Here is a 144,179-nt window from a genome sequence, read left to right as displayed (position 1 = left end):
GGGAAAGAATAAAGGTGTTCAGGCTAGGCTGCTTCAACAGCACTCGAGCCTTTTTGTTACACGAGGTGTCTTCACTGTAAATCTGATGGTAGCTGACGCACTTAAGAGCTCACTAGATGCCATTGGCTACTTTGGATATTTAATGAAATTATTCGAACTTTTCTCAGTCTCCCCTCATAGATGGGTTATCCTCCTGAAACATGTCAAAACCACTTTGAAATCATGGTCAGAGACCAGGTGGGAAAACAGGATAAAAAGTATTCAGGCAGTAAGGTACTAGGCTGGGCAAGTCAGAGAGGCTCATCTGGAGGGGAGGGAAACTACTGCAGATCCCGTGGTGAAAGTTGAAGCCCAGTCTTTGGCTGAGGAGATTGGATCCTACTGCTTTTCTGTTTGCACATTCATGGTATGACATCCTCAAGAAGACCCTGCATGTGAGTAAACTGATGCAGTCACCCTCCATGCAGCTAGATGTGGTTGTCGACTTACTGAAGAAAACCAGAGATTCCCTCACCTGCTATAGAAACATTTGATTTTTTTGGATGCACAGACAACTGCAAAGGAGATGTGCGAGGAGATGAATGTGGAGGCTGTACTCAAATAAAAGTGAACGAGAACCACAAAAAGGCACTTTGGTTATGAGGCTCCAGCTGAGCCTATAGACCATTTTATGACCTACGTTACGCATAGTAAGTACGACTGTACTTCCGCCATTTTTTGCTGCCAAAATGTGCGCGCATACTAAATCACGTGCACTGTTTACCAACTGTAAAAGGGTCCATTGGTGATGACTTTTTTGTGACACTTTATTAATCCCCGTAGGGAAATTAGGCATGGCATTCAACCCATCTTAGCTGTGTAGCTAGGAGCAGTAGGCAGCCACTGTGCAGCACCCGGGGATCAACTCCAGTTCGTCTTGCCTTGCCTCGGTCAAGGGCACAGACAGGAGTATTAACCCTAACATGCATGTCTTTTTTGATGGTGGAGGAAACCAGAGCACCCGGAGAAAACCCACCGCAGACACGGGGAGAACATGCGAACTTCACACAGAGGACGACCTGGGATGACCCCCAAGGTTGGACAACCCCGGGGTTCAAACCCAGGACCTTCCTTCAAAACAAACGTCTAGCCCAGGTGGTGCTGTGTTCATTTTGCTGCTGTGTTTATGTTTCATAACACGTAAATCCTTGGGCGCAATACAAATTAAGTGCATCTTGAGAAAATAGTAGTCAGACATGTCCTCCCCCTACGTCAACACTACCGCTGACTCTCACTTCTGTCTATGTTTTTGTTGGTAGTTTGCAGGCTGTTGGTAGGATGATGTGCACTTTGGGTTACTATTCACACGATGACCCCCAAAAAATATCAGCATTTTTCTCTAATATATTCCCTGACTCTGGGAAAACCGGGTTTCAGTTCCAGTCAACATTTGAAATGAGACACGATGCGTACTACTCTCTGTGACATCTCTCCCAGTGTTTCTCAGCTCCACCTTATCCTTCCTGCCCATTACTGGCAGCTCCTTGAGGACGCAACATGGTCTCTTCTTCACTCACCACACCCTAGGTTTTTACAGCCGAAGTGTGTTTGATGTGTTAGAAGGGCTGTTCGTATTTTCCACTGTGATCTTGCCCAGATCAGCATTCCACGACTTCCTCACATTTGTGCCCTCAAAATGACAACATCCCTTTGCCTGTTTTTTAAAAACCCATTGAAAAGAATACAGCAGACTTTTGGATTGAAGAAAGACATTTCAGAAAAAGTCAAGAAAAAAACCATGGCATTAACAAAGGCATGCAATGGTAATTGAATTCCTGTCTCTTCTTCTTTTACCAGTGGCGGATGGGTAGGTCTCCAAGTGCCAAGTACTCTGTGACCATTAGTAATGGCTGTGACTGTCATCAAGGTCAAAAACCTTAGTTCCTCCAAAAGTGGGTGTCTGACGTGCTCATTCTATCATGTTTCTTTTGTAGTTTCTGTCCGTACTGTTTTTGCTCCCAACAAGGCTTTATTGAAGTGCTCTGTTAGAGCCACTTCAGAAATACAGTACACTTTATCACTCGCCACCTCTTTCTCTCCTGCTCATTCTTTTTTTTCTCATGAAAATGCATAGTTCTTTCTATTTGAATCTATTTTTAGTTAGACTCGTTATAAACCTGTCTGCACCTTGTCATCTCATCTGCACAATTTGCCAAACATTTCTGTTCTGTTGTATTTTGACCCAATGTGCACAAGAAATAGATCTTAACAGTCAAAACTAATGCATGGTTTTCCTGATTTCAGGTTTATTCTTGCTATGTAAACACTGTTGGACATGTTCTTTGCATAGATTTTACAGGTCATGGGTGATTTTGCCCTTCTGTGTGTTTGGCCGGCATTCTGGAGTTAAAAAGGAAACAATATGCTCTCACATCCCACGTTTTCCCTACCCCATGGCCCCCGAGTTTGACTAGCCAAGTGGGGGAAAACAATGGCAGGAAATAGGGGGAAAGTTTCAACATTTCAGGGTGGCCATCCCTGAAATAAGAGACATCCAAGTTGGGGTGTAAAAAGGGCAATGCAGTCTCTCCTTAGATGGAGGATTCTTTTACACATCAAATTCAGAATTATTTAGATTAACAATTACAGACAGGCACCGAGGCACATGACAATATATGGCATTTTCCGCATGGTGCAAGACCAACCGGGTTTTGCATCCAGTGCAGACTAGTACAAGCCATGCTAAGGATTGCACCTTATTTTGACAACTACTGACAGCATCCCTGTATGAATCTGTGCATGTGGAAGCAGCAACATGTAGCTGCATGTATGGTGTTGCAGCTTTAGAGGGAAGTGTAGTGATTGATAAATTGGTGCACAGGTTGAGCATCCTAGAGAGGATGCTGTCCTGATTGGAATGAGAGCCATGAAATGAATTATGAGCACTGGAGAGCCTACATCCTAATGACTGAAATACAACATGTTTACAAGGGTTGTAAAGTCAGACGTTTGGGCATGATTGTGTGAAATTATACAAAGACATTTTGTATACTATTATTTACTCATATACCAGTGCACAAAATGCATTGTGTTAGGATAACACATCATACAGCACTTAGATGTTTCTCATTGTAAACTTGGCTAATTAAAATATGAAAAAAATGAGGGCAACCCAATTGGCGCGGTGGTTAGCATGGTCGCCTCACAGCAAGAAGGTCCTAGGTTTGAGCCCCGGGGTAGTCCAACCTTGGGGGTCGTCCCGGTCCATCCTCTGTGTGGAGTTTGCATGTTCTCCCCGTGTCTGCGTGGGTTTCCTCCGGGGGCTCCAGTTTCCTCCCACAGTCCAAAGACATGTAGGTTAGGTGAATCGGCCATACTAGATTGTCCCTAGGTGTGAATGTGTGTGTGTGTATGTCAGCCCTATGTGATGGCCTGGCGGCCTGTCCAGGGTGTCTCCCTGCCTGCCGCCCAATGACTGCTGGGATAGGCTCCAGCCTGCCGCGACCCTGAGAGCAGGATAAGCGGTTCGGATAATGGATGGATGGATGGATGAAAAAACGAACATGGATTAGATTGAAGTCATATTTATTTCTTTTGCTATTTGCTTTTGCATTTGCTTTTGCCTTAAAACCCAAACAGAAAGTGTAAGTGGGTGTCCAGAGCAACTTGACAGGCTGGTGAGAATAATCTTAAATTTCCACAATGACAATATAACAAGTAATAGCATGAAGTGGAAAGGCCAGAGCCTGACCTGGCCATAAAGGAGACTACAGTTTTCACAGTTATTACAGTTGCTGTATATGTAATATAAAATCAAAATCAGCAAATCGCACCCAGAGGAAACAGATCAACGATGAACACAAGGAAGTTTACTCCACATCCAATCGCAGCAATTCTGTACAGAAAAATACTTGAATAGGCTCATTGTCCTCCATATTGAATGAGTTCACATGAATATGCACTTGACTGCTGCCAAGAACAGTGTGGATATCATCAGACATTGCAAAAGGATGTGGAAGAATTTATTGTTTGTGAATATATGCCGCTTGATAACGCTGGTGCACCACAATTCCTTAAGTGTCACCCAACTGCAGGTTACTGAGTTGTGAATTAAGATGAACTATTTGAGCACAGCTGGGCTTGATAGGGGTTTGGTGTCGACACAAGGACAGTGTTTCGGGGGGGGGGGGCACAATGTCTACCTTGCCCACTCTGCACTTATTACACGTCCATCCAAGTTGCACTCTGTGCTTTCAGTCTCTAGCTGACCACACAAATCACACATTACTGCCATGCCCTTGTTTGACCCCAAAACAGAAATATGCACAAGCGCTCATTTTTGTGTGGGTGTTCTATCTTCACAAAGAATGCAAAGTAATGCAGTTTTCAAGACTTCCTCCCTTCAGGGGTGCCCACAATTTTTTGACTCGTGAGCTACTTTTAAAATGACTAGGTCAAAATGATCTACTCATATTAAAAATAATAATAATATAAATACTCAATACATGTTTTACATATATATATGAACATTTATATGCAGTGTGTGTATTTATATACATGTTGTGTTACATATACAGTATTGCAATGGATTTGCATTTATATCGAACCTTACACAGGCAATAATCACACCAAGCATTTGCTACTACACTATGTTGAAATTGCATCACTGCATGAACCTTTACAGCTGTGTTAAATTGTTAAATAGATTTGTGATCTCTACCTCTCTACTCTGAGGATGACCTGCACTGGAGGGAGTCAGACAGGGTTGCATAGTTCGGACAGTAGCTGCTGGTAGCCAGCCTCAAGCAGTCCTCCAAATGATCATCTGTCATGGTGGAACGGTATTTGGACTTGATAATCTTCATGTGAGAAAAGGCTGACACACACACACATAAGTAGAGCCGAATAATGCCGTCAAGGAGGTTGCACATTTCCTCATGTTTGGGTACTTGTCCTCTGTAAGTAAGTTCCAAAACTCTCCATGCGCCCTGGACTTAAGCTGAATGTCAGCCTGTACTGTCAGCATCTCATCCTCCACTGCAGACGAGTTCAGGTGAAGCAGTGTTGCCATTTTTGAGGCGAGAGAATCCACCTCTATATCTTCCCCAAATGGGTAGCACATAAATGGAGCGATTGGCTCGAGCAAAGCAAAGTCTTGAAACCGTTTGTCAAAGTCTGACTGGACATTTTCAATCTGCTCTGTGTTAGCGTTCACTGTCAAGTTGTGCACACGCCCTCCCTTGCTTCTCCAGCTCTGCTGCGAGGTTTCGCAAGTTTCCCAAATCACAGCGCTGCAACTTTGAGGACAGAAGTTGCATTTTCCGTTTGAAAGCGTTAACTGAGCTGATCATGTTTACCACGCTTTTGTCTTTTCCTTGCAGCTCTAAATTAAGCTCGTTCAACATGTTGGTTAAATCAGTTAAAAACGCCAAGTCTAGCAGCCACTGATTGTCATTAAGTTGCTTGTGTTCCGCATGTTTAGTGATAAGGAGAAACTCCTTAATCTCCGGACAGAGCTCTCGAAATCTCTGCAAGAATCTCCCTCTACTAAGCCATCTCACGTCAGTGTGTAGCAAGAGGTCAGAGTAGTTGCAGTCGGCCTCTTCCAAATGTGTACCAAACAACCGTCTTTGAAGAGACCTCGCTCGAGTAGAACAGACGGGTTTGGTTGCCACATCCATGATCTCTTTCATGTTTAGCATTTTTGCGCATACTGCTTGTTGGTGTATTATGCAATGGTAATTAAGGAAGTCCAGGAAAGCATCGTCCTCCCTGCACTTGGCAATAAATCCATTCGAGCGGCCCACCATAGCAGGTGCACCATCCGTGGTGATTGACACCAGTTTGAAAAATGTCCTCTCCCCACGTGTGTTCCTTCATGGGTAGTATTGTTAACAGCTCCTCTTTTGCGGTCATATCTTGAAACACCATGCGAATGAAAATGCACAATTGGGCCGTATCACTTATGTCCGTAGACTCGTCCAATTGTAGTGAGAAACACTCGCAGTCCACGATGTCCCTCCAAAGCTGCTGTGTCAAATCATCGCCCATCACTTCACAGCACTTTGTGACGGAATCTCTTGATAACTGGAGAGCTTTGATTGAAGATATTATTTCTGATCTGTTTTTAAAGTCCCGAAACAACAAATCTGCTGCCTCAAGGAAGGCCTCTTTCATCATCTCTCCACCTTGGAAGGCTTTCTTATGCTTAATGATGGAGTGACTCACCCGTAAAGATGCTTCGGTGGCTGCCTTTGCCTTTGAATTCGGCTGCATGAAAAGTGACTGCTGCACGATTAACTGCGATTTTAGTTCCCTCACCTTTCTCTTTCTCAGCTCGCTTTTCAGAGGGAAGTCATTGTCATAGTTTTTATGAACAGTTCGAAAGTGCCTCTCCACATTTCCTTTCTTTGGGATAGCAATGCTAGACTGACAGATGAGACAAACGCATTTGGAATAAGACATGGTGAACAAAAAGTCCTCCTCCCATTCCACATGGAAATGGTACGTTTTTTGTTTCTTGCTAGGTCCGGCTCCCCCACTCATTTTTGTTTTGTTTCACTTTTTAGTAGAATTTTTTTTAGAGAGTTGAACTAGCTAGCTCGATACAGTTCTGCGTTAGCTCACGTTGTGGGCATGTGAACTTCAAGGTACGTTTGAGAAGGGCTCTGGTTGTTATGGTAACCTAATGTAACAAAGTTTTAGGTTCCGCTCTAGAATCTTTGGTTTTAGGCAACAGCAGACTGGCCGTCCTTTACGTCAATCAAAAGGCAAATGCCAAATGGAGGACAGATGATAGGTTAATGTCTTGGAAAAAAAAAAAGTTTTTTTGGAATGTCATGGAGATCTACCAGCACTGCCTTCGCGATCTACTGGTCGATCGCGATCGACGTAGTGGGCACCCCTGCTTTACACCCTCTGCCTATTCATTTATAAGTACTGTCTGCGTTTCTGTTTCTGTTTTACTTTATATTGGGACTTAATGTAAAAAAAAAGAACAAAGGCAAGAAAGAAAATCAGTGATAGACATTTTATAACTTGGGGGTGCATGTTATTTGATAACTCATGTTAAAGACCAAAATGAAGTGCTTAGTCCCTTGATATGCATGTGGGCATTTCACTTACAGGAGGATCGAGAGGGGGAGGCTGGACAATTCCTGAAAACTCATCAAAACCTGAATTTCAAGTGCCCTAAATTGTGGGCGGTCTGTATTGCTGACATTTTTCCCCCCCTAATCCAACAGTATTTTGTGTGCGAATTCTATTTCCATTGAGTTGACTGTCACTTGAAGTGGGCTCACAGGTCAGTGTTAGTCATTGTTATGATGAGTCATTGCACATTGCTGTTATAATGCAACTCTGCCATGGAACAAGAAGGTAGCATCAGCTTTAGATATTTTTTTTCTGTTGTTGTTTTTGTTATTTGAAAAGTTTATTTATATTTACACAATGTATCTATTTAAATGCAATACTGAAGGTTCATCATTCAATTTCTCTAAGATATCGATGTTCTAGGGTAGGGTTAGGCATGTGGTTATGATGGTTAGGGTTCGGGGCTAGGGAAAGAGTGTAATCAATGAGGGTCCTCACAAGTGTATAAAAAAAGTGTGTTTGTGTTTCTTTCTACCTGCCTACAAATGAAGACTTCAAATGAGATTTCTATCTGAAAAGATAACTCGTGGCTTTTTTTTTTTTGTAGGATTTTTTACCCCCTTTTTTCTCCCCGGTTGTACTTGGCCAATTACCCCACTCTTCTGAGCCATCCCTGTTGCTGCTGTACCCACTCTGCCAATCCAGGGAGGGCTGGAGACTACCACATGCCTCTTCTGACACATGTGGCGTTGCCAGCCGCTTCTTTTCACCTGACAGTGAGGCGTTTCACTAGGGGGACGTAGCGTGTGGAGGGATCATGCTATCCCCCTCAGTTCGCCCTCCCCCCTGAACAGGCGCCCCGACCTAGTGAAGCAATCAGGACACATAACCACATGCGGCCTCCCACCCGCAGACATGGCCAATTGTGTTTGCAGGGACGCCCGACCAAGCCGGAGGTAACACGGGGATTCGAACCGGCGATCCCCATGTTGGTAGGCAACGGAATAGACCACTACGCTACCCGGATGCCCCGTATGGCATTTTTTAAAGAATAACGTGTTACCTAATCCCTTGGTTGACAAAGTAGCAACAGTTTTAAGCTAACCCTAACTCTCATTTACCCAAACCTTGACCTAAACCTAATTCTAAGCTTAACTCTAAACCCAAATCCTAATCCTGAAATAGACCCTCGAAGAAGTGAGGACTTGCAGAAATGTCCTCACTTTGCAAAAGTGTTCTCACATGCATGGTCCTCACAAATATAGCTGAGTAAAAACACACACACACACACACACACACACACACACACACACACACACACACACACACACACATACACACACACACACACACGCACACACACACATACAGAACCATTAATTCACATAACATTGTTTGCAATCAGGCCCCAGCTGGGAAAACAAGTGTAGACAGTTTACTCACAAATGCCTTTTTCTCAATTAGACAACTTCTATCGTCACAACAATTCCCATGGCATGAGCAAGAACATGTTTCATTCTATGTGACATTTGATCAATACTAGTCAGTCATCTTCCAAAACATTTCTATTGGAGGACTCCAAAAATCCACCATTTATCTGTTTCATTCACTGTTATTGTGAAATATGTGCGTAACACATATTTCACAATCATAGGAAAGTAAAAAATAAAAAAAATAAAAAAATCAAAGTAATTGGTATTAATATGACCTTCAGATAAAGAAATCACTTATAAAAAAAGGTAACTGGTTGTGTTTGTGTGATTGTGTGGTAAACAACCTTCCAGTGTGTATCAGACTTCAGTGGAAGTGGCTGATGAACTGATGAAACATTTCCAGTAACTTATTTACTCTCCCAGGGATTGTATTTCTCATGTGTGGGCTTGGACACAAAAAACAACACAATGACAGCCAGAAGAGAAATGATAGGAGAGTGTTTTAGTCCTTTTTAGGGGGTTTAACAACTTACTTGACCCTGCCTGCATCCATCTGATGGAGGCGACTCCACTCACCTGGCTCTCTGAGTTGGTGAAAACAAGTGTTGAAAGTCATTTGGAATTATTTGTTGTTGAAGCCCTTGTCTGTTTAGTCTGCTTTTTTGCATTCCTAGATACCGCAGTGAATTCACAGTTTCCATCTGCTTCTCCTCTGAGTTCCTCTATGTCTGTCCTGTGTTGCAGGGCCCAGACGCGTTCTTGTGTTGTTATCAACTCTGATCCAATATCATTCCCATTATTGCTTTCCTTTCCGGACAAAGGGCAAAAGAGCGAGAAGAGATTTAGTAAATAAACCATCCTGCATTTACAGAACGTTCTTATCTACAGATGTGCAGGATATTTTATGCAAGGCGGGTTTGTTGTGTTTGGAACTAGAAACGGAAATACGGTGCAAGTCAGTGTCAACAAGTCAGAATCCACCTGTTGTTCACAAACTCAGGATGCAAATTGTGGTTATTAAAACACTGGCAGATGCAACTTATTTTATTGCCATTATTACTGATATTGTATAGTCTTCAAGCATAGTATTGTTACCCTCAAAAAGATTGCTGAAAATTAATATAATGGTCTACTATCTTGCCTTGTCAGGATCTTATCACATTATGGGATAAAGTGTTTGCATTTGTTACCATACTAATAATATTTTTTCACTATTAAAACTTACACACTAAACCCCATGGTTGTTACATTTTGGAGGTTGGTTATTCAACTTTCTGGTACCAGTATGGCCTTTGGTGTTGTAACAAGTCTCTTATGCTGCCTTCATTTCATGTAAGGGATATCTTAATTACAAGATTAATGCATCTCAACGACCACACAATGTCGTGAATACCAATCGGAAAGTTACAGTTTTCTGGTTTGGAGTCGGGCACTTTGTTGAGAAAGCACAACAGAAACTATGAAAGCATGGCGACAGTAGAAGGGATATGCACCTGTGCATAACTACTTGGTCTCTCTCATTCAGTACCTCTGCTGACTCAATTATTTTTTTATAATAGTATCCCAAAAATGCATGTATGCATGCACCCCGCATTGGGGCAACATGATGGCACAGTGATTAGCGCTGTCGCTTTACAGCAAGATGGTCCTGGGTTTGAACCCTGGGTTTGCCCAACCTTGGGGGTCATCCCAGGTCGTTCTCTGTATGGAGTTTGCATGTTCTTCCCATGCCTCCGGTGGGTTTTCTCCGGGCGCTCTGGTTTCCCCCACCATCAAAAAGACATGCATGTTAGGGTTTATACTCCTGTCTGTGCCCCTGACTGAGGCATGGCAAGACGAACTGGAGTTCGCCCACTCTCCTAGCTACACAGCTAGGATGGATTAAATGCAAAGTGTAATTTTCCTACGGGGATCAATAAAGTATCTAAAAAAAAAACCAAAAAAAAAACCTCCAGATGCAGAGTCAAAGAAATCTATCACTGATCATAGAATTAGAAAGAAAAATAGAGCCTGATTCTGAAGACTGTAGTCGAAATGTTAACCATGACGGAGTAAATGTGTTTTGGAGCACTTTATTTCGTGTACAAGTCCTGTTTCTCTGATGAATAACTTGACAAAACATAAATTTACATACTAAACACGCATCAACTCTTCTACATTTTGTCTCTGAAGCACAAAACAGACTTCTACCCTTCGATGATTAAAGAACAAATGAAATTGACTTCCCCGCAGCACCTATCATCCTGTTATGGACCAAAACCACTAAAAGATACAAGACATCATACTAGGACTTCTGAAATTTGAAGTAGGGATTGGGAGGTGGATCTCAGTAAACCATGTGCATTTTGTATAATATTTATGCAGCACAGTCTGTCTGACATCCTGTCTGTCACGGGCACCCATTGGGTTGTATGACAAATGATAACTTCTGTATGCTTACCGGTTCAAAAAATGTATCCAATGTTAAAAAAAAAACGAAATGGTATGTTCACAAAATTGATGTTTTTGCTTTCCTTGCAAATTACGTCAAAACACACCAGTGAGGCATATCTTTGGTTAGGGCCATACACTTATCCTGATTACTATAAGCAAAGTGGAGGCACTTCAATGCAGTGATCACTTACAATTGCAGGAAGGCTGCTGAGTGCTCATGGCCTTCTTAGCACTGAGAGACTTAGATGGACATTTCCTTGCATGATGAGAAAACTACTCCAGTTTGCCTTGTTAATGGTCTTCAGACAAGCTGGCTCCACAAACAAGTAATTTCTCCTTTTCTCAGGTTTACATTAAGGGATTTTCTGCAAACTGTGGGAAGTTTCAGCACCACTTGTTGAATGACAGACTTAAGATAATATTTCTATTGTCTTGCCAAGGCAAGAAAAATGAACAGTGTTGTTGTTAAGATTGCAAATGATAGATTCCAAATTACCTAGACTTACAAATATTTCCTTAATTATTCCATTGCATTTGTTAGATAAACCTCCTTCCATATAGTTGTAGGCTTTAAACTATTTCATTTTGAGATGAGATATTTGAAATTAATTGTTAAAGACCTACTCTCAAAAACAAAGGTATAGTGTTTTACACAACGAGACAATACCTAAGCCAACAATATATAAATTAATATTTATTATTGAGAAAAAAGGAGATGTGAAAATGAATCAGCACTGAAAAATATATACAATGAAGGCAAGTTCGTTTCAGAGATCTCAGTTCACTTGTACTACAACTGCAGCATTGACATTCAACACCATGACTGACACAAAGAATGCTTATCTGCATTTCTCTGATTAATGCCAGGGGAAGCAGGGCTTTACTCAGGCTGTGTTCAGCTGGGGAGGGGAACTGCTGACCTGGACTGGGGATGTTGTCAGGCGGTGGAAAGAACACTTTGAGGAGCTCCTGAACCCAGCTAACACGTCCTCAGTGGAGAAGGTAGAGTCTGAAGACTCGGGGGAAGCCCCACCCATGTCCCTGGCAGAGGTCTCTGAGGTAGTTAAGAAGCTCCTTGGTGGCAAGGCGCCCGGTATGGGTGGGATTCGCCCTGAGATGCTGAAGGCTCTGGACATTGTTGGGCTGTCATTGCTGACATACCACTTCACTGTCGTGTGGAGGTCGGGGACAGTACCTGTGGAGTAGCAGACTGGGGTGGTGGTTCCCATATTTAAAAAAGGGGACCGGAGGGTTGCTCCAATTATTGGGGCATCACACTACTCAGCCACCCTGGGAAAGTCTATTTTAGGGTGCTGGGAAGGAGGCTCTGACCAACTGTCAAACCTTGGATCCAGGATGAACAAAGCGGATTCCATCCTGGCCGTGGAACAATGGACCAACTCTTTACCCTTGCGGAAGTGCTGAGGGAGGCATGGGAGTTTGACCAGCCCGTCGATATGTGTTTCGTGGACTTGGAGAAGGCTTATGACCATGTACCCCGGGCACTATGTGGGGGGTATTGCGGGAGTATGGGGTACCAGGGCAGTTGCTACAAGCCATCCGGTCCTTGTGTAACCAAAGTGAGAGCTGTGTCCGCATCATTAGCACAAAGTCAAACACATTTTGGTGGGTGTCAGACTCCGCCAAGGTTGTCCCTTGTCTGTGATTCTGTTTGTGATATTCATGGACAGGATCTCAAGATGCAGCCAAGATGGGGAGTGTGTCCATTTTGGGAACCTCAGAATTGCATTTCTGCTCTTTGCAGATGATGTGGTTTTGTTGACTTCATCAGAATGCAATCTCCAGCACACACTGGGGCGGTTTGCAGCTGGATGTGAAATGGCTAGGATGAGAGTGAACACCTCCAAGTTTGAGGCCATGGTTCTCTACTGGAAAATGGTGGATTGTTCCCTCTGGGTTGGGGATGAGTTGTTGCCTCAAGTGAAGGAGTTCAAGTATCTTGGGGTCTTGTTCACAAGTGAGGGTAGGATGGAGCGGGAGATTGATAGGCGGATTGGGGCAGCATCAGCAGTAATGCGGACGTTGTACCAGTCCGGATGTTGTACCAGATTGTGGTGAAGAGAGAGCTGAGCTGGAAGGCAAAGCTCTCAGTTTACCAGTCAGTCTTTGTTCCAACCCTCACCTAAGGTCATGAGCTTTGGGTAGTGACCAAAAGGGTGAGATCGCGGATACAAGCAGCTGAAATGAGTCTCCTCCATAGGGTGTCTGGGCTCAGCTTTAGAGATAGGGTGAGGAGCTCGGACATCCAGAGGGAGCTCGGAGTAGAGCCGCTGCTCCCTGCATTGAAAGGAGCCAGTTGAGGTGGTTCGGGCATCTTACAAGGATGCCTCCAGGGCACCTTCCTTTAGAGGTTTTCCGGGCACGTCCAACTGGGAGGAAACTCTGGAGTAGACCCAGAACTCGCTGGAGGGACTACATGTCCAATCTGGCCTGGGAACGTCTTGGGATCCCCCAGGAGGAGCTGGAGGGCGTTACTGGGGAGAGGAACATCTAGAGTGCCCTACTAAGTTTGCTGCCACCGCGACCCAACCCCTGGAGAAGCGGCTGATGATATGAGATGATATATATACACTGCTCAAAAAAATAAAGGGAACACATAAGCAATGCAAAGTAGCTCCAAGTCAATCACACTTTTGAGATATCAACCTGTCCAGTTAGGAAGCAACACTGATTTGTGAATCAATTTCACCTGTTGGTAAATTGTCTAATTTCCACCAGGTGGAAATTAGACAATTTGCAAGACAACCCCTATAAAAGGAATGGATTTGCAGGTGGTGGCCACAGACCATTTGCCTGTCCTCATCTTTTCTGGCCGATCTTTGGTTAGTTTTTCATTTTGCTAGTGCCCTCACCACTAGAGGTGGCATGAGGCGGTATCTGCAACCTACAGAAGTTGCTCAGGTAGTGCAGCTCATCCAGGATGGCACATCAATGCGTGCTGTGGCAAGAAGATTTGATGTGTCTCCCAGCACAGTGTCCAGAGCATGGAGGAGGTACCAGGAGACAGGCCAGTACACCAGGAGACGTGGAGGAGGCCGCAGGAGGACAACAACCCCGCAGCAGGACCGCTATCTGGTCCTTTGTGCAAGGAGGAACAGGAGGAGCACTGCCGGAGCTCTACAAAACGACCTTCAACAGGCCACTAATGTGCAGGTTTCTGCTCAAACAGTGAGAAACAGAATGCATGAGGATGGTATGAGGGCCCGACGTCCACAATTGGGGCCTGTGCTCACAGCCCAACACCGTGCAGCCCGATTGACCTTTGCCAGAGAACATCTTGGTTGGCAGATTCGCCATTGGCGCCCTGTGCTCTTCACAGATGAGAGCAGGTTCACATTGAACACATGTGATAGACGTGAGAGAGTCTGGAGACGCTGTGGAGAACGTTCTGCTGCCTGCAACATCCTCCAGCATGACCGGTTTGGTGGTGGGTCAGTGATGGTCTGGGGAGGCATATCCTTGGAGGGCTGCACAGACCTCTACGTGCTAGCCAGAGGCACCATGACTGCCATTAGGTACCGGGATGAGATCCTCAGACCCATTGTCAGACCATATGCTGGTGCAGTGGGCCCTGGGTTCCTGCTCATGCATGACAATGCTCGTCCTCATGTTGCCAGAGTGTGTCAGCAGTTCCTGTATGTCGAGGGCATTGATGCTATGGACTGGCCTGCACGTTCCCCAGACCTGAATCCAATCGAGCACCTCTGGGACATCATGTCTCGTACCATCCGCCAACGCGATGTCGCACCACAGACTGTCCAGGAGTTGACCGATGCCCTGATCCAGGTCTGGGAGGAGATCCCTCAGGAGACCATCCGTCGTCTCATCAGGAGCATGCCCAGACGTTGTAGGGAGTGCATACAGGCACGTGGAGGCCACACACACTACTGAGCCTCATTTTGAATCGTCTTGAAGAATTTCCACAGAAGTTGGATCAGCCTATGTTCTCATTTTCCACTTTGATTTTGAGTATGATTCTGAATCCAGACCTTAATGGGCTAATTATTTTGATTTCCATTGATCATTCTTAGGTTATTTTGCTCTAAACACATTCCTCTGTCTAATAAATAAAGATTTTCAGCTGAAATATTTCATTCATCGAGGTCTATATTGTGTTTTTAGGTGTTCCCTTTATTTTTTTGAGCAGTTTATATATATATATATATATATATTTTATGTGTGTGTGTGTGTGTGTGTGTGTGTGTGTGTGTGTGTGTGTGTGTGTGTGTGTGTGTGTGTGTGTGTGTGTGTTAGGAGAGACTTGCTGGTTTTGTTTGTGTGATGGCAGATGGTCATATGTTTTATATAATACCTGTCATAACTGTCAGGCTTGATGCAAACAATCATGATTTTCAGCATTATGCCTGCATATATGTTGCAGGGATCAGGGCCGGTCCTATGCTATTCTGGGCCGGGGAGCAACCATCGCTCACTGCCCCCCCCCCCAAAAAAAAAAACACAGACATGCACGACCGTGACAACCACCAACACCCATAAAGCCTAGGCCTACGCACGCACACATACACCACACAACTGTGTGTGGGGTGAGCACAGGCTACCAGAAGAAACAACCAATTCAAAATAATATCAACCACAGGACACAATTACAAGCAACCATGCCACAGCAGGCTATTGTAAAGTCCTCCTCGTTATCTTACCTTAAAACTTTACGCGTCGTGTCTTCACCACTGCAAATGCTGCAATTGTGTCATTGTAATCCACCTGTCTTGCCACACGGTTCTCGATGGACAACACAGCCAACGCAGACAGTCTTTCTTGGGACATCGTTGATCTCAAATATGTCTTGATCATTTTCAATTTGCTGAAAGAGCGCTCTGCACTTGCGACTGAAAATGGAATTCTAAGAAACACCTGGCAAGCGGCAGTAGTGTTCGGAAATACCGTTTTCATGTCCAAACAACTTACAACAGAAACAGTAAATGGCATTGGCAGACTTTGAGTAGACTAACCATGGCCGAGGTACTTTTAGGGCACCGACTGTCCTGGTGTAATTAGCTGGTGTGAAACGATGGCCATCCGTTTTAGGGAAATCAAAATCGGTCACCTGCAGTGGTTTATTTCTGACTATGTCCATTCTGATGTCATCATCATGCATTCTGTCTGGCCACTGTGCAGGATCAAATAAGTCAAACTTCCTCGACAGATTCGCGGTGGTTGTTTGCATTCTCGATAGCGGTGGAAGTGCTAGCACAAGCGCCACGGTCGCTGTCCGCTCCGGTATCCTCTGCTGCTGAGTAGCACATGTGGTGGATGTGCTAGCGTCATTGCTATCCACAGTATCCTCCAAGTGTTCTTCTGCCCGAACATTAACCCAAGCACCGTATACCTTCTTTGCGTTTTCTGCCTCTTTTTTTTGTATTTTTTACCTTACGTTTCTGTAATTTTCTTTTATTACAACCAGATTTGTTTCCAGACATTTTTTTGGTTAGTAGAACCGAATTTCACGTCTTCACCATAGGCTATACTAACTCATGGGGGAGGGGGATGATGACACAACTTTTGATACATTTTTGAAAATAAATCCTTATCAGCCAATAGGGAAACTGCCAGGAGGAGCAACATACAGGGCCTCTTTACACTGCTGAGATACACAATTAACAATCACTGCACTTACAGCAGAATCAGCGCAGAAAGATTTTTTTTTTCTTGGCCCCCCTCCAGACCTGGGCCCGGTGCGGTTGCTCCCGTTGATACCCCCGCAGAACCAGCCCTGGGATGACACTCAATACTAGCTTCTTTCTGAACAATTTCAGCAAACCTTGAGAGACACCCAAAACACTTCTCAGTGTCATGGCTGCTAATGCCAATTCCTAGAGATAATTTTGAAAAGTTGGATTGTTACGCTTTAATCTATGCTTTAGTATGCATATTACTTCCCTGAATTCGCTTCAATCCCTTGTCATTATCATCCACGTGCCCTTGATGAAGATGTTTAACTGCAAAGTCTTCATTTAAAACTGCTAAGTGGATAGCACATAAGACTGAGGTTATACTGGCCAGCTCCCAGGTGTGTGTGATATTACTGTGAAACTGTATAAATGTAAAACAATGCAAAAAAAACAAAACAAAACAAACAAACAAAAAAAAAACTTTCAGCTGTCCTAAAGTTAGCAAAGCTGTCTAGCCCTAGGTATAACTTCACTTTAGCTAGCTCTCTCTTTACTTTATTTCACGAGGGAAACCTTATTGGAATCTCAAAATAACATGTAATAGGACTCTCTTCAGGGACAAACAAAAGATGGTTCAGGGAATGGAAACGATATGCTCCCCCATCAGAATTGGAATTAATCTTTGACGCCGTTGGTGTCAAGTGACCTCTGATCTCTTCCGGATGCCAGGAGACAGATTTAGCATGGAGATAAATTCCTGTACCTCTGGTGTCTAACCCAAGGACGAGCTGGATTTGTGACCGGTCGGTTACCATAGGCACGCATTCACAACATGCCTGCACAGACAGACACAACATTGACAACGTGCATTCACTGCACAACAGGCATCCATCTGTTTGCACAGAAAGAGATATGCCCACGCTCAAAGTCGTGCATATGCACACACTTGTATATGCACATTCACATGCACACGCTTGCAAACACACACACGCACACACACGCACACACACACACACACACACACACACACACACACACACACACACACACACACACACACACACACACACACAGCTCTTATTACGGCCATGAAAAAGCTACTTCTGGACTTCTATCCTTCTATCTTCACTTTCCATATGAATGAGCCACCGTTACTATACACCTGTCATCACACTCCCAACTGTCGGTTGTTAAGCACTTCTCTGGCTGATGTACATTAGCTTCCTCACTAGAACCACTGGATATAACGCCACACTTGGCACGGGTTTCTAGATTGAACAGATGCCACTAAAGCCACCCATAAATATGATTATGAGTTATTTTTGAATAGTTTGTGAATTTTGTATTGAACCACAGGAAAAAAGCATCTGTTTCAACAGATACCTAATTATATTTGCATTACAAATTAAAGCTAGCAATGTGGTGCTAAAATGTGTGTGTTCCAAGATCATTTGCTGTTGACGACTCAGTCAGTGGGGTGAAGAGGCTGGGATATCAGGGCATGCATACAAATGCGATGACTTTGCGCCCTGCGGATTTGATGATTCACCTTGCTTTACTAATATGTGATCAAACCACACAAGCATTTTCACAGGCAAACGTTCTTGTTTTTTTGTTGCATTGCTTTCCCATTTTTGGACTTGCTTCCTGTAAACTAAAGCCCCCAATGGGTGTTTCCCAAGAAATGCAGGGGTCTGGTGAACCCCTGCTGGCCGTCCACGTGGTAAGAGAGAAGGAACAGTCTATGACCCAGACCAAGCCAAGCTGCAGTATCACTCTCAGATATCAGCACCTGGCCTTCTAAGGAGGCCCCTTGCTAAGAAGTGATGGTGGTCAAGGGGGAGTTGGGTTCACGATGCAGGGGGTTTTCACAGGCAGACTAAGAAAAACAAAAATAGGGACACTGTGTGTGTGTGTGTGTGTGTGAGGAGAGAGAGAGAGAGAGAGAGAGAGAGAGAGAGAGAGAGAGAGAGAGAGAGAGAGAGAGAGAGAGAGAGAGAGAGAGAGAGAGAGAGAGAGAGAGAGAGAGAGAGAGAGAGAGCACAGCGAACCACCATTGTCTAGCTGGCAACACGCCCATGAACTGAATGGACGGGTGCCCTCAATAGATACTTTTTTATTTTATTTTTTTTACCATTTTATTAATCTCCGTGGGGAAATTCTTTCTCTGCACTTAACCCATCCTAGCTGTGTAGCTAGGAGCAGTGGGCAGCCATTGTGCAGTGCCTGGAGACCAACTCCAGTTCGTCTTGCCATGCCTTGGTCAGGGGCACAGACAGGAGTATTAGACCTAACATGCATGTCTTTTTTTATGGTGGGAGGAACCGGAGCACCCGGAGAAAACCCACCGTAGACATGGGGAGAACATGCAAACGCCACACAGAGTATGACCTGGGATGACACCCAAGGTTGGACAACCCCAGGGTTAGAACCCAGGACCTTCTTGCTGTGAGGCGACAGCGCTAACCACTGGGCTTTATGCCAGGATCAAACTACACTATATTTTTGTCTTTCACAATGGTCACTATGTCAGATTAGGGAATCATATTGCCATAAATTCTTGTCATGTCTTGGCCAGGAGAATGGAAACTCTACAAATATGATCCCAGCCAGTCATGGTATAAGGCCTTTCATGCCCTTGTGCAAGTTCATAGGGCATGAGGAAGGAGGGTCAAGAAATTGTCAGTCATGGCCACAGAAGCGCTATGTGTGATGTTTGCGGTCTTGTGTTCCGAAAAAAATAAGAATATCTGTATATCTGTAAATTAACCACATGCTACAGCATGCAACAGCATCCCAAGAAGCAGGGATGCTGTTGCAGCTAGTGCTACTGGGGAATGCTAACCTAGCATAGCTTAACTAGCTACTCACTGGGTTGCTGAAGTGCCCCCCAATTTCTCGCCAACATTTATCTTTTTTGACTTTGTCATGGTTCTCCCTTGAGGAAACGTCAAAAAGGCAGGGGTATTGTTGCCACTGCTCAAAGAACCTGTCCTCAGTTTCATTGTTCCACCTGACAACAGCAACAGCAGCATCCCTCTTTCTCTTCACCATGTTTCTATATGTGCACCAGAGAGCACTCTTTCATCCTGTTGGTCAACGTCAAGGAACACGTCATAGGAGATGTCCGACTAGGCATAGTCTGATCCTGGCATTAAGGGGGCCCTTTGCAGCTAAACGGAAAGGTTACAGGATGAACACTGCCAGGTTTAGTGGTTTCAGTTCCTTTTGAGATCATATACTGTAAACATACTATAAACCTGAATGTATTTTAGTATGCATGCAACCATGCTTTATGCTAACATGTCTATTTGAAAATAATTGTATGATGTGCATTATTTATGTGCCCCTCAGGTGAGATATTATTATTATCATAGTTGTTATTATTAATTTATATTAGCATGTGTGTAAGCAAAGAGCAAGAATTAATGCATGAAGAGTTTAAAAAAAAATCCATCCAACTTTCCAAATTTGAAGGGTGAGTAAACGGCACAACAATTACAGGCTTCTCCTAGATTAAATTCTTTAAAAAATATGCGCTGTAGATAGTAATTTTCAAGATTCCTAAAAGTAAACAACCATCTTCCATTTATCTCTGATGAAATTGGCTTTCCTCCCAGGGATACACAACAATTGTCAGCAGAGGGGAGGGTAAAGGCTTTCATTGAGTTTAAAACCTTCCCCCCACTCCCATTTCCTCCACTGTCATGGAGGGGGAGCAGGTTAGGGACGATTAGATAACAACAAGCGCTCAAGTTGGCGCTTTCTCATCCTGCAGAGTATTTCCAGCTAGGAGAGAGTATAGTGGGTTGACACCTCTGCAATTATGTGAAAGGAATCAAACATGGGTTGAGAGTATATTTTTGAGGAAGGTGCGGACTCTCTGTATTCTTATTGCTAGTTTATGAACTGGTAGATAGGAACTATGTGTATGCTCAAGTGCTCCCTTAAATACATTTGTGTGATATTTTGATGCTGCATTTGCTCATTTCAGGGGATTTTTATGGCTGTTTATGTCAAGTATTCTTCTGCCATGGTCAGTATGCACTTTTACTTATGCTGCATATTTGTAGGTTTAACTAGTAGGGGTGTATTTAGTAGGCCTGTCAAATGCCAGTCAGTACTTTCACATGTAAAACTTTTGCATGCAGGATAACAATCTATATCAATGTATTCACAGTACATCTATGCACTTGGTTATGGGTGACACATACAGGATGACAAATTACACTGGTTATTACACTACACTACGTATACAAAATAAACATAAACAAGACTAGGCCAATCATGGCTGGACCATGTATGTACTTCACATATCAGTGGTTCGCTGTTGGTTATACTACAACACTTGGTTTAGAAAAACATGATTTTGCACAATTTTGTATGAGAGTGATGTTATTGAATATTTGTCCCAATAAAAATTCCCCCAACTTATGCAAAAACACATTTTTTCCAAACTAAGTGTTCTTTATGCTTGCATGCAATTGTAATTTCTATCTTTAATATTATCAAATCAGGGAGTAAAGTGGAGAGGGCAACTCTAGTCAAAGTGCCCCTATGCATTTCCAATAAACTACGTTCATCTTCCAATCTTTTCTAATAGCAGACTGACTCGTGGGTCAGGCGGGTTTGGGTAAGCTTAATAGAGAATATCACGGCTCAAGATGGGTGGGTCAAAAAGTGACCAAGCAGCACTTTGAGTAAGTTATGAATAACTTACAGAAACATTGCGTGCGAGAGGCTTGGCTGTGAATTACAAGTCCACATTCTCTTACTCTCTCTCTCTCTCTCTCTCTCTCTCTCTCTCTCTCTCTCTCTCTCTCTCTCTCTCTCTCTCTCTCTCTCTCTCTCTCTCTCTCTTGCTCACTCAAGCACAAACACACACGCAGCAGCCTTTTCATCAATTTGTGATTGTGGTTTTGGTTAATGCCTGTGTTTTAGAGTGTTGAGGCTTCTACGAGTTTTTTCCTCAAGTGTTAGCTGTAGTTTTGTTTACACTGCCAAAATGCTTTTTTTGGTCAGAAAGAAGAGGTGGGTGGGGGGGTGGGAGGGAGAGGGAGCGAGAAAGTAAGACAAAGAGAATTCATGTCTTTAATGAAGGGTTGAAGGCTTATTGGCCTTGCTGCTATTCAACAATAAAGATAACTGTTTGGAATGATTCATCTGTTTATTTAGTAGCCTAGTCCCAGACACTATTAGGCCAGTATACAACAGGCTATGCCTTGCAATCAGTGTATTATGTTGGGAAAACAGCCCAAAAACAAAATAGTGCAACACTGCTCACTTTGCTGTAGCCAAGACTAAATTTTGAGGTTTGCAGGTTAGGTTGGTTTCAGGAGGTTAATTAACTCATATTTTAGCGGGTCGGGGGGGGGGCAGATTTGCTCTCATAACGGGTCAGGTGGGTGCGGGTATTGAAAAACCCTGACCCGCGCATCACTATTTTCTACTACTATATGTAGAATCACCAGGACCCGAGGCCTGTGTCTCCAAGCTAGATTATGTTGTTAGCCAGTTATCTTGGTTGGTGGCTTTGTTTACACACACACACACCTTTTCACACATTACACTGCTACCGAGAAGCAATCCACATAAATATTTAGGGCAACGCTTCATGACAAAAGGCATCAATATAACAACCATCTGCCACTTTTCATGAAAGTAACAGTCTTGAATTCATAAGTGGCAGAGGTTTAAGGAGTGTGTGTGAGCAAATCCATCAAGTTAGCAGGAAAACATCATAATAGCTTCATGGCAGAGGCCACTGATATATACATTTTTGGCTAAAAATACATATTTGCTAACATTTCAAATAGCTTAAAATCCAATACATAGAACCCCAAACGCTCATGAAATATTTAAATGAATGTGACAATTAATCGCCAACAATGTTAGGGGTTGATGCTTTTTGCTGTTTTTTTATTTAATAGATTTCATAATCTCACACAATTATCAGTAACAGTTAAAAGATTTAAAGGTAGTAATAAAATAATAAAAAATAAAAATAAAAGCTTACAGCTATAGCTCGTCCCTGCCTTGGTACCTCCTTCATTAGTCCCCTTCATCCCTTTTTGTTTCCTTGCTTACTTCACTTGTTCCTTCTTTACCTCTTCATTTCATCCCTTTCTTTCTCTCCTCCATTTTTAGTCTGATTTGCCATCTTACTTTCCTTTTTCCTGTCATGTTTCCCTTCTTCCTATCTCGTATACTCTGTTTGTTCAAGGCTTCCCTTCTTCCATCCTTGTATCCTAAATAACTTTCTTGTTTCCCTCCGTCATTGTTTATTTCCTTTCTCCCTCTTCACCCCCCCCCCTTCCTTGATTGTTGCTTCCTTTTTCTTTTCTTTTTTTTTTTACTTGTGTCCTTCCCGTGCATGTCTGGGTCCTTTTTTCCCCATTCTCAAATTTCTCTTCCACCATACTCCCCATTGCTACCTATAGCTATATTGTTAACATCTTTGATATCTTCGTTTGAGACTAAACAAAGACTAGACAAAATAAATCCTTCCTTTTCTAGTCCTTAGACTAAATGAAGGCCCCAAAAACACGCATTCTGTAATCTTTTGCAGAGATGAAGAGCTTGCAAATCTCTCCTATGTCAACTTGATCAAGTTTGTCTTGGTGGATGTGGCAGACATCCACATTGTTCAAATGATGTTGACTCATAGAGGAGCGGAGTCATGCCTTAAGCCTTCGTAAGTCTCTGAAACGTTTTTTCTGCTTTGGCTGAGGAGCATGGCACTACAAGGAGAAGTCTAACCAAAGATTCTACTTGTGTGAAGAGAGCACGGACTTCTGGCAGCATAGCTTTAAGAGAGTTTAGTGTGTCAGTGATGGTGCTGGATGAATATTGAAGCTTAAACATTGCCAGCTGTACCTCCAGTGAATTGCGATTAAGTTTTGAGTAAAGGCTTACATCTTCTTCCATCTTTCCCAAGACTAGCACCCTTTCCAACTTGTTAATAGTATTGAAACTGCTCTGGTCAAAGTGCTTGGTAAACTGTACATCAACAGCATCGAACACTTTGACGTATTCTACTCTATAGGGCTCTTCATTGGATGCTGGTGTGAACACTGCTGCATTTCCTGTGCAGAGATTAGGAGGTCTCCAGATGTGAGGCATCTGGATGGTCTCAATGCCTATCTCACTATCTCACAGGCCATTGTATAAATCTGATAGAAGCTTTCATCAAACCTTTTCATCCTCAGTGTTTTTCTTTTTTCTTTTCCCACGCAATTGACTGCTGCCAGCATCACTGTGACACTTCCAGTCTTGCTCTGAAGGGAGCGGTTAAGGCACTCTAGTTCTTTGTTGATGTCAGAGTCAAGAAAACCGAAAAAAGTGTGTCCCTTCTGAAATTGCTCCAGAATTCATCTTGCCGTTGTGCATATCTCAGTGGAGCTAGATGCAGCCATTTCCTCCAGACTAAACAATACCTCTTCATATGACTGCTTGAATGGCCACTATCCTCACAAGCCATCATGCAGGGCAAAAGGGCTTCAGAGATCTAAACTTCCCACTTCAGACTTGGCAGTCTCTGTAAAAATCGTCTTATATTTTCCAGACTGATTGTAGAGAGTGCCAAGTTTGTGGCCCAAATTCAGTGCATCAGACACAACGGGATGAACCACTGCCTGAGTCATAAGATTGACAGAGTGAAGACTTTAATGGACATACAAAGCAATAGGTTGCTTCTCTCTGAGCTCTGCTTGAACTCCTTTGCTTTGGCCGGACATGTTTGCAGCTCCATCATAGGTCTGCCGTCAAAGGCAGGACAAGGGCAAGTTCAACTGCAGGAGTACATCAGTCACAAACTAAGCCAAATCCTTTCCTGTTTGTTGAAGACACCTCATATAGCCCTATGAAGACAAGATCATGATCCACATAACAGATACATATGACCTGTTGTTCAACTCCTGACACATCCTGGTTTCCATTACTAATAATGGAGTACTGCAATGTGGGCAACCCCTGTACTTTATTTGCAACTTTCCTAATGATGGAGTTGGCTATGATATTCAAAACCTCATTTTGATTTTCAGCGCTTGTGTAATTGTTTGCGGTCTTACTTAGCCATCTCTTCAGCACATCATCATCCTCTGATATGAGTTGCAGAAGCTGCCTCAGATTGCATTTATCATTGTCATGGCCACGCAGACCGAGACCCTGGCGGGCAAGAAAATGAATTGACTTAATTATTTTGAGCAGGCATGATCTTGCCTCTCTTTGCTGCTGCTCTCTGGCTGGTGATAGCTGTGTTTGGGTAATTCTTTGTGTGTTGTGATTGCAATTCTTTTTGTACTTTACTCAGTTGGTGGGTTGATAATTTGTTGAGTTCTCTTTTCCAATTTCTAAAACCAGTTGACACAAAGGCTTAATCCATATCTTTTGCGAGCATGCTACTCTGTCTTTTGAAGGCTTCCATGCAATAAAACAAAACACATCATTTGTACTGGGCTAGTAATAAAGCCATGGATAGTCCCTGAACCACTTCTCCTGAAATCTTAGTTTCTTATTTGGAATTTGGTGGTCTGACATGACTCGTGGGTCTGGCTGATTTGGCTTATATATTTCAGCCTGGCTCTCACTCTCTTCCCTGTCTAATCTTGCCTGTTCTTCTTAGAAACAAAAGTGAAAAATTAAATAGGCCAATCATTTTTTTATACTGACAAGAACTGAATATTAAAGGTCCCATGTGTAAGATTTTCAGCATTTCCAAAACATAAAATTATCATATTGTATCATATGTTGATGCTGGGCTGTGTTTGAAAGCACTGGTGACTTGACTACACTCTGCCATTTTGCTTATCAGAATCGGATTTATTGCCAAGTACAAGAACATACAAGTAATTTGTCTTGATATTTTGGTGCAAGAGGTAAAAATGAATAGTAAATAGTAAAGACAGAAGTTAAAAAGAATACTATATAGATACACGCACACACACACACACACACACACACACACACACACACACACACACACACACACACACACACACACACACACATACACAACATAAAATAAAATAAAATGAAAGTAAAGTGAAATAAGGTGCATTCAACACTGCTTCAGAGTTGAATATAAGACCATGTGGCAGCCCCTGATACCCGGTACTGGTTGGCAGGAATTTTATTTACAAAAAGATAAATTGGAATTTTAATAATTTATTTACGGGGGGCGTCTGGGTAGCGCGGTGGTCTATTCCATTGCTTACCAACATGGGATCTCCAGTTCGAATCCCCGTGATACCTCCGGCTTGGTTGGGCGTCCCTACACAGTAAAATTCTGAGTGTTAATTTCACTTCCTGAGTGTTGATTTAACTCTGAGAGTGTACAAATGGACCCGAAAGGATCCATTTGTACACTCAGAGTTAAATTAACACTCACTTTTTTACTGTGTACAGACCCAGTTGGCCGTGTTTGCGGGTGGGAGGCTGGATGTGGGTATGTGTCCTGGTTGCTACACCGGTGCCTCCTCTGGTTGATCGGGGTGCCTGTTTGGGGAGGAGGGGGAACTGGGGGGAATAGCATGATCCTCCCACGTACTACGTCCCCCTGGTGAAACTCCTCACTGTCAGGTGAAAAGAAGTGGCTGGCAACTCCATATGTATCGGAAGAAGCATGTGGTAGTCTGCAGCACTCCCCGGGTCAGCAGAGGGGGTGGGGCAGTGACCAGGATGGCTCGGAAGAGTAGGGTGGTTGGCCAGATGCAATTGAGCAGAAAAAAAAGGGGGGGGGTCAAACATTTATTTACAGAATAAGAGTTATAAGAGTGCAGGTTTTATGCAGGGTGTCCATATACAGAGAGCACAGTAGGGAATATGAAAGGAGGTGGGGAGTCGGGGATGACAATGTCAGGATCTCTGGGTGTCTGGGGGGCTTGTTAGAAAAGCCTACTGCTGTAAGGAAGAAGCTGTTGTTGTGGCATGAAGTTCACATTTTTATAGACCTTAGCCTCTTGACAGAGGAGAGTGTTTTGAAGAGATCATGGTACTGGGTGGGAAGGGTCGGCCATGATCTTTCCTGGTCGCCTCAGTGTCCTGGAGGCATACAGATCATGGAGGGATGGCAGGCTGCAGCCAATCACCCTCTCTGCAGAGTGAATGATACACTGCAGTCTGCCCTTGTTCTTTGCAGTGGCAGCAGCGTAGCAGATAGTGATGGAGGAGGTGAGGATGGACTTCATGATGGCAGTGTAAAATTGCACCATCATTGGCTTTGGCAGGTTGAACTTTTTCAGCTGCCGCAGGAAGTACATCCTCTGCTGAGGTCCTGGGTGATGATGGTGCTCAGGAAGCAGAGGGATTCCAGTGTCAACTGGGGAGCTACACAGGGTGATGGGGGCGGTTGGGGTTGGGTACTTTCTGAAGTCAACAACCATCTCAACTGTCTTTAGAGCATTGAGCTCCAAGTTGTTTTGGCTGCACCAGGACACCAGATAGTCAATCTCCCACCTGTAGGCGAACTAATTACCACCAGAGATGAGCCCGATAACGGTGGTGGTGTCAGCGAACTATAGGAGCTTGATTGACTGGTGACTGGGGGTGCAGCTGTTCGTATACAGGGAGAGGAGTAGAGGGGAAAGGACACAGCCTGAAGGGGAACCAGTGCTGATGGTCCGGGAGTCAGAGATATGTTTCGCCAGCTTCACATACTGCCTCCTGACAGGAAGTCGGTGATCCACCTGCAGGTGGAGCTAGACACATGCAAGTGGGAGAGCATCTCCTGCAGCAGATCCTGGATGATTGTGTTAAAGGCAAAGCTGAAATCCACAAACAGGATCCTGGTGTAGGTTCCTCCAGAGTCCAGGTGCTAGAGGATGAAGTGGTGCGGCATGTTTACTGCATCATCCACAGACCTGTTAGCTCTGTAGACGAACTGCAGGGAGTCCAGGTGTGGGTCAGTGATAGTTTTAAGGTGGGATAGAAAAAGGCGCTCAAAAGACTTCATTACGACAGAAGTCAGGGCACTGTGTCTGTAGTCATTGAGTCCCATGGTCCTTGTTTTTTTTTAGGGGGGGCGGTGATGGTGGAGGTCCTGAAGCAGGCTGGTACATGGCATGTTTCCAGTGATATGTTAAAAATTCTGTAAACACCAGACAGCTGATGGGCACAATACTTCAAGGTGGAAGGAGAAACAGAGTCTGGTCCAACAGCTTTGCGGGGGTTCCGTCTCTTGAACAGCCTGTTAACATCCCTCTCCAGGATGGAGAGAGTTGTCCTTGTGGTAGGGGAGGAAGGGGCCTCCAAGGTAGGCAGTTATGGCTCCTGCTGCATTTGGGGGGGGGGAGCTGGTGATCAGGTGCTAGTGGATGGAGTCATGGAGGATGGTGTCAAGACTGTCCGTTGTCTTTCAAATCGGCAATATAACTCACTCAGACCATTGGCCAGGCACAAATCATTTGTGGAGTGGTGGACTTTCATTTTGAAGTTGGTAATCTGTCTGAGGCCCTTCCAGACAGGCCAAGTTGTTTTCTGAGAACTTCTACTGAAGTCTGCCAGAGTACAGTCATTAAGAATCCCTCACCGTCTGGCTAAACCTGTATTTTGACTCTTTAAACCGGACCTTGTCTCCACTCCGAAATGCTTCTTCCTTTTCTAGCCTAAGCTGTCTGAATTTCACTCTAAACCAGGGTTTGTCATTGTTGTAACTAACCCTGATGCGTGATGGTACACAGCTTTCCTCACAGAAGCTGATATAAGATGTCACAGCCTCATTGTATTAATCTCGACTGTTGGTGGCAAATCTGAAAACATCCCAGTCCATACAGTCCGTATGAAGATCCTCCATAGCCTCACTGGTCCACTTCTTAGATGTCTTCACAACAGGTCTAGAGTTTTAATTTCTGCCTATGTGCAGGGATCAGGTGAACCATGACGTGGTCAGAGTGTCCCAGTGCTGTGCGGGGGACTGTGTGATAGGCATTGTTGATTGTAGTGTAACAGTGACCTCTGGTCCAGTCCAGCCAAAAAAGACTTTTAAGATGAGTAAGTGTAGACAAGAAAACAATCGAAGACCCTGTTCTTTGAGTTTTGTGTTGTCCATGTTCACTGTTTTTGAGGCTAAGTGCAGGTGACAGTGCCCTAAAGCAGCCTGCTCTTACCATTGCTAACCCGCAACATGGCAGGCTTGCTTATTCAGGTCATGTAGAAGGGAGACAAGCCACCGGCTAGAGCGGCGATACGACATGAATTGTCTGACTAAGTCCACACAGAATTAGAAGAAATGTGTGTGTGTGTCTGTGTGTGTGTGTGTGTGTGTGTGTGTGTGTGTGTGTGTGTCTCCATATTTCAACACTGGACCAAAGTGTTACATTTTTAAAACTGGTACTGAAGTATTAGGACATTATGAATTATGCCTAAGCCTCCCCTGCTGTGCTGCAAAGCTAGCTAAGGGTCATTTGAAATTCCTCACGTCAGCATGGGCTGTTTGGAGGCAGTGGACTGGCAGTAACTGTGCAATACATGGGAGTTATAATTGGGCAATGTGTGAAATGATGGGGGTTTGGTGGTGGAAACCTTTAGCAGTAGTGTATGGAACAACACTGGAGTATAAAGAGTTGGGGTTGAACTTTTGAACCCCCCTGGGGGCTGTTTGTGTAATGAGAGTTGAACATTCTAGTCAAGTGGTTATCCAAAATAATAAATAAATAAACAAGCATACAAACAAACAAACAAATACATAGTCATGGACACAATTCAAATAAGGTGTTTCCTTGTTTTAATGCCAGATCCCGGACGGGGTGGGGGGGGGGGGATCGATGATTCACAGTTAAATAATTCCCCTTTATTATTATTATTATTATTGTTATTGTTATTTTTTAATTCTTACACAGAAGCCATAGCAGTTCCCGAAAAACCGTTTCGAGATTAAGGGCAGGATGGCAGGAGCAATAGAGGTGGTGGTGGTGGTGGTGGTGGGGGGGGGGGGGTTATTTGGCAGCTTGGATTTGTTTTAGACTCATAAATAAATTATAATACAGCACTAAATAATCCATTCGGGGCACATACACCTGTTTTCAGTATTTATGAAAAGTGTATCTTTTAGGTTTTTTATTATTATTTCTGCAACAAATTATGATTAATTAATAGTACTATCAACATGTTTAAAATGCATAGGTACTGTATAGACTACCCTGCTCTTCAGAGCGCTGTTCATGGATTCAGTTTGAAAAGTGCATGTTTTTAAGGCCTTGCCAAATTATAAATTGTGATTTAATGAGCTGCCTATAGAGAACCTAAGAAGGAATGTACTTGCTTCCTCATTTGAGTTTACTTTCAACAACTGTCTTAGCAATTGGTTTACTTGCTTGAGTATTATATGGGTCAGGTTTGCCACACAAGATATGACAAGGATAACCAGAAAGATTTGACTGTTTAAAAGTTTGTGTCCTTTGTAACAAATGTTTAGCATGATTTGCTGTGATTGACACCCAATTAAACCCCAAGCATCTGGTGCTCCAATTAGGTTGATTCAAACACTAAGAACTATTTGCCAACGGAGGATGAACTCTGACATTTTTTTCCAAAAACTTGGACTGGAGGTCTGAGTTTTGTCTAGTATCCCAGTCACAGAGCATCCATGTTCCCCAGCGAACGAAATTAAAATGCAGACATTTTTTCTTCTTCTTAGAGATATCGAACCACACACATAGGGCAAGTATTCATTCATTCATTATTCAAACCGCTTACCCTTACTCAGGGTCGTGGGGATGCTGGAGCCTATCCCAGCAGTTGTTGAGCCGCAGGCGGGGAGACACCCTGGACAGGCTGCCAGACCATCACAGGAGCGACTCAGTAGTGTGTAGAGTAGTGTAGAGTTCTGTATTCTGTAGTGATATACATTTAATATAATGTAGCTATATAAATGAAATTATTATTATCATTATTTTCACACAACTTCCCCTTGATGTAAACTGGGTGGAGTGTGAGGTTAGGTTATTAACCTTCTCCATCAACCCACTCAACAACTTTACCATACTGTTGGATATGAATATTGACCCAGCCATATGCCACTGGATTCGGAGCTTCCTGTTGAACAGGCCACAGATGGTGAAGGTTAATAACCTAACATAGGGCATAACATAAGTATTCAAATTCCACAAGAGGAATGTCACAGAGAACCATCGAATTCCACCTATTTCGTCAGTAGTTATTTAAAAGTGGGTGTTATTGGGTTTAATAAGTTCCAGCGATGTGCCAGCCTTGTATTTTGTCAGAGGAACCGTATCAGCATTGCCAGCTCAGGGTTGCATAATCCCCGTGTTGTGATGATATCAGCTACTGTAGGAGTTAAAGTGGTTGTAACCAAGGTGTTAGGGGATCTGAACGAAATCAATGGAAGCAGTTTACTTGCTCTATTTGACAAGTACCATGGGGCTTTTAAGCCAGTGCTTGGGGCAGATGTTTCTTGTTACTAGCCCCCACCCCACTGAGCCGCAAGGGTCTCATGAATAAGCCAGTTTCATAAAAGTGTATTGCACTCATTGGGGTTTGGGGAGTATACTTTGGCAGACTTGACATGGAGTTTGAACTCCAGCAAAAAAACAAAAAAAAACCTGGGGGAAAAAAAAGGACAGTTTTAAATATAATTCACAACCAATTCTTGCTGTCACTCCATGTCCTTGTCCCTGCAGGGGTTAAGACATGGAGCAGTTTCTGCAATGTGTGCATATGTACTACAAAAAATGCCATATTTGACTTTGTGTTTCAGGGTCCTGGGGGGAAGGAACAATATATAATTTGTCCACAAAATGTTTTACTCTTTGGCAAACTACTTGGACTGCTGAAAGGTTTGAGTAAAATTTGTAATGTAGTAGCTGCATGTCTTAAACACCCACATGCCCTGAAGCGAAGCATTTCATTGTTCCAGATGAGCTACTTACTGGCCAACAACTTACAAATACAGTTATGTAGGAAAATGTCCAGGTATGTAAGTGTGTCTGTAGTTAACACGTCACCTCTCACCAGCTATTCCTGATTAGCTAGCTTTTTTTGGGGGGGGGGTGATTGTTCCCCCTTTTCCTCCCCAATTGTACCTGACCAATTACCCCACTCTTCTGAGCCATCCCAGTCACTGCTCCACCCCCTCTGCCAATCCGAGGAGGGCTGCAGACTACCACATGCCTCCTCCGATACATGTGGAGTCGCCAGCCGCTTCTTTTCACCTGACCGTGAGAAGTTTCGCCAGCGGGACATAGCGCATGGGAGGATCACGCTATTCCCCCTCCACCTTGGACAGGCACCCCAACCAACCAGAGGAGGCGCTAGTGAAGTGACGAGGACACATACCCACAGCCGGCTTCCCACCTGCAGACATGGCCAACTGTGTCTGTAGGAACGCCCGACCAAGCCGGAGGTAACACGGGGATTCGAATCAGTGATCCCCATGTTGGTAGGCAACAGAATAGACCGCCATGCCACCCGGACGCCCTAACTAGCCTTTTTCTTTCTTTCTTTTTTTTTAAAGTTGCTTTGAAAAATGCGCATCTACCACATCTGATCTTAAATCCATGCTGAAAATTATATGGGTTTATGTCCAGGGTGTTGTGCAGTATCACCAGCATCCTGCGGTACAGTAGTTTAAAATATCCAAAGGAGTTGAATCAAGTGCAACTGGACTTGGTATATATCCGTGAAGACGTTTCGCCTCTCATCCAAGAGGCTTCCTCAGCTTGGTCTAGTGCCTTTCTGACTAGACCAAGCTAGTCTGGACTAGCTTGGTCTAGTCAGAAAGGCACGAAGCCTCTTGGATGAGAGGTGAAACGTCTTCACGGATATATACCAAGTCCAGTTGCACTTGATTCAACTCCTTTGGATAACCATGACCTGGATGAATGAGAACATTCACAGACAGTTGTTTAAAATACTTGCATATCAGCAGTGCAGCAGCGATGTCACTGCATCTCTCCATCACCCGGGTGAAAGTAAAATAAACAAGACCTCAAAAAAATCAAACATAAAACATGTCTTATTGTGTCATGCAATATTGATGGAATCATTAATATTCTTATGCAGTGGATTGAGTAAAAAAAAAAAAAGTAAAAAAACCAATTTGGTCTCAATGTCAAGAAAAACAAAAACATGCGTCAGAGAGTTGGTTGCGAGTTCTGTGCTATACTGTATTAGTTAGATCAGAAAAAAACACAAGATAGCAACATTGTCCATTTAAATGAAATAATAAAAAAGAGACATAATACACAAATACAGTATATAAGTTTTGCACATCCAGATAATGAAACACAACTAATTACATTCGAACAGTAGCATGGAGTTGAGCTGTCAAGACCACCAAAGTTAAATACAGTACGGTGAGAACAGAATCTACAGACATTGTCCGTAATGCTATTGTCATATTTTACAAAGTGTTGCCAAAGGTTCAATGGACACTTCATAAACCTTTTATAAGACCTTTGGAAAGTCATGGGAAAAAAAAGAAAAAAGAAAAATCACACAGAAAGATACACAACTTAAAGGGCGTCGTATGACTTACACTACATTTGGCAAAAGGCTCCGGTGCACACACCATCAATAATAAAAATGACCTAAAAGTCATTAAAACACATCTATAAATGACTTATAAATGGTCCATAAAGACAGTTCAATATGGATAGACTGATACTGGGTTTTACAAGGTTCATAACAATGATAAACTCTAGTAAAGTGTGAAACTGTAAAAGAGAGTATGTGATCACATGACAGTGACTTGTTGCAGCCGTGGGCCTGGAAATCGGGAGGGTTTGTACCAGCCGGCTGTTCCATACCTCCCCATGCAGCGGCCATGTTACCTGCTACTCTAGATGCAACCTTACCAGCACAACCTGTGGCTGAGCTGGAAGAAGCCACAACACAGTACACACCTCCGTCTTAAACGCGTTTCATCATCAACATGGAAGAGCACCTCATCTGTGAATGTACAGATTGGAGGTGTACTCTTTGTCTTTTTGTCAACACTTTTTTTTTTGGACCCCCCCAATTGTATCTAGCCAATTCCGAGCTGTCCCGGTCGCTACTCCACCCCCTCTGCCAATCTGGGGAGGGCTGCAGACTACCACATGCCCGCTCCGATACATGTGGAGTCACCAGCCACTTCTTTTCACCTGACAGGTGAGGAGTTTCGCCAGGGGGACACAGCGTGTGGGAGGATCAGGCTATCCCCCCCAGTTTCCCTCCCAAACAGGCGCCCCAACCGACCAGAGGAGGCGCTAGTGCAGTGACCAGGACACACACCCACATCCGCCTTCCCACCTGCAGACACGGCCAATTGTGTCTGTAGGGACGCCCGACCAAGCCAGAGGTAACACAGGGATTCAAACCACCGAACCTCCATGTTGGCAGGCAACGGACTAGACCGCCACGCCACCCGGGCGCCCCATCAACACTTTCTTACCAGGCCTATGACAGTTTTCATGACACTTGATCGCAGCTGCTATATTTGCAGCTTAATTACCGATAAACATTTTGTGGGCTTGTTATTGTGCTTTGCTAACTGCTGACGCACCAAGGGAGGGTTATGGCTCTCCCTTCAATATGGTATACACAAAAAGAAATATCGTGGGCATAAAGGGAACTTGTTGACCTCCCCGCCAACACTGTGCCCCCCCCCCTCGCTTTTGAAACACAGAAATGGGGGCAGACCTTTTTTTTTTCTTCAGCAGCATCCCACACACTTCCACATAAGATAGTTGCTTCGTGGTCGAATGCCTCTAAACATGATCTATTCATAAATACTGTATTTTTAAAATGCGTGCACACGCATACACAAACGCACACACCCAATGCATACAAATACATGTGCTCCTTTCACTAATGCTAGACTTGAAAGTTGATATATCTATATCTATAAATATCTCTCTCTCTGCACGCACGCATATACATAAATGAATAGTGATTATATCCAGCATTTTGGACAAGACATTTTTAAATATGTTTCTTCAAATGGAAAATAAAAAATAGGCTGAAATTTGGACAGAGTAACTGAAAGCAGAACTGTAAAAAGTATGTATGCCATGAGTGTCATCCAGGCTAGTGTGGAATTTAAATCTGAAATGTTTAAGTCAGAATACAACCTGGACAAATACATACTTCAAAAATGGTATGGTAAGGTCGTGGGTTTTTTTTTTCAACATCTGCAAAAATGCATTAGGTTTTCTCACAAGGATTGGTAATTGCACTGTATATTTGAAGCCTAGATAAAGGATTACTACTGTTTGTATCCTATGAAAATTAACTGGAAAATAATAGGACCAGGAAGTCATGACAGGCAACTATAATGCATTTCCACACAGCCAGAACTCCAGAAGTAACTGTGTAAATTACATTCGAATATTATGAACAGATATAGAAGTGCGATTTTAGTCCCATGATGTGGGAGTTAGCAAGTTACATTACAACCCATACCGAGATGTGCAACTCTAATATTAAAGATTATCCATCATATCAATCAAGTGATATACTCAGTGCTTTACTCGATATGAAATTAAATAATAATGGTAATATGAATTATGATAGAGACCGCTAGCTAACTGTATGTATATGTAAAGCATGTGCCCTGCCCACACGTATCTGTGGATATGTTTTAGAACCCACAGGATGAGCGTATAAACTAATATGAGTTGAAATAATTATACACACATCATGTGTGTCATCAAGGCTATCGGAACATCATCAACGTAAACAGCGGGATAACGCCTGCACACTTACTCTAAGCCACAGAAGTTTTGTTAAATTGTACATTTTTAGCAGGCATTGCACATTGGTATCTAGGGGTCCTCTCCCCGAGTGCGTGGGACTTATTGCACTTCCGGTGGTCATTGTTGCAGTTTTTGGCGGTCGTTTTACGTGACGGTACGGTTTAGATGTTTCATTAAAGTTGTTACACAAGATCAGTGATTGACGATTAGTGAGCAGCAGTATGGATCCATGTCACAAAAGAGCACTGCGATGTTTGCTTTGAGCATGTTGATGGAGAAGTATAGAGAAGGCCAGGAGGAGTTACATTGTGTCTTTTTGGATTTAGAGAAAGCATATGACAGGGTGCCAAGAGAGGAGGTGTGGTATTGTATGAGGAAGTCGGGAGTTACAGAGAAGTATGTAAGAGTGGTGTAGGATATGTGTGAGGGAAGTGTGACAGTGGTGAGGTGTGCGGTTGGAATGACAGATGGGTTCAAGGTGGAGGTGGGATTACATCAAGGATCAGCTCTGAGCCCTTTCTTGTTTGCAATGAGGATGGACAGGTTGACGGACGAGATCAGGCAGGAGTCTCCACGGATGATGGTGTTTGTGGATGACATTGTGATCTGTAGCGAGAGTAGGGTGCAGGTTGAGGAGAGCCTGGAGAAGTGGAGGTATGCACTGGAGAGAAGAGGAATGAAAGTCAGTAGGAGCAAGACGGAATACCTATGCGTGAATGAGAGGGAGGACAGTGGAATGGTGAGGATGCAAGGAGTAAAGGTGACGAAGGTGTATGAGTTTAAATACTTGGGGTCAACTGTTCAAAGTAGTGGGGAGTGTGGAGGAGAGGTGAAGAAGAGAGTGCAGGCAGGGTGGAGTGGGTGGAAAAGAGTGTCAGGAATGATTTGTGACAGAAGGGTACCAGCAAGAGTTAAAGGGAAGGTTTACAAGATGGTTGTGAGACCAGCTATGTTATATGGTTTGGAGATGGTGGTACTGATGAAAAGACAGGAGGTGGAGCTGGAGGTGGCAGAGTTGAAGATGCTAAGATTTTCACTGGGAGTGATGAAGAAGGGCAGGGTTAGGAACAAGTATATTGGAGGGGCAGCTCAGGTTGGAAGGTTTGGAGACAAAGCAAGAGAGGCAATATTGAGATGGCTTGGACATGTATGGAGGAGAGATGCTGGGTATATTGGGAGAAGGATGCTGAATATGGAGCTGCCAGGGAAGAGGAAAAGAGGAAGGCCAAAAAGGAGGTTTATGGATGTGGTGAGGGAGGACATGCAGGTGGTTGGTGTGACAAAGGAAGATGCAGAAGACAGGAAGAAATGGAAACGGATCATTTGCTGTGGCGACCCCTAACAGGAGCAGCCGAAAGTAATAGTAGTAGATTAAAGTTGTTATACGCTAAAAAAAACAAAAAAAACAAAACTGCACACTAAGCCACAAAAGTTTAACAAGACAGCATTTCGATCCCACATGGATCTTCGTCAGGTCAAAATGCATGCAGGCATTACCCCTCTAGTTCCATTGACGTATAAACTAATATAAGATATACTGGTATCAAAGTAGGTACACGTAAGCTGCACGTTAAAATTAGCTTAAGTTGTGGATAGTTATTTTAAGTCGTTCTTGGATATGTACTGCGATACAATTGTCATTTTATACAATCAAATTTTAGTTAATGAGAATATGTTCGTATTCAGCTCAAGTATGTAATATATCAGAAAAACATAATAAACTAATAAAATTGTGTATGTTTACTGTGTTAGGCTGTCTGTCTCTGTTGTGCTTGTCCATGTGGAAAGGTTTAGGGTGGCTGGGATTTCTTAGTTTGGCACTAAGCATGTAGCAAAGACATTTTTGGCAAAGTAAGTGAAAGCTTTTTTTTTTTTACACACAACGTGATGCAATCACAAAAAAGATAGTCCCGGTTTATATTCATGTTAAAAAAAGATACCTAGCAGGAACGTAAAGTCTATAGACTCTGTACAGTCCCACGGTGCATTCGTAGCAATGATGTACATATGGTTCCTCCTGCAGACAAAATGATGATTCTGGAAGAAGTGAGAAACTTTGCTGTGTTTTGATGATTCATATAGTCGAATCCTTGCAATAATATACATTTTACAGTACTTTTTCTACTTGTACTGTATACTTTGTCAGTAACTAAATGATATTTTTAGAAAATGGGTCAAGTGCTGTGAATTGTGAAAAAAGTTCGATACCTCACAAGTAAAGAGGATCTGACTGACAGAGCAGGATTTGTAACGGGGGAAGAAAAGATTGTCAGTTACCAGAGTTTTATGAATAAGTTATTTGCATTAAGATGACTTTACAATACTTTTAAGCAGCTATGCCGGTGTGAGAATGATAAAAAAAATTGCTTGAGGCAAAGAGCCAGTTTAAACAATGCTGTCCCATCTTCGTCACTAACTAGCATTGGAGAGCAAGGGGTGTGTCCTCCATTCCCTCAAGAAGACAGTTGCTCTTGTTGTCACGGACCTCAAAATATCCTGCAGTTTTGATGAAGATGACCAGGGCTGGTCTAGACAGAAGTACAGAAGTTCAGGTGTGTGTGTGTGTGCGCGTGTATATGTGGGCGGGGGGGGGGGGTCAGGGTCACGGGGGACCCCGATTCTCAGACAAAAGGGTTTTCTGATTTTAAGACGGAGGCGTCAGTGTCGTGGCAACCCTTGCCATTCATGTGTTCACTGTGACCGTCGATACTGTAGCAGCCCTGCACTTCAGTGATAGACGAGGCCGTGTACGAGGCGGAGCGCAGGGCGTCCGAGTGTGTCCCCAAACTGCTGCCAAACTGGATGCGGTACTGGTTCCAGTGTCTTCTCAAAACACCTTGAACCTGCCAAGAGAAACAGCAATCAGTATATTAATAAAGCTGATCATTAATGATTAGCTGACACACTAATAAAACGTGTGCTGTCTAAAATGAGACATTTGTTACATTACTTTGATCTCAGTTGGACTTTTGTTTCCAAAAAATGGCAGTGAGGTCATTCTTGACAGTTCTGTTTCATTAGAAGCTATTTAGGAAAAAAATTGGCTTAAATATAATCATGTGATAAACTAAAACTTTAACAGGGAGTGTCATGCCCCAGAATATAATAGAATAGAAGGGATAACTACTACTACTACTACTACTAATTTCGGCTGCTCCCATTAGGGGTCGCCACAGCAGATGATCCGTTTCCATTTCTTCCTGTCTTCTGCATCTTCCTCTGTCACACCAGCCACCTGCATGTCTTCTCTCACCACATCCATAAACCTCCTCTTTGGCCTTCCTCTTTTCCTCTTCCCTGGCAGCTCCATATTCAGCATCCTTCTCCCAATATACCCAGCATCTCTCCTCCACACGTCCAAGCCATCTCAATCTTGCCTCTCTTGCTTTGTCTCCAAATCGTCCAACTTGAGCGGTCCTTCGAATATAATCGTTCCTAATCCTGTCCTTCTTCATCACTCCCAGTGAAAATCTTAGCATCTTCAACTCTACCACCTCCAGCTCCGCCTCCTGTCTTTTCATCAGTGTCACTGTCTCCAAACCATACAACATAGCTGGTCTCACAACCATCTTGTAAACCTTCCCTTTAACTCTTGCTGGTACCCTTCTGTCGCAAATCACTCCTGACACTCTTCAGAAGAGTGTCAGAAGGGATAAGGCTGACGGAAAAAAACATTCATCATTACAAAATGATTTTTTTTTTGCAGCAGCAAATAATTGTCTATTATCATCCATTGAGGCACCTAGAGCTTGAGCCATTCTCTTTGGTCTATTGGTATATGTCTTGCTTAGCAATAAGTAAGGTAAACGCCGAAACTCTTGAAGCTCTGCTCCTCGTGAAATGTTCCTCCAGGACAGAGGGGGCTAATTTGTTGTGGATCAAACAGCGGTACAGTCGATCGAGATATGTGGTACAGTTTGTGGCTGCTTGCCAGCAGGGTAAATTATCTTTAGAATCTGTCTAGCACAGCCCTTGGAGAATGAGGCACTCCCCTAATCCATCCTCTTCAGGGATGTATGTTCTCCGAGTGAGCCACAGGAAGTCGTCTAATCTACCCCTGATCACAGATTCGAAAATTAGGCAAGCAGAGGAAATGTCTGGGGGATTTGTGTGTGTGTGTGTGTGTGTGTGAGTTTGTTTGCAGAAGAAGACAGTGAATTAGTAAAAAAGGGATCATCCCGTCTTACTTCTCCATTAAAAAAGCAGAAGATGGTGGCCACCAACAGCCCCTGTAGTTTTGAGGGAGGGGAAAAAAAAGAGGTAAGTATCAGTCTCAAGAACAAACAATAAGTCTGATGAAGTCCTTAAGTCTGTACAGGATATCGTAACCTTTTCAGCACCCTAAAAGGACTGCACTGTCAAGCAGAATTTGATGCCTCCAACTCGATTTCTTTTGGCAGTCTAACCCTCTTGGCCAGGCGTTTAAAATGAGAGAAAGACAAGAAAGAGAGGAAGTGAGCTAAAGAGAGAGCAAGGGAGAGTGAGAAAGATGGACATTATAAAGTGTGATTTGTGAGCTGATTCAGCCTGTTGCTTAAGAAGTTCTCACTACACCGCCCATGTTTGGACGAAGGAGGACATTTAGACAGAACTAGCCAGAATTCATCCAACGCTGAACAGCCTAGATAATTCTTATGCCTTCCTTCCTGTGGTTCTTCCCTGGGTTACAACATAAACAAAGGCTGGTCAGATTCTGATGGGAAAGTTTTTGCTCAGTGCTGAGAATGCCTTCAACTTCTGTTAATTTCAAAATCACTTACTTGGCTGAGTGTAATAAATGCAAAGGAATAACTTTTAGTGGTTTCAGTGGAGAGAGTTGAAGTTCATGATGGCATTTTAAAGCACCATCTGATACACATCATGTAAGGACGATTAGGGCTGGGGAATAATTCAATGTTATCTTCTATCATCTTTCCGTGGTACTGCGTCAGGATGAAATGTAGATATTGTCATATCTTCATGCACAGTTTTGTCTAAATTTATGGTAACATGAATTTCTTGCGTAAGCTTTCTCACAAAATAAGGTCTGAAATATTTGAGGGAGTGTTATTTGAAAAATAGTTTTGGTTTGTTATCATACGTTACATCACCAAACAGTTAAATGGAATCATCTTTGCATACGTAAACAGATACTGTGATATATATCAATATCATGTAAAATGTCCTATGATTATTGTGATAATATTTTCGATATCGCCCAGCACAAACAACAACAGGAATTTTGCATAGAGCAACTATATATATAAACTAAGAATGTGCATTCAGATTTACGTCGCTATGTGCAATCAGGGAACACTTTATGCAGTTTTGGCAAAGCAGTATTTTTGAAATTGAAATTGCTTATCAAAAGGTGCCAGCAACTGAGATGGCCATCAACTTCCCTGGATGGCAGGCATATCTTCATATTTGATGAGAGCGGCAAGCAAATTTCTCGATTTCCTCGCACAGAACATTATCAAAACATTCCTAACACTTTCAGTAGTCAACACAACAGGTCAAGGTGCTGGTTTTGGCTGCAGAAACTGCCATGAAACTCAAAACATTTGCATAAGCCACATGAGGAATATTTGTCAAAAACTACCCAACTCGGTTGCAGATGATGCCAAATGCATGTCTTACCTGGTAATGCATTAGGATGTGCATGATGTAGTCATATATTTCGGAGGAGACCCTTTCTTCAGGCTTGTAGGGAAGGAGGACAAACTGGATTCCAAGTAGGGGCACAAGGATAAGGGTGGCCCTCACAGCCTTCATGTAGAGACTGGACTCTGCCTGGTGGGTTACCTTTAGTTTTGTTATGAGCACTCGCACGATGTTCAGTAGAAAGAACAGGTTCACCTGTAGGAGGAGAACGATTATTGAGCAATCTAGATGTTAGCTTCTATCGCTTTGCATCTCTCGGGGGGGAAAAAAACACACACACACACACACACACACACATATATATATATGTAGACATATATGCCTCACTAAACCAGGTAAAATCGGCTACTGATTTTACCACATTTTTGTAAACATCATAATGGAAACACAACAAGAGATGAATATATTTCAATCCGAGAACCATATTCATATGATTACTGGATACTGCGTGCAAACATCATAATCCTTAAGAACTAATCCTTATATGTGATGTCTAATGTTTTCGGTAGTTTTGACTGCCCGCGAGAGCCAATCATAGGTGCCCTATTTCTACAGACGTTTAGTTGCACCGTAATGTCAGTCATATGCTGTGTAGTGTTAGTATATCTTTGTGATAAATAAAACTATTGTAGGTTTTTGGCCATAAGGCCTGAAACAGCATTAACATTGTACCACTGTTACACCGTAAGGGTCGTTTAGGGCTACAAATCACTGTAATCCTAGAGGAAGTGTAAGGGGCCACACTTCTCTGAAGCATGGCCAGCTGTGCTGATAAGGTAGATTCCTAGAATGCAAAAGGAGCCAAGGGGCCAGCGGGCGGGTGCGTGCATGCGTTAATCCATCGATTTCACAGAAAGGCTGCTTACTGTATCATGTATCATGGAACCAAAGAACTCATTCCCCTAATCTGCTGAATCTAATCTATTATCATGTAATTTTTTTGTTGGAATCCTATGGTGGAACAAATGACATCCTCAGCTATGTAGTAGCAACAACAACAAGAAAAATCTTTTGGAAAAGACTTGGGAAAACCTTACCAAAAGTGCTGCACAGATGGGGCCGTGGATGATGTACAGTAGAGATGTATTGGCGCTGATCCAGCAGCTAAAACATTGGAGGAAATGCTGTGTCAATGATTTATGGCCTGATACCTGAGATAAAGCTGTGGATAAATGGGGTTGCTGCCAAATTATTTACATGAGCAGTTTGGGGGGGATTAGGAGCTCTTGATGAGTTCAGTCAGCTTGTCTGGAAACAGACAAAATTCAACAGCAATGCCAGAAAATATACAGATGTTGCCATTTTCATATGATGTTGAAACTTTACATAATAATAGACTAAACTACAAAAAAGACACTAGAAAATATATATTACACCCTCTCCAGCTAAATAAAAAAATTGTTTTACAGAAGTGATTCAAAAGATGAGTTTGCCAGCCAGAGATTAAAGTTATTGTTTATTTCTTGCAGTTTTGCTTATTGAATTGTTTGTACAGTATTTATCATGCATTATTTGAACTGCATATAACAATAATAATAATAATATCAACTGTGGGAAATCATGCACTTACTTGTCATTGTAATAATAACTTCGAGCAATGGCGTGTATAGAAGCTGGAATGAGAGGGAAACCTGCAAAAAAAGTTAGGTTATGAATCAAACACTGCATTAACCATTCAATAAAGCCAAAATCTATCTTAAGCTTTAAACTCATACCGTTCTGAAAACAAGTTTACCCCCCTGAATGCTGATGAGATCTTTCAGGGATCATCTCGAAATAAGGGACAGTATCTGGTAAGAATCACTCTGCTTATTTCAAAATTCTTGCAGTCGTTAAGTTACACTAAAAGAAGTCAAACGATCTCCACCCAAACACCCTAACCACTACAGACGTTTATGCCATGTTAAGACAAACAGCTTTTTTCCGTGCACAAAGCTCCACATCACAGAGCCAACATGCTCATTGTTGTTATCCTGTGACCTACCCCAACCGAGAAGATAGTACCACATGAGGTGCTGTTTCTCGGCAAACACCGCCACCACGATGAGTGTGTGCAGATATATTCCCTCGCACAGCATCCAAAAGTAGTTGCAGCCAAAAAGGTACAGATGGATGAATTGGGACACCTTGCAGCTTGTCTGGAAAAAAAAAAGGTGTGGGAATTCAATGAAGATCGTCCCTTTAATTGTGAGTTTAAGTTTCAAGTTTTGTTTCTTACCCACAGCCATTAAGGAGGGAAGCCAGTGCAATGAATTGCTTACTCATGGATGTTTGCAACAAGCAAATTTAAAAAGATAGTGGTTCTAGTGGGGCGGCATGGCTGATAGGGTAGAGTGGGTTGTCTAGTAATTGGAAGTATGCTGGTTTGAGTCCTGGCTCCTTCAGCGAGCATGTCAAAGTGTCCTTGAGCAAGACACTGAACCCTTAACTGCTCCTGATGAGCAGGTTGGCACCTTGCGTGGCAGCCTCCACCATCAGTGTATGAATGTGTGTGAATGGGTGAATGTGTGGCATACATTGTAAAGCAGTTTTAGCGGTCGGTAGACTAGAAAAGCACTATATAAATCCAGTCCATTTACCATTTTAGTTGATCAGTTCATGCTGTGCATCAGTTATTACTTCCACTTATGGGAACTAACTGATGTTTTTGTAGCTGTTAATAAATCTAATCTAGCTATCACAACACTGAACCTTTAATTAAAGGATGCCCACAGTGGGGTTTTGAGAGAAACGCTCCTCTTGCTAATTTATGACTGGTACAGCTGGGATGAGAAATGGGGCAGATCTGGTTTCAACATATCTTTTATTCCCTTGCACTATGTATGTACACCAAGTAGCTCCATTCCACTGTAGACCCCATTAAGGCGGTGAAACGCTACCGCTTGGGACTGGTGAGATTAGTATCATGAATTTTAATCGAACGCTCACTTCATACATATCTTAGACCGAAACCTCTCATAATATCACTGAGACATTTCAGCATTTTTTTCCCAAATCAAATGAGTCTTTCAATTACTCACTGGATTCCTCTGCACCAGCTCCTGGTTGCTAGCAACGGCTGTCAACGAGATGATCGTGATCACAGAATTGAGTACAAAGGAGAAGAAGAGATTTTTGTGGAGGGTGATCCTTTGGCAACTTAAACTCCTGCGGAAGGGGGAAATAGACATTGTAGTATGACGCTATGAGAAACATTCTGGCATTTATCCGTCCAAATCAAATATCAGCAGCAGGACAAAGAAATTGGGTTTAAACAAGCTGTATAGTTCTGGATTGTTGACATACTTGAAATGGAAGAATATTCCCAGAGAGATTAACAGGGAGGTCAGCGACAGCCCATGCCCTATGAGCGCCAAGTAGAAGAGGTTCATTGCAGTCTGGCAGGAAAACAAAACAATGGAAATGGATTAGATGTAAAGATTAGATAAAACAATATTCTATCTTTATGATGACTATATATGGTACAGTATGTACCATATAATTACTACATATGTTCTGGAAGGCTATTCTGTTGATGCACTGTCATCAGGATGTTTCTATAAAATGCATTTTTTCTTTCAAAACTGTTTGATAAAACTCTTTCGGTGATAAATTACAAAAGATTTTTTCTCCCCAATTGTATCCGGCCAATTACCCCACTTTTCTGAGCTGTCCTGGTAGCTGCTCCATCCCCTCTGCCGATCCGGGGAGGGCTTCAGAGGACCACGTCTCCTCCGATACATATGACATCGCCAGCCGCTTCTTTTCACCTGACAGTGAGGAGTTTCACCAGGGGGACATAGCGTGTGAGGGGGATCACGGTATTCCCCCCAGTTCCCCCGAACAGGCGCTCTGACCGACCAGAGGTGGCGCTAGTGCAGCAACCAGGATGCATACTCACATCTGGCTTCCCATCTGCAGACACAGCCAATTGTGTCTGTAGGGACACCCAACCAAGCCCGAGGTAACGCGGGGATTCGAACCGGCGATCCCTGTGTTGGTAGGTAGCGGAATAGACCGCTATGCTACCCGGACTACAAAAGTAGTTATGTAAAGTTGAATGGTAGACAGTTAAAGTGTAACAATAACAATGGAATTAATCATGTAGAAAAAATTAACATAAAATAATTAAAACTCAAAGGGACACTGGAGAAATAGGTGAGGGAGAAATGCCACAATATGAGCTGAAAACTCTTTTCATGAAAAGATAATAATTGTTGGTTTGAGTCTTTTAGACATGACAGCCCTTCAAGTGTCTCCCGTGTCAGAGAACAATAGTGTGGCACTGCTGTCACATTGCTCTTATCCATTCACCGCCTTTGCAGTTCTATTGTGCAGCATTTGAGATGTAATAGGTTGCTATGGCCACCACTGAGTAGATGTGGGGAGTATGGACAATATAGGGGACCTCAACTACCATCTCGGCCAATATGCCTCAATTTTTATGTGTACATTTTTGATGATGGCATACCATTCTGCCCTCATTGGTGCGTTCAACGCAGCGTGTATAATTGGTCCATGTTCGGTTGCTGTCAGGATGCAGGAACCAATGTCCACTCTCAGTGCAGGTCTTTGTCGCCATCTCTGTGGGTTAAAGATAGCATATTGAAGACAAAACAACCACCCGCAACCGGGGGTGGGGGGGTGGTAGCTAAGAGTACATCTGTCGCCATCTTACAATGCTGTGATTGTAACTGTTCCCCAATCCTCTGTGAATAGTACACATGGCCACTGAAACTCTAGTTAATGGTCACAGCAATTTGCATATGAAACTGATGGTTGGTTTCGGTCGTTATGCCACTGTATTGTCTATAAGGGTGGGGATACCTGCAGTCAGTTGAGACTGAAGAGGTCACTTAGATGAGTGATGAAACGTTTTTCTCAATAAACGTGTTCAGACGAACTGATTCAACTTTCGGTGATTTTAATTATTTTATTTGACTTATTAAGGGAAGAATATCAGCAAACAAAACTAAGCTTGGTAACAGGAGCCACAAACCTTTTAGCCTCAGTAAAATGTTGAAGCGACATATAAATACATGAATCTAAACGAGAACTGATTAAAATCTAACCGATGTGCCATTTTTGAAGTCCAGTCAAGTTTCCATTAGTGCAAACCCACATAGAGGGACAACACATTTGAACAATGCATTGTGTACACAAGCATGTGTTAGGAAACACGCAGGGCAATGTCCACACACACACACACACACACACACACACACACACACACACACACACACAGCCATGGTCACTCTTAATTTGCTACCTGACTCCACTCGAGGGTTCTCTAAGCCATTTCCCAGCAGTCTTAGCAGCACTTTAAGGTCTCACCTGAGGGGTCAAAATCTTGAAAGTAGTCTGGGCAGTGCTGCTCTGAGTTGACGCCTGCCTTGATGTCGTCCCAACAAAGCCATCCGTCCCAGGTACGATTACACATGGGCTCTATGCCACAGGCAACACCAGAGAGCAGGAAATTAGTTCATACAATTTGTTCATACTGTAAGCATAGACAGCAAATTATACAACAGAAGTCAAACTCGGCATTGAAAAGGAGATCATCTTGAATGATCACTTATTCAGAAACTCCAAACTTGTGCTGAACGTTAAGTACAAAGTGGCATAAAGGATTTTGTCTAATACCGCGTTAATGAGGAAGCCACAGAAACAACCATGTGTGGCACTCCGGTAATTTGCTGCAATGTCATTTTAACATACAGTATGTGACCATCCAGGAATTTACTGCATGAGATTTAATTTTACTGTTGTCCGGATGTAAATATCCACGACTTAATAAGAATAGAGCAAAAAGGAAAAGACAAAACAGTAGCCTTTCCTCCCAGATCTAATGGGTGTTGGTTTCCATGTAAATGTGCTCAATGAAACAAAGGATGCATTTAGATTTTCATACAAAATATTAACATATCAAAACTCCGTGGGAGAAATAAGAAGATAATCCCGGCCTTCCTAGATGTAGTTTACTATTATCTGCAGCTGGAGAGTTTTCAGAGTTTTGGACTTTCTTATCAATGTTTCACGCCCTCCGGTAAGTAAGCCACAACTGCTGAGCAGAGTGAAATAGCTACTCTGTCTGCAGATGTGGAAATTTGGAATTGGAAATCAGATGAAGATTAATACTACTGCTCTTCCTTTCAACATATATGCTCCACAAATTCACAATAACAAACAACAACAAATTCACCCCCCCCTTGTTTTTGCAACTAAATTTCAATTTCCGAGCCTTTTTCCTCACCTCATTTTGTTTGGTTTTTTTTTTGGGGGGGGGGGGTTATTTTTCTCCCCAGTTGTACCTGGCCAATTATTCCACTCTCCAAGCTGTCCCGGTCACTGCTCCACCCCCTCTGCCGATCCGGGGAGGGCTGCAGACTACCGCATGCCTCCTTCGATACGTGTGGAGTCGCCAGCCACTTCTTTTCACTTGACAGTGAGGAGTTTCGTCAGGGGGACGTAGCACATAAGAGAATCATGCTGTTTCCCCCCAGTTCCCCCTCCCCCCCGAACAGGTGCCCCGACTGACCAGAGGAGGTGCTAATGCAGCAACCAGGACAAGTACCCACATCTGGCTCCCCACCCGCAGACATGGCCAATTGTGTCTGTCGGGATGCCCAAACCAAGCCAGAGGTAACACGGGGATTTGAACTGGTGATCCCCATGTTGGTAGGCAGTGGAATAGACCACCACGCCACCCGGACACCCATTTGGTTTTTCTTTTGTTTTTTGAGCCTGGTTCTTCCGGCTTTCATTAGACTTCAGTACCAATTCCACCACAGATATTATATTGTACCACATGGGAGCAGGAGTGGAGAGTATAGAGGGCTGTCTACTGTTAAATTCCTTGAGATGTTGAGTGCCACTAATATGTACAATACAGATACTTTCTTGACTTCACATTAAAGAAGTCAGATATGTGGACTTTGTCTTGCAATGAGAACTGCTCTCAAGAACGGTTGCATCTTAATACAAATCATCCATTGTCAAGGTATAAAAGTAAAAAACAAAAAAACAAAAAAAACAAACACAAACAGTCTTTAACTCTACATACATCATACATCATATTGCTCTACCTTGCCTGTTGTGATTATTGTCCTTCATTAACTTCTGATAGCACTCAAACTGAGCGGTTACTATCTTGTTCCTGGTCACGCCGATGTCATTGTAGACGTTGGTTTGATGCTGCTGTTGGGTTTCGTTGACCTCTTGGCATATCTTCGCATAGGTCTGCATGTATGAAAAAAAAATTCAAATATGTATTTTGATTCCTTTTTAATTTAACCAGGATATTCCTGCAAAGACCACCAATCTCTTTTCCAAAGGGGTCCTGGTCAAGACAGCACCAACTAATGCCACACGAGATGTTAATGTCACCATGTTACACTGCACACTGTATTCTCAAGTCATTGCCTAACTAGCTGTGAATATTTTTTTCATACTTGAAAAAAGAGAAATAAAAGTGCAGTACATTAAATGGGCAAGGAACATCACTGATGTGATCTATATATTTCCCTAAAACTACAGCATTTTAAGAGACCTATTTGTAATATTGACAAGATCTCAGCTATATTTTCCCTTGTTTATATCTGGAAAACATCCAAGTATTTAACATTGAAATAAATGAGATGTACTTTCTCAGGGGCAATCTCCCACGATATATATTCTGAAATACTTAATCTAACCACAGGAAAACTCATGTCTGCATCCCATTTGATACATTTGGCTCCCTAGGGACCATTTAAACAGAATGGTCAACATGTCCTTAGGCTAACATACACATACATCCATTTAATCCATTTGAGCTCCATGGAAACAACCTCTGTATATACTACACATTTTTCAACCAGATGTTTCTCTGCGCTGCAGAAATCAACATAATGCAGCTCCTATTCGTTTTATCTCTCTAAGGCGATTTACAATTGTAAACTACTAATAAGACACGTTAGTCCCTAGCTAACGGGTCTGACCCTTTAGCCGAGCGGTTAGTGATGTCGCCTTGTGGTGCAGTACACCTCGTATCGAATCCCGCACCGAGCAAGAAAATAACCGGTTACATTGGTGGCAGCGGTGGGATCCGGAAGTGTGCAGATCCTCAGAAGTCTCTTCGGAGCGCGCTTCCGGGGAGGGTGACGACTGTAAACTACTAATAAGACACGTTAGTCCCTAGCTAACGGGTCTGACCCTTTAGCCGAGCGGTTAGTGATGTCGCCTTGTGGTGCAGTACACCCCGTATCAAATCCCGCACCGGGCAAGAAAATAAACGGTTACACAATTAACATCAAAAGGGGTACAACATTAAAAAAACAAACAAAAAAAAAACAATGTCAGTGTTCGTTGTGATTTTGACTGCAAATGGATGGTGGGCAACTTTCTTTGAAGCAGCACAGACGATAAGACCAAACCCTCAGTTGACATCTGATCATTGAGTAGGTAGCCTGATCCAGTTCATGAAGAAGCCTCCTGCAGATACTGAAGTATCCATAAGAGGAGATTATTGCTTCTTTTCTGCTCCTGACAAGAGTTTCAAGCCTTGTCCAAGGATTCAAACCAGAGACCAGTCATAAACTTGTCTTTTGAACTTTTACACAACTGATGCCAAACTGAAAACATCCTACTAGTATATAATTTTGTTAAAAGAAACACTCAACGGTAGGGAAAGTGCTAAACAAATAAGGAGTAAAATAATCCAGTGAGTCAAGTAAATTCTTTGAGACAGTACAAGCCTGTTTCATGCCATAAGCAGTCATCAGCTGTCAACATATGACATACAACATATATATGTCAACATATTATTATCGATTGACAGCTGATGATTGAATGATGAAAAAAAAATATTCCCCTCCTCATTTGTTGAGCACTTTTATCAACACCATTGACACGGAATATAAATATAGATGTAGGAAAATAAACTTTTGATACATTTAATACATAGCAGTACAAGTACTTTTAATACTGCTATGTATTTAAAGTTTTTTCCTACATATATATATATATATATATAGAGAGAGAGAGAGAGAGAGAGAGAGAGAGAGAGAGAGAGAGAGAGAGAGAGAGAGAGAGAGAGAGAGAGAGAGAGAGAGAGAGAGAGAGAGAGAGAGATGAGTGGAATGAACTTTGCTCACCTGGTGTCTAGAGTCTAAAATGTTTTCCTAATAGCTAAAATACTGTTTCTGTATATAGCCATGCTCTGGAAGGCTGAACAACTTAAGTGGGTTTTACACAATTGTTTGTGTGCGTGTGTACATGAGAACATGAGCTGGTGTGCCAGCATGCTGTCCTACCTCTTTATGAATACAAAGCAGCACGAGGGATACCACCCAACTCCACCCAATACCATCCATCTTCTTTTTGGGTTGCTTGTAAGCTTTCACTAGACTGGCTGACCACAGACCTGGAAGAAAGTCAAAAAAGACAAAAAAATTAAGTACGTGCATTAAAATGCCCATTCATATGGGACACCTGACAGCTTTGCTCATCTCTCTTAATTATGAGGAATGTGGCATCCAACAGCCTAAACTCAGTGTAATGGGGCTGAAGCTTTGCCCACTGATATGATGGACAAGTGAACATGTAGAGCCACTCTCAGTGCAGCTGTGGGCTGTTTGGCATCACAGTAACTTCAGGACAGCAAAGCATGCAATAATTTAGTCTCCATATGATGGACTGGATAGCTCCACTTTAGAGGCTACACATCAACAGGAGGGCCCTGGAGCAATGTTGAGACACGTAGGCCTCCTTTTCTCCGATACTCATTGGATGGCATGCCGCCTGAGCATTGGGTAAAAGGTTTGATTTCAACTACTGCTACAACTACTACGTGCGCATGCTCAATATGCTTGCATTTATTGTTTGTTATTGTTATTATTTGAGTGTTTGTTTTAGTTTGAGAATCTATTTCAAACAGTGAGCAAAATTAAAATATTTCATTTTTTTTCCACTTTTGACCATTCATTTAGGAAATAACTTATATTGCTTTTATCTAATTAATCAAATATTTTAAGACAAAGAAGGAACCAGCATCACTTTTTCAGTCTACTGGTGGACAAGTGTCACAATGGAGATGTGCAGTATATTGGATATGACACTGGACCATGTTGGTCTCGTTAGAATCAAATTCCAGAAACCTTTTTAAGACTACTGCAGCAGTATGATGCTCATGTCATGCCTGCTGTGTCGCTGATGCAACATGGGCAAAATGGAAACATATCCCTCACATTAAAATTTGTTTTACAAAATAAATTACATTTTGACACAAAAACGCACTTGCCCTTCATTCTGACCCAGAAACTATATCATATTTGCAAGTGCTATACTAAAGGTTGAGGGGAGTTGGTTAAAACAAAACAAAAAAGAAAAAGACTTTAGACAGCTTTTTCAAGCTCTAGTAAGCAGCAATCAACAATCTTGTAAGTCTAACAGGCTTTTTGCAAAGTCAGGTTTGAAAGGATCTATCACCGAGGCCTTGACCTGGTCAGCTTCATCGGATAGTTTTATCCTGCTGCATCTAATGTTACATTGCCAAAGAGTCTCAGAAGCCAGCTGACGTATGCAATGGGCTAGCATCCCTGTAAGCAGATCCAATAGGCACTTCAGCACAAAAATCTATCTGCTGCTGCCAGATAAAAAGCCTATATCTCCAAAATATATCTTTTTTTTCAACATTGAGATGTTATTTTTGTATTAATCTTCACAAGTTAGCATTGTTAGTTTGCATTATTCAATTAAGTATGTACTGATAGCCCCAAGTTAGCTTAGTAGGGGGTCAGCTCTATGTTCCCTCAGCCCTGTGGGTTAGCTATTGGCCAAGGTTAGGTTAAGGTAAGTGTTGGGTTAAGATTAGGGTTAGGTAGAGGTTGAGGTTAAGTCAGGTTAAGGTTAAGTTTAGGTAAGTTCAAGGAAATAGGGTTGAGAGAACATAGACGTACACCTCTTAGTAGCATGCAGCTAGCAGGTTTCAATAGGAAAGTAGTAAGACATTTCTTTGGAAGATGAAGGATAAATATAGACAGTTTCCATTCACAGAGTAAGAAATAAGAACAGGGACACACTAAAGTTGAACATGGTGTCCCTCAAGTTACTAGGTTATGTTTGTTTCTTTTGGCCAGGATTGAATTATATCTCATTAAGGGTTCTTAATGCCTGTCATAGCCCAAAGGAAGTAGGCCATTATTTAACCCAAAGTTCCAGTCGAGCCAAAATTTGATGAATGGAATAAACCCACTGTTACAGGCCTATAGTAGTTATATCTATGAGAAAGGGTTGACAGTTTTTTTTTAAGTTTAGTGCCACTGATTACCACAAATACAGCTGTACATATGTAAAAAGTATACTGATTCTTTTATTGATAAAAGTGCTTGCTAATTTACTAAAGCTGATACTTTAGTTGGATGACAGCTAACTAGTCCATCAACTCAGCTAAAACAAGTTTGTTTGAACAAATCTCCACCAGAAGTACTGGATGAATGCCCCTCAAGTCTGCTTAGAATTTAAAACTCTGTTACACGAGGGAGAAAAATTTGGGTGGGAGGCAGGGGCGAGTTTACTGAAAGTGGGATTGTAAAACATTATGGCGATGTGCAAATTGGAAACAGCCAGAACAAGATCAGCTGTTCTGTCACAGTCTCGCAAACACACACACACACACACACACACACACACACACACACACACACACACACACACACTAATCTGCTTAGTTGCCAAGTACTCCAGCTGTTCTTGGCAAGGCTTGTTTTTCAGACGTTTACAAACCGAGAGAGAGCATTTGTCTTGTCAAATGACAATACGGCCCAGAAGTTACAGAATCCTTTCCCACCAGTTGTTCAACTGCTGTTTAGCTCTTCTTCCTTCATGATACAAGTACAGGTGTATTATTTTCTTTTTTCATTTGCCCACGGTTACTTTTGTTGTGTTAGTAAAAGAAGTGGCGGTGGTAACTTAAGGTAACATTGCAAGGCGAAAGGCAAAAGCTCATTCTCATGGTTATTGAGGATGTAAAATGCTTTATGCTCAAACAGATGATCAGCGCTTCCATCAAATTGAACATAATGGCCATCATAATTATGTTGCTATGTCGGCTGCAGTTATTTATGGCTGACCATAATAGCCGAGATCTAGGACTATCTGCACTGATGACAAACGGAAAAGTACGTAATGCATGCTTCGGTGTCTAAGTGACCCCCATGCAGTGTATCAATACTGTCAGCAGGAAACAAAACTAGTAAATCAGTTGTCTTGGAGGGAAATATTGGTCCTTGGCCAACAGGGTTCCATTTAACAATGGATAATAAACATCTTGTTATGCTTGCAATAGCATAATTGCTGAACAGTGCAACCTACTGCAGGGCAAGATCTCCAAGACAAAAATAAAGAATCACTCATTCGAAACAGATGGAAACCAAATGTCCATAAAATCTGAAATCCTCAAAAAGTAACCTGAAAAAAATATTTTTCTGGAAGCAACATATTCCTCTGTAGCTCAAAGCTAAAGGAGCTTTCTATATGGGTTCGCCAGACTACCATTGATCTGTTGGGGCCAACCGACCTACCTACTTAACCATGCTAGTTGTATGTGGTTTACTATTTATCTGTACTACTTTAGAGCAGTGTGCCGCAGTGATTAGTCATGGAGACTGTACAAGTGCTGACGTCAGCTATTACATTTGCAAGGCCCAGTGAGACAACTGACAAAAAGACTGTGCCAAACAGTTGTTCATTATTGCCCGTTGCCAGAGCCTTGCCTTTTGCTTATTGTATCCCATTGTCCCAGCATGAATCCAGTGGTGTGTTGTAAACATCCTTCAGCCTCCACAGGATGTTTGGCCCATCCTCCCAAAGTTCCTTTCTGTTTCTTTGGGATATCCATTGGGCAAGTGGAAACCTCCACTTTGTTTTATGGGCTTATATTGTTGAGGAGATTATTAATGATAGATAATACAAGGACAGTATATGGAGTTACTAAAGGGCAACACTTGCTGAACCTGCAATCTGTTGCCCCATTGTCCTTTAGTCATGTATTAACATGTGCTGTATTACTCCACAAGTGGTCAATGTCTTTGCACCAATGTCCCAAAGACTAAGTTCCTCTGCAGATTTCCTCCGCTTGTCAAAAAAAAAGTTTTTTGTTTTTAAGATTTGAAGTGATCACTTAAAATAGGGCTTTAGTTGAGTTTTTTGGACTGTTGGGAATGAAGCGGTATTTGTCGGCTGATGTAGGTCATAGTCTCGCTGCTTGTTCAGTGGGACAATAGTGTCATTTCAACTGGCTCAGTCTGACAAGGAGGATAAATCAAGGTTTCACTTTTTTTCTCATTGTACAGCATGACATACAACAGACGTACGAGACATACTGGCATCTGAGTATGAGATTTCAATCACTCTTTTGAAACCCCCAAATCAGTGTGCCATGTTGGAAAGCTACTCACCGTTTGAAACATAACAGGTGCCGCAGCAGGGCTGAGGTGTCGGTTAAATATAAAGTGCGAGGAATAAAAAAAAAGAAGAATTAAGTCGATTTCCAGTAGGATTACCCCTACTCTTTCATATGAAAGTCTCTCAATCCCTTCCCACCAAAACTGCCCCCCCCCCCCCAGGAGAAATCCATTATTAAGCTTTTCTCAGTGTAGGTGTGTAGGATCAGCAGAGATGGTGGAGCAGCGACCGGGATGGCTCGGTAGAGTGGGGTAATTGGCCGGATACAATTGGGGAGGGGAAAAAGGGGGGGGGGGGTTTCTCAGTGTAAAAACAACATCAGATTCTGGCAGTGTTATGAAGCTTCCTTTTAAACCTAGCAAATGATTAACAGCTTCATGAGAAATTCAACATTTTGGTTAACCTTACCCTCAAACCCGTGGCAGATGTGACCTAATGTCTGGGGAGAAACTATATGGTCTTTGAAATAGCAGTGATCAAGTTTACCTGTCTGAAGGCAAGTGTCAGTGTCTCCCGACAGATCCAGAAAACCTTTGAGAGCATCATGGCAGGGTGCCTCACCACCTGGTATGGGAACTGTACCCATCAAGATAGCCTCTCCCTGAACTCAGCAAAACCAAGGATCTATACCCATCTCTCTGTCAACGGGGTCCCAGTAGAAAGAGTGAGCAGTTTCAGGTACCGCAGTGTTCACATCACTGAGGACCTAACATGGACACTACACACAAAGGCAAAGTGACATCTTTACCACCTCAAGCAACTGAAGAAGTTCAGTGTCTCCCCACAGATCCAGAAAACATTTTATTCTGGTACCATTGAGAGCATCCTGGCAGGGTGCCTCACCACTTGGTATGGAAACTGTACCTCTCAGGACCAAAAAACCCTGCAGAGAGTGGTATGGTCGGCTGAGCGTATCACCGGATTCACACTCACCCCTCTTACAGGACTTATACACCAGAAGGTGCAGGACCAGGGCTAGAAGGATTATTATGGATTCCCATCATCCCAATAACAGACTGTTTCAGCTGCTGCGGTCTGAAAGATGCATCCAGAGCCACAAGGTCAACACAGAGAGACTCAGAAGAAGTTTCTTCCCCCAGGCCATAAGGACACTAAACTCAGCAATAACAATAACAGCTGCATTTGTAATACTACTGCCACTTTTACCACTTAACAACTTTGCTCAGACACTTTCCACTTTACTTATTCAGTCTATTTGCACACTTGTATAGCAGCTGCACATTGTATATGTGTTTTTATTGGAATATACTTTCTGTATACTCCACAAATATTGTAACTTTTTTTTAACATTTTATTGTATTTTATCGTATTAATATTTTGCTCTCATTTTATTATTGTTGATGTTCCATTTCTCTCGCTGCGTAGTTTTCAGTTTGCCAAAAATCATTTCACTGCTTATTGTACTTGTACATGAAGTATGTGACAAATAAACCTTTGAATCTTTTTTCCCCTTTTTCTCCCCAATTGTATCTGGCCAATTACCCTGCTCTTTTTGAACCGTCCCAGTCACTGCTCCACCCCCTTTGCCGATCCGGGGGGGGGGGGGGGCGACCAGCCAGAGGAGGCGCTAGTGCAGCGACCAGGACAAATACCCACATCCGACTTCCCACCCGCAGACACGGCCAATTGTGTCTGTAGGGACGCCCGACCAAGCTGGAGGTAACACAGGGATTCAACTCGGTGATCCCGTGTTGGTAGACAACGGAACAGACCTTTGAATCTTGAAGGAATCTCAAATACAACTAATGCTGCATCCTAATCGTATAGGTTTTCAAGTTTCTGTAAGAGAAATATCAGCGTTAAGTTGAATGTAGAAAGGAGGAACATAATAGATTTAGTCGTCAGTTTGTCCTGAAAACCAAAACCCTTATTTTCAAACGCTAGTCAAAAAAACTAAAAAAACAAGTTGCAAGTTACTTTCATAAGTATTATTTTGTTCTTATTTTCCTTTTAGGTGTGTTACCAATATCCTTTTTGACAGTAAAAAGTATTGTGTGTGTTTTTTTTTTCTTTTCTTTTTCATGTCACAATGTGTTTTCTCATGTCTCACGTCCCACGGTCCCAGTTTCGCTGTTTGTGCGGATGACGTCATCACAGAAAGAGAGCAACACAGCACATGCTGAGGCGGTTTCAATGGACAACAGGTGTGCCAGGGCTCAGACTTTATCTGCTGGGCTGATGTTACCGTCACATTTAAGACGGATTTGTTGGGAAATGGATGTGAGGGCTGCAGGTGCTGTGCCTGGGCGCCGGTACGTCATCCAAGGCTAATGAGAGAAATGATACTACGCATCCAGCAGCCCTGTCAGCACACATGTATATGCTGAGTTTAACATTTCCCAAGAGCGGGTCGTTTACTACACTGGCCAGAGAGATTTATGAAACCTTTTTTTTTTTTTTCCCCAGAAATGTCAAATGACTTCTGCTTCTGTTTATGACAAGATGATAGACTTCCCAGCACTTTTCTTTTTTAGCTTTGGCAGTATTATTGTTGACTTTTTATCTGAAGGGCTTAATAGTTTATCAGTTTTGGCAATGGCCTCAACCGTGGCTATTTTACTCAGTATGCTATCTAATACTGGCATGAGCTGATGCTACAGCCTTTTTTTTTATCCTGTTATTCCATGTTATCTGATTATTGCAAGTTTTGTAAACTCAAAGTAACATACAGGCTAACATGTTTAGATTACCTATGGGGATCTAAACATGATGTAAAAGACCACTGATTCTAGTACTAGGCCTACTTCAGTGGTGTAATGTCACGTTTGGACGCCAATTTATAGTGAGTCACAGCAAATGGCTCAATCTAGAACAAAGATGTGGTCATGGTGGGGCTGCAGTTTCACAATTTGGACAGTGTTCGTCAATTTGTCAGAAACACCAGCTTTTAAAAACCAGCACAGGAATACAGGTTGTAGAACAATATACAAAGCCACTTCTGTCTGACGTGTGAAGGTTGTCCTTGATGATCTGTTACAATTAAGCTCTATCCTTATGGTTTTACTAATTCAAGTGACATGCACTCTTTGGTGAAGATTAGAAATAACAGGAGCCATTTGTGGAGTGTCTCGTGTTCACAAAAACCCCTGAGGCCCTTTTCGGGATGAATAAAAAAGAAAATAACAGTAAAAAAGAAAACGAAAACTGGGAGGTGAAGTAGTTTGTATATAAACAGTCACTGGGTCGGAGAGGTGTGGTGCCATGGACCAGATGGTTTAGTTTTCCACTGGTAAGAAGCTTGTCATATTTAGGGTGGATTTTGAGGAGATTCTGAAAAAATGGACAATTTTAAGCCCATCGCTCAAAATCTTAAGGAACATGCCGGTCACGCGAACAATGAAAGTAGAAGGACAACCGTCTTGGAAAGCTTTGAAAGACTTTCCTTTGGAGCACGTCCTCTTTTTAATCGACTGAAGCAACATCAACACAAACTCACGTTCGGTCACAGTCCACAGACATTTCCCACAAGATCAGCTGTGTTTGGATAATCCGTCCCATGTGATCAGGAAAAAGAAAAAGTCTTAAATTGACCATAACATCTCAGGGAGCTATATTAGCAAGCCTGAGACATGAAAAGGGACGTCATACCAGCTTCCAGGTAGCCCAGGGCACCGCCAGATGTCAGAGAAAACAATAACAGACCCACACAGATGTGAAGGAGGAGACCTTTTGCATGAGGAGACCATTTCTTTTTTTTTTTTAATTTGAATCGACCTGCTTCCATTCCAAAAAAATATTTTCACTCACCTGGCAACAAAGACATTCTGGCCTGTGCTAGATTACAAACATGTTGTCAAAGCTACTAACTTGTTGCAGCCACTTATAAATAAAGTTGCACTCATATTTAAAGATGACATTATTGGCATTGTGGGGTGAGATGGAAAATATCACAAAAACCATTTGTCTCATCTCGTGTCATCTCATCATCAGCCGCTTCTCCGGGGTCGGGTTGCGGTGGCAGCAAGCTAAATAGGGCACTCCAGATGTCCCTCTCCCCAGCAACGCCCTCCAGCTCCTCCTGGGGGATCCCAAGATGTTCCCAGGCCAGATTGGACATGTAGTCCCTCCAGCGAGTTCTGGGTCTACCCCAGGGTCTCCTCCCAGTTGGACGTTCCTGGTAAACCTCCAAAGGTAGGCGCCTAGGAGGCATCCTATCTGATGCCCAACCCCCCTCAACTGGCTCCTTTTGACGCGAAGGAGCAGCGGCTCTACTTCGAGCTCTCCGGATGTCCGAGCTCCTCACCCTATCTCTAAGGCTGAGCCCAGACACCCTACGGAGGAAACTCATTTCAGTCGCTTGTATCCACTTGATATGGAAAATATTATCACAAAAACCGTTTGTGTGATCATGAATATTATATATGCTAACATATGCAAAACTACCATATGTAAGACTCCAATTCAGGTTCCTCACATTTAACTGATGGGTGATGTCAAGTATAGGCCTGATGTCAAAGCAAAACTAGTTTTCAAACAATACTCCCTCAGACATTTCAGATCCAATTTTGTGAAACGTTTTTGGTAATGGATTCTTGTGTATTCCGATCTATATCTAAATCTCATTGGGATACGACATCATTGAAAGATGGTAAACAACAATACTGAATTTTTGCCTAGGCCTTAACAAAAAGCACAGAGGACGTTCTAAAAGATCTCCAAGAAAAATATCAAGTCAAGGTCTGGCACAGATGTCAAATGCTGTTCGCTAAAAAGTGCAAACTAAAACAGCGACAACAACAGAATGAGTCTTATTTCCCTTGACACAGCACAGAGCCACAGCGTTTAGTTACACTACATGTTTCTGCATGCTTAATGGCAAAATTAACCTTGTTTATCTTTGTTTCATCTGCAGGAACATGTCAATGACGAATTCACTGTGTTTTTTCCAAATGTACTGCAAAGGCCTATGTGTTTTGTTGCTGTGTCCCCAGCCTAAACACTGATTGATAAGACGCTGGACAGAGAGGGCGGCCTGCTGGCTCAGCCAGATAAGCATGGATCTAATCTCAGACGGGTCCAAACTCGATCTGTTTCATCTCATCCCCTCTCTTATTCCTCTTTCCTGTCACACTGCGTAATGTCAATCCTAAACAAGCCAGAAGATGCTGAAAGATACAAAAAAAAACTGTTATTATGCAGGTTATCATGATGGCAGCTTAGGCTACGTTTACCATTAAATCAGCATTACTGAGTTTAAACTGGACTCGCGTTTCCCTTTGCTCCAATCTCTGCTATCACTTTTTCACTAAAGCAGCTCATATGTTGAGTTATGGCAGAAAATCAATGGAAAGGGGAAGAAAAGGTGGAGAATGCTGACTAGTGACCATCGGTTTTGTTTTATGACAAGAGAAGGGCCATCAATCAACATGGGGATCGCCGGTTCGAATCCCCGTGTTGCCTCCTGCTTGGTCAGACATCCCTACAGACACAATTGGCCGTGTCTGCGGGTGGGAAGCCAGATGTGGGTATGTGTCCTGGTCGCTGCACTAGCACCTCCTCTGGTCAGTCAGGGCACCTGTTTAGGGGGGAGGGGGAACTTGAGGTGGGGGGGGGTAGCGTGATCCTCCCACGCATTACGTCCCCCTGGTGAAACTCCTCACTGTCAGGTGAAAAGAAGCAGCTGGTGACTCCACATGTATCGGAGGAGACATGCGGTAGTCTGCAGCCCTCCGCGGATCAGCAGAGGGGGTGGAGCAGCAACCGAGACAGCTCGGAAGAGTGGGGTAATTGGACGGGTACAATTGGGGAGAAAAAGGGGGGGGGGATTCCACAAAAAAAAAGAGAGAGAGAGAGAGAGAGAGAGAGAGAGAGAGAGAAGGGCCATCAGCCGTCACATTTTGCCAGCACATATATTGTTGTGTTGCAACAGCATGCCATATTCTTACCCTGTGCTTTAAACATTTCCTCTACGTAGTTCAGAAGGAAGAGAAATTGCATATGACTTCTGTCCATAGGAAAGCATGCTGTTCCAAAGGCTAGTTTACATGAAGGACAAAAATAGTAAAAATACCGGGTTAAAAATACCCAACTTAAAAATAAAGTGGGCACAACCTTGTGCTGCACCTATGTTGCTGGATATATTCCCCTCGGTGTCATTGTGAAGTGTACTGATGTAGCTGTAGCTTATGGTAGTCTGAGTAACCCGAGGGCATACAGCCCAGTGGGGGATAGCGTCTAATTATAACCAATTCCTTCCACTACATGAAGCCACGCTCATACAGGTCACAGCAGTATTGCTGTCAAGTGCATCAAATCTGAGTTTTCACTACATCCAACGTGCGACCCATGTTTTCTTTTGCATATAAACGTTTCTGCAAGTTCTTTTCCATAAAATGCAACCATGTATTTAAAAAAAAGTTTCACATTTTTGTTTGTTGCCGCGCCACATATTCATTGCATTAACCCGAAACCCATGGTTGGTTCTTTAATCTCTGTTTATGGAAAAGGAAATGGATGTTCACATCTGTGCACTGAATCAATGGAGAAGTTGTAAACACAGAAACATGCCCAGGCTGCACAGTCCTCTGGGAAAACTGGTCTGCTGGTGTTCGCTGTCCAGCTCAACCTTCCGCTTTTCAGCAGTGTTACATTGCTTGAGGCATGTTTCTAAACACACACACGCACGCATGCACGCACGCACGCATGCACACACACACACACACGCACACATGCACACATGCACTAAACTAATAAAAGGGATCCCCGGATTCCCAAAGTCATGCAGCCGCTTCGAATGTTATCACTGTGATCTGGTTCTGTGAAGACAAGTTGATACAGACAAAGATCAGAGACAAAAATCCCATCACAACGAGCAGGAAAAACAGCAGAGCAACACTGATATTCCATTTGGGCGGAGAAGGAGAAATTATATCCTCAAAGAGCTGGACCCAAATCAACACCGCCCTGAATTTATGTTGAACTATTATGAGGTCCAAATGAGAAAAAGAAAATTTTTACATTAGTGTGTAGTTACATCAAGATATCTGAGATATTTTAAGGTGATTTGTTGCACTCGGCTGAACTCTGCCAACGCATATCCGTTGAATAGAAGACGCTTTTTAAACATAGGCTGCACTAATTACCACGCTTCATCAGAGCGAGGGAAATTCCCAAACACATTAAAAAGCAATTAATATACCCAACATACTGTCTAATATTATTTGCTCGTTTCATTAATTGCATTTAGTTCAAGGGGTTTCCCAGTGTCACCGTAGGACGGTGAGCCTCATGTCTTCTGGTAATCGTGTGTGTGTGTGCGTGTGTGCGTGTGCGTGCGTGTGTGTGGTTCCCTACCGGAATTGCCATGACTAAAAATAACCCTGGACCCGGGTCAAATTCAGTGGTGTCTTAAGACGGCCATGAGGAAGCTAAAGAATATGCCCCATGGGCACACCATAGGCCCTGGACTTGACCTCTGTGGGAGCTATTTACATCACTAGTGAGTCTTATGTTGCTTCGCAGCAAGCTTGTATCCCAAAACACACTGTGAATGGACAGGGAGGTGAACATATGTGAATGAAACACGGTATGCAAAGAGAATGGGATACTGTTTCAAAGTAGTCTTTTCTTTTTTTCTTTCTTATTTACACCAACTAAATTGAGAAACGACCTAGATAGGTAACTAAATGAGCAGTGCCATACTCATTTACCTACCCAGTCTCACCAATCTGCATACAAATAACACGATATTACACTTTGTGTGCAATGCATATGCCAAATCCAAATTTGCGTGCAGATGATACGCCAATCCTTTCCTTTAACTTCTGTGGAGAGCTCACCTCATCTCATCTCATCTTCAGCCACTTTTCTGGGGTCGGGTCGCGGTGGCAGTAAGCTAAGTAGGGCACTCCAGATGTTCCTGTCCCTAGCAACGCCTTCCAGCTCCTCCTGGGGGATCCCAAGGCGTTCCCAGGCCAGATTGGACATGTAGTCCCTCTAGCGAGTTCTGGGTCTACCCCGGGGTCTCCTCTCAGTTGGCCGTGCCCGGTAAACCTCCAAAGGAAGGCGCCCAGGAGGCATCTTAATCAGATGCCCGAACCATCTCAACTGGCTCCTTTCAATGCGAAGGAGCAGCGGCTCTACTCTGAGCTCCCTCCGGATGTCCGAGCTCCTCACCCTATCTCTAAGGCTCAGCCCCGACACCCTGCGGAGGAAACTCATTTCAGCCGCATGCATCCGCAATCTCACCCTTTCGGTCACTACCCGAAAGAGTGAGTATTTGGACATATCAGCTCTCTGTGGCGAGCTGATATGTCCAAATACCACACATCACCTTGAAGGGTCATGGCATCACTAGCGAGGCTCAGTTCGCCCAGTTCACCAGAAGTGTGGGCATCCACAGCCAGGGTTAGGTTCAGGGTCAGGGTTAGGGTTAATAAAATAACTAAAATACCAGTTAATACCATGATTTAATTACAAAAAAAGATTGTTTCCCCTGCTTACCTGCTTGTGGATGTTTGCACATCAGGGGAACTGGGCGAACTGAGCTTCGCGGGCGAACTGAGCCTCGCTGGTGACGTCATGACCGTTCACGGTGACGCGTGGTATTTGGACGCGTCAGCTCTCCACAGAAGTTAATGGAAAGGATTGGCGTATCATCTCCAGGCAACACTGGATTTTGGCATATGCGTTGCACGCAATGTGAAAGTGTAATATCGTGTTATTTGTACGCAGATTGGTGAGACCGGGTTCCATGTACAACTATCACTATGGGTCTCTTGAGCAAGGCATTCAGCATCTTCAGTGCACCAATGAAGTTGGCCAAGAGGAAACAAGAGAAGACTGGTGTTTTTGGCAACTTCCTTTTTTTTCCTTCTTCTTCTCCCTTTTTCTCTCCAGTTGCATTTGGCTAATCACCCCACTCTTCCGAGCTGTCCCCGTCACTGCTCAACCCGCTCTGCCGATCCAGAGAGGGCTGCAGAGTACCACATGCCTCCTCAGATACATGTGGAGTCGCCAGCCGCTTCTTTTCACCTGACAGTGAGGAGTTTTGCCAGGGGGACGTAGCACGTGGGCGGATCATGCTAGTTCCCCCAGTCCCCCCTGCCCCCGAACAGGTGCCCCAACTGACCAGAGGAGGCACTAGTAAAGTGACCAGGTCCAGGACACATACCCACATCTGGCTTCCCACCCACAGACACAGTTGGCTGTGTCTGTGGGGACACCTAACCAAGCCAGCGGTAACATGGGGATTCGAACCGGTGATCCCCAAGTTGGTAGGCAACGGAATAGACCGCCACACTGCCCGGACACCAGTTTTTTACAACTTCTAGCCAGGAATGGGCTTAAATGTATGAGTGCTAAATAGAGAGTTGCCGAAAAAGGGGTAGAGGTGTTTGGCAATCTTGGTTGAGTGAAATAAGATTGAGAAAATGGGCTATGGTTTGCGTTGGTAGTAAAGCCAAATCGCCGGGCAGGCTCGTCTTTAATGAGTTAGAAAAATTAACATACAATGAATGCAGTGGAGGCTCTAAGAAATTCTGTCCAGCGGAGGCCCCCGCCCACCCAGTAAATCAGGAAGGCAGTGTCGCCCAGACACACTTTGTTTACCTCACCCTTGGAAACCATACAGCCTCTTTCCACTGTCTAATATCCTCTGCAAAGCATTGACGCCTACATCACCAGCCTCCCAGCGCAAGCAAAGGACACCAAACACTGCAAGAACATACGAAACAGAACCTGCATCCTGAATGCCGAAACTTAAATTAGACGTGCCAAAAAAACAAAAAAAATCCTTAATAATGTATGAATGGAAAAAATTACAACAAAAGGTTTCACATCCTCGAAACCAAATACAGAACCTTAGGGGAGCTCCAAGAGAGCGATGCATATCCACATCATTGTAATTCAATGTAATACAATAACCTGAGCCTGGGGTGAAGTCAGGGAGGCGGACAAAACGTATAATGTGCACCAGCGTTATTGTTTTGACCAGAGTCATGAGAAGGCACTAGATGCACCAGAATGCATGGAAAGAGTAATAGAACACATAACAGGAATAGATGGTGGTGGGATGGGGTGAGAGCTAACCCATACATGATGACGATACATGAGATCCTTTGCAGGTATGCAGACAGAAGAGTCGTGAGAAAATTCTTGTGCTTTCTGGCCCCTGTAACTTCTTACAAAATTAACAAAAACCCGCTTTGAAAAATTCAGTAATAGCCAAGGGTCTGTGGCATCTGGGTAGCATAGCAGTCTATTCCATTGCCTACCAACACGGGAATCGCCGGTTCAAATCCCCTTGTTACCTCCAGCTTGGTCAGGCGTCCCTACAGACACAATTGACCGTGTCTGCGGGTGGGAAGCCAGATGTGGGTATGTGTCCTGGTCGCTGCACTAGCACCTCCTCTGGTCGGTCGGGTCACCTGTTTGGGGGGAGGGGGAACTGGGGGGAAGAGCGTGATCCTCCCACGTGCTACGTCCCCCTTGTGAAACTTCTCACCTGTCAGGTGAAATGAAGCGGCTGGCTGGCGACTCCACATGTATCGGAGGAGGCATGTGGTAGTCTGCTGCCCTCCCCAGATCGGCAGAAGGGGTGGAGCAGTGCCCGGGATGACTCGGAAGAGTGGGGTAATTGGCCAGATACAACTGGGGAGAAAAAGGGGGAAAACTAAAAAAAAAAAAAAAATAGCCAAGGGTGCTACCTTCAAGCTAGTCCCTGTGGTGGTTTTCAGAAGGCCTTAGTTATATCAAACTAAGCCTGCCTAAACCAGACACTTAGCCATGGCAACCACTGACGTCGGAAGTGCTCGACTCGCTGATCATGCAACCACATATCCTCTGGTTTAAGTAACTCAGACATACTGTCAAAATATTTTCGATTTAACCCGAGGACCTCTGAAAACCACTGCAGCGACCGGTGTGTAGTAAGGCCTTAGGCTGTTACCATATATGTTCAAAACGGGTGTTTGTTGGTTTTGTAGTAAGCTATAGGGGTCAGAAAGTGCAAGAATTTTCTCACGACTGCTTTCTCAGCATACTTGCAAAGGATCTGAATGTATCGAGATCCCGTGGGTCAGCAGGATGGGAGCTAAAGCCATTACAACAATAGGATAGGGAGCACGGTAGAAAAAAAATACTTTGCATTTCTCCTCTCACCATCCAAAAGTACTTGGGTGATTTATCAGGAGAGCTTAGGCTATGCGAGCATGGCTACCATTCTTGTCGTGGCAGTTCAAGCTCTGCCCGCTCCCGTGGAAGAGGAATAAACCGGGCAGCAGTGTTTACATGAAGGTGCAATTTCCCCCGACGGCACTGGATCAGCCTCTGAATGCACAGTCACCTCAGACACTGTTGCGATGTTTCGGGAATGTTTGGTCCTGCGTGTTTGGTCCGATATTATGAAAGGAGCTCTCCTGTAGGAGGCTCTTCCAAATGCCATTGCTTAAGAGCACACTGACCATACCACGGAGATGCCAGAGGCTTTGACAGCCATGCTGCCAAGACCAGGAACCAAGCTTTGTCTTGGATACATGAAATAGCTTTTCTTTGGAACTGAGCAGCAAGTCTGTTTGTGTGTGTGTGTGTGTGTGTGTGTGTGTGAATATGACTCATGTTGGTTGCATTCAGTAAACTGTGATGCGTGTAATTGCATGATGTTTCAATTGTACAATGAGTAAGTGTATCTAGAGCGGGCGCAGGAATGGTAAGACATCAAGGCACATCCTCACGATTAGCAGAATCCCTTTTCACAGGTCAGCATCCGCGTACCCTTTGGCCATGATATGAATTTTCTCATTGAATGCCAGTGTCATTTAGGGAAAGAAGGACGACAGCTTGTGGACTGTTAGTGGATGTTTCTTGTCGCATACACTTCGCCCTACCCTATCTTTATGTCCTAAACATCTATAGTCGCTTGAGGGGTTACACCATTGAGGATGCAAATCACATATCAAGATCTGCCTCGTTATTACACTGATCAATGCTGTATTTTTGTTTTGTTTTTTACAACATTACAATCTGAGATTATCCATGGTTCAAACAGCACTGTTGCATGCAAAGTCGGATGCAAAATGTGTGTTATCCTGCAGAATAACAGTATGCAAAAGTAAGGTGTTGGAAAAAAATGGGTGGAAAAAATGGGTTAATCCAGTCTCAAGAGCCTTTTTAACAGGCCACTCTGCAGTTACCCCGTTGTTGTCTGAGTTGCTCCAACCCTTGCACCTCCATTTCTGACAAATTACAACCCGTTTAAGGTCTTTTCCTCCAGTGGATCTTCCACTTGTGATCATCATCATCCTCCTCATCGTCTTCACCCCTCACCATCATCTATCTATCTCTCTGGTTCTCCGGCCCACAAAAGTTTCAGCATGTCTAAATCTGCTGCTTACATAACCATGCAGATGATTTGGCAACGTGTGACCCATAGTGTATTCCCAAACCACAACGTTGGAACAGGCTAAATGACCTCGTTTTTCATTGTAATCCACTCGGCACGACATGACACGGCATGCCTCTCCGTTATGTTCTGAGCGGTGCTGGAAACGAAACCGTATGTAAAACACGGTTAACACTCTGCCTGATCAACCAGCGGCCATCGTCCACCATTAGTGAGTCAGCTCGGTGGGAGCAATACAATCTGACCTGCATGCAAAAAATGTGATAAAAAAAATGTTGCGGAATTGCATGTGTACAAAATGCAGCACCCCACTACATGGGTACAGTTGACCCGTTACACATGCCTTCATAAAGGCGTTATACACGTTTCCCATACACATCAGAACATTTCATAGCCTCGGGGTGAATTCATTACCGTCTCAATTTCAGCTTCACTTGTCAGTAATGTCGAGTTGGGTATTTTACGCCTCGCATGTGACGCGAACGATCACGCATTGCCAATCCACATCAACTAGACGCTTCAGGTATTCACTACCACAACCCGAGAGGAAGATCAATATTTCACTTTAACCCTCTAGAAAATGTAATCTACGATAACGGAGCGCCCGATGCAGATCAATTTCACCCAATTAGGAGCGGTCGTGCTCCAACCTCGCGTGTGCAATTTTGACAAACAACAATAATAATAATGAGCGATAAGCCGTACAATTAAGACGTACCCGATTCGTAAATGTCGTCTCGGTCTGAAATGCAGATGAGCCAAAATCAAATGAACTAATTGGTAGCAATGATTAAAAAGAAAAAGACAAAACGAATTTGCACGTTTGCACTGGCCAACTGCGGGTCGACATCATCATTACGACCCAATTTATTGGGAGTACGGAGACGGTTAAAACGTGGCACCGCGCCAGGAACGATTCCCCCTCTTTTCGGCGTCGTGAACGCGTCCTACCTCAGGAGTAGCTCCTCAGTCCGCTGGGGGATGTTGCAATGGGTGCTGCGGCGCTGCACGGGCCGACGGGTCTCTCTCCGCACGCAGTGAACGCGTCTGGAGCAAGAGCCGCCGCTGTCATGTTGAGGTTGGAAGGCAACCCACTACTTCCGGTTACATCACACATTAGCCTACAGCTGAGCGCTGCGGGGGGGGGGGGCGCTTTCCCACTACTTCGCCGCAGAACCCACCGAGGCACACAGCAATTTCCATGTCCCAGTTTGTCTAATGGCATACAAACATTGCGGCGCCAGTTAAACCCAAATGTGCATTATTTAAGAAAAAACACAAACACAGAAAACGCCACGATTAAACCCGCTAAGAAACCAATTGATATTGTGAGTGTTGTTCTGTGCCGATTGGAAACTTCATCACAGCTGTTAGCCTACGCCTGGCTGTTAGGAATAACGCATGGGGGAAGACAGGCGAAGTTTTATAGGTTAAACCCATTTCTGAAACACTTCTCTGACCCAGTTTATCAAACGTCAACAGCTGGATGTCCAGATAACCGGACCAGAAATGTGCACACGAGTCCGAGCACTGCTGGCAGCCAGCTGTGTGTGTTTAATCCGGTACAACACTGCCCTCTTCTGGTTACTTCTTGAAAACATCACTTGCAGGACCACGACCATGTTGCCACAGACAATGCCATTTTATTGATTTAAAAAAAAAACAAAACAAAACATTAATTCTCACATAGACAGCAGTGGTCTTGTATACATTTGGTAATGGTTGATTTTGTTTGGCAAGAAAATGTGTGATTAATGCATTTGCTTGAAAACGGTCCATGTTCAGTTGCTGCCTTAATGAGAAAAAATCTTTGATTTTCAAGTCTATTGGTTTGATAGCGTTAAAGTTCACATTGATATAAAACACAGGAGCTTTTCAACAAACAATGTTAAAATCTGTACAGCGAAATTAGAGGACACACTGCTGCTGTCAGCAAAAAAAAAAAAAACATAAAAGATATATAGATATATGCATGATTATTTTTTCATTTTTTTCTTTTAATTTTGCAACTTGTTTTGAAAGCGCAGTCATTTGTGTTTGACTAAGCTTCATAACCATATACCAATGGTATCTGTTTCCAACTTAGTTCTTACTATGGCAAATTTAATACCTGTTAAAACCTGATGCTTTACTAGTAATTCTAATATTTAAAACATGCTTTTTGAAGATTTGTATGTTTTTACCGACAGTCAGTAGGGATATGAAAAGCATCGGCATTGAGAAGGGACTGTATGTCAGCAAAAAATATGTATTGTTTATCCAAGCAGTAGCAATTACATTTTTTTTCAGTTGCAATATGGAATGAAAATAAAAATGCAATTACTATCAACCATATGAACCATGAACCATATGAATCGGTTTTTGTACAAGTAACACTACATGAATACAAAACAGTACATTCAAGCGAAATAAAAAAAATGTACAAAAATAAAATTGAATTAAAAGTAGTGTATGATCAAATGGAAAGGACATTTTTCAGACGACATGAAACACGATGTTTTTCAGATTTTTCTTCTTTATTCTGATCTGCTTCGTTCCATTATCTGCAATGGCACAGTGTCAAAGTAAAAAAAAACGAGTTATAATCTACAATATAATGAGAACTAGAACTGCGAGATGGTTTCCAATTAACATTGGTGTAGTGTCATTTAAGTCATGTGATGAGAAAATGACAAAAAAAATGTGTCCAATAAATCTCCTTTATTACGAATATACTAAATAATGAAATTATGGTTGCATTATTTTCTGCAAGAAGTATATTAAATCATCAAATAGTTTTACCCTTAGTCTTCACGTTCATGCACGTCTTCATGCATTGTTTCTTGCGTCGGAAATGGTTTTTGTTCCCCCCGCAACCGCTGTAGCGGAACACGTGGCACTTCCTGGTCTTGGGATTGTACCCAAATCTCGTATCTTCCCCTTCACAGGTTCCCCTCTCGATAGGAGTGAGGCAGAACGCAGGTGGCATGAAACCTGCAAAAAAGAAAAAGAAAATACAAACAAACACAAGAGTTTAAAATGTTCAAGAGTTGCATGGTGAGACAAAAACATCAAAGACAAGGATAAAGAGGTGCACAGATCTGAGGGGGAAAAAAAATCAAAGATAGGGACTATAGACAATATTATCATGAAAATCAGATAATTTAACACAGTAGTGATGTATAATGATGATATCTGGTTACATGGGCAAAAATACCAAAATTAAGAATACAACCATGGTTCATCACATTGAACTGTTTAGCAGTGTCCAGTATAATATCAAATCAAAACTAGTTTTCAAGTAATCCTCTCTCAAATATTTCAGACCTCATTTTGCGAGACAATTTAGGTAACAGATTCTCTTTATCATCAATTTAGAGATTAAAACTGTGTGTCACAATATGATACAATTTGAATTTCATCGGGACACAATACCAGTGATAGATGATAGATGATAAATGATAATATTGAATTAATGCCCAGCCCTAATTGAAGAGTCCTGGGTATGACGTTAAACTGCAACTGTCGGGTCGTTGGCGACTAATCCGGCACCCCCACTTCAACTCTTGGGTTGTTGTGACGAGGGTGTGTGGACACCCAGCAGGACTAAAAACAAAACCTGTCAAAGGGCGGACAAGTTCCTCTGTGAACCAATGGCCATCCATACCTGGAGGGGAGATAGAGACCACCAGATACTCCCCCTACTGAAACACAATGATGACTCAACCTGTTGAGGCATCAGCTGTGCTCCTACGACCTCCATACGTTACAGAACTGATGATGATGATGATGATTATGATGAATTGAAGAAACATTTTTTGTAAGAAACATATCAAAATTACCAATAATCTTTTACTTCCCCTCCTGTGTGTAAAAGATTGCCCTTTGGTGTGGAATATTTGATTCTACAGTAAATCATATCCACCTGCATACGATGACCTACCAGTCAGGACCCTCAATGTCCTGGTTGGTAGGTCAAGGCCTTCTTCTGCACTCAGGACTATCAGCCTCTGATGTAGACTACAAGCCAAGGTCAATTCACACTTGGAGATGGTGTAAGTGGAAAATCCACCAGATGTCAGTCTTTGGTTAGATATTGGAGACTTCCATAGCATTTGACTCAATCATGTTTCTTTTTAGCCAAACTCAGGTCAGTTGTGTCCAGGACTGAATTGGAGATGCTAGCACATGCTTTTATCTCATCACATTTAGACTATTGTGATTCTCTTTTTACCTGCCTAAATCAATCGTCCTTGCACCGTTTACAAACCACCCAAAATGCTGCTGCTAGGTTTTTAACACAATCCAACAGTTGGTCACAGGTTGCTCCTATTTTAACCTCTATGCATGGCTTCCTGTTAATTCTTGAGTCCATTTTAAAATCTTGGTGCTCGCTTATAGAGTCCTACATGGCCAGGCTCCCCCCATTACATCCTAGAACTTCTGCAACCCCGCACCACCGGCCAAGCCCTTAGGTCCTTTAACGTCCCTCAGGTACGTTTTAGGACTCAGGGAGATCGTGCTTTCCAGTCGGCAGCACCTAAGCTTTGGAATAGTCTCCCAACAAGTCTGTGGACTCTTTTAAAAAGCTGCTAAAACCCATCTGTTCAGACAGGCATTTAGACAGCATGTGGTGTTTTATGTTTTAACTTGTCTTTATCCCTGTTTCCTCTGGTGTGTTTTATCTGTTGTTTATCCTTGTTTTATTTATCTGATCGTGAAGCACTGTGTGACTTGTGTCTGTGAAATGTGCCGTAGAAATAAACTTTACTTACTCACTTCGTGGTAGGGATGCAGCTAAAAACCATGACTTTTAAGTTCAGGACATACACTCTGATTTTAAAACATGCATACGGAACCAATGGAGGACGATTAGTGATGAAATCAAGTACCCTAGCTGTCTAATGTGGTGTAAAAGATGCTTAAATTGAAATAACATTAATAAGAAATGTGTTAAAACAATACTATTTATACTCTTTGAAACTCCCTTTTCAAACATGGGTTGAAGTGAATCTGAATCTAAAATTGTTAAAAACGTTATAGAATTAACATGATATTCATTACTCGTTGTTTTAATAATATAGATTGCTGTATCCTAAAAATCACCCCCCCTTTTTTTTTCTCCCCAATTGTATCCGGCCAATTACCCCACTCTTCCGAGTCATCCCGGTCGCTGCTCCACCCCCTCTACCGATCTGGGGAGGGCTGCAGACTACCACGTCTCCTCCGATACATGTGGAGTCGCCAGCTGCTTCTTGCCTTTCACCAAGGGGACATAGCGCGTGGGAGGATCACACTACCCCCCCCCCCCGAAAAGGCAGCCCGACCAACCAGAGGAGGCGCTAGTGCGCTGACCAGGACACACCCACATCCGGATTCCCACCCACATACACGGCCAATTGTGTCTGTAGGGACGCCCGACCAAGCTGGAGGTAATACGGGGATTCGAACCGGCGATCCCCGTGTTGGTAGGCAATGGAATAGACTGCTATCACAGCACTCCCTCATGTGATATTATTGCTTAAATAGAACGAAATACTATAGAAGTGTTCCATGCTATAGTGACATGTTCGTTGTTGTTCGACATCTATAATGACATGTAACATGTCTGAAAAAACTGATACAACACAGAATCAGAGAAAACCAGAGCCACTGAGACTCATCCATTCCGAAACTCACCTTAATGACAAGGCTGAAATTTAATCCAACAAAAAATCTAAATTAATTGAATGGGGGAGTAGGCTGGAACTAGCTGTGCTCTCCTGCTGCAGCAACTTGGAAACTGGCAGCAGTGATCTATGCACCCTCATGTCCTTTACACTGGAGGGAAAATAGTAGGTGGGGATATGAGACAAATGGGCTGTGGGGAGGAGACACTTGATGCACACTGTTTCTGCCCTTTGACTTCTCCCACAAAGGCAATTTCGCAAACTGTCTATGCCTGGCTGAGCTGTGAGGGGTTTATATTATAAACCCATTGATGGAACAGCATAGCGAAATAATTGATATGGATTTACTTGGCTTTGTATTTTGAGCACAACTAGGAGTTCATTAAATGGACAGGGATTTTGGTCGGAGGACAGGTTGTTTGGTTCCATTACACTTAAGACAACGTAATCCGCTGTAAATGTCACCGTTTTGTCTGATGGCAGCGGTGACAAAGCGCTGTATACACACCAGGACTGTGTTTTGCACACAGGTAGATCAATCAAGACCCGGCTGTAACATCAATTCTGATTTACAGATTTCAGCATCAATTTTCTACCATAGTATTGACTGCTACCAAGATGTTTGTTCTCATCAAAAGCACAACAATCTCCAAAATTCTTACTGAAATGGAAATTACAGCAGTTTTCTCTTGATGTAAGTTGCTGCCTATGTTCTGACAAAATCATTGTTCGCACCTATAGGTTGATGATGGGCATCCAGGTGTACTCGTGGTTGGCTCAATGCGAATTCCCCTGAAAAAAAAAAAAGTAAATGCATTGGCACAGTGTCTTTTTTACATGTCTCCCAACTGGATAACAGCTGTGTCCTTATGTGGCTGTGACCCTCATTTAGGTTAAGATACTGCAGCTCTACTGCTTCACTCCATGGGCTGTACACTGGCTGGTCCATTCTGCACCAGTGCACCACACACAGAGAGCTTGACACTTTGGGGATTAATGTGGTATAGACTAATCCGACGAAGTGCCATAAATTAAGAAGTCGCCATTACTGCGGTGGCGCTTTCCTATAATACGCGCGCTTTTGAATGCAAGCTGTGCTAAGGAGTGTGCCATTTTCTACTTTTATATTTTTAACGTTATTCAACGTTACATTTGACAACAATGTCTAGGAAGTCGGGAAGAAGCTGTGCAGTTCTCGGCTGCTCCAACAGTAGTGGCAAACTTCAAGTTTGGAAAAAGTCTGAATGCGAAATACACACGCCTATACTTCATGAAGATTGCGCCTGTCTGAGACCATACAGTTTACATAGATTCCCTGGTCGTGGAGAGGACCAAGATATTCGCCAGAAGTGGATTAAGAGTACCAACAGAAAGGACTTTGATCCCAATAAAAACAGCACGGTAAGTTTTGGTCAACCGACAATCTATATTCGTCTCACAATGACTAACGTTGGCATGCAGCTGCCTAGCCTAACATGGCGAAACACGTCTTTAAGCTAACACTGCTCAGCTTACGTTAAATTAGCTAACGTTAGTGGGCTGCGGTGGTCACACATAATAAATGAACTCAACCAGCTAACTGGCGTTATCGTGAAAATATATAAAGTTAATTGCTCTAACGTTAACTGACAGCCCTGTGTTTAATTGTGGAAATGATTTTTTTAACCATGGAAAACTTGACAGTCAATAAGTCTAGCTACATTTTATGTCAAAGTTTGTCATCAATTAACGTTAGCTGAATTGATTTAGAAAATCGTCAATCTTTGCAAAAAGCGTACATTTCTTCACTCAAAGGGTTGTTTTTCCATCTCATATTGCTGTTTGATATCGAGAAGATTTGGGTGGCATATTCAAGGGTGGGTTTTAAGTTGATTTTGATTGGTGCAAAGCCATTTCTATGACATGAAATCCAGTTTAATGTAATGGATGATATTTTATGTAGTATTGTTGAGTTATTGTGGTATTTGTTACTCATCCTCATTATTCTTACCACTCTCAAGATGTGTGGAATACACTTCCTGGATGGTAAACCAACGAAAGAACACCCATACCCAGTATTGCATATGGGATATGAATACCTGGTAAGTGTGATTCCATTTCTCCTGAAGTTACCATAGGTTTTATTAATTGCATCCATGACATTTAAAAATTAGCAAGAAATTCAAATTAAAATGTTTTCCAAATTGTCGGATTCATATGATTGTTTTTGGTTTAAATGTGTATTATCCTGTTTGAAAAATGTAAGTGCATTTTTTTCTCTTTTTCTGTCTTTCCTCAGGGGAATAATGTCATCTGGTAGAGCCCCTCCCAAGAGAAGACGTCTTGAGCCCTTAGTAAACAACACACGTGCTGAACCTGAAGCTATGGATTCCAATGTAGAAGTGAATGTCAATGATTTGGAAAATATCATGCCTCTGCAGAAGTGTGACATTGGCTTCCAGTGGCCAGATGCTGCAGACCACAACTACTGTTCTAACAAGTCAACGAAAAACAGTGCAACACAAACTGATCCTGCCCCATCAGTGTCAGCCTATAACTTGGATGACAGTGATTTAAAGTTTTTCACAGGCATACGTATAGACAGTTTTTGAAAACTTTCGCATGCCCTCATGGCTTTTCTCCCACAGCCAAGGATCATCAAGTTGGCAGTCCACGATTAGCTGTTACTTGTTCTGATGAGGCTTCGTCTTGGTTTGATGTTCATAGACTTAGGTAAACGGTTTGGAATAAGCAGGAGCACAGCCTGTGAGATCTTCACACTCTGGAGACCAATACTGGCAAAGTTTATGAGGAAAAAGGTGATTGCTTGGTTGCCTAGAGATACTCTGAAAAGAATAAGGCTTCAGAGTTTCGGTGACATACAAGAGTGGAGGAAAGTGCACACAAGTGGACTATATCTTATGTAGAAGGCACCATCTAAAAGGGATTGGAGACTGCAAGGTGGTGACAGGGGGGAACGTAGCTAGGCAGCATCAGATGGTGGTCTGTACGATGACTTTGGAGACCAAGATGAGGAAGCAAGTGAAGACACATCCGAAGATCAATTGGTGGAAGTTGAAAAAGGAAGACTGTTGTGTGGAGTTCAGGCAGGAGTTAAGACAGGCACTGGGTGATAGTGAAGAGCTGCCAGATGGCTGGGCAACCGCTGCAGAAATAGTGAGGGAGACAGCTAGGAAGGTACTTGGTGTGTCATCAGGACAGAGGAAGGAAGACAAGGAGACTTGGTGGTGGAATGAGGAAGTACAGCAGAGTATACAGAGGAAAAGGTTGGCAAAGAAGAAGTGGAATAATCAGAGAGATGAAGGAAGTAGACAGGAGTACAAGGAGATGCAGCGTAAAGCAAAGGGAGAGGTGGCAAAGGCAAAGAAAAAGGCATATGGTGAGTTGTATGACAGGTTAGACACTAAGGAAGGAGAAAAGGACTTATACCGATTGGCTAGACAGAGAGACCAAGCTGCAAAGGATGTGCAGCAAGTTAGGGCGATCAAGGATAGAGATGGAAATGTGCTTGACAAGTGAGGAGAGTGTGCTGAGAAGGTGGAAGGAGTACTTTGAGGGGCTGATGAATGAAGAAAATTAGAGAGAGAGAAGGTTGGATGATGTAGGGATAGTGAATCAGGAAGTTCAGTGGATTAACAAGGAGGAAGTGAGGGCAGCTATGAAGAGGATGAAGAGTGAAAAGGCAGTTGGTCCTGATGACATACCTGTGGAGGCATGGAGATGTTTAGGAGAGATGGCAGTGGAGTTTTTAACTAGATTGTTTAACACAATCTTGGAAAGTGAGAGGATGCTTGAGGAGTGGAGAAGAAGCATACTGGTACCAATTTTCAAGAACAAGGGTGATGTGCAGAACTGTAGCAACTACAGATTTATAAAGTTGATCAGCCACAGCATGAAGATTTGGGAAAGAGTAATAGAAGCTAGGTTAAGAGGAGAGGTGATGATCAGCGAGCAGCAGTATGGTTTCATGCCCCAAAAGAGCACCACAGATGCGATGTTTGCTTTCAGAATGTTGATTGAGAAGTATAGAGAAGGCCAGAAAGAGTTGCATTGTGTCTTTGTAGATTTAGAGAAAGCATATGACAGGGTGCTGAGAGAGGAGGTGTGGTATTGTATGAGGAAGTCAGGAGTTGCAGAGAACTACAGTGCACCCGGAAAGTATTTACACCCCTTCACTTTCCCCACATTTTGGTGTGTTACAGCCTTATTCCAAAATGGATTAAATTCCTTTTTTTTTTCTCTTCAATCTACACACAATACCCCGTAATGACAAAGAGAAAAAGGTTTTGTAGAAATTTTTGCGAATTTATTAAAAATAAAAACTGAAATATTGCATGTACATAAGTATTCACACCCTTTGCTATGACACTCAAAATTGAGCTCAGGTTCATCCTGTTTCCACCGATCATCCTTGAGAAGTTTCTACATCTTGATTTGAGTCCACCTGTAGTAAATTCAATTGATTGGACATGATTTGGAAAGGCACACACCTGTCTATACTATAAGGTCCCACTGTTGACAGTGCATGTCAGAGCAGAAACCAAGCCATGAAGTCAAAGGAATTGTCTGTGGACCTCTGAGACAGGATTGTATCGAGGCACAGATCTGGGGAAGGGTACAAAAACATTTCTATAGCTTTGAAGGTCCCGAAGAGCACAGTGGTCTCCATCATTCGTAAATGGAAGACATTTGGATCCACCAGGACTCTTCCTAGAGCTGGCCGCCCAGCCAAACTGAGCAATTGGGGGAGAAGGGCCTTGGTCAGGGAGGTGACCAAGAACCTGATGGTCACTTTGACAGAGCACTACCGTTCCTCTGTGGAGATGGGAGAACCCTCCAGAAGGACAACCATCTCTGCAGCACTCCACCAATCAGGCCTTTATGGTAGAGTGGCCAGACGGAAGCCTCTGCTCAGTAAAAGGCACATGACAGCCTGCTTGGAGTTTGCCAGGAAGCACCTAAAGGACTCTCAGACCATGAGAAACAAGATTCTCTGGTCTGATGAAACCAAGATTGAACTCTTTGGACTGAATGCCAAACATCACGTCTGGAGGAAACCAGGCACCTCTCATCACCTTGCTAATACCATCCCTACAGTGAAGCATGGTGGTGGCAGCATCATGCTGTGAGGATGTTTTTCGGCAGCAGGAACTGGGAGACTAGGCAGGATTGAGGGAAAGATGAATGGAGCAAAGTACAGAGAGATCCTTGATGAAAACCTGCTCCAGAGCGCTCAGGACCTCAGACTGGGGCAAGGTTTACCATTCAACACGACAGCGACCCTAAGCACACAGCCAAGACAACGAAGGAGTGGCTTCAGGACAAGTCTGTGAATGTCCTTGAGTGGCCCAGCCAGAGCCCAGACTTGAACCCCATTGAACATCTCTGGAAAGACCTGAAAATAGCTGTGCAGCGACGCTCCCCATCTAACCTTACAGAGCTCGAGAGGATCTTCAGAGAAGAATGGGCGAAATACCCCAAATATAGGTGTGCCAAGCTTGTAGCTTCATACCCAAGAAGACTTGAGGCTGTAATCGCTGCCAAGGGTGCCTCAACCAAGTACTGAGTAAAGGGTATGAATACTTACGTATGTACGTTCAATATTTCAGTTTTTTATTTTTAATAAATTTGCAAAAATTTCTACAAAACCTTTTTCACTTTGTCATTATGGGGTATTGTATGTAGATTGATGAGAAAAAAAAGGAATTTAATCCATTTTGGAATAAGGCTGTAACATAACAAAATGTGGGGAAAGTGAAGGGGTGTGAATACTTTCCCGATGCACTGTATGTAGGAGTGGTGCAGGATATGTATGAGGGAAGTGTGACAATGGTGAGGTGTGTGGTTGGAATGACAGATGGGTTCAAGGTGGAGGTGGGATTACATCAAGGATTGGCTCTGAGCCCTTTCTGTGTTTGCAATGGTGATGGACAGGTTGACAGACAAGCTCAGGCAGGAATCTCCATGGACGATGATGTTCGCGGATGACATTGTGATCTGTAGCGAGAGTAGGGTGCAGGTTGAGGAGAGCCTGGAGAGGTGGAGGTATGCACTGTAGAGAAGAGGAATGAAAGTCAGTAGGAGCAAGACGGAATACCTATGCATGAATGAGAGGGAGGACAGTGGAATGGTCAGGATGCAAGGAGTGGAGGTGACGAAGGCATTTGAGTTTAAATACTTGGGGTCAACTGTCCAAAGTAACGGGGAGTGTAGTAGAGAGGTGAAGAAGAGAGTGCAGGCAGGGTGGAGTGGGTGGAGAAGAGTGTCAGGAGTGATTTGCGACAGAAGGGTACCAGCAAGAGTTAAAGGGGAGGTTTACAAAATGGTTGTGAGACCAGCTATGTTGTATGGTTTGGAGACAGTGGCATTGACGAAAAGACAGGAGGCGGAGCTGGAGGTGGCAGAGTTGAAGATGCTAAGATTTTCACTGGGAGTAACGAAGAAGGACAGGATTAGGAACGATTATATTAGAGGGACGGCCCAGGTTGGACAGTTTGGAGACAAAGCAAGAGAGGCAATATTGAGATGGCTTGGACATGTGTGGAGGAGAGATGCTGGTTATATTTGGAGAAGGATACTGAATATGGAGTTGCCAGGAAAGAGGAAAAGAGGAAGGCCAAAGAGGAGGTTTATGGATGTGGTGAGGGAAGACATGCAGGTGGCTGGTCATAGCATTTTTGACCTTGTAAAGTAGTCCTGCTGTATGACTGCAGCACTTCCCTCTGTTGGCCATACAGTCACAGTTCACACCTACAACTTTGCCATTCTTTTTCTGCAGAGTTAATTCAACATTATGATGGTTGTTAATGGACAGGTCCTTTTAGAATGATGTGTTCATTATCTAGCAGAATGTGCAATATATTTGGCCAACCCATCCGGAGCTCAGGTAATTTTGACCCTCTATTAGAGACCTGTAGTTGCATTTTGTTGGTCATCACAAGCCAGGCGATTAATGAAATAATCTTGAATACCTACAAAAAATAAATTCGTATTTTTAAAACGTTTTACTATTATAACTGGTCTGTGATTAATTGCAACCCTTGAATGTTTACTAGCTATCAAGTACAATCACATTAGCATATTAGCTAGCTACACAAACATTAGTTATTTCATCACTTGAAATGTGGCGGATGGTTAAGTGGTCATTTTTTCTCTCTCTCTCTCTGGCTATTGACATAACCGATGTCTAACTAATATGTACAATTTGAATAACATTAAGATCGCCATCCATAAGGTACCTTCATCAGTAACTGGGGGCCACTGTCTCACGTCGTCAATTCAACTACCCATGCTGCTGTCACTTAGCAGGCAGTAGCAAACACTGCTACTTGCCACCGCAGTAATGGTGGCGTCGCTAGATGGCAGAACACACAAATTGGTCAGCGGATTAGTCTATTACAAATGAAGGCATGGGGTGTTTTTTTTGGGGGGGGGGGTAAGAGTGTGGCTATATTAAGTGAGTTTTGTTTGGTTTTTTTTTGAAGAGGGAGACTGCAGATTCTGGGGCAAGGACTGAAAGAAAACCATTGTCATGAACTGAAATGTGATTACATAACAGACTAAATGATTTGCTGCTTGTTTATTTGATTGACATATGCAGTTTGTGTTACATCCCCTTTGTGTTGTTTTACAGTTTCTAGCCAAAAAGCATTCTCAAAGGCTATAGTTTTTGCAGTCGACTAGCTTGGAGTCAAAGTAATGTTTTTGGGGAGGTCCAATGTGCTTCACAAACTTTTATCCAGTTTTCAGGGGAAAAGCTATGGCATTATTGAGTACTTCAATGTCCCACCGGCTCGTTTTAGTGGCTCTCTGCTGGATATTCTGGTAGGCTGCACAGTCTCAACTTCTGGTGCCACAGACTTGTTTCCTGTATAGATCAAGAGCATAAGGGACAACATCCATCAGATGGGTAGAAATGTTTGCTGTGATGTAGTCTGTAGACAAGGGATGTCCGGATTGGAGCCGAGACATATGTATCAGAGCTTATCTAGGGTGACTTTAATTGATAAGTATTGGCTAAATTATGCCCGATCAAATTCCGATCCTTTGGTAATTTTGCCCCGTTGTGCTCCATCTGTGTCAGCTGTCATATAGGTGTTGTAAACACCCCACTGCGTTCCGTCTACATAAACGGACATTATCCACAACCTACAGCGGTGAGGCAGTGATTTTAAAAAAGTCTGCAATAAGTGGCTAAAATAGCTGCATGTGGTGCTTCTTTAAACTGGGAGAGGAAAGCAACCCATTTACAGCCACATATCTGCAATGCCAGGGTTTGGCTAGGCGGTAGTTACCGAGCTACTTTCAATACAACTAATGTATCCATCCATCCATTGTCCAAGCTGCTTAACCCAATTGGGGTCGTGGGATGCTGGAGCCTATCCCAGTAGTCACTGGGCGGCAGGCGGGGAGACACCCTGGACAGACCACCAGTCCGACACACACGCATGCACACATATTCACACCCAGGGACAATTTAGTACGGCCGATTCACCTGACATGTCTTTGGACTGTGGGAGGAAACCAGAGCACCCAAAGGAAACCCATGCAGACACAGGGAGAACATGCAAACTCCACACAGAGGACGACCCGGGACGACCCCCAAGGTTGGACAACCCCGGGGTTCGAACCCAGGATCTTCTTGCTGTGAGGCGACCGTGCTAACCACTGCGCCACCATGCCACCTGACTAATATCTATAATATAATATGAATACATATGAATACACCAAAGGAGTTTACATGTCTCTCTTTGGATGTCCCTTCTTTTTGTTCCTATTTTTATATTTGTTAGCACTATTGTATTGAATATTACTTGTATAGTGCATTTATTTTGTTAGAAAATACATAAATGAAAACCATTAACAGATGTTTATCTTGCTATTTTTTTTTCTTTATGCAGAGCTGTTAAATTGCCAAGAGTATCTTGGGTTTTAATGCACTTAAAGTGTGCACTGTGCAGCTGCATTATGCAGGAAATTATACATATCTGAGAGGAAAACAAACCGCATCGGCAGATATGTACTCATCGTTAAATGACTCCGAATGGACCAGGGGCAAAAGGTACCTGATCAGGACATCCCTACTCAAAACATTAGCACAATGATACAAAACATAGACAACGGGAATAAGCAACAAACAGTCCTCAAGCAAGACAAACATCTAACAAGTATTAACAATTATAAAACAGCAGAACAAAAAAAAACTTGCAAAAGCATGAGTTATGTACAACAATAACATATGTAACTGAGAAGTGTGTAAATGCTTAATGATGTTTCAGCTATGGCAATATGGTTTACTCGTCCGTTATGTGACAAACAACATCAAATACCCTTAAAAGTAATTTCACCTTTAGGTTTTGATTTAACTGATGTAGTATCTGGGTTTAAAACTAGGGGAGGGATGTCCAAACAGACATAGGTCAAAAACATTTATTTGAAATTCCTGGCCACGTTCAACATTTAATATTTCTTGTCCCCACTGATTTGTGGTGCGTGTGGACAGTCAGATGGAAGTGGTCACACTGGAGTAACTTTCTTGTTATACTGTCTAATAAATTCAATATCTAAATGACTTCTAAACCGTTGCCAAGTCTAGCGTAATTAAATGCGCTTCGGTTACTTGAAAACTATTTAAATGATAAATCAAGAGGGAATGTTATTTCATGGTCGGCAAAAGTCTAAAAAAAAAAGTAAATTTTCAAAATGAGGTGCACCATTTTGAACACGTCACTACTGTCAAATGAGTTATCTGCACAACTGCCGTGCAGCAACTCAAGTAAGGTTTCTTAGCTGAGAATGAGTCCTATAAATTAGGCCTTGCATGTTAATGAGAGGCCTAAGCAGGAAAAAAAACGTTTTGTCCGATTGATGAACTTGGTTTGAAAACGTGGAATCATTCTTAGGATGATGGTTCTTAATGGCACTCAAACAGTTTTTGAAGGTGCCCTTACGATGAGTGTGGGATGTTGACTACGATCGTCTGAGAAGCAGAGAAAAAACCTCTGAAGGACTCGTGCTAGTTTTATTTAGTGTGGTTACATTAATTTCATCACTAGGGGACAGCAATAGTCAAAAGTGGTGGAGACACTCCTGTAACAGATTTTTGCTGAAGGGTTTATGACGAGGTGTAGGACCTGTGAAGTAAGATCTAGTCATGCCCCGACCTGCAACTGTCTGGGCATCCACCAGTCTTTCGAAGGATAGTAATTCAAAAGTCTTACCTGGATTCTGGCATCTTGCCTGGCAGTCTGCCATGCTCCTAAAATTGTTGGCATTGCCAAGGCAACCGCCGTAAAAGAAACGCTTGCACTCCTGACTCTTGCTGTCAAAGAAGAAACGTGTCACCAAGCCTCGACAGGGCCCGGGAGCTTCTTCTAGATGACACGGGCTCTTGTCAGCTGGAAGAGAGGAAGGAGAACAGTTCTGTGAGGCCAAGGGAGTACTCAGCATTACTTTACAAAACTGTCTTATGCTAAAATATTCACTTTGTGTGTGTGTGTGTGTGTGTGTGTATCTTTGATAGTAAATTATGTAAAATGTGCTTTGTTTCACTATATACTTGTGAAGGTTATACATGACAGCTTTTGCATCATTCATCTTTTGTTCTGAAATGCTAAAAAAAAATTATCATAAACAAAACATGAATCAATTTAAATGTCGTGTTACATGAAAACAATGGGGATCAACGTCACTCCGATCATTGAACGCTCAGAAATAATATTTTTTGAGGGCCGGTGCATCATTCCTCCCAACTCTGAGAAGGAAGAGATGCTAACTCTATTCGCCTAGCGGCTGCCTTGCTACAGACACATCATGCACCAATGGGACCCTTTCTCTCGAGCATCCTGTTAACCTTACCTTGAGAACTCGCTTATCATTCATTACGAGAGCAGACCTACCCTGTCTTGTTCTTACTGTTTCAAAATTAAAGTGGGGGATCCTGGCTTTCTGGGCCATTCCCACCAAATTTACAAATTATATGGGATTTTGAAGGTATGTTCACAGCTTCCTCTCAACCGTTTAGAGAGACAACAGAGGCTTTCTGGACAGGACATATGTGGCTACGCCAGCGGTCATTGTGTTTTACAAGAACACTGACAAGAGGCATTGTGTGTCTCTGGCTGGAGAGATTCAGGGACGAGGTATCGTACAAACCTCGCACTACACAGACATTTTCTGTTCGCCAGTCATACAGATCCTTTTCTTTCTGCACCAAAACCTTGTCAAGAATTCAGACTAGTATATCTCTCTCATCTTATATGATCTAGTTTAGTTTGGGGATGGGATGCGCCCTTTGTCATATTACGTTGCTTTTGCTTTGCTGCTCATATTAGTTTGCTTTTTTCTTATCCTGTGTTTTGGCGTGACCTCGGTTGACAATGTGCCCACTGTCACTTTCTGCAGCAAATCATTAGTAAGCATCAAGTTGCTTTTATGCAAATTCCCAAGTTTGGAATCTAAGAAGCAGGATGCAAAAAAAAAAAACAAACAAACAAACAAAAACAAAAAAACCTAACTAAACATGCCAAAAGCTTCTTCTCTCACTTGATGTGGAAGAGTTGGCATGTTGAAGTCAAGTCAAGTTTATTTATATAGCACATTTAAAACAACCACGGTTGAACCAAAGTGCTGCACAAGTTTAAAATACAATATAGAATAAGTGACATATATGAATATAAAAATATATGTAAAAAAGACATAATAAAATAAAGAAATTAAAATGTAAACAATAAAACGTAAAAGTATATTTCCACAATAAAATCACGGTGTCAAGCTCAACTTGAATTGAATGCCAGCGAGAAGAGGTAGGTCTTTAACAAAGATTTAAAAGTCTCTAGGGTCTGAGCAGATCTTATGTGTACTGGTAAGTTGTTCCAGAGATCAGGGGCAGCCACTGCAAAGGCTCTGTCGCCCCTATTCTTAAGCCAGGAGATGGGAACATGTAAGAGCATCTTGAAAACAAAAAGTTGTGACAAAGGGTGATAGAAACTTTTTTTTTTGCCCTCCTGACCATTAAATAATCAATAGCTGGGTGCATTGAACTACCTGAGCTGTAATTCTGTTGACCTTACCGTTATGTACCTGGTACACAGGGTCATTGCTTATGCACTTAAAACTATCGAATAGAAAGACATAATGATTTGCATTTTATATGTTTGTCTTTTCAAATATTTGGATGGAAAGACAGTCTGTCTGGCTGCTGCCCTAGGCTGTGTCCCATGCATTTAAAAAAAAAACTGCATTGAAGATATCTAAAGATTTCTTTCAAAAAGCAACTGCGTGTTCGGCAGGTGAACTCGTTCCACTTCCTCACTTTGACGTTCGCTTAATATTTTAAACATCCATCTATCAAAACATATGGATTGACTTCAATACGGACCACTAAAAGATGTCAGATAGGTGAATCCTTCCAAAGGGGAGGGAAAGAGGGAATGACAACTTTATTAAGCGACTATATTTTATCCTTTTTTCAAGAGGGGTGATGGCACGGCCCCTCAAATCGACCTCTGTGTTTAGAGTCACATGCAGTTCAATAACATGAATGAAACATGAGTCCCTCAACTTTATCAACCCTAGTCTGTGTTTCTCTCTTGATCCTGTTGCATTTCATCCTCCCTCCTATTAATGTTTTTTCCCCCCTTTTTTGGCGGGCTGTCCAAAGTGTCTCCCCGCCTGCCGCCCAATGACTACTGAGATAGGCTCCAGCATCCCCGCGACTGTAATTGGGATCAGCAGCTTGGATAATGGATGAATGTATCCAGCCAATTACCCCACTCTTCCAAGCCGTCCCGGTCGCTGCTCCACCCCCTCTGCCAATCCGGGGAGGGCTGCAGACTACCACAAGCCTCCTCCGATACATGTGGAGTCGCCAGCCGCTTCTTTTCACCTGACAATGAGGAGTTTCGCCAGGGGACGTAGCGCGTGGGAGGATCACATAATTCCCCCCAGTTCCCCTTCCCCCCTGAACAGATGCCCTGAACAACCAGAGGAGGCGCTATTGCAGCAACCAGGACACATACCCACCCGCAGACATGGCCAATTGTGTCTGTAGGGATGCCTGACCAAGCCAGAGGCAACATGGGGATTCGAACCAGGATCTCTGTGTTGGTAGGCAACAGAATAGACCAGCACACTACCCAACAACCATTTTACCAAACCAGAGGTAACACGGGGATTTGAACCGGTGACCGCCACGCTACCCGGACACCTCCCTCATTATTTCAGAATTGTCTGGCACATAAGTCTCCACTTTGTTCCATGGTACAAGCTAATGCCATGGCAGCAGCCTTAACATAAATGTCAGTGTGTTTCAGTTGTGTTTGCGTCGAATGGTTGGACTTTGTTCTTTGTTTGACTCATAAAATATCAATTTTACATTAATTCAATTCAAAATACTTTATTTGTCCCTCAAGGGAAAATTTGAGGCAAGCAAGTTTATGCAAGCATGCATTCAACAAATTCATTACACTCAATATATTCATTTCTCTTCCGGGCCGCTGCTTGTGTGGCGACCTATGGCTTGTGGGCGCAAATGAGCTGTTGTTGTTTTACAGCTCAGTTTCTTTGTCGATTTACTTCTGAACACAGCCCTCCAGCCTGAAGGGTGGCTGTTTCTCAGGAAGACGCCCGTTAAAAAAAGCAACAAAGCGAAAAAAAAACAATTGCGTACACAATTTAGAGGTGAAAACATTGCCTCTAAATTGCACTGCTTGAATAACTGTAGTATAATAAATAATGAACAGAAATTTGTTTTTTACCTTGCATGACTCAAGACCTTGAGTACTTGAGGCAAGTAGATGACTGAGTTCAGTCAAACAAAGCCGTGTTGAAAAAAAATTCCTGATATTTTTTTCTTTTTTATGACACACAAGGGGAAATACAGTGAGTTGAAAGTGTGGGTGAGACGAAGAAAGGTACAGAAAGAAGAAGGACATGTTCAGGCATCGACAAGAAGGGAACATCTGGGTGGTGACACAGAGCACAGACCAGGGCCAAAGCAGATTAACAGAGGAAAATGAGGAAAATGGAGCTGCTCTAAAGCCGGCCCTGTCATATAAATGAAATCGTTAATGAAAAGGCAGATCATGGGGAGCAATAGAGAGACAGAGAGGTGGAAAATGGCAGCATGGTTGTAGGAGACTTTCACACTGGGTCGTGTCAGTGTGAAAGTCTTCTACAACCATTTGTGTTTGCACTTCACCAAAATCTACACAATCAGACCTTTCCTCACTGGGGACTCTGCCAAACACTTCATCCATCCTTCACAAATTTCCTGTCTGGACGACAACAACTTCCTTCCACATGAACTCATTCCCTACGTTTCCCAGCTTCACAACGTTGTAGTCTGCCATACTTTCACAGGCACATTGTTAATACCTGCTTATGTGGGAGGGCTCAAAGTAACATGGGAAAGGGCTCAAAATAAAATGCAATCCCTCAAATACTAAATTCTGTAAATTCTGTTCACTGTTGTACTTTGAATAGTGATGCAACATTAAAATGTAAATCTGAAAGTGATCATATACATATATACACACACACACACACACATTTTATTTGTGGGCACCTTTCAGAGCACTCAAGGACACGTTACAGAACACAGTAAAAAAACAAGCAGCACTGTATCAGACAGCATAAAATCAAAACAAAGCAGGGTAGACAATAAAAAGTTAATACAACAGATAAGTATAAAATCATCATCTGCACTGAACTCAGTGAAGCGTGGATCAGACTGAATATGCCAGTTTGAAAAGGTACGTTTTGAGATGAGATTTGAAGGCTGAAAGAGAGTCAATGTTGTGAATGTCTTGTGGGAGAGGGTTCCACAGGCGGGGGGCAGAATGACTGAAGGCTCTAGTCCCCATGGTAGTCAAGCGGGCCGATGGTGTAGTGAGTTGGAGAGCAGATGAGGATCTGAGAGTGCGGGAGGGCGTGTGGATATGAAGGAGTTCGGAAAGATACGAAGGAGCTAGGTTATTAAGGACCTTAAAGGTGAGGAGCAGGATCTTGAAGTCAATATGGTATTTAACAGGGAGCCAGTGGAGTTGCTGGAGAACAGGAGTGATATGATCTATGGAAGGAGTTCTGATAATGATGATAATGATATCGGCAGCTGAATTCTGGACCAACTGAAGTTTATGAAGACACTTGAGGGGAAGCCCAAGAGGATAGAATTGCAGTAGTCAATACAGGATGTAACCAGGGTGTGACTGAGTATGACGGCGCTGTTAGGTATAAGTGACGGGCAAAGACGATTAATATTGCATATGTGGACGTTTGCAGACCGAGTTAGCTAAGGACTTGCATATGCAAGTGTTAGATAGCATCAAAAAATATGTTTGTTTGCATGTTAATCTTTAGGTTTGTAACTTTAAACATATATGCAACCTATAGAAAACAATCCACTGGAATCTTTCAAGAGTTGCTTAAGTGGCAACCAAAATTTAAAAAAAAAAAAAAATATGCACTTGTTAATTTGGAAACATTCGTAATTTTTTTTTTGCCTTTATTTTTAATGACAAATGCATTTGTTGTGGAAAAGCTGTGTATTTTCTTCAAATGTTTTCAGTATCGTTATTTCAAGTTTATACTGTATGGGTCTACTACTACATTTTATTTTGTGTTATTTCCATCTGATCAAGACACTTTTGGCAGTGTTGGCACACACACACACACACACTGTATTTGAATTTGTGATTTGATTTAATTTTAGATAATTTGCACAATATACTCAAACCTAGCATACACTGCTTGCGTGTCCCTGGTTTTCTGCCATCTAAAGTGACGATAACTCAATTCAATCATGGGCACACTTAATCAGGACATGTCCCTCAGGACATGTCAGTCATTTTCAGCAACAGTAGCTAGATATGGGCCACACTAAATGTGTATTTTGCTCCATGCGCAGCAGGATTGCAAGACAGTTGGGCAAGCTACTTAGTTGTCATAATGTAGTTATTTAGGTTATTTGCTGATTCCTGGTTTCAAGTCCCCTCGGCCGAAGTCATTTCCGGTATGCATGCTAATCTGCTTCCAGAACTGCTGTTGGAAGGAAAAAAAAAGGATTAAATTCAAGTACAGTCGCATGCAATATGTCACGATGGTCGAACACTTCCTAATAGGAGTTTAAAAAATCTATACATCTGAATAAATACATATACAATGAAACGTCTGATATGCCTATATGTACAGAACAGACTATATATATATATATATATATATATACACACACACAGTGCATCCGGAAAGTATTCACACCCTTTCACTTTCCCCACATTTTGTTATGTTACAGCCTTATTCCAAAATGGATTAAATCCCCTTTTTTTTCCTCATCAATCTACACACAATACCCCATAATGACAAAGCGAAAAAGGTTTGGTAGAAAGTTTTGCAAATTTATTAAAAATAAAAAACTGAAATATTGCATGTACATAAGTATTCACACCCTTTACTCAGTACTTGGTTGAGGCACCCTTGGCATGCGATTACGGCCTCAAGTCTTCTTGGGTACGAAGCTACAAGCTTGGCACACCTATATTTGGGGTATTTCTCCCATTCTTCTCTGCAGATCCTCTCGAGCTCTGTAAAGTTAGATGGGGAGCGTCGCTGCACAGCTATTTTCAGGTCTTTCCAGAGATGTTCAATGGGGTTCAAGTCTGGGCTCTGGCTGGGCCACTCAAGGACATTCACAGACTTGTCCCGAAGCCACTCCTTCGTTGTCTTGGCTGTGTGCTTAGGGTTGTTGTCGTGTTGAATGGTAAACCTTGCCCCAGTCTGAGGTCCTGAGCGCTCTGGAGCAGGTTTTCATCAAGGATCTCTCTGTACTTTGCTCCATTCATCTTTCCCTTGATACTGACTAGTCTCCCAGTTCCTGCTGCCGAAAAATATCCCCACAGCATGATGCTGCCACCACCATGCTTCACTGTAGGGATGGTATTAGCAAGGTGATGAGAGGCGCCTGGTTTCCTCCAGACGTGACGTTTGGCATTCAGGCCAAAGAGTTCAATCTTGGTTTCATCAGACCAGACAATCTTGTTTCTCATGGTCTGAGAGTCCTTTAGGTGCTTTCTGACAAACTCTAAGCAGGCTGTCATGTGCCTTTTACTGAGCAGAGGCTTCCGTCTGGCCACTCTACCATAAAGCCCTGATTGGTGGAGTGCTGCAGAGATGGTTGTCCTTCTGGAAGGTTCTCCCATCTCCACAGAGGAATGCTGGAGCTCTGTCAGAGTCACCATCTGGTTCTTGGTCACCTCCCTGACCCAAGGCCCTTCTCCCCCAATTGCTCAGTTCGGCTGGGCAGCCAGCTCTAGGAAGAGTCCTGGTGGATCCAAACTTCTTCCATTTACGAATGATGGAGACCACTGTGCTCTTCGAGACCTTCAAAGCTGTAGAAATGTTTTTGTACCCTTCCCCAGATCTGTGCCTCGATACAATCCTGTCTCAGAGGTCCACAGACAATTCCTTTGACTTCATGGCTTGGTTTCTGCTCTGACATGCACTGTCAACAGTGGGACCTTATATAGACAGGTGTGTGCCTTTCCAAATCATGTCCAATCAATTGAATTTACTATGGGTGGACTCCAATCAAGATGTAGAAACATCTCAAGGATGACCGGTGGAAACAGGATGAACCTGAGCTCAATTTTGAGTGTCATAGCAAAAGGTGTGAATACTTATGTACATGCAATATTTCAGTTTTTTATTTTTAATAAATTTGCAAAAATTTCTACAAAACCTTTTTCACTTTGGCATTATGGGGTATTGTGTGTAGATTGATGAGAAAAAAAAGGAATTTAATCCATTTTGGAATAAGGCTGTAACATAACAAAATGTGGGGAAAGTGAAGGGGTGTGAATACTTTCCGGGTGCACTGTATATATATACATATATATATATATATATATATGTTTATAGATGTACCAGGAAACTATAAAGGACTCCCACCATTGACCCCCTTTAGTATGCATGCTGCATTTGCTGTTCTGCAGTTTTTTATCTGAGCAGGCTTTTAATTGGTCACAGTTTACAGAAAAATCATCATAACCACAGCGACATCTAAATAAATTTCATGATGTGACACTGACTTGAAAACACACATCAAACGGGAGGTTTGGCGCTGTTAGTTGAGTGAGGCGTCGATGAATAATTCAGAAACACAATTCTCTATAAGAGCGCTGAAGGTGGAAAAAGTGATTTGTGTTTGGCTGGAGAGTTATTGACCTCTTTTAATAACCAGCGGGCTTGAATCATATGTTCCACTGTCCCTGAGAGGCCTGGCTGCTCTCCAATGCGGACTTCAGCATTTCACCAAAAGGCACTTTAAGATTTAAGAAGGGCCCATGTGATTTTGTGTAAAAGTCTATTTTGCCTTAACATCAAGTCAAAAAAAGAAAAAAGAAAGCCAAACATATATTTCTGCTGCTTCAATGTCGAATTTCCTTTTGAAAGACATTTTTAAAAAAATAAAAAAATAATGTTAATCTTGGTGAAATGAGCGCAGTTGTTGGGATAATGCAAATTAGATCTATTGAAGCCAGACAGGACTTAGATGAACCAATTCTTTGAGGACCGGATCATCATTTCTCTTTTCTCTTTCAGCTCTCACTCTCACCATTTCTCTCTCTCTCTCTCTCTGTCTCTCTCTCTCTCTCTCTCTCTCTCTCTCTCTCTCTCTCTCTCTCTCTCTTCAATCTACCTCCACCTTTACATTCAAGAAAAAATGCTGAGCTCTTTTTTCCTCTGCTTGTAATGAAATGGGTTTCTGCTTTATCTAATGTGAAGAGAGGATGTTAATATCTGGTTAAGTTGGCCTGGTTAATTCATCAAGACCCGATCAATAAATGAAGCAGCGCAACACACTGCCCTTGGCCACTGGGTGGAGACAGATGTAATCCAATCTCAAAGCCAAACAAACCTCGATGGCCCCTCATAACCTGATCTCACTCCAAACAACAGACCAGTGCAAAGTTCTATCGGGGAGATGATCGTTTATATCTCGACTACGAAGTCCAACCAGCAAATTGCCTTGCTTTATCAACCAAGCTACGTGTGAGCAGCACACAGAAGTATTCAGGCTTTGGTAAAGACTGGTCAGGAAGAACTTGGCCGGCCGGCCTAATCAGTGCCTTCATATTTGTGCACTTTGTGTTTTTATTTTTTTCCCCTTGTTTTCAGATGTGAAGCACCTCATTATCCTGGCTTCTAGCTCATTCACTCACAAACTGACATTTAGATGTTTAGCTGGACTGTCTGCATTAATTAGTGTGTGTGGGTGTGGAGGGGGGTGCATCTACAAAACATATGCTGTTCTAATATGTTAAAAGATTTTAAGGGGTTTGTTGTTGCTGTTTTTTTTTCTTTTTTCTTTTTAACTAACATTATAATCCACATTGGTAAGAAAATTGCCAAAATATATTTATTTTCTGCACCCACATCTGCTGCTCTCTCCCTCCTCTCCCCTTGTGTTCTATCACTTGGTGCTGCCCATGCAGAAACACCGTTGATGAGAGATGCAAGTAAGACGTGCTCTGCCATCTTTAACGCGCTCATTCAGATGTTTTTAAGTGTCTCTGACGTCTCGGCTTGGTTTCTAGGTTGTCGGTCGGCTTAAAACATGATTCAGAGTCAGATGAGCTTTCTTTAGCTTGGTTGCGCTGTTGTAAAAGCATCAACTTTACAATGTCAATATGACGCTTCCAATCAGGATATGATCTAAGTTATATATAACCTTAGCTATTCAAATTCAAAAATGTGCAGTCAGTACCAGCTCTACATCCTCATTATAATAAAAAAAAATAAGACAATGATCATTGGCATCTTAGACACTATGTGTCCTTGTTAATTCGTAATTGGCATATTTTACTGTTTATTCGATTAACTTGAAATTTTATTGGTTTTGTTCATCCATCCATCCATCCATTATCCAAACTGCTTATCCTTACCCAGGGTCGCGGGAATGCTGGAGCCTATCCCAGCAGTCATTGGGCGGCAGGTGGGGAGACACCCTGGACAGGCTGCCAGTCCACCATAGGGCCAACACACACACATATCCACACCTAGGGACAATTTAGTACGGCCGATTCACCTGACCTACATGTCTTTGGACTGTGGGAGGAAACCGGAGCACCCGGAGGAAACCCACGCAGACACGGGGAGAACATGCAACTCCACACAGAGGACGACCTGGGACAACCCCTAAGGTTGGACTACCCCGGGGCTTGAACCCAGGACCTTTTTGCTGTGAGGCGCCCGTGCTAACCACTGTGCCACCATGCTGCTGGTTTTGTTCAAAAGCCCTAAATTTAAAAAAAAAAAGTTTAAATACAGCATACAATTCTTGTTACTGTCTCATATATGCAGAGACATGGCCATACTCATGCAAATGGCCATTTGGCGGCGATGTCACATAGGGTTAAATGTCTATCACAGTTTGCAGGGTGAGCTCCAATGAGTGTGATAACAGTACAGTAATATATTGGCACTGGCTGGCCCAGTAAATGGGTAGGGCTGAATAATAATGCGGGATTTGATTTTCAAGTGCTACATGTGGTTGTGTTTTCAGCAAAACAAATTTCTCCACACGCCTCCAATCTAGCATCCGTTAATAACCATTCACTTGACTCGGCCCCACCATTCAGAGGGGCCACTGGTTGTGCTGTCAGCATAAGTTTCACTTTCTTCCCTTGTTTACTTTTTCACAATGTGAATTACTCAGCTAAAACCGAAGCTTTGAGCCAAGATTAAAAAAAAAAACCTGCCTGTTTCTGTGTGATTATGTCCCTGACTTCCCCCAGGAAGGCTGGGAAGGGACATTAGATCGGAGGAGCCCTTTGACACATAATGGTCTATGAGTAATTTGGGTTTTCAGTAAAACACCAGCCCGGAAGTGAAAGAGCCTTTGCCAGGCTGGAGATATGAAGCGGCCTGTGCAGTGTGCTGTAATGCCCTGACACCGGTTATTCATCTTAAAGTTCACCCGCAGCCCATGAATGACGAGGTCATCATGTGCGAGCAAGAAACACAGAAAAGCGTTACCGCCACGTGGCACATTTCAAATTCCTTTCGAAATGCGACTTAAGCTATCTATCGATTTATGCGCTAGTGCTGGGGAGGAAAAGTCCCCCGTGTGGTCTGAAGAACCCCACAGCATAGAATGGAAAACTGTATAGGCTATTCTACACGAATGTGTGTTAAGCCTTGAAACATTTTTTTTTAACGCTGGTAAAAAAAAAATACAATGAAAGGGCCTTTGAAAAAGCCCCTCTGAAGCTGTTAAACTACGAGCCGTTTCTGAGAATCCGAGCCCACGGGGCTCCCCATTATTACTGCTGCGGTGCGTTGGTGCGAAATCAAATGACTGTGATGCCAAACACATTTATTTGGTATATGGTTTGCTATGGTGGGCAGATACCGTCTCTCATTCTGCCTCTCTGTTCGTTATCTTTGGGGTGTAGAGATTAGAGCTGCACATAGAAAAATAATCAGACAGTATCAAAAAGGGAAACAACACAAATATACTAACTTGAAGGAAAGCACACCAAAAAAACAGATGGAAAAGACAACAGGTATGAGTCATATAGTATATCTAGACAAGCTGATGGCATGCCAAGGCATTCAGTGTAAATAATCCTGGAGACCACTGAACTCCATTGACATTGTAAAATAATCATCAATGTTTCACTGAAGTGAAATGTGTTGAATGAAAATTATTCTGATAGCCAATATTGTTTGTAATTCCAGCTGTAGGTAACTACTCCAAATCTATGAACTGATTTAATAAACTGCAAGTTATTATTTTCATTTCTGTTTCTTTACCGTTAACACTGCCAGGGTTAGCGTTTAGGGTCTGATGTCCTCTGGGGTCGCCAATGCTCACCAAAATCATCAACCTAATGGCTTATGTTCTGCTATTCATTTTTTGCACTATTTATACCATATATGCACCATGGTTATGATTCACAAAATAAAAATTGACTGATCTCTCTTTAAAGACACAATCCAGGGAGATTGTCATTTTAGTTGCACTTGCTGACACCAGGTGACACTAGTAACTAAACTGGTGTTTGGCTACTTCAACTCCCTGACAACCAGTTGAAATGAAACTGATTCACCAGAGCTGTTGTATCAGCAGGTTCTCCACCACAGTACAAAAGAGAAAAAGAAAACCAGAGCTTTGGATGTAGGATTTGTGAGTACAGGTCTTCCTAGAGCTTGGTCTGCCATAGCTGCTTGCTAGCCGCAATTTTTTTTTATTTTTTATTTTTTTTTAACCCCCCCCCTTCTCCTCAGTTGTATCCGGCCAATTACCCTACTCTTCCGAGCCGTCCCAGTCGCTGTGTCACCCCCTCTGCCGATCCGGTGAGGGCTGTAGACTACCACATGCCACCTCTGATACATGTGGAGTTGCCAGCTGCTTCTTTTGACCTGACAGTGAGGAGTTTTTCCAGGGGGACATAGCACATAGGAGGATTCACCCTGTTCCCCCTCCCCCCTGAACAGGTGCCCCGACCGACCAAAGGAAGCACTAGTGCAGCGACCAGGACACATACCCACATCTGGCTTCCCACCCACAGACAGCCAATTGTGTCTGTAGGGACGTCCGACCAAGCCGGAGGTAACGCAGGGTTTTGAACTGGTGATCCCTGTGTTGGTAGGCAACAGAATAGACCACCACACCGCCCGGACACCCTAGCCGCAACATTTTTGCTTCTTTCTCAAACTCACCACTACCGGCCTTCTTTTACCACATTTGACTGTCATGGTGAAGACAAACGCTATGTGCCGTATTATTTTTTTTTACCAGGAAAGTCATAACAGGCAGTGATGAGCATGAGCAACTACATACATGTCCACGACTTGGAGATTCATGGGTCAGGCACAGCCTGAGATACACCAGTAATCGAAAGTATCAAATCAAAATGGACATTTCTTTGCATGTAAAACTTCAGGATTGTATCTTTATGAAAAATGGCCCCTTGACACTTGAATGTTGTGGTACATCCTTGTAGTATTTCTTAATTAAACAGAGTAAAATTGGTAACTCTACAACTGTTCAGCTCATTATTGAGATTTGGCACCTACACAGACCAGTGACTCCAACACTGCATTAACATGGCAGCTACATAATTCAGTCAAGTAGCTCTTTTATTTAACGACACCTCAGCTTAAGTCTCTGGGTCCCTCCCACCATCTCGCTCCCTAATGGAGATTTGGGTATGCTGAATAAAGCAGTTACCTAAAGTAGATCCACCAATACAATATGGTTTGCAGGGTGCAAATTCCTCATGATCCTCTTATATGAATACATTCTGTGGCACATATTAAAGGGAAACTTCACCGCCAGTGTACATGTAACAAACCATGACAGCTTTGGCCGAATTTGGATTATGTAGCTTTGGGGACATTTTCATGATTCCCAAAGAAAACTGGAAAAGTCAGCCTAAGCCAGCAGATCCGAGATGGTGGATGACCATCAAGGACGTACAACATAATGTGAGCAAAGGATATGTGAGAACTTTCTTGGACTTCTAGATGGCTCAAGTGATTATACTGTGTAACTACACAACTGTTTGGAGTTTTATGTCAGTGTTGAAGACTGTGCCATAATCATCAGCTGTTACCTATTGTTATACACTTTGTATTCTTTTTTTTTTTTTGGTTATTACCCTGACAATTATGCATCCATCCATTTTCCGAACCGCTTATCCTGCTCTCAGGGTTGCGGGGATGCTGGAGCCCATCCCAGCAGTCATTGGGCAGCAGGCGGGGAGACACCCTGGACAGGCTGCCAGGCCATCACACAGCGCCGACATACAAACCCATCTTCACACCTAGGGACAATTTACTATGGCCGATTCACCTGACCTACATGTCTTTGAACTGTGGGAGGAAACCGGAGCAACCAGAGAAAACCCATGCAGACACGGGGAGAACATGTAAACTCCACACAGAGGACGACCCGGGCCGGGACGACCCCCAAGATTGGACTACCCTGGGGCTCGAACCCAGAACCTTCTTGCTGTGAGGCGACCGCGCTAACCACTGCACCACCATGCCGCCAGTTGCAGTCTTATACAAGTAAATTACTTGGGTAGGTATTCCGCTCATGCCTGAATGTGCCCTCTTGGTAACATGGCACTCCGCTCCACCAGCCACCAAAGATGACCCAGCGGCCTTTTTTCCTTTTAGGAGTATTGATTTAGTCTCACACGGTCAAACCAGCTGGTTATTTGCCAACAGAGGAACTATTGTGAGCTGTAGTGGCTTCTGCTATATTCTGAAAAATATATTTATTTTCATGATATTCCATGTCCTCTGCAATATTTCTTGGGACTCCACTTTAAATCAAAGGACTCCACTTCTCTGACCATGGCTGGGTATTATTTGGATTTTATCAATTTCGATGCCAATTCTTATTACCAAATACACTTCCTATTATCGACTCCAGGTTTCGAGTCTTACAAAAAGTTTTTAGGAAGCAGCTAGACTGGTTTAGAAACTGACTTGTGAGTCAGTTTCTAAACGCTTTGCTCAACTAGAGACTGAAGACAATCTCGTTTCTAAAGCTGGGTGGAAGCAATAAGAGAGTTTACTAAAACCTGCATTGTAGAATCAACCCCAAGTTTTTAGGGCGGCCCTTCATATTGGGGCGGTGACATGCGGAAGTCGTGTGCTTGTAAACACTGTCGTGCCAGCAACATTACGATGGGTCAGCCGCGGTCACCGAAAACAAAAAAACCTCCTTCGAAGTTTGTTGATGTTTGTGTCGTTTGCGGCGAAACATATTGATCGGTTAAAATAAACATAATCAAATAATCTAACAGTGCTCACGACCGCCATTTCCCAATTTAAAAAAGCTCTGTCCGTGTTACAAAGTGATTCGCGATCTCTCCGGTTTGTTTCACTACGGAGGAGGTTGGGGAAGGCATCATTTCCGGTAAGGCGTGTCCTAGATAAACCTAAAGGGTTGATTTCCGAAGCAGTAGCGTAGGTTTGTTAGCGGCCGTTTTCGCCGCTGTTGTAGCAACTGTCTTGTATTTAGAAGTCCCCAGATAACATTGGTAGGCGGAGATATCTGATTGTCTTGTATCATGAGACTAGGAAGCAGACAAAATAAATCAAAAGTACAAACTATAATCCCAATGTAGTATGTGTGGTTTAGGAACTCAGTCATCTCCCCTGCAATATTACACTCAAATTACTATATACTAAGATACTACTATTTTTTTTTAGAATTATGATTCTAATTTTACTTTGATTATAATATCAACAATATAGATTATATATAGTTTTAAACAAATGATATATTTATAATCATCCTACAAATAACAGGACTTCAATGGGACATTTTGTGCCAACCAAAATGAAGGAGACTCAACAGTCAGAAAATAATCTAAACCCTTCAAATACAAAATTGAGTTTCACTGTCAGTCTCTGGGAATGAAGTGGAGGATAGGTGATATTTCTCTGTGAACTCGTATCTAAGAGAAATATCTTCTTTGGTTCCGTTTCTCAGGGGTTGCCACGGCGGATTTTTGCCCTCCATGGCGTCTGTCTGACGTATCCCTCTCCTGCAGTCCAACTCTCCTCTCCTCTATCTTGTCTCTCCATCTTTTCATTGGTCTTCCTCTTTTCCATGTTTCAAGTTCCAGCCTGACAAGCAGGTGCTGGCTAACCAACCAGATATTGTGGTGGTTGATAAGGAACAGAAGACAGCAGTAGTGATCGATGTAGCAATCCCGAGCAATGGCAACATCAGGAAGAAAGCGCATTAGGAGCTAGAGAAATACCAAGGGCTGAGGGAAGAACTAGATTGGATGTGGAAGGTGAAAGCCACAGTGGTCCCAGTGATAATAGGAGCACTAGCGGCTGTGACCCCCAAACTGGGAGAGTGGCTCCAGCAGATTCCAGGAACAACTTCTGAGGTCTCTGTCCAGAAGAGTGCAGTCCTAGGAACTGCTAAAATACTGCGCAGAACCCTCAAACTCCCAGGCCTCTGGTAGAGGACCCGAGCTTGAGGAAGACACCACCCGAAAAAGGGTGAGAGGGAGGTTTATATATATATGCATTATAATCAAAAACAGTGCATTTGTTTAGGTATAAGCAATGCTGAGGAAATGCATGAAATTATCTTACTGCAGTGTTTGCAGTTTCTAAATGGCATTCTTTAGGGAGGCTTACATACACTTGAGTGTTTGCTCCGGTCAATACAGCATGGACACTGTTAATGACATAAATTGTCTACTTGCTGTATTGATGCATGACATCACCAGTGATGAAGATGTCAGGACAGCAGGTCCCAACAATGACTTAACTTTTTTTATAGATTTTAATTAATGCTCAATGCATTTCACTAGTTTTCAGAACATGACTGAAACCCCACCTTCAGAATTCAATAAACTGCTTTGAAACTCATGTTGTTTAAAGAATAGCTATTTTTTAGGAATCTGAAACCGGTTCCAACTCAGAAACATCTTTAAATACCCAACCACATCTATGAACCCAATATCAAGGAAATGTGGTGTACTGCATGGCAACTCTGACATCAATAAACTACTTAAGAGTTAACCTTTCTCACCAATACTCTACATTATGATTATCTCATTCTGGCTGCCCAACATAAGTAAACACTCTCCCAAATGAATGGCCAGACAGTTTTCCATTTAAGCTATACAATGTCAAGACAGGTTTCTAAACAGTCTTTTAAGATACCTTCAAAATGCCCAAAGTATCAATCAAGCCTGATGAAAAATGGTAGTCCTCAAAAATGAATATTATCATTTGCTAACAATGAAGCGCTAATCCACCCATTGTAGCCCCTTTGTATCAGTAACAATCTTTTTTTGGGGATTTTTTTTCCGCCCTTTTTCTCCCCAATTGTACTTAGCCAATTACCCTACTCTTCCGATCCATCCCAGTCGATGCTCCAGCCCCTCTACTGATAAAGGGAGGGCTGCAGACTACCACATGCCTCCTCCGATACATGTGGAGTCACCAGCCGCTTCTTTACAGCTAACAGTGAGGAGTTCCGCCAGGGGGACGTAGCGCGTGGGAGGATCACGCTATTACCCCCTGTTCCCCCTCCCCCCTGAAAAGGCGCCCCGACCGACCAGAGGAGGCACTAGTGCAGTGACCAGGACACATACCCACATCCGGCTTCCCACCCACAGACATGGCCAATTGTGTCCGGAAGGGATGCCCGACCAAGCCAGAGGTAACACGGGGATTCAAACCGGCGATACTTGTTTTGGCAGGCAACGGAATAGACTGCAATGCCACCCGGACGCCCCAGTAACAATCTTAATGCGGATTCCTATATATGGTTTAGTATGGTGTGTGTGTGTGTGTGTGTAGTTGTTTATGTATTTCATTCAATTGGTCCCTATTCACGCCGCACCTTTGGCGCTTAAGACACATTTCAGAGACATACCTTAAAATCTAGGAAAAAATACTGATGGGAGATTCAACTCACCTGTTACCACACACATTTGCTCACATGCCTCTAAGGTATGAAAGTTGTTTCCGTTTCCCGCGCAGCCTCCATATTGAAATGGCGTACAGCGGCCTGTGTCAACATCAAAGAAGAATCGCTCCTTAATGGCTTTGCAGGGCCCCACGTCTTCCTTCATGGCACACACCTCACTGAAGATAAAGAGATCAGGCTGCAGTCCATCTGCTGAGAGAGGAAAGACAAAGTTAGCAGACTGCTGCTTGTGGCACTCTTTCAGCAGAAACGAAGAAAAAAAGAAGAAAAGAAAATCTGGTAGAATTTAGGTCGCAGCGTGTCATGAATTCTCCCAGCTCATAATCTTTTCAATATTGGCTTTCTGCTTTCACGTCAGCTCAGTCATTTTCCTGTCACTTCAGATCCCGTCTCCCCCTCCTGCCTGGCCATCAGCCACTCACCTGGTTTCCCCGCCCACCAACTCGCCAGCAGCTCGTTTTCCCCAATTAACCTGCAGTACATACACCAGTCCCTTTTCACTTGCTCCCCACCAGACTGTCTGGTGTCTGCAGCCTAGCTACCCAGCATTATCTTGTCCCTGTTCTGCCTGACCTGCCTGTGTTTGATCCAGTTTTGCCTGTTTCTTGGACCCCACTTCTATTCTCCTGCCTCCCGCTTTTCGGACTTGGTTGCCTGTTGGACTGATTACCCGCTATTCTGACCCTTGCCTGCCATGACCAGTAAACTGAACGTTATTGTATGTTGCTTGTCTCAGAGTCTTGCTTTTGGGTTGACATCTGCCAATTTCTTCTGAAACGTGACACAATTGGCAAGCTGTAACCTCAGGCTTCATAATAAAGTATATTTGTATGCCAGTGTAATTTTTTTTTAAAATTTATTTCTGATTTTTCCCTTTTTTCTCCCAATTTAGTGGCCAATCGATCCCTATTTTAATTCAAACACCCACCCTCGCACTGCATGCATTCGCCAACTGCATCTCTCCGGCCGGCAGTCTCGAAGGAGACCGCCTCCCCACTTTCGTGACAAGGCGACTCCAGGCCGAACCACTGTTTCCTCCGACACACACAGAGACGCATTCACGTGACGAACACAAGCCGACTCCGCCCCCCTCCCGAAGACAGCGTTTGCCAATGATTGCTGCTTCATCGAGTCCGGCCATAGTAGGATCTGACGAGACCGGGGCGCGAACCCCAGTCCCCAGTGGGCAACTGCATCGACACAAAGCCGATGCTTAGACCGCTACACCACCGCGGACCCTGCCAGTGTAATTTCAAAACGGTTCCAGTCATCAGTTTTGTGATGACAACTTTCTGTTTGTGGAGGCTGGGTGGTGTGTGTGAGAGCGAGAGAGCTCTCTATGGTGTTGCAGAATATACAAACTGGAAATTGTGTCTTTTTGAGATGCTCATTTTTGCAACATTTACTGTGTATTAAAAAAAAAAGTTTGCTTTACAAGTACTTCAGCAGTTGAAGATCCCCCCGTCTGTGGGGAACCGTTGGCCTTGCAGATGATTTGAGTTTGAGAGACAGTGTTTGCAAATGTCGGCCTTCTTTGCATGTCAAGTATTAAATAACCTTGAGGAAACGCACTTGTTCAGTGGTGGGCAAATGACAGCGACGCGTAAGCCAGATTGCTTTTCAAGTTTACTTTAAACCACTTTTCTGAAACGTTAAGCGATTACAGATCTGAGGGTGACAGGAGAAAAGGGAGAGGTGGGGTGTTGAAAAATCAAGAGGGACAATGAGCTGGAATTGTGACGTCCAATGTCAATATAATGCGTTGATGTGGCCGCTGTGCAGCAAGGAACACGAGTACATTCTCATACAGACTAATCATCATCTGATTACTTTTTCGCCGACTGTAATTGGAAGGGTTAGAAAACAAACATGAACCGTCATAGGAATTTTCCCCGTAAGATTAAAAAATTTCCCCACAGGGCGTCTGGGTGGCGTGGCGGTCTACTCCGTTGCCTACCAACACCGGGATCACCGATTCAAATCCCCGTGTTACCACCGGCTTGGTTGGGCATCCCTACAGACACAATTGGCTGTGTCTGTGGGTGGGAAGCCAGATTTGTGTATGTATCCTGGTTGCTACACTAGCGCCTCTTCTGGTCAGTTGGGGCGCCTGTTTGGGGGGGAGGGGGGACTGGGTGGAATAGCATGATCCTCCCACGTGCTACGTCCCCCTGGTGAAACTCCTCGCCGTCAGGTGAAAAGAAGCGGCTGGCGACTCCACATGTATCAGAGGAGGCATGTGGTAGTCTGCAGACCGGGACGGCTCGGAAGAGTGGGGTAATTGACCGGATACAATTGGGAAGTGAAAAAAAAAAATTCCCGGAGATCCTCCTTTTACCATAAACTAATTTGACCTGATCTGTTGGGCCACCAATCAACAACAGCTGCTCTGCCTTGTGTGTGGGTAATAAGTTCAACCAGTTCAACAACCTGATGTGCACCCCCCCCCCCCGCCTTCACCCGAACAGCTCCGATTTATAACCGAGGATGGGAAACACAAATACTCCCAATGTTACTCTTGCCTTCTGCCCTGAAGTAGCTGCTGTTGAAGAAGGAGGAGATTAAATGTTTTCCCCACTGAGTCTCATGATATTTTTATTTACATTCCTCTTGTCAGGGCAGATAAGGGTCAGAAGATATGGTTGTCCTGTGACGGGGAAATTACACAGCTAGACTGGCAATCTCTGTAGCTGTCTCATTGTACCAGGTCCAATTTTGGCTATGCAAATACACCTCCGTGCTGAACTTCAGCGAGTAAACCTGACAGGGAAATTAAGCCAGATTGTTTGCTCTCTTCTTTCACATTGGAGGCCTCGGGCCACCCGGGTGCAGCACTAACTGTTGCTCGTGGAAAATGTTTAAAAAGAAAAATGGGTTAAAGCACCGAGCGATTCACTTTTTCTTGTTAACAATGGCGGTCCAGTAAGCCAGGGTTTGGCTGCCCAAGGAGACAAAATGAAACAGGATGTTTCTATTGATCTACTCCCTCCTTGTGAGGAGGAGGAGAAGCACAATAAACAATGTGTTCTTCAATCACTCATGTCCAATATCCAGCAAGGCCATTATAAGGCCATCTAAGAAGGGGGGGGGGGGGGAGAGCACAGTCATTGACAAGAAATTTCCGATATCACCAAAACGTGTTTGAACCATGAGCTGAGTCAAAACCTTTTCTATAGAAGGGAACCACAAAGAGCACCCAAGCATACACAACGCCACACACACACACGCCCATACAAATATTATAAAGGATAATTAGGAAAACTGGTAACAACTGCATTTTTGCCACTAAAAAAAATGAATAGCATAATTTGTGATTGCATAGATATTTGCAAAGCATGTTGAATATATAGTGAGGCAACAACATTTTATCTGCTGATCGTGTGGTTTCAAAAAAACATCCTTAGGCCTTTTGCAAGTTCTTCCCAATGATCCAACACTGTCATCAGCACTCCCCTGTATTTCTGAACCAGATGTAAGTGAACAGTGCAACAACAGCAGGTACCTCAGAGGCCAACAGACTGACTAGTAGTAGGCTCTGTGCAAAACTACAGTGCTGAACATGAAAACATCTTGACGATATCACATTTCAATCTTTGGAAAACAATTTTTTGGGTCTTTCAGATAAGCTCGGTTAGATCAGGGTTAATGTACGTATAAATGTACACACACACACAGACACACACACACACACCTCAATTTAGATAATGATCTGAGTTACTTCACCTGTGTACTGTGCCAAGCATCTTCACGATATGGGCAGGTTGCCGCTGTTTGAGGGGCTGAGTCTCAGCCTGTTCAGCTAAACACAGTAAGATGTTTTCCCACTTCCAGATTTTAACTCTCCCTTATCTTTAATATTTTTATTGTAAGGGTGATAGGAATGGGTACGTGGCAGTCATGAGTTCAAACAGACAGACACATCACTCTAAATGACTGATCAATAATGAGTCAATATATTATCAACAATACTATCATGCACACAGGCATTATTGGGATGAGATTGACAGCAAAGTATTGTGAAACTCTCCAGACTTGCAGAGGAATGCCTTGCAGCAGAAAGAGGGGGAGAATGAGAGCCAAACTGTGCAGAGATCTCAACCGCTTGACACTTCCCAGTGGTTTTGTTGTCCAAATTCTCACCTAACTCCATAAGAGAAACTACTTTCTGGAGTTTCAAGGCTTTCTTGCCCATATCTGCAAGAGCATTAAAGAAGCAAGGACTAAGCCCGAGAAAAACACTTTGCTAAAATTAAGCTGCTGTGTGTGAGATTGACTCAAAATCCGGTGAAGAGGAAAGGACGACGCTATTTGGAGGCCTTACTCTGAGCATTACTGATTAAAAGGGCAAAATACATGACAGGGAGCTCTGCGGTGAGAAATGGTAAGGAGCGGTGACAGCAACGGAAAGTTATGTACGCACTTTATGAATAGGGCAGAAAATCATTACAATCTAATAACCTCCCTGACTAAAGTCTGCTGTTGCTTTCCAGTGGCACTGAAGATGTTACTGTGCTACATTAAGCACCACTAAACTGCTTTATATCTACAATATAATTACTAAATGGTTGTGCTGAAAACACAGTGTAGAAAAGATGTAGAGCTGTTATACAAAGGGCTGAAGTAGTGACACATTGACTGAAGGTGGTAAACTACCGTGTTTGAACAAACGATGAATGTCGAGGACATAGCAAAGAACATTTAGACTACCATCCCCACCTTTGAAAGTTAACATCATTCAATATCGTGAGGGCTAAACATATTGTAAAATGGGATCCTCCCCCCCTTTTTTCTCCCCAATTGTATCCGGCCAATTACCCCTCTCTTCTGAGCCGTCCTGATCGCTGCTCCACCCCATCTACCGATGTGGAGAGGGCTGCAGACTACCACATGCTTCCTCCAATACATGTGGAGTCGCCAGCCACTTCTTTTCACCTGACAGTGAGGAGTTTCGCCAGGGGGAAGTAGTGAATGGGAGGATCACGCTACCCCCCCCAGTTCCCCCTCCCCCCCAAACAGGCACCCCAACTGACCAGAGGAGGTGCTAGTGCAGTGACCAGGATACATACCCACATCTGGCTTCCCACCCGCAGACACGGCTAATTGTGTCTGTAGGGACGCCCGACCAAGCCGGAGGTAACGTGGGGATTCAAACCGACGATCCCCGTGTTGGTAGGTAATGGAATAGACCGCCAAACCACCCGGACACCCGTAAAATAGGATTTTTAAGTGAAGCTAATTGGACCTGTTTCCAATACACAAAGCCCAGCAGAGTGAAAGTTATTCACCACTGTCGAAGGGATGAATCATATTTTTTAACGACCCAGGTCACAAAGTGTGTCAAGTTGTGAAGAGTAACTTTGTTAGTTAGTGAAAAAAAAGTTGTTCTTGTGCTGATATGAGTCTTAGGACACTACTGCATTGGGTCACTGGGGAGTGGAGGAAGTGTTTGTGCGTGAGCTAAAGGGAAGAAAGCAAAAGGGCACATCATCTCTGCCAGTGTGAATTTGCCTTAGGCACAAAAAACTGTCAGTGCTAATAAGAGTTGTGCTCCGAGTTCGACGGACAAAAGGCTGATGTTGAGTCATAGCCAAAGGGCTGCGTCCATCAGCATGTCTAACGGCATTACAGTAACACCGAACTACCAAGTCAACAGATATGGGCCACAGCACTCACAAGGTAGGCTAACCTGTACATCCTTGTGTATACACGTCTGTGCGAAGGTGTGAGAAGGACAGAGAGAGACAACAACGTACTGTGGGAGGGATAATGACCCCATAATATAGACCACACTCATCATAAACTACGTAATTCAATTAGGTGTTTTCCATGGAGCCATCTGCTTTTAAGATTAGACACAACATAACACTGAGCTCAACCGTGGCACTCGGCCCAACTATATTCGACCCTTATCAGTGAGAATGTGAGGAGAAAAACAATGGATATGGGATGAGAAAGGGAATCATGCCGAAGACAAGGTGTCACAGCTTGTTTTGACTGTGAACATATAAAGGTCCCGAAAAAGACGCTTTCTCAGCAGCGGCTAAAAGATGAGCTCATCCCCGCACCATCAACACAGGCTGGGGCAAGGATCGCCTCCTATGGCGTTTCATGTCGGGAGATCAAAGTGGGGTTCAAGCACCTTTCAGAGCACTTTCTCCTGCAGATGAAAGGAACCTCTCCAAAATGTGGGCACGCCATTCCCTCTGGGGGAACACGGCTGCCATTTCCACTAACAATAAGAGCACTGAGGTTTCCTACTATGTGGTCTGCACACACTGGCTGAGACTGAGAAGATAAGTCAAACCACCTTTTCTTATGGCAACAGCAGGCCTGGTCCTGTATGGGCCCAAATGTGAAGTGTAGAAATCTTACTGGCAGGATTTGCAGTTTTAATTCTACTGCAGGCGTCTGTGATTAAAACAGTATGCATTTATCTTACAGTGCCGTGAAGCTTCCACCGAATTGGAATATGTTAAGGGTATGCATATATTGTGCAGACTAACCAATGTGTACAAAAAAGCCTTTTTTTACCTTATCTTTGGTGCTTCTGAATAAATTGCACACTCGCGTCTATATATTAGCGCCGCAGAAAGCTTTCCTAATTATCTAAAAGCTAACAATGAGAGTCATGCATTTTTAATCCATTTTTAATCAGAGCGGGCATGCGTGTATGGCAGGTGGTGGGGGAGGAGGGATACAACAAGCGAGCTAATTGTTACTAAACCGCTCGATACCTTTTGTAGACCAATTTGTCCATGCCTTGCCAGACTTGGCATTTATCACAGCTTGTCTTTGCTGTCCACCGACCTCTGAAGTTTTTTTTTTCTTTTTACTTTCATTTTAGAACTGGATGTTTTGGAAAGTCATGAATCAAACTTTCTCTTTGCCCAACTGTGGCTTCAGTTTTCTTTGCTTTAGATCTGGCAGCCACAATTTTTAATAGCTATGTTGGTCAGGGCTGACTCCTTCCCCTGATGCCGACTTGTCCGGTGAAATCTCCATGTCCGTCCTCTGCAACAGTATTCTCTTCTCCTGGCAAATATCTAAGTTGATCCCCTACCTTTTCCTTACCTTGGTTTCATACAATAACAAAAGAACAGTGGGGAAGAGAAAATCCCTTTCGCATCAATGCCCCCGCCAATCCTGGGCTCTGACATTTTGCAAAGTCCAAGCTCCAGGAAACCAAACACTTGCTGACAATTAGGGAACACTTGGTTTAAGAGTTTGTCCAAACAATTGCGGAAAAAAAAGTCTTTCCAGGGCTAAATTAGTGGGTAAGTGTTATTGGCTCAACAGCAGGTTGGTAACGAGTACCCTCGAATTCGTTATGCCTTTGGAGGATTCAAAAATCCATCTGATAGCAGTTCTGTGGCTGGCCCTTTAACTGACGGAGAATGGCAACAGACAGTAGCCCAGAAGGAACATATGGCAAACAGTGATGTGGACATAAGTTTTTCATAAGTTGTAAAGGGCTGCAGGGAGAAAAGTACCAAAGCACCATCTGCCAGAGTCAGGAAGTCCCAATTACAAAATGCACAATGAGTTATTCGTACCATCACTAGCAGTCACAACTGAATGATTCAAAAGGATGAGGGTGTTCATGCCACAAATAGAAAATGTTCAATCACAGAAAATCAGTGGATATCATTAGAGGGAACACCAGCTGTGTTTATTGAGATTATTTGTCTTGCTGTTTACAGTGAAAGAGGTGCAGTATATAGTTCACTTGAAAATTAAAATTCCTACTCAGAGTAAAAAGAAACAACATGTGAGTTCACAATAATAACATTACGGTCGTCACAAGTAACTGAGTGACTCAATTAAAGATCACAAAAGAGTTCTGACTACAATTTGCTGCCTCGAAGCTTCATTTCATATCTTTATGCATATGTAAACATGTAGAATGACCACATACTAGGGTAGAGAAACGCTCAGATGATTATGAGATCTAACCCATGCTCTATATATAAAATATGAGAACACAGGATATTGTGATCTACCCACAGTCAATGTTATGTGTTGATGCATTCTAAAATGTGTAGCTGGAAATTCTTAATGTGACAAAAGCACGAGCTGCAGTCTTCAGTGTTACAGCAAGGGGCACTACAGCAGGCAAAAACTGAAGGAAGCTTTCTTCTCCGATTTCCGCTGTCTTGAGAACTCGAGTTTAATACCTCTACAGGGACATAAGGACGCAAGTCGAGTAGGCAACATACAGCCGGGCCATGCGTTTGCAGAGTACTGGCCGGATATTGTCATTTGCATTTGTGTACTTGGGGAGGGGGGGGCTTCTAAGTGAGAATGTTGTTCATTGACTCTAGTTCAGCCTTCAATACCATAATACCCCCCCCCACACACACACACACAGACTGGTCACCAAGCTTGATGAACTTGGCCTGTGGAACTGGGTCCTTGACTTTCTGACCGGTAGATTCCAGGTGGTTAGGGTGGGTAACTACACCCCCACCTCTTTCACTCTCAACACAGGAGCCCCCCAAGGTTGCATCCTGAGTCCCCTGCTCTACTGTCTGTACACACATGACAGTGTGGCCACGAGCAGCTCCAACACCATCGTTAAGTTTGCTGACGACACAGTAGTGGTGGGCCTGATCTCCACCAACGATGAGACGGCCTGCCTGGAAGAGGTGGAGGATCTGTCACTGTGATGCCAGACCAACAGCCTCTCCCTAAATTCAGCAAAACCAAGGATCTTTACCCTTCTCTCTTTCAACAGGGTTCAAGTAGAAAGAGTGAGCAGTTTCAGGTACCTCGGTGTTCACATAACTGTGGACCTAACATGGACACTACACACAGACACTTTGGTGAAAAAGGCAAAGCAACATCTTTACCACCTCAGGCAACTGAAAAAGTTCAATGTCTCCCCACAGATCCATAAAACATTTTACTCTGTTGCCACTGAGAGCCTCCTGGCAAGGTGCCTCACCACCTGGTATGGAAACTGTTCCTCTCAAGGCAAAAAAGCCCTGCAGAGAGTGGTATGGTCAGCTGACTGACCACCGAGCCAACTCTCCTCCCCTACAAGACTTATTCACCAGGCGGTGCAGGACCAGGGCTAAAAGGATTATTATGGATTCCCATCATCCCAGTAACAGACTGTTCCAGCTGCCGCGGTCAGGCAGACGCCTCCACAGCAACAAGGTCGACGCAGACAGACTCAGAAGGAGTTTCCTCCCATGGCCATAAGGACACTAAACACAGCATAACAATTACATTTGTAACTAACACTGTGTAGATAAATAAAACCTGTACTACTGCCACTTTGTCCCTGATACTTTACAGTTTACACATGCAGACTATTTGCACACTTGATATGTATCGGGATTTCCCTTCTGTATACTCCCCCGCTTTTTTTATTTTACTTTTTAAAATAGCATTGTATTTTATCTTATTTTGTTTTCCACTTCCCTTTTGTTGCAGTTTCCAGAATTTGCCAAGAATCATTTCACTGCTCATTGTACATGAAGTATATGAGAAATAAATCTTTGAATCTTGGAAAATTGAGGGAAGCAAAGATATACAAATAGAAGTGGCAGAAACCAAAAAATGACAATGTCCACAGTTTGGGACCAGTTTCAACTGAAACACAAAGAGAACGCAGTGGTCGGCAAACGTTGCAAATGTGAACATGCTTACCACAACTACAGCCCTGCACAGGCCAAAATATCCAGCGCTAGCCTGGCCCTGGCCTGACAAGTGCTGCAATTTTTCAGCCTGAGATTGACACTAACATGCGAACACACACACACACACACACACACACACACACACACACACACACACACACACACACACACACACAGATCTCATTTGATAGGGATGAGTTATGCAGGGGAGCATGCATGTGGTTTGGAGATAGCGGCACTGACGAAAAGACAGGAGGCGGAGCTGGAGGTGGCAGAGTTGAAGATGCTAAGATTTTCACTGGGAGTAATGAAGAAGGACAGGATTAGGAACAATTACATTAGAGGGACAGCTCAGGTTGAACAGTTTGGAGACAAAGCAAGAGAGGCAAGATTGAGATGGCTTGGACATGTGTGGAGGAGAGATGCTGGGTATATTGGGAGAAGGATGCTGAATATGGAGCTGCCAGGGAAGAGGAAAAGAGGAAGGCCGAAGAGGAGGTTTATGGATGTGGTGAGGGAGGACATGCAGGTGTCTGGTGTGACAGAGGAAGATGCAGAGGACAAGAAGAAATGGAAACGGATGAGCTGCAGTGGCAACCCCTAACAGGAGCAGCCAAAAGTAGTAGTAGTAGTAGTAGTTATGCAAGGGAGAACAGGGGAGAAAATGTTTGCTGTCTTATATAATTGTTCATTGTATAATCTGATGTGATAAGCTGTTCCTTATCCGATGAGAGGGTCTAAGGACAGGATGTTGCGTTGCTGTTAAGCCCACTGAGGCAAATTTGTAATTTGTGATATTGGGCTATATAAATAAAATTGATTTGATTTGACTTGATGTGATTTGCAAACTATTTAAAAAAAAACATACACATACGGCATGGGCGATTGTCACATGTACATGCATATGTATACTATTTATAATCAATATAATAATATTTCATGCAGTGGCTTATGTGTGCTCTGCACGTATATGGAAAGTTAAATGAGCCCTAGTCCAACTCAAGTCCGATCTATAAAAAGAAAAAAAAATGGACCGAGCCTGGCCCAGATCAACTCAGCGTGTCAGGACCCATCGGGAACCGATGGGCTTGCAGACCTCTAACCACAACATCCACGATGCAAGCACCTCAGCAGAAAGCATCCTGCCTATGAATTTATATTTATATTTCACTGACATCTTTCTGAACACTCAAGATCACTTTACATTAAAAAATGCAATAAAACAGGGGCAACATAGGAACATGGACCAGAGATTTAAAAAAAAAAATCACAAAGAGAGAGATACTAAATTACACTGGGCAATGGAGGGAACCAGGGTGTAAATTGGAGGCCAGAGTGAATCTTACTCTACGATTTTGCTCTTAAATAAAACACTTACTAGTACTTTTTTTCCTTATCCAATTACTGTAACTCGATGGTAAGTGTAAGCCATAGATAACTTAATTTACAAAATATAGTGACAGCCAAAAATAAAATTAACAAGAAGATAAAATGCATGCTATATTTAGTGTGTTTTGTTGTTTGAGGGGTTTCATTTGAGAACAGCTTAACTACTAAAGCATTTCTGAGCACAATGAGCGACAACTTTAGCAACTGAGAAAGCAAAATCGAACCCTTCTGTACTTGTTTGTGTCGGCCCACCATAAAGCTGCCCAAGTCACGTTTGATTCTGACTAGCTTGGGATAATTTTTCTCCCCAATTGTACTTGGCCAATTACCCTACTCTTCACATCCGGCTTCCCACCCGCAGACACGGACAATTGTGTCTGTAGAGACGCCCGACCAAGCTGGCGGTAACACAGGGATTCGAACTGCCGACCCCCGCGTTGGTAGGCAATGGAATAGACTGCTATGCTACCCAGGCACCTAGCTTAGGATATTTGATGAAATGGATGCCTGCTCCTGTTTTTTTCTTCTTCTTCTTTTTCCTCCGCTTTCTGTATAAACGTTGGATCTGGTATTGAATGAGAAAGTCGGGAGTGGCAGAGAAGTATGTATTAGTGGTGCAGGATATGTATGAAGGCTGTGTGACAGTGGCGAGGTGTGCAGTAGGAATGACAGATAAGTTCAAAATGGAGGTGGGATTACATCAAGGATCAGCTCTTAGCCCTGTCTTGTTTGCAAGAAAGGGCTGGATAGGTTGACAGACAAGATCAGGCAAGATTCTCCACAGACTATGATGTTCGCAGATGACATTGTCATCTGTAGTAAGCATAGAGAGCAGGTTGAGGAGAGCCTGGAGAGGTGGAGGTATGCTCTGAAGAGAAGAGGAATGAAAGTCAGTAGCAGCAAGATGGAATACATATGCATGAACGAGAGAGAGGATAGCAGAATGGTGAGAATGCAAGGAATAGAGGTGACGAAGGTGGATGAGTTTAAATACTCGGGGTCAACTGTTCAACGTAACAAGGAGTGTGGAAGAGAGGTGAAGAAGGGAGTGCAGGCAGGCTGGAGTGGGTGGAGAAGAGTGTCAGGAGTGATTTGTGACAGAAAGGTACCAGCAAGAGTTAAAGGGATGGTTTAAAAGATGGTTGTGAGACCAGCTATGTTGTGTAGTTTGTTATATGGTTTGGAGACAGTTGCACTGACGAAAAGAGAGGAGCTGGAGGAGGCAGAGTTGAAGATTCTACGATTTTCGCTGGGAGTGATGAAGAAGGACAGGATTAGGAATGAGTATATAAGAGGGACAGCTCAGGTTGGACGGTTTGAAGAGAAAGCAAGAGAGGCAAGATTTGAGATGGTTTGGACATGTGTAGAGGAGAGATGCTGGGTATATTGGGAGAAGGATGCTGAAGATAGAGCTGCCAGGGGAGAGGAAAAGAGGAAGGCCAAAGAGGAGCTTTATGGATGTGGTGAGGGAGGACATGCAGGTGAATAGCGTGACAGAGGACGATGCCAAGGAAATGGATGATCTGCTATGGCGAACCCTTACGGGAGCAGCCAAAAGAAGGAGAACAGCCTTCACAGTCCGTTTGAATTTTGGTTTGTTTGTAAAAAAGACAATGTGAACCCTAAGTAGACCAAGCAGAAGAGTTTATTAAGAAATAATACTTGTTTGGAGGGCCTCGTTCACTGTTTTCAGGGCGGAACAAACATCAGCCCAAACATCCTGACTACTCATCAACACTTTTTTTTTCCATAAACATTTCAGCGAAGAGTTAGAGTAAACGAATTTTGGTGATATGAACTCATACTATTTTGGTTTGATTTCCAAATGCTTTTTGATATTAGAGTGGCAAAATGTTCTTCATATTTTGCATTACTTAAAACATTTTCAGAGGGTTTAAGTCTTAAAGAAATATATACACATTTTGACTATCTGGTTATCTGGTTTGTACCCAACAGTATACACAGTATGCCAACGGTCAGCATTCCTTATCGGTTTCCATAAGGAATGCTATGCTAATAAACTAGTCACAGAAAATAAACTGGTACATTGTTGGCTGAGGAGAATAAAAAAAGCAGAAAATTAAAATGTTTAAAGGAATGAATACGTCTCTTTAACATTTCAAACAGTCTAACATTTATTGTATACAACTCGAAAGCACTGGTCCTAATTCCAAAATCTAATACCTGTAACTAACGATATGATACACCCAGTTAAGATCTGGTTGAATAAAATTACCCTTTGATTCTCTCCTCTGTCATCCATTCTGCTACTCCTGTCCGCTTGTTCTCATCTGAGTAAGTAAGGGGATACAAAAGAAGCATAAATGGCTGGGCAAAACATCAGTGTTGCTGGTTTGGGTGAGGCACAGTTGCCAGACAATTTCACTGTTTCATTAAAAGAAATGCATTTTCAGATGGCCATCTTGCAGTCTTTGCAATATTGTGAAACCATGTTATCTGAAAACGAAAATGCAATATCAATATGAATGTGATATTGTCTTGTTGCCTATTCCTCCTGCAGCACCACTTGGATATGTGTGAGCAGAGAAAATGGATAGTTTTCATGCAGTTTTTTGGCAGCATTTTCAAGAAATTTGAGAAGATTGGATAGCCGGGTTCGACTATGATGTTGAGATCAATCTAGGGTCCGAAAAGTGTTTAACATTGCATCGAAAGCACTACTTAAAACTATACTGTGAAATATTATGTTGCAATCATCAATCATTATCATGTCATAATCACAAACTCATGTCATTATATTTTGTTTTGTGCAGCCAAGCTCTACCTCTAATGTTGGGATTCCTCAAAGGAGCCACTCCACACACATTCACAAAAACACCAGGGCTATCATTTGCTAAACTGAGACAAACTTTGACGGTCATCATAGTCTGCAAGCATGGATGTTTTTTTCTTCTTCATGCTTTATCCACTCTTCCCTGATGTGGATGCAATTATACTGTCGAATCAATGGGAACAGATTGAAAGCAAGAACAAGCGTCTCTTTCACCGCCTGTGCAAATGTCATGTCTCAACCGATTGGCACCACAGATTTGCTCAGGATTAGATGAGCTGATCAATACAAGAGTCCTTTTCTGCGATGCAGGTTATCATCCAAACAATACAAATGAGACAAAGACAACGCTTCTTACCCTGGCTTCCGTTGAACTGTGGTAGAACCATGACTTACGCTCAATACTACCTGTTCCTTGGGGGGATTAACTCTGTTTGTTGCCAAGACTGCATCTTATGAATGGGACAGTTATTGCACATAAATGACACGTAAAATTGAACTGAGGTTTTCCAATTTGCTTTTGCTTAATCTTCAGAAGTTCACAGGGAATTTTTCAGTCAGTGGCATGTCAACTGCTGTGATTTGAAGCTCTCTTAATATGATGAAACGCACAAAGAATCAAGAGTGAAGAATGAGATATCTGCCCACTATTTCACACACCCTGTAGACTTCATTAGGACCACCACTTGGGCCCTCTTGCTACACCATCATGTTAGCGGCATAATTATTTCTGAATTCTCAACAGGGAAAATTAACAAGTTTTTAAAGTAAAAAATGCTGCCAGTAATGCAGAATTCTCCCACACCACCCCTTTATCAGTACAGACAAGGCACTCCTACCAACAACTAGATGTTGAGGTAGCTCCATGAGATGACGTTGGGAGGTTAAGTCATGCTTGCCTGGTGTTTTCTTTGAAGAAAAAAAAGGTATTGTTTCATAATCTTTATATGTTTTGTTTTCCTCCAAGGCTATATCAAAACATGATTCAACTTCTCTCACAAGTGAGGTTTCAAATCTCTTCACTTTTACAAGGGCAGGGGGGCACAGGGAAGAGGCTGAAGAGCTGATGTTATTATACTCGAGCTGAAATGGCAGAGCCATAAACCTTCCCTTGTTTCTCATCACAGTGAGAAACAAGGGAAGGACAGGGCAAAAGCCATTTAAGAGATCTATATTTGCATTTGAAATAAAATATCATATCAGTTTTAGAAACCCAAATACGGCACCTTGGATATGGTGCTGCCATGCCAGGCCATTAAGGCACCTTAACATTTTGTTCTGTTTACTGTTTAACTTATTCTTCCACAGTAATATTTGAAATATTATGCGAACAGCATAATGGACTTTAAGACAGCATAAAAATATAGATGTATATAATGGTTGATACTAAAAATGACTATAATATGACCATGTCTGCAGCAGTGGGACAAGCCTGCTAGGAAAGTACCCTGCTCAAGAAACACTAAATAAACACATTGAAAAATAAGGGCTGCAACTAAAATTTATTCTAATTATCATTTAATCTTTTTTTAATTAAATTATTGTTTAGTTTATAAAATGTCATAAATAATGAAGAATGCCCATCACACTTTCCCAGAACCTGAAGTGATCTGCCAACCAAAAAAAAACAAAACCCAAAAGTATTAATCCTTAACTAGCCAAGGCATAACTAGTATTTAATTTAATTTAACTAGGTAAGCAAGTATTTGTGTCTGTGATTGTTGTTTCAACAGACCGACAGACAGATAGATAGACAAACAGATAGATAGATAGATAGATAGATAGATAGATAGATAGATAGATAGATAGATAGATAGATAGATAGATAGATAGATAGATAGATAGATAGATAGATAGATAGATAGATAGATAGATAGATAGATAGATAGATAGATAGATAGATAGAGAAAGGGAGTGAACCCTCAGGTAAGAGGACATAAATCAAAACCCTCTCTCTTACCACACTCAGTTCCTGGAAAACAAGGAAATATGTTTAATTTTATCCGTTTTCTGTATTACATCATAATAATTTAGCTGGCACTCTTAGCCAGAGTGACTTTAATGAGTGCAACAGCCAATAATAAGAAGTGGCTGGCCCACTTTACTCTTTACAAGGAGAGAAACAGAACAACATGAGGTCAACAGATCTGTCTCCCTTTTCCTCAGTTTGTCCGAGTGCTTGAACAAGTACCAACTCATTCTACCACCATCTGTTTGCACACCTTTAGTATACTCTTGGGAAATCAGCTGTTCTGGATGACTGCAAAGCTGACAATTGCACAACTTCTTAACGTTAATGTAGAAGGTTAGAACAAGGGTAGTATTTTTTGTATCATAAAAAAGTGGTTAAAATGTAGACAAGTAATTTCTTAATGTGAAAGAAAAATGCATAGCTCATTGATTAAAAAAAGGTTAATAAATAGCTCTGTGATAAAAAGATTGATAAATGGCTCATGGATAAAAGGTTAATGATTAAAAATGTTAGCTGTTAAAGTTAAAATGTTATTTACAGGGTTAAAAATAAGGAAGACCGCACATAAAAAGTTAACAAAAACAGACACCACATACATTTTGTGCTATGTTCTGTTTATTTGTGCAATGGATGCAAATACCTTGTATCAATAACTGGCTTTTCTGAGTGTGTAATAACAATAATAATAATAATAATAAATTAAACTTTTCTAATACTCAAAAGTCGCTTTACAATAAACAGGGTAAAACAAGATGACAGATACACATAACATAGACATACAGGGGTAGATGGGAAGGGGGGCTACGAGAGGGAGAAGCGGCAGCCACACACGACGACAGCGGTACTCTCCGACTTGGACAGATACAAAAGGGAAAGAAAAACTAATATCATAAATAACATATGAAGTCTGAAGAGGTGAGTCCCGACCACTATAGCCCACTAGATGATGCGTCTGACAGAGGAATACAATAGAGTACAGAGGCAGGAACTGAAGAATAAACTCAGTGGTCAACCTGAACAGAACTATGCCATGTCCCAATTCAGGGACAAGGTCTACAAAGGCCACGAAGGCCAAACTGAGTGTTGTTAAATGAGATGGCTTGGTCTATGGAGGATTTCCTATTTGTGTCACCAGCTGTTTCTGCCCTTACCTGTGCATCATGAAGCACCGCTTCTGTCGCCTAGCAACCTTGACAGCTGCAGTTGACAAACGGTAGTGGAAATGTAGCCAGAAATGTAATTAACTTTTAAAAAATTTGAGGTTTTAAGGCCCCTTAGTTTTTTAGCATTTCTATCATTAGCTATTCGCGCAAGTTGAAACCCGATGCTTGCATTTAAAAGTGTAATCGTCAGGCGCTGCTGGAGTTGGAGATGCCATTTTATTGTGAAAAAACAAAATCCGAGAAGGGTCTAACTGCAGTGTCGCAGTACTACACGACACACCCACTTTACTACATGACCCACCCACTCCGCTACGTGACTACCCCCCATGTTGTTACCCTAACGACATGTTACACGACACACACACCCTGACCCTTAACCCTAACCTTAACCATCTCACTGCTCATGCCTAAACTTAACCAAGTGGGTGTGTCATGTAGTAAAGTGGGTTAAGTCATGTAGATACTGCGAAACTGCAGTTCAACCAAACAAGAAGGTGCCAGCTGCAGCTCGAAGAACAAGGCAGAGCTACACCTACGAGGCGGGGCTTCACCTACACCCAAACCCTAAAAACCCCGCCCCATTCTCCAGGCTGCAGCTGGGTGTACTTATACCTACTTGAAAAATCCAATCTTCACCGGTGCGTAATGAATCTTGGGATATGAATTTCAATATTCTGAACCAAGCATGTAGTCTATTCCAGGTGTAAGGTTTGGGTGAGTCAAATGTTTTTGTGGAGAATGATGTTAGGGTCAGTCGGTATTTGTGAGCAGTCTTAACTAAGCTGGTGGTGTTCCTATTGAATATCTTCCTCAGTTGATGGTCCGGGGTAAAGCACTTATCCAAAAGTAAAAAAAAAAACTGCTTACCGATGTTTGTGGCCGCAGTATCACTGTAGGGTGGGTTGTACCAGGTGATGTTTTGTTTTCTGCTACGTTTGTTGATTTGCTGCCAGTCAGTATTTAATGGTGGGTTGTACTTGAGCTTACAACTGTAGCTGCTTTTTTGTAATTCATCTTGGATGGGGTGTAGCTTCATTGAAGATGGACTCACTAGATGATAATTTTGAGAGTCTTCTATTAATGCTTTCTGGGATGTTCTTCAAGATGGAAGGTGGGTGGTTGCTTTCTCTATGGACATAACTGCAGCATGTTGTTGGGCTTGTATGTGCCATTCCTAAGGTCCATTAAGATGTTCAGAAAGTCAATTTGTTTTTTGTTTGCTTCAATTGTGATTTTTGGCCCATTGTTTGAGAATATTTTGCATATTGTTTTCTTAATTAGCTTGACCTCTCTTGGTGTTTTGCTACAAATTGCTAGCCCATCATCCCTACAGAGTCCGACCCCAGACCATCAACTGAGGAAGATATTCAATAGGAACACCATCAAAATGAGTGACAACTGCATGCCTAACATTCAGCAAATAATATCGTCCCACAACACAAGAATCATGAACAAATTAATGACACCTTCAACACAATCGGACTCCCCCAACTGCAACTGCCGTGTGAATGACTCATGCCCCCTCGAAAGAAAATGCCAGATGAAAGGAGTTATCTACCAAGCTACGGTGACGAGAAATGACAACGCCAAAATAGAGACATACGTCGGTCTAACAGAGGGAACTTTCAAAAAGAGGTTTAATGCACACATGTGTAGCTTAAGAAACAACTGTTTAAAGAATGTAACATCTTTAAGCCGTTATATTTGGTCATTGGCGGACAGAAACATTAATTATTCAGCCACCTGGAAAATCTTCTCAAAGAACAAAGCATATTCAACCAGCAGTTAAATTTGCAATCTATGTCTAACTGAAAAATATTTTATCATTTGCAAACCAGAAATGTCCACACTGAATAACAGGAATAAATTGGCCAGCAGTTGCAGACATAGATATAAGCGCCTATGTTGTAATTATAAATAAATCATGCCAATAGAGAAATACCAACCCCACTTCCCTCCATTGAACCATTAGTGATCACGTGTTTTTGAATTTCTGAACGTCACACCTCTCCCTTCCCCATTGGACGTTGCGCACATGATGTGCATGACAAGGCAATAAATGGCATGTTCATTCCCGATTAGCTTTATTGACAGCTGATGATTGCTTATGGCATGAAACAGGCTTGTACTGTCTCATAAAGAATTTACTTGACTCACTGGATTATATATATATATATATATATATATATATATATATATATATATATATATATATATATATACACAGTGCATCCGGAAAGTATTCACACCCCTTCACTTTCCCCACATTTTGTTATGTTACAGCCTTAATCCAAAATGGATTAAATTCCTTTTTTTTCCTCATCAATCTACATACAATATCCCATAATTACAAAGTGAAAAAGGTTTTGTAGAAATTTTTGCAAATTTATTAAAAATAAAAAACTGAAATATTGCATGTACATAAGTATTCACACCCTTTACTCAGTACTTGGTTGAGGCACCCTTGACAGCGATTACAGCCTCAAGTCTTCTTGGGTATGAAGCTACAAGCTTGGCACACCTATATTTGGGGTATTTCTCCCATTCTTCTCTGAAGATCCTCTCGAGCTCTGTAAGGTTAGATGGGGAGCATCGCTGTACAGCTATTTTCAGGTCTTTCCAGAGATGTTCAATGGGGTTCAAGTCTGGGCTCTGGCTGGGCCACTCAAGGACATTCACAGACTTGTCCCGAAGCCACTCCTTCGTTGTGTTGTCTTGGCTGTGTGCTTAGGGTCGTTGTCGTGTTGAAAGGTAAACCTTCGTCCCAGTCTGAGGTCCTGAGTGCTCTGGAGCAGGTTTTCATCAAGGATCTCTCTGTACTTTGCTCCATTCATCTTTCCCTCGATCCTGACTAGTCTCCCAGTTCCTGCCGCTGAAAAACATCCCCACAGCATGATGCTGCCACCACCATGCTTCACTGTAGGGATGGTATCAGCAAGGTGATGAGAGGTGCCTGGTTTCCTCCAGACGTGACATTTGGCATTCAGGCCAAAGAGTTCAATCTTGGTTTCATCAGACCAGAGAATCTTGTTTCTCATGGTCTGAGAGTCCTTTAGGTGCTTTCTGGCAAACTCCAAGCAGGCTGTCATGTGCCTTTTATGGGGGAGAGGCTTCCGTCTGGCCACTCTATCCTAAAGGCCTGATTGGTGGAGTGCTGCAGAGATGGTTGTCCTTCCGGAAGGTTCTCCCATCTCTACAGAGGAACGCTGGAGCTCTGTCAGAGTGACCATGGGGTTCTCGGTCACCTCCCTGACCAAGGCCCTTCTCCCCCAATTGCTCAGTTTGGCTGGGCGGCCAGCTCTAGGAAGAGTCCTGGTGGATCCAAACTTTTTCCATTTACGAATGATGGAGACCACTGTGCTCTTCGGGACCTTCAAAGCTGTAGAATTTTTTTTGTACCCTTCCCCAGATCTGTGCCTCGATACAATCCTGTCTCGGAGGTCCTCAGACAATTCCTTTGACTTCATGGCTTGGTTTCTGCTCTGACATGCACTGTCAACAGTGGGACCTTATATAGACAGGTGTGTGCCTTTCCAAATCATGCCCAATCAATTGAATTTACTATGGGTGGACTCCAATCAAGATGTAGAAACATCTCAAGGATGATCGGTGGAAATAGGATGAACCTGAGCTCAATTTTGAGTGTCATAGCAAAGGGTGTGAATACTTATGTACATGCAATATTTCAGTTTTTTATGTTTAATAAATTTGCAAAAATTTCTACAAAACCTTTTTCACTTTGTCATTATGGGGTATTGTGTGTAGATTGATGAGAAAAAAAAGGAATTTAATCCATTTTGGAATAAGGCTATAACATAACAAAATGTGGGCAAAGTGAAGGGGTGTGAATACTTTCCGGATGCACTGTATTATATATATATATATATATATATATATATATATATATATATATATATATATATATATATATATATATACACTCACTGGCCACTTTATTAGGTACACCTTGCTAGTACCGGGTTGGACCCCCTTTTGCCTTCAGAACTGCCTTAATCCTTCGTGGCATAGATTCAACAAGGTACTGGAAACATTCCTCAGAGAGTTTGGTCCATATTGACATGATAGCATCACGCAGTTGCTGCAGATTTGTCGGCTGCACATCCATGATGCGAATCTCCCGGTCCACCACATCCCAAAGGTGCTCTATTGGATTGAGATCTGGTGACTGTGGAGGCCATTTGAGTACAGTGAACTCATTGTCATGTTCAAGAAACCAGTCTGAGATGATTCGAGCTTTATGACATGGCGCGTTATCTTGCTGGAAGAAGCCATCAGAAGATGGGAACACTGTGGTCATAAAGGGATGGACATGGTCAGCAACAATACTCAGGTAGGCTGTGGCGTTGACACGATGCTCAATTGGTACTAAGGGGCCCAAAGTGTGCCAAGAAAATATCCCCACACCATTACACCACCATCACCAGCCTGAACCGTTGATACAAGGCAGGATGGATCCATGCTTTCAGTTGTTGACGCCAAATTCTGACCCTACCATCCGAATGTCGCAGCAGAAATCGAGACTCATCAGACCAGGCAACATTTTTCCAATCTTCTATTGTCCAATTTTGGTGAGTCTGTGCGAATTGTAGCCTCAGTTTCCTGTTCTTAGCTGACAGGAGTGGCACCCAGTGTGGTCTTCTGCTGCTGTAGCCCATCTGCCTCAAGGTTCGACGTGTTGTGCATTCAGAGGTGCTCTTCTGCATACCTCGGTTGTAATGAGTGGTTATTTGAGTTACTGTTGCCTTTCTATCAGCTCGAACCAGTCTGGCCATTCTCCTCTGACCTCTGGCATCAACAAGGCATTTTCGCCCACAGAACTGCCGCTCACTGGATATTTTCTCTTTTTTGGACCATTCTCTGTAAACCCTAGAGATGGTTGTGCGTGAAAATCCCAGTAGATCAGCAGTTTCTGAAATACTCAGACCAGCCCGTCTGGCACCAACAACCATGCCACGTTCAAAGTCACTTAAATCCCCTTTCTTCCCCATTCTGATGCTCGGTTTGAACTGCAGCAGATCGTCTTGACCATGTCTACATGCCTATAAATGCATTGAGTTGCTGCCATGTGATTGGCTGATTAGAAACTTGCGTTAACGAGCAGTTGGACGGGTGTGCCTAATAAAGTGGCCGGTGAGTGTATATATATATATAGCGTTTTTTTCCCCGAAACCGTCAATGGTGTTGTGAGTGCTCAACTAATGAGGAGCGGTGTGTGGGTGTGTGTGTGTGTGTGTGCGTGTGCGTGTGCGTGAGCGTGTGTGTTTTCTGATTCAATCTTATACACTGAAGCAAGAGTTAACTTGGTTTGTTGACCTAATATAAATGAGTAAGCATTGAAAGGGAACTGGATAATTAATGGAAACAATGTTGGAGTATAACATAAGATGTTTCATTAGGCTTAGGCTATACAGTTTTTATTTACTGGTGAATGGGTTTTCACCTGGAAATGGAGAGTTGCCAGATGGCTGGACAACCACTGCAGAAATAGTGAGGGAGACAGCTAGGAAGGTACTTGGTGTGTCATCAGGACAGAGGAAGGAAGACAAGGAGACTTGGTGGTGGAATGAGGAAGTACAGCAAATTATACAGAGGAAAAGGTTGGCAAAGAAGAAGTGGGATAGTAAGAGAGATGAAGAAAGTAGACAGGAGTACAAGGACATGCAGCGTAAAGCAAAGAGAGAGGTGGCAAAGGCAAAGGAAAAGGCGTATGGTGAGTTGTATGACAGATTAGACACTAAGGAAGGAGAAAAGGACTTGTACCGATTGGCTAGACAGAGGGACCAAGCTGCAAAGGATGTGCAGCAAGTTAGGGCGATCAAGGATAGAGATGGAAATGTGCTGACAAGCGAGGAGAGTGTGCTAAGAAGGTGGAAGGAATACTTTGAGGGGCTGATGAATGAAGAAAATGAGAGAGAGAGAAGGTTGGATGATGTAGGGATAGTGAATCAGGAAGTTAAGCGGATTAGCAAGGAGGAAGTGAGGGCAGCTATGAAGAGGATGAAGAATGGAAAGGCAGTTGGTCCTGATGACATACCTGTGGAGGCATAGAGATGTTTAGGAGAGATGGCAGTGGAGTTTTTAACTAGATTGTTTAACACAATCCTGGAAAGTGAGAGGATGCCTGAGGAGTGGAGAAGAAGCATAATGGTACCGATTTTCAAGAACAAGGGCAATGTGCAGAACTGTAACAACTACAGAGGTATAAAGTTGATCAGCCACAGCATGAAGATTTGGGAAAGAGTAATAGAAGCTAGGTTAAGAGGAGAGGTGACGATCAGCGAGCAGCAGTATGGTTTCATGCCACGAAAGAGCACCACAGATGCGATGTTTGCTTTGAGAATGTTGATTGAGAAGTATAGAGAAGGCCAGAAAGAGTTGCATTGTGTCTTTGTAGATTTAGAGAAAGCTTATGACAGAGTGCCGAGAGAGGAGGTGTGGTATTGTATGAGGAAGTCAGGAGTTGCAGAGAAGTATGTAGGAGTGGTGCAGGATACGTTTGAGGGAAGTGTGACAATGGTGAGGTGTGCGGTTGGAATGACAGATGGGTTCAAGGTGGAGGTGGGATTACATCAAGGATCGGCTCTTAGCCCTTTCTTGTTTGCAATGGTGATGGACAGGTTGACGGACAAGATCAGGCAGGAGCCTCCATGGACGATGATGTTCGCGGATGACATTGTGATCTGTAGCGAGAGTAGGGTGCAGGTTGAGGAGAGCCTGGAGAGGTGGAGGTATGCACTGGAGAGAAGAGGAATGAAAGTCAGTAGGAGCAAGACGGAATACCTATGCGTGAATGAGAGAGAGGACAGTAGAATGGTCAGGATGCAAGGAGTGGAGGTGACAAAGGCATTTGATTTTAAATACTTGGGGTCAACTGTCCAAAGTAACGGGGAGTGCAGTAGAGAGGTGAAAAAGAGAGTGCAGGCAGGTTGGAGTGGGTGGAGAAGTGTGTCAGGAGTGATTTGCGACAGAAGGGTATCAGCAAGAGTTAAAGGGAAAGTTTACAAGATGGTTGTGAGACCAGCTATGTTATATGGTTTGGAGACAGTGGCACTGACGAAAAGACAGGAGGCGGAGCTGGAGGTGGCAGAGTTGAAGATGCTAAGATTTTCACTGGGAGTAACGAAAAAGGACAGGATTAGGAACGATTATATTAGAGGGACCGCTCAGGTTGGATGGTTTGGAGACAAAGCAAGAGAGGCAAGATTGAGATGGCTTGGACATGTGTGGAGAGATGCTGGGTATATTGGGAGAAGGATGCTGAATATGGAGCTGCCAGGGAAGAGGAGAAGAGGAAGGCCAAAGAGGAGGTTTATGGATGTGGTGAGGGAAGACATGCAGGTGGCTGGTGTGACAGAGGAAGACGCAGAAGACAGGAAGAAATGGAAACGGATGATCCGCTGTGGCGACCCCTAACGGGAGCAGCCGAAAGTAGTAGTAGTAGGGTTTTCACCTGGAAATAGTAAAATGGAATCTTGTGGACTCATCACAAGTAAATAATTCAGACAGTGTTGAGTATAGAGTAAATATTTGTATATCTGATTTATTTTGTTACATAAAGATAATAAACTCAATAAACTCAGTGGTCAACCTGAACACAACTGTGCATGCTGTCTGCCTCTTTCTTCTAATCTCAGTCAAGGCAGCAACATCAACTTTCCCTTCACCACGAGTTGTGTCGACAAGCTATCTTTTAAACGATCAGAAGGTAATCGCGTTAGAAATGTCAGCTTTATTGTTATCTTGACTACTGAAAGGGCATACTAGGTATGGACCAATCTCGAGGGCTATCTGACCTGGGTGCTGGCATCTCTGTAAAGGCTTTCAAGCTCTGACTCATTCATATGCTGCAACTCTGGAAAGCAATTCTACACTGGAAAGATCAAAGTGACATGGAACCAGGAACATGGAATCCAGTGATGTCACCTAAAACAGACTTGGGCTGCTATGGCCCCTGAATTTCCTCTCTAAGATCTTGAAATAAAACATGTTGACTGTTGGCAAGCTAGCGGGATGCTGTGACGTGTACAGTTTCATTACTCAGTGAGTTTGGCCGGAAATATTCCGATAACATTGGCTTTATTTGGCAAAGGTGTGGCAAGAACATTAGTCTTTTGATTGACTCATAAAAGGCACTTTTATGAACAAGACACTTTATAAACTCATCTTATTTACTTTTATTTTTTTCTCAACACCTATATTTTTTTCTTAGTTTTTATTCAATTCCTGAATCAAGTTGAATTGTATAAAGCATTATAAATGATAGGTACATTGTTTTATTCAGCAACTTCTGTCTTTGATTATTCTAATTTTATTCAGCTGTAAAGCGCATTGTGACATTTGTTTAGAAATGACAAATAAATCAAGGTTATTATTATAATCGCTTGAAAACAAGCAAAATAATTGAGTATTGTCAAATTTTCAAGGCAAGAGATTATGCAATTGCAAATTCACAAAGTGTGACAAAGAGCTAATGTAACAAGTAGAATAATCAAATACAGCTCCCTGGAAGTAATAAGTGCTATCATTTTTATTTTTTATTTTTTAAGAATCAGAATCAGTTTATTTGGCCAAGTATGTTTAAGGCCTACACATACATGGAATGTGTCTCCTGTTCCTCCATGTACTTAGACGGAACAGACATACAACGAAAACAAAGACAGCAAAATAAACATAAACATTTAACTACTATGTACAAATATAGAAGTATATAACAAAGTATGTTATAAAGAATGAAGTTATAACAGGTAGAGTAGACAATAGTGCAGAGTACAAAGATGCTTGAATAAATATGTTAACACGTTACTTTATAGGTGGACATGACAGAATATGCATGTATACAACATCCAGTATACAGCATGCTAAGGTTTATTTTTGACAATGATGATATGCTAAAACTGTGTTTAAACTACATGATATATAATTATTTATACCACGGTTCAGCGACCTTTTGGATGTCCCGTGCCACTTAAAAAAAAAAAAAAAAAACAAATCACAGACCCAAGTGCCAGTTCATTTTCATAATTACCATTTATTTATTTATTTACTGCTGCTCTTCATCTCCCCATCTAGATTACGCATGCCAAAAGATCTGCTCTCTACACACACACACACACACACACACACACACACACACACACACACACACACACACACACACACACACACACACACACTTTAGTATTTGTGCAAATGTATGAAACCTACAATCTTATCGATTAATGCAACACTTGTTTGTCACAATATCTGGTAACCACTGCTAGATGTAAAACATTGTTTACATCCACACTCTCGTCAAGAACTACACTGAATAGACGTGTTCCCTTGTTTACATGCGCCAAATGTGTGTGCACAGATTGTGAGGCAAAAAGGGGCCATGAGTTTTGTGTTTGTAAACGTTACTACGTTCATTTCGAAGAGACCAAGAGAAATTGTTTTAAAATGAAAGGAAATGCCTCGCAGTTGTTACGCTGTCAGTTGTACAAATCGTAAAGATGGTAAAAACAAGCATCTGCATTTTTATCACATGCCCAAAGGAAAAACTCCAATCGAAAAACGAAGAAGACAGGCGTGGATTCATGCGATCCGTCGGGAGGACTGGAAGACGTGGTCGGAAGAACAAATATCAAACACGAAGATTTGCGGAGAACATTTCATATCTGGTATATGTATATGTTTCTTACACAAATAAGTGATTGAACATATGTAAGTAACAGCTCTAAATGTGGTACTGTCCTAGTAGAGCAACTGACAAACCAAAGTTTGAGTTGTTAATACCTAGCTTTCCTCAAGTTTGACGATTCCATCAGCTTTCTTGTGTCATGATGTTTGCGGTCGTAATTTGACTCCAGCCTCGATCTCATAACCGTACAAACAATTCAACCGTACAATTAAACTATGAGGGCTTAGCTTTGATTTGATGAAGCAAAACTTGTTTTCCCTCGATAACAGATGGTAAAAGCTGTCTTGGACATGTCCACCAACAAAGTAATTGTATACTTCTAAAGACTTGCATGCCTTCATCGATTCTTTCGTAAATATACTTGGTGTGTCTATGAGGTATTCAGTCACATCCCTCCTGCCAATGTTTGCCAACGTCATGATACCACTTGTCCACTGCACTTCAGCAAGCATAAATGGATCGGGAAGTTTTTCTCCAGTGCTTCGCGTAAGTTTCGACCCGAAATACTTTCTGTCTTCCTTGCTTAGACCTTCAACATATTCTGAGATTTCCATTTTCCCGAATTTCTAAGTTTTCTCCGTTTAATTTTAAGTTTTATACACTTTCATCTGTGAGTTTCATAGGTACGCACGTTGTTTGTCACACGTTGACCACACCAGAGGGCCAGCTGTTCAACCTCCTGTCTGTATGCAGACTCGTCACTGTCCCGGATGGAGCTGATGATTGTTGTGTTGTCTGCAAACCTTAGGAGTTTAACAGACGGGTCTCCTGAGCAGCAGTCATTTAAGTAGAGGGAGAAGAGCAGAGATGACAGCACACATCCCTGGGGGGCTCCAGTGCTGGTTGTCCGGGTGCTGGATGTGATTTTCTCCAGCCTCGCCTGCTGCCTCCTGTCTGTCAGGAAGTTTGTTATCCACTGACAGTTTGTGGCAGGCACCGTGAGCTGGGTGAGTTTGGTTAGTAGGACTTCTAGGATGATGATGTTGAATGAGCTGAAGACTACGAACAGGATCCCTGAGTACGTCCCTGGGGAGCCGAGATGTTGCAGGATGTAGTGAAATCCCAAATTGACTGCATCATCCACTGGCCTGTTTGCCCAGTAGGCAAACTGCAGGGGGCCCAGCAGGGGGCCTGTGATGTCATTCAGGGGGGTCACCAGTCTCTCGATGGACTCAATGGCCACAGTTGTCAGGGCGATGGGCCTGTAGCCCTTCAGTCCAGCAAAGGAGGGTTTCTTGAGGTATGGGATAGTGGATAACTTGAAGCAGGAAGGGATTTCACACAGCTCCAGTGATCTGTTGAAGATCTGTGTGAAGATGGGGGGGGGCAGCTGGTCTGCGAAGACTTTCAGACAGGAGGGTGACATGCCATCCGGGCCTGGTGCCTTCCTGACCTTCTGTCTCTGGAAGTGCTGCTGACACCCATCCACTTCATAGACCCTCAGTGCCGGTGGGGACCAGGGGGGAGAGGAGGGTGATGTCAGGGGGTGCAGTTGGTTGTGTGATGTCTGAGTTGGAGCAGATGAGAGGTGTGAAAGTGGGCTGATCAAACCCACAGTAAAACACATTCAATTCATCAGTTAGTTGAAGGTTCTCTGCAATGTGGGGGGAAGGTTTTCCTGTAGATGGTGATGTCCTGCAGGCCTCTCCACACAGACGCAGGATCATTAGTTGAAAACCAGTTTTTCAGCTTTTCAGTATAGCCTCTTCTGGCTACTCTGATCTCCTTTTGTCAGTGTGTTTTTGGCCTGATTGTACAGGATTCTATATTTACTCCTGTAAGCCTGCTCCTTGGCCTGACGAAGCTGCCTGAGTTTGCTGTGAATCAGGGCTTATTGTTGTTTAAGGTGCAGAAAGTTTTGGTGGGCACACCCGTGTCCTCACAAAAGCTGATGTAAGATGTCACCTTGTCAGTAGTTTTGTTTAGGTCTGTAGATGCAGCCTCAAAAACACTCCAGTCAGTGTAGTCAGAGCAGGCTTGAAGCTCCAGTTTTAACTGGTTGGTCCATCTCCTCATAGTTTTAACAACATGTTTTGCAGATTTTAGTTTCTGCCTGTAGGTTGGGAGAGGATGAACCAGACAGTGAACAGAAAGTCCCAAAGCTACACGGGGGACAGAGCGATAGGCGTCCTATAATACTATTATGTAGCAATGATCCAGTGTGTTTTTGTCACTGGTGGGATATTTAACGTGCTGTCTGTATTTTGGCAGTTTGTGGCTGAGGTTTGCTCTGTTAAAATCCCCGAGGATAATAACAAGAGAGTCTGAATGTTTGTGCTCCATATTTACTATCTGGTCAGCCAGGTGTTGCTTCACAAACACACACAGGCATAGGGTGGAATATAGATACCAGCCAGAATAAATGATGAAAACTCCTGCAGTGAATAAAATAGTTTACAGTCAATGAACATGGTCTCTAAGTGAGGGTTGCATGAGTTCTTCAACACTGTGACATCTGTACACCAACCTTCGTTTATATAGAAGCAGATTCCGCCTCCCCATTTTCCCCCGTTAGCTCCATTTCCCGGTCCGCTCCGAGGAGTTGGAAGTGCGGCAGATAGAGTGAACTGTCTGTTATATTTTCACCAAGCCAGGGTTTCAGTGAGACACAGGAAGGCAGATCTGGAAAAATCCGTGTTTGTTCCGTAGAGGAGCTGCAGTTCATCCATCTTGTTGGCCAGAGAGCGGACATTCACCAGGTGGATTGACGGGAGCGCAGTTCGAAATCCCCGCGGTCCCAGTTTAACAAGCGCTCCGGCTCGCTTCCCCCATTGTCGGCTCCGGCGAGGCCCTTACAGAGCTGCTGCTTCTCCAACTAAGAGCTCGGTAAAACTTTCCAGTTCAATGAAAAACGGTAAAAAAAAAAAAATTAAAAAAGCTTGACCAGCGGATAGCTGGAGGTTTAAAAGTTCGTCTCTGCTGAATGTGATCAGCGAGTGAGAGCTGGAAACTAAACAAACAAAAACAGAAAAAGTACTAGAGAGCACAGAACTGAGGCTGCCGTCTTTGGCGCCATCTTGGTGTAACTATTGCTAGTGACGGTACTCATCATGTTCATATGGAGGGCGTCCGGGTAAGCGTAGCAGTCTATTCCATTGCCTACAAACACGGGGATCGCCGGTTCGAATCCCTGTGTTACTTCCGGCTTGGTCGGGCATTCCTACAGACACAAGTGGCCGTGTCTGCCGGTGAGAAGCCGGATGTGGGTATGTGTCCTGGTCGCTGCACTAGCGCCTCCTCTGGTCGGTCGGGCGCCTGTTCGGGGGGAATAACGTGATCCTCTCAAGCACTACGTACTCCTGGCGAAACTCCTCACTGTCAGGTGAAAAGAAGCGGCTGGCGACTCCACATGTATTGGAGGAGGCATGTGGTAGTTTGCAGCCCTTCCCGGCTCGGCAGAGGGGGTGGAGCAGTGACCGGGATGGATCGGAAAATAGGGTAATTGGTCAGGTACAATTGGGGAGAAAAAGGGGAGGGGAAAATAGATCATATTAATTGTATTTGCATATCTTTTCGAGCAACGACCTCGACATTGGACCGACATGTAAAAGTTAATATTTGGAAACAACAACGTGTTGTGAAACAACAAGCACACAACAACTTGCCACACAACCCTTGCAAAGCAAACTAAGACAGAGACCCATGTCATCATTTCATTTGCACTATAGACATTTCTGCATGACTTATGCCATCTCTTGCGTTCAGTATCCAGTAAGTATCACAGCTTCCTGGAACTCCCTCCCTCCCTAAATTAAAGTTCAGTATTATCTTATGTGTGACTCACCCTTTTAACTAATAACCATTGCCTGTGCAGATGACCAGTCAAAGTCTCACACAAATTCCACCAGTGCTCCAAGACTTGGTAGAGAGATACCACTATCTTTAAAAGCATGCACACGTCAAGTGACTAGTGAGTCACATATGTATATATATATGCCTCGGACCTAAAATTAGACAACCGCATTGATGTCACTGCCCGGAACCAAGCCTTCATCATCCTGAAGGACCACAAACCGAACCTTTTAAACAAGCCAACATGTAGACTGATCAACCCCACCAAACCAGAAATCGGAAAGATAAGTAAAAAAAATCATCGAAAACATGAATGATCAAATCTTGAAAAAAGTCCCCGTAAATCAATGGAAAAACACAGACCAAGTATTAGAATGGTAGATGACTAGAAGAACTGCAAATGTATATGGTTTGATATCTGTGAGTTCTACCCCTCCATAAGCAAAGAGTTACTATCCAAAGCCATTGATTTTGCCGAGCAAGACAGAGACATTATATATGTATACATACTCTGACATTCAACTCTCATTTTGTCTGCGTGGTTTACCATTTGGGGACAAATTGTGCTAGATCCATGTGACAGTGTTTAATCCCATCTAAATGTAAAGGCTGTCTAAATGCTACAGAAAGAACCAGTACTTGTGTGTGCCCCCAGCCACATACAAGTACCTAACCAATCAAGCAAATCATTGTTACTCGGGCTTCATATTCGATTAGAGTTTCAACTGCCCTTGAAAAAATTATACACACTGCAGATGGGCAAAGAAGCTTACTGCCGAAAGCATAGTCTGCTTTTAATGACGGGGTAATTGGTACTCATCACCAGAACTAGAAAGTAATCAATTATTCATAACGGCCAATACACTTGTAATTCAAAACAGTTAACCGTAGCCCTTCAGATTAACGCTGAAACATGCTGAAATCAAACACTCCTATTCCTAGGACCCTGTGTTTGTTCCAATGTGCTGTAATTGCACATTTGGCTCTGTCTTTGACCCTGACAGGTCAAAGGTCTATGTCCGTCTGTACATGGCTTCACACAGGATCGCATAGTCACTAAAAACAAGATCCGTGACGGACATTATGACAGCTTTGAAGCAAAACTAAACTAAACTTTTTTTTGAGTTCATTTTATTTTGAAGGATAGCGAGAGTGGTGCAATGTTTGGTTGTTTTTTTTTTTTGTTTGGTTTTTTTTTTTTTTTTTAGCTTGAGCAACATTTGATTACAGGCATGGAGGAACATCAGCAGGACTGAGATGGTGGGAAGAAGGGACAACAAATAGACAACCTTTTTCAGTATTAGAGCTGAGGAAGAATCCGGTGCCAATTTCTCCAGGCGACAGTACAAAGGACACGCAGATTAACCTGTGGCTGAGGCTCCCTTGACTGCATTTGTCATCTTCTGTGCTTTGTCAAGCCTGAGTGGACAAGTATTTTTCCACACAGGACACATTTCTCTGCCATTTCGGGGTGCCGTCGGCTCTTGTCTGGAAGTAAGCTAATAGCGCATCAAAAGCATTACAGTACAAAACCAATTCCCTGGTGGTGGATATCTGTGGGGAAAAGTTTTGGTAGAACATGTTTCACTCTGAAAACGATAAACCACATCACGTGAAAATGTATGATATAGTTTTCTCTTTCTGTTGTTCACTGAGTGGTATTTGGGGGGGGGGGGGCAGCTTAACGTTTTCCCTCAGCAACATGCACAAATTCCTCTCCCTGCCTCTATCTGACTTTTTCCCTCTAAAACACACACACACACACACACACACACACACACACACACACACACACACACACACACACATACGCTTACTTTTATTTTGTCTTAATATGTTGAATTACATCTGATTTAATGAATTTATATATTCTATATAGTAATTAATTTGTTTTAAATTATTCTGTTTTAGCTATTCATTTTTGCACTTTATATTTGTATATTTCCCCTTTGGATTTTTCTATTATGTATTTCCAATTATCCAGTTCAGCCATATTCATTTGTGTATACATACATACACATACATATAATATTTTACACCATGGACTAGACTAGTTGTTTTGGTTTAACAACAGCAAAGTGTTTTATTATACTGTACCAAGTGTCATCATAAGCTAACCACAGCTGGTATCTAGTCATGTTTCTGCATAGTGATTTAATGATTATATTCATTTATTTAAACAACAGGGGAGACAAAACTCGACAGACTTGTTACTTTGCTAAGACAGTAGGAGCCAGGCACTAAGGGTTTAGTTTGAGGCGTTATCTGAAGCTGGATCCAAACCGCCGCCACTGGGAGGTATGTATCTTCCAGAGATGTGTTGTTGGCAGCATGGTAGTGTCATATAGACCACACTTCTGCAGAAACACGATTATGGAACTTTGTTGTTGTTTTTTTTCCGATTTGTACAGCTTCAATGAAAGAGAAAACTAAACAATGATTAGTTTCAGACATTTAAAGAGGCCACCAATGCCGCAAAAAAGGAGGCGAATTTCCTCCATCAATAGCCTCACACAACTTCTGCTTCAGTCATTGTGGTCTGGCAAGGCTCAGCTGGCATTCATTTGGTTGTGACATACTGAACAGACTAAAAACGTGATTTCTCAGAGACAACACTGAAACCGTTCTACCCGATGGCAATGACATAACCCTATAGTGTCACTTAATCATCCAGTCGACTCATGTGTTTGTGTGTGGAGTATTACTGTGGTAATCATTTTTTCTAAAAATTTCCACTGGGTAGACTGAATGGGAAAAACTTCCAGGAACCAGCAGCTCTGCCCACTTCTCCACTCTATGGGTCCTTTGCTGATTAATACCCTTGGCAAACTGAACTGAGCTCACAAAGTCAACAGATGTCATGCTGGCATCACACACACACACACACACACACACACACACACACACACACACACACACACACACACACACACGCACCCCCATTCACTGCATCAATACTTCATCCGTGTGACCTACTGTAAAGAGCACAAATAATGATCCCCGTCATTATTGAAACATTGATGACAAAAACAGCTTTTTAAGACTCCGCTTGTCTCACGTCTGATGGAAGATGAGGCTGTTTAACGCTGCATGGGAGCGGGCACAAGACTGGAAAATAAATTTTGGAATGGATGATTGGTGACTGCGTTGATTGCAGTAGTCAGTTATCCCTGAAGAGACCAGAGATATAACCAAATAAATAAATAAATCCAGGAGACGGGTGGAAACAAATTCAATCAGAAAATAAAAAGTAAATGGAAACAAAAGTCAATAGGGAAGAAAAATACATCTAAGGCTGAAAATGAAATCAAAGGGAAAGTGTGTGTGTGTGTGTGTGCGCGCGCGCGCGCGCACGCCTACAAAGACAACAAGCAAGTGGGTGAGGAAGCGCGTGCTGCTTCGCTGTGGGGAAAACTTTCAAACCTTCAGCGTATTGATTCATCAAAAGTTTGCACCAGAACGCCAGCAGCCCAAAGACAGACGTGCTGGTCTTGCTGCATCTTAAATTACTTCCAGGTGAGATTCATGGTTAAGTCAAATGGACACATTCTCATTAAATAACTAAACGACTGCATGCCAGCTCAGTGCTTAAATCATTACACTCTCCCCATTAATCGCCAAGGCAGAGGAGTGAAGACGTTTTACAGTTCTGTGTATATTCTTCTCACAGCTTCACTCGGGTTCTTTCCAACCGCGTAGGCTGGCGCTTTTGTGAAGTCTACTCCCCATTACAAAAGCTAATTAATATAGCACACGCTCTGCAGTTTCTTCTCTGCTTATATGGCCCGGGGTTGCCACAGAACTGGACCGCTTCAAACACCAAGTGAGCGTCTAATTAAATTTCTCCACAAATTAATGAGACCCAGTGTCTACGCCTCCGCAAGACAATTAATGGAACTTATGAGTGCCTAGGCCCTGCACCACTGATACTAATGTTTAGTGTTAAAGTGTTAAGAGTAAATGACAATGCACCTTAAACAAAACCTCGTTACAATCCCACTATAATGAAAGCATTACAAACTCATTTTCTACACTTACCTTGTAGCTCGCTTTCTAGTAGTGCCAACGGAAAGTGGAAAAAAATATGATCAGCAATAAAACGGCTATGCTCCTTTGCAGCATCGCCCGGGGCTCCAATTTTCACTTTGCAATGTTCTAAAATACAGTTTAATTTCCCGATAGTATCTTAAAGTCACAACAGTGAACTTGTGGTGTTTGCCTGTGTAAGCCATCAATAATCGTCAGCTGATAGCTCGTGGGCAACTTTAGCCAATTAAAATGCAAATAGTGTTAATAAGTGCCTGGTAAAGGAAAACCAATGTCAGAGGCACAACATGCCGAGCAGGCCGGACATACTAAATGAAACCCAATGCTGAATATCAATGGAGTTGAAATAGAGTATTCTAATAAGGTGGACATTTATTGTCCCACAAGGACACTACTCTTTGACCCGCTGTATTAGACTACATAAAATACAGAACACCAAAGCCCATACAATAAGCCCATACAATAAGCCTAAACACATAAATATGTCATACAGTAGTGCAAAGCAGGCCCCGATCTCTTAACCCTTCCTCCCGGGATGCTGTAAAGGGCTGTAATTACAAATTCAAATTGAGACTGCTAGTGTTTAAAAAAAACAAAAAACAATTCCCCACACGGAGATGCAGGTATCAGAACGCTATGTACGACTCAGAGACGCCACAGATAAGAAAAACAATTGAAAAAGAGACATATTGTTGACCTTTACCAATGTGGTGTCTTGGGCTTTGTTTAGAGTCCACCACAAAGCTCTCCTCAGTATATCCCTATGGATGCTAGATGGATGCTAGAAGCTGTTCTTTAACAGCATCTGACCTCACATACTGGGAATGGTCATTTTGGACTTTTTGTTATATACTGCATGGCTTTTGTTTGTGAGGTCACACCAGTTCACTGATTGCTTTCAGTAATGGGAAAGTGTAGGGGGAAAATGAGAGAGCTTCGAGTTGTTATGGCTTCGCTTTCACTTTGTACTTGACTTGCCAATTCAGACCTTTCACAGCTTATTGAGTCTCTGACATCCAATCCCAGTAGCCTTATTACTGACTCTGAGACGATGGTGACATGACAGGAGGAACTCCCAGCACAAGTGTGGTTTATGGCCAGACTGTGGAGTTAGAAGTACCTGGACTTTGGACCTGACGCAAGATCTTTTGTCGTGGTTACACGTAAGTTTTCAATGGCAAAGGTTACGTGCCGGGAATTTCAATGTAATTTTAGTGATATGGTCTTCAAGGGACAAGATCATTATTCATCCACACTTTGTCTGAAAATGGTTGTTTAATAGTCTTCTGTGCAGCAATATACCCTTGTTTGACTACCTTTTCCTCTTCCTGATCACCATCTCATTGCATTGCTTGTAACACAATTTAACTGCATTAAGAGAAAGTAGAATTCCACCACAAGGGCCTGAGTGCTGCCATACCTAGTTTTCTTTATCTGTGAGCAAACATGAGCAAAATCTGATTTTTATGCATCCAGACCTTTCACTTAATGAGTCCTGGCAAGAAATCAATGCTCACACTGAATCATAAATGTTAACATAACCAACGCCACACTGAATGCATTTATCTTGCGGTTCTGAACATCTTACTCACTGGATCAAAAAGCAAGCAAAATCCGATTTAGGGGGAGTCAAGCCTGCCTCTGGCATAATCGGATGATAAAAATCTGTTTTAAAAGACAAGTGCAGCAGCAGCATAAGCATCACCTCCCCAATAAAGACGGGGCCTCCTTAGCATCAGTGTTCCGCCAAAACAACAATGCATCTTTGAAGTGTGTAAGGTGGCGATGTGGATCAGGCTTCGAATGCAGAGCTCAAGAATAAAATTGAAGTGGTTTATCTGGGTAGTAATACACTAATAAGTAAGATAATGTGGGTAACAAACATGTAACTTGCAAGATGACCACCGTCTGCAGTGCAACAAAGGCATCACATAAGCAACAAATAAGCCATTATTTTCAGATGGACTTGGACAGACAGACAGACAGACATGGATGGATATAGATAGATAGACAGACAGACAGACATGGATAGATATAGATACAGACAGACAGACATGGATGGATATAGATAGACAGACAGACAGACATGGATAGATATAGATACAAACAGACAGACATGGATGGATATAGTTACAGACAGACAGACATGGATGGAATAGATAGACAGACAGACAGACAGACAGCCATGGATGGATATAGATAGACAGTCAGACAGACATGGATAGATATAGATACAGACAGACAGACATGGATGGAATAGATAGACAGACAGACAGACAGACAGACAGACAGACAGACAGACAGACAAGCATGGATGGATACAGAGACAGACAGACAGATAGATATTGCCCTTCTTGAGGAAATGTGTTGCCACAAACTGTAGCTATACTTGTTTACAGGTTTAATGTCGTACTACAGATAAATTACTGTTTGCTCTCCACAACGCGATGTAAGTATGAACTTTTCGAGACGAAAAAAAAACAGTACGTCCTAAGAACGACAAAAGTTAAGTAGTTGCAACAAGTAAAGCGGTGAACTCGTGGGACAATCTGATTACAAATCCAACTCAACGAGTCGGGCGTTTCCCCCCCCCCCCCCCCAATCCTCTTACCATCGTCATCTGTATCGCAGGAGCCTAAACAGGCGACGAAGGACAGCGACACGACGCAGGAAATCCACCACTTGTTGGTGAGAGCCATGCTTGTGGACGGAGGCTGGGGCGAAGTGAATGTAAAGTTGGAAGGCAAAACTTCATTATCGCATGTGGGTGTGCACTTCCGGCTGATAACAGCCCAACCCCGGGAGAGTGATAGTGAAAGGAAATTCCCATTAGATTTCGTTCAGCGGGGCATCCCTTTTGGCACAACTTTGTTTTTTTCCTCTGAATTACGCCTTTTCGTGCTCACTGGGAAATAGCGTAGAAGAACGCACCGACGAGCGTTGTGCCACGTCTCATGTGGAGCTATGAAACGTTAAGGGAAGTGCGCTGAACTCCCATCTTGCAACAAAATCACATTATTATGTCCACTATAATGTTCTCCTTATACTATAATGCCACTGTAATACTCATATCCAGCACTCAAACATGTCCCAGCATGAATACAGGTATTGTAATACAAGCTCTCTCTCTCTCTCTCTCTCTCTCTCTCTCTCTCTCTCTCTCTCTCTCTCTCTCTCTCTCTCTCTCTCTCTCTCTCTCTCTCTCTCTCTCTCTCTCTCTCTCTCTCTCTCTCTCTGGTTGAATCTTTTAAACCCACAACAACTTGATCAGCTGCAGTACATCTCACTGCAATGTGAAATTTTCATCTCAAGCACATTTGAACTTTTGGCAGAAACTCCATCAAAGTGTCTCTCTCATTCAGGAAAATTCACATCTGAGTTATGGCTTTTGCTGGGGCTCTTAAAGCGTTTCAACCTCTCTAGGTCTGGTGACACATACTTGAGCTTCAGGCTGCCACATTCAGAATTAAATTCTTGTCCAAAAACCCTTTTACCGAACTTGGACTTTCAAAATTGGAATAAAATCCCTGTTCCAATTAAAGATTTACCAAATGATTCCATGATATCACAGGGCAAAGTGCAAAGAGTGATAGTTGTATGGTTTTTGCCCACATGTCTTCCATTACCATCTCTGAATATCATAGCTACCTTTATGGGCAGCTACACCCTTTTCCATGCTGTGAATCTGGTACATGGACTGGCTGCTCTTGTTCAGTGCATTTTTTTCAGGGGTCTGAGTGGGTCTTCATATAGGGCGGGGCGTCCTTACATAATAGGCAAGAAGTTCAATCGTGACATTACATCCCACTTCAACTCATTGTGTTACCCTATGTAACACATATATGTACCTACATATTTAACAGCCCCACTCACTTGGTGGCCAAGGCACTGCTAGTCTCCCTTGGTAGTGTTGTGTCAAGGTCCTTCTGGTTCAAATCCCCTGAACAAGCAGGCACAGTTAATACCACATTCCCTTCCCTCAAACCCTACCGCTGACAGGCCTTTGAGCCAGGCATCTATATACCTCAGCTGCTTCAATGGAACTAGAAGTCAGAAGTGCGTCTGGCGAGAATGAATGTATGGCACTTCATGAGCATGATGCAAGATGAAATAAAAGGGGGATGAGTGGTCAGTGGACCTTCCTTGGGCAAATAAAGGTTTAGAAATCTTCTCTCTCAAAATGTTGGGAGGATAATTTGCTCTTGAATTCCTACTAACATGAGTCAGTCGATTGCAATAAATCAACACACCTAAAATCACGTTTTACCATTTCATCAATCACGCCAGTGTCCGCTTAATATCTTCTATGATAAATGACTTGCGTTTAAAGGTGGCTTTGTATGTAATGACATAAAGTATGTTGAAACTCATTGTAATGAAAGACATTAATGTGATCATCCTGAGGATTTACATGAAAACAGCGTCCTTTTTTATATTTTCCATCACAGGGATATTTATGATAATAGCTTATCCATAAGTATTGAATGCATGAACACTTTCATAGTGGCTTGTTTTAATGGTTTCTTTCCAGTAGGACTCTCCCAGGAAAAATGGCATGGCGCATTGCATTTTATGTCTTCACAACAGCAGCCAATAAGGCAGGTAGCAGCCAAGTTAGATGAGGAAGCAAAGCTGATTTGGCAGACGGACCTACAGGAGACCTTCACCAACACCATTATTGGCTAAAATCCAATGTCAGCAAGGTTGATATTGGTGCTGAAACAACAACATTAGCAATCTGTTTTGTTTGGAATTAATTGGTCATACACCAGTGCAATTACCAGCACCACTGTGGCTGTCAGTAAATTAAAAAAAAAAACAATATCCTGTGAACTGTAGTTTTACAATTGTTGACTTCTGCCACACAATACATAGGCCTATGATTTTAAAAGCGCTGAAAAATGAACTTTAAGATGAGGGACATCATTTATGGTTCAGCCATCCCTTTCGTCTGGGTACTACTACCCAGGTTGCATCTGTCCCTGTACTCTATTGCTACTGTTAGTTCAAATTATCTGCTGTGGGTCCCAAGTGCACATACAAGGTAGTGTGTAGAGCTCCCCTCCAAGCAGACCCCACTTAAAGGAAAAGTATAGGCATGGTATAAAATTCAGTTTTGAAGATAGATTATAACAATTCATGCAAATGTTTACAAATCAAGCGCTCATGCGACTGAGCTATCCATCTGCAAAAGTCAGAATTCCCTCATCATGGACCATTTCATGAATGCTGCCATTGAAAATTGGTCAACCACTTAGAGAAATCCCCTGGTTCACTTGCTCTGATATCACAGGGGCTCTGCACACAGCGTGTTAAGACTAGGACTGCAAGTTGTTAAATCAAGCTTTTTTTTGTTGTTGTTTTTGTACATAATTTTCCTGCGCTAAGGGACAGCGTTGGTCTAATTTGTACTCGCTGCCTTTCGAGTCACTTTCCTCCATCTTGTCTGCGGAAGCAGATTTTTGTTTACACATTTTGCCCCTTTTCCATTGAGGAGGAGATCAGTGGAGTCCCTCAGTGTTGAGTTTATGTGATGACATGCATCGCACATCCACTAGACTGCATGGCGTCTCCTAGTGGCATTAGAATAGCAACACGAAAACGTTCCCCAACTTTCTCATCTATGATCAAAAGTGCCTGAATCCTTTCTTCCAGCCTGTCAGTATTACAGGCTACCAATACCTGTATTTACATTATATTCACTATCCCTTTGACACAACCATTGCTATGTTGAGCCTGCTGAGGTTTAGATGAGGATGGGTCAGGATTTTGGAATGCCCTTTTGAATCATGCCTGTAATCACACACACCCTTATAGTTTAGATTACTAAGTCACCAAATGATGATTTCATAGAAAAACTAATAGACTTATGACAGCGGAGGGGGAAGTCATCTGTGATAACCACTGATGTGTTTGTACAGTTGGTCAAGTCATGGTTTTGTCCGAACTGGGCTTCTGTGCAACGTGTGTGTGTGGGGAAATAGCACAGCACTGTTAGTTCCTGTGTATTCACTCACTTCTCTGTAAAAGATTTACAGAGAAGTGAGCCATTCGCTCTTTTTCAGACGTGCACAGACATGGTCTAAAAGGCAGCCTCATTATTACTTTGACATCCCTCTCACATTGGCCTCTTGAGAGGGTGTTTGTTATGTTATTTTGTGAAAAGATTTTGGTTACTACGTTCTTTGCTTGAAAAGTACATCACATCCACGAAAAAAAGGTATATGATGAAACCCCCGCCCTTCCATTTAAACACGTTTTAGGTATAAGAAAGCCTGTGTAAGTTAATGTTTTTCTTTCCTAAAATATCTGTCTACAATGCTGGAATTTTATGCGTGTGTACATGTACGTGGGTGTTCCAGTGCTCCAGCATGCATTCGTGCATGTGTGCAGAGTGTCGGTGGACATGAATGTGCCTGCTTGTGAGACTGATCATGTATGGCTTTTATTCACATTGTTCACAAGTGAAACCATGCCTTTGTGCTCCCCCCAACTCCCAAGCTTGGGGGGATCTGCAGAGAGAGGGAGAGCAACACAGACGGAATTCTACCTCAGATGGAATTTCCTGTCCTGATTTTCCCGCGATGCTGTGAGCTCAATAGGTTCTATGCTGGGAGTAAAATACTGTAAAAGGGGTTCTGGAGAGGGCAACTGGTGACATCAGTTTGTAGAAGAAGGTTGCAGATGAAATGACACATTACAACACGTTAAAGGGCTGTTGGTCGCCAACAGCCATATAGCATTCTGACCCCACCCACTGGCATGCATACAACAACATATAACAACATACATATGTATCATATACATCAGAAACATTTTATTTGTCATTTAATTTCATGCACTTGCGCACATGAAATGAAACGAAACATTGTTTCCCCCAGCCCACAGCAGTGCAACACAAGGACAAAAATACACATCCAAAAACTACAAGAACTACAAGAACACATATCTAAACTAACACATATCTAGAAAAAGAAAAAAAATCACTGTCCAGGGGAAAATACGCCAGCCAGGATTACTGTTGGAACTGCCAGTCTGCATGGGCTAGCAGTCAGTTTAGCCAGCCCCGCTTCCGCATCCTGTCAGACCGCCCTCGGTGCTTCCTCTTCAGGCGCAGCTCCGGTCAGGGCCGTGGTCCTTGGGCCGACAGGACACAGCAGACCAAGCTCCTTCAGTCGATCCAACACTAGCTCTACCAGCCAGACACTTTCGACACACCTCCCTACACTCCACATGATGACACTAAAAACACAGTCAAGGCTAGGCGAGCCCACCACCAGACTGCCCCCAGTGTTATCAGAACTGCCGGTCTCCATGGTCTAACAATTAGCTTAGCCTGCCCTGCTCCCGCGTCCTGTCAGACCACCCTCGGTGTTACCTCTTCGGGCATAGCTCCAGACAGGGCCGTGGTCCCTGGGCCCACAGGATGCAGCAGACCAAGCTCTCCCACCCAATCCAGTGCCAGCTCTCCTAGCCATCAAACAAAGACAAACTTAGACGCAGACATGGACGCGGACAAAGACACTGCATGGACAGTACTGGGTGAGGCCGCCACAAACGTGAATTCACACCATCGTCTTCCCACACCGGTACTGGGTGAGGCCGCCGCAAACATGAATTCACACCACCATCTTCCCACATATGATAAAAATATATTTATCATTTATATTTATCTTTCCACTCATACACACACACACACGCACACACACATATATATATATATATATATATATATATATATATATATATATATATATATATACCCCACCATTGGTTGCTGTGCATCATAAATACCTACCCCATTGGTTATTATAGTTTAAATGTTTCCTCATCTGATTGGTTGCTGGCCTACTGAAATTAGGGGTGTGATGCTGGGCAACATAAACTGTATGTTTCTTTGTTGAACCACATTAGCAGCTGATGAGTGCGCGACGAATGGAACAGGCCTGTACTGCTATGTATTAAAACTTTTTTTCCTGCACCTGTATTGATATATATATACACGTATATTTTCACACACACACACACACATACAAATATACATACATACATACATACATATATATACACACATACACACACACACACACACACACACACACACACACACACACGCACAATTGCAGTGCCCCAGAACAAAGGCTATTTCATTTTCTTGGTTTTTCCCCAGTCTGTGAACATAACATTAACCCTCAATGTTCAATGCACATCAGAATCAGAATCATGTTTATTGGCCATGTAGGTTTGCTTGCACTAACATGGAATTTGACTTCGGGTTTCATGGCTCTCTTTGTGTACTTAACATAGAATAACAACACTACAACACAACAATCTTCAGCTATATACACAAGCATTGACTTATACAGGCGAAATAAGAGGTGACGAAGTGCAATGGTGCAGAGAATATATCAGAGATGCTGAAATAGATGTTAGCAGGTTACTCACATACATGCCTGAGGTCGATGGACATGACAAAGCATATCAATATATGTACAATGTACAGTACAGTATATAAAAAATGGTTGGATTTATTGACAGTGTTCTTTGAAAGACAGCCCATGGAAAGAAATTGTTTTTATATCTGGTTGTTTTGCCAAACCTTATTTGCAGTGGATATATCCATCCCACTGCAAATAAGAACAAAACAGAGTGTCTTTGTTTTCCCAAGAGGAGTTTTGTCCACTTCTCAGAAGAGCCCCCACCTGCAAAGAGGTACTTAATACAGGTAGATCTAACTCTCTCTCTCTCTCTCTCTCTCTCTCTCTCTCTCTCTCTCTCTCTCTCTCTCTCTCTCTCTCTCTCTCTCTCTCTCTCTCTCTCTCTCTCTCTCTCTCTCTCTCTGGGAATTTCTGAAGGGATCTTTCTAGAAACCAGCTTTCTTGTTGAAAGTGATCAGTCTTTGTCCAATCTGTCCTTGAATACTAGGATTATGAGCCTGAGAACCTCACTCAGACAAGAGACAACTTCACCTTGACATGACCAGATTGGCACTGAAAAGGCTTGAAGTGGCCAATTAGTGCTGGTCTTCAGCCTGGTCTGAAATCCTCTACCTTTGCTATCTATATCTCAATACTTCTTCCTCAAGAAAGAACTTTTTTTGCAACAATTAGTTTGACTCAACTATCACAGCAGGGTTTCAGTGTCCAAGTCCTGATGCAAAAACACAATCTGATTTGACATTTTTTTACTTAAATACATATTATATCACCCTTTACATAAACTTCCTCCAGATCAGTAGCATCGCAATACAGCTGGTAATCGCTTTACCTCTACATGAAGGGCAATTCAAAAAAATAAATTGAGGCCTCATAATGAAAGTAGTTGAGAAGATTGTACAACCAAAATTAAAAAGGTCAAACATTTCTTCTATCATACTTTGTTGGACTGATTATCTGGAAGAGAATAACAGACCATAAATAATGGACCATAAGATGGCAGCGCCAATTCACGTTTGCAGCGGCCTCACCCAGTACTGTCCATGCATTGTCTTTGTCCATGTCTACATTTAAGTTCTGTCTTCGTTAGATGGCTGGGAGAGCTGGCACTGGATCGGCTGGGGAAGCCTGGTCTGCTGCGTCCAGTGGGGCCCAAGGACCACAGCCCTGCCTGGAGCAGCGCGCGAGGAGGAAGCACCAAGGGTGGTCTGGCAGGATGTGGAAGCGGGACAGGCTAAGCTAAATGCTAGCACATGCAGACCGGCAGTTCTGACAGTCATCTTGGCTGGTGTTAGTTCCCTTGGACAGTGATTTGTGATTTTTTTTTTTTGTTTGGATATATGTGTTAGTATGTGTGTTCTTGAAGTTCTTGTAGTTTTTGGATATGTGTTGTTTTCTTTGCGTTGTGCTG

The 144,179-nt window shown here is 42.9% G+C and overlaps 2 protein-coding genes across 3 annotated transcripts; both read right to left on the bottom strand.

The window, feature by feature from the left end:
* Positions 1–37,846: 37,846 nt before the first annotated feature.
* On the bottom strand, positions 37,847–67,791 carry calcrla (calcitonin receptor-like a). Its single transcript, XM_056288841.1, has 13 exons — positions 67,658–67,791; positions 50,196–50,305; positions 47,988–48,141; positions 46,237–46,347; positions 45,374–45,486; positions 44,209–44,300; positions 43,944–44,070; positions 42,908–43,061; positions 42,494–42,554; positions 41,961–42,027; positions 40,900–41,118; positions 39,468–39,509; positions 37,847–38,123 (listed from the first exon to the last, which is right to left on the bottom strand). The coding sequence occupies exons 2-13, from the start codon at positions 50,253–50,255 to the stop codon at positions 37,902–37,904; spliced, it is 1,422 nt and encodes a 473-aa protein (XP_056144816.1). The 5' UTR covers positions 50,256–50,305; positions 67,658–67,791; the 3' UTR covers positions 37,847–37,901.
* A 540-nt stretch (positions 67,792–68,331) lies between these two features.
* tfpia (tissue factor pathway inhibitor a) lies at positions 68,332–137,238 on the bottom strand. 2 transcript variants are annotated; one of them, XM_056288843.1, is made up of 7 exons: positions 136,945–137,238; positions 99,824–100,024; positions 82,575–82,751; positions 80,144–80,221; positions 73,090–73,146; positions 69,488–69,679; positions 68,332–69,249 (listed from the first exon to the last, which is right to left on the bottom strand). In XM_056288843.1, exons 1-7 carry the CDS (start codon positions 137,030–137,032, stop codon positions 69,182–69,184), a joined length of 861 nt encoding a protein of 286 aa, XP_056144818.1. In that variant the 5' UTR covers positions 137,033–137,238; the 3' UTR covers positions 68,332–69,181. The 2 variants fall into 2 exon arrangements, with proteins under 2 accessions (XP_056144818.1, XP_056144817.1); XM_056288842.1 differs by having other exon boundaries at positions 99,824–100,027; positions 136,945–137,102.
* Positions 137,239–144,179: the final 6,941 nt, after the last annotated feature.

This window comes from Lampris incognitus, chromosome 11 (assembly GCF_029633865.1).
Source record: "Lampris incognitus isolate fLamInc1 chromosome 11, fLamInc1.hap2, whole genome shotgun sequence".
Taxonomy (NCBI): domain Eukaryota; kingdom Metazoa; phylum Chordata; class Actinopteri; order Lampriformes; family Lampridae; genus Lampris; species Lampris incognitus.
This window is presented reverse-complemented; position numbering and strand designations above follow the sequence as displayed.

Coding starts and splice junctions, on each gene's coding strand:
- calcrla (XM_056288841.1), bottom strand. CDS start 50,255: ATGGATGGTATTGGGTGGAGTTGGGTGGTATCCCTCGTGCTGCTTTGT. Junction 44,301..45,373: donor GCACCAATGAGGGCAGAATG/GTATGCCATCAT, acceptor TTTTCCTGCCAG/ACTGCAATGAACCTCTTCTA. Junction 44,071..44,208: donor GGAATATTCTTCCATTTCAA/GTATGTCAACAA, acceptor CCCCTTCCGCAG/GAGTTTAAGTTGCCAAAGGA.
- tfpia (XM_056288842.1), bottom strand. CDS start 137,032: ATGGCTCTCACCAACAAGTGGTGGATTTCCTGCGTCGTGTCGCTGTCC. Junction 100,028..136,944: donor CTGCGATACAGATGACGATG/GTAAGAGGATTG, acceptor TTCCTCTCTCAG/CAGATGGACTGCAGCCTGAT. Junction 73,147..80,143: donor AGAGCCACTAAAACGAGCCG/GTGGGACATTGA, acceptor TTTTTTTTTCAG/GGGAATTCGCATTGAGCCAA.